Raw genomic sequence first — 144,179 nt, 5'->3', positions numbered from 1 at the left:
TAGCACATAGATGATGCTAGTGTTCCATCTGTTCATTTATGTTGTCTAATTTAGGAGAGGAAGGTTCTGTGTATCTATTCCTTCTGGTTGACTGTAGTCTTACATTCAATACTAGAGCGATGCTGATTTGGCTGCTTTCTCTTAAAACTGTACTAGCCTTCTTAGCCTATTACATCTGTATCTGTTTCATCCTATTTCTGCTCTCATTGCCTTGCTTTTGATCTTCGTTAGTTTTTATCGACATTATTGCAAAAACAGCCTAAGTGGTCTGCCTGTTTAGACTTTTATGCTTAGTGCACCATTCACACCTCTGAAAGAAGTTTCTTATATCATAAGCCTAACTACTCAGTTCAGAAGCCCAACAATTGCTCTCAGTTATCTGCAAAATAAAATTCATAGCATCTTTTATTCCCCAACAATCTTGGCTGAGACTTTCTGCTCTTCATTAGAGTATCTTTTACTGTACACATTCTTTTCTTGGGGCTGGGGGCGGGGTTAGTGGTTCAAGTGATCAAACTCTAGCTTTCCCCGCAAGAGACCAGGGTTTGATTCCTTTCCAGTGCATTCAAGTCCACTGCGCTCACCACTCATCCATCAGAGGAGGTGCGCCTGTTGCCATGATGCTGACTAGGTTTCAACAGAACGTACTGAAGGAACAAACATCTGATGATCTGCGTCTGGAAAAAGAATCAGCCATGGGAACCCTGTAGATGACAATTGTGCATGTGGCCACCATGAGTGGAGGCTGGCTTGACTGGAAGATGGCTAATACTCCATTTCCTTGCCATTGATTACAAAGACTATCATTGATTTAATAACTTTTGGGGGGGGATTACAGACTAAGGACTAATGTGGAATTAAACATCATAGTAAGAGACATCTCAGACTTATTAAAGTATAAAGACATAGTAAGTGATTATCACATCACAGAGGTAGGATTAGGGTCACAGCAAGAAACACATGGCATACTGAAGTAAGTAATCTGGTGTTGATGTTACTGTTAGGTGCCACTGAGTCAGTTCTAACTCATAGCAGCCCCATGAACGAGACACTGTCTAGTAACTGCCATCCTGACCATCGTTATGTTTGAACCCAGCGCTGCAGCCGGTGTCAATCCATGTCCCTGGGGGCTTCCTCTTTTTCACTGACCTTCTACCAAGCATGATGCCCTGACTCATCTCGCCCGATACCATGTCCAAGTAGGGTGCGGTGAAGAATACTGAAAGTGCTTTGAACTGCCAGAAGGGTGGGCAGGGCGGGGTGGGGTTGGATCTGCTTGGGAGAAGTACATTCAGCTAAATGCTCTTTAGAAGCAAGGATAGCAAGAATTTACTTCACCTACTTTGGACAAATAATCAAAGGCAAGCTCAATAACAGAATTATTTAAGATGTGTGCAAAGTGTCGAAAGCCAAGGAATGGTGCTCTGGTGTATTATTCCAAGGCTACCTTTAGTGCATGGATGAGGGTGGCTATTACAATCTCTAAGTCTGAAGGGGAATGGGGAGAGAACATTTTCCAGGACCCTTGGGGGGAAGTATGTAGACCAGAATTCTACACAAGAGTTGTGACCATTCATAGAGAAACTAGGCATGGAAGGGACAAGGGAATGAAATATCCCTACTTCCCTCTCCATCCCATCCTCCTATCTCTTAGTTATCTGAAAGATACGTCAGAGTATGAGCAAGTCCACTGCTGTAAAGCTCTGTGGAGCACAGTGGGGAGCTGGCCCTTAAGGGCAAATGAAAGATATCTGGCATATTGTCTCCAAAAGAACCCAAACTCACGGCCATGTCGCCAATCCCCACTTAGCGGGACTGTGTAGGAGGAAGGAGAGCTGGCCCTTTGTGTTTCTGCGTTTTGAATGGGAGCAGCCTCATCTTTCTCCCACAGTGTGGCTTGTGGGTTCGAACTACTGACCTTGTAGTTAGCACCTCAAAGTGAAGCTCACTACCACACCAGGACTCTGGCACACCTCTGTCACCTTACATCGTAGGATAGGCTTCAGCATATCTGTATAACGTCCCGTTTGTTCTCCAGGCATGAGAACATCTTGACTGGTTGCAGTTTATTCTAGCCTTCCCCGGGAAGCCACCTCTGCTTTCTTCAGTGTGTTCCCATACAATACCACTGAAAATATGTAAAGGTTACACTTTAGTAAAAGCTGCCTTCCTTGATATGGTGCAAACTCCTCAGGGTAAAAGACATCTTACACTAATTTTGTTTCTCCATCACTCTGAAAATACATGCCCATCCATCACAGTGTCTGCTATCAAAAATTGTAAAGCCAAAACATTTCACCTCACTTTATAGATGAAGACACTAAGTCTCAACTTAGTCTTGGTAAGAGTTCAATAAATGCTGGTTGAAGTGAAAATGATTCCTCATTAAAATGTCAAGAGGGCTTTGAAAAAATGAGATTAAAAAAAAAAAGTACCCTCATATGAAGAGACCTGCGGCGCACTGTCACCTGTTTTTCCCTCAGGCCTTACGACGCTCTTTCTGCAAGAAGGACGACATGTGCTTAAAGTGCCTTACCAGAGAACCAGATACATAGTGATCTTAAACGAAACACGAGAGCTACTCTAAGTGGAATCTAATGAAATAACTGTCAGGAGTTTAGTAATAGATCTGAAATGGAGGCTTCCAAGTAAGTTGCAATTAAAAAGAAAAAATCATTTAGAAATAAAATTAGTTTTTTGAATACTTTGATTTAAAATTAAACACAAGTAAAATATAGAACATGCATATTGAATGGACTGTCCACGCAATGTTAGAATGAATGCTGTGAAAATAATAATGTACACCTGCAGTATAATAACTATATGGAACGTGGGAAAAGGTCTATCATATATTTTTTAGTGAAAAAGTAGGTTATGCCCAAAGCAATCTGTTAATAGACTGCAATTCAGATCCAGATCCCAGCATCATTCTTCAAAGAAATGAACAAATGAATCACCAGTTTTATATGACAAGGAAAGGACTCAGGGCAAACAAAGCACTACTTAAAAAGAACAAAGCAGGAAGCCTCTCCATTTTTTATTGTAAAAATTATTACATAGCCACGGTGTTAAAACAGCGTAGTATTGGTACAGGGGTAGACTTATAGCCCAATGGAACATGGGCTATAAGAAATAAAACCATGCACCTATAGGTTTTTAGCTGGTTTTTGACAAAGGACCTAAACAATTAAATGGGGGGAAAGACAGTGTCTTCAGAATGGGGCTGGCAATACTAGATCTCCATGTTCAGAAAAATGAAACAGGACTCATGCCTCATCCCACCGATAAAAACAAACTCAGGGTATATCAAAGACCTAAATTTAAACTCTAGGACCTGGAAGATCACCAGTGAAAATATGGGGACAACTTGAAGGCCTTCACTCAAAGAATAAATATCCTAACAAATGAGGAAAATCACATAAAAGAAGACAAAACAGAGGATAGGAACCACCTAAAAATATGACATGAATGTCTATTTAAAACAAGACAAAACTCTGTCAAAAGATAAAAAGAGAATCCACAGGCTAGGGGAAAAAAATCATGGTTTTACAATTAGCTGGTGGAGTTTTAATATCAGAAAATAAGTGTTATATTAATGTCAAAAGCTGAAGCCAAAGCCAAATGGAAGGCTTCGCCCGAGCCCTCTAGTTGCAGGGACTGGTGCATAGGAAGCAGGAAGATGGAAGACAAAGCAGATATCAAAGACTGTTGGATGCCAAGCTGGATGAATTCAAGGTTGACAATCAGCAACAGACTTCAAGTTACAGCTGACCCATGGACTTGAACCAGACTAGACTTACCTACTTATACAACCGTGTGAGCTCTTTCTTGATATGCATTGGGCTGCTAACGTCAAGGTCAGTAGTTCAAAAGTACCAGCCACTCTGAAGGATAACGAAGCCCTCTACGCCCATAAACAGTCAGTCTTGGAAGCCCTCATTGGCAGTTCTAGTCTGTCCTATGGGACCACTCTGAGTCAGAATTGACTCTCTGGCAGTGAGTTTTTGTTTTAATACATACACATACAAGGTTCACTGGTTTTCTTTCTCTAGGGAATCTAGGGAGACTCATCTACACGCAAAAAGAACTATATATCAAGAAGCAACTTTACTTCAAGAAGGTGCCCCAGCCCAGTCTAATTCAAGTTCACAGGTCCATTGCTAGTCTATAAGTCCCTCTTCAGATTCACGTAGCTTTTGCTGAATGATGAACCAGGAAGCAGGAAGATCACAGGTCGGTGCGTGCAGAGTCACGTGGATCCAAAGTCAGAGAAAGCATGGCAGGGCACCAACAGCTCTCAGGGATGACCACAGAGTTACAGTAAATAGGCAGGCAAGCTTGTGGAGGGAGAAACTGTCTCTATTCGTCTTGTTCTGACACAAAAGGCATATTGTCATCATGCTATGGCCTTGTCGACAGGTGTGACTTCACCCCTGGCCAGGGGTGTCTGATTGATGTAATCCCTAATTGCCACAACAGCCTAACATAAATACTATGTCACATGGAAGAATAACGAAGAATCTGACAAACACCTCCTATCATGGACGAACCTGGAGAACATTATGCTGAGTGAAATAAGTCAATCACAAAAAGGACATTGTTTGAGTCCATTATTATAAAAAAGTGAAGGAAAGGTTTATACAAAGAAAAAATCCTTGATGGTTACCATATAGATATTAATTTACCTGAAGAGAAAGGCACTATACAATAGGGATGATCAGCAAAATAACTTTAAATAAAAGGAAGACAGAGAGAGGTACACAAAAGTTATAGGCAACAAAGGTAAATACTGCTATACATACAAATCTGCATTACCAGTAATAACAGATATTACCCTACAAATGGATACATAAGCAGACGGGCAAGATGAGCAAATATGAGTAGACAAAAGGGACTAGCACTCATGATCCATATAGTTTTGGCAGATGATCTTTTTACAAATGTATTTGTATGTGCTGTAAGTATATCCTTTTCTATAACAGAGCAAATGAGGAAAGTGATATGTAAGCCTCTTAGCCATAACCAAACACATTGAGGAATGAGCTGCTGGTTATGGAGATTTGGGACTGCAGTTGTACACAGACTATGTTCTACATTCTCCTTTGCTAAGTAGTGACTGAGGTCTGAAAAGTGCAATCTGCCATCTGAGGCACCACTATGGGTCGCCTTACATCGAAAGCAGAGAAGAGTCTTGGTTGCATAGAAGTTACTTGTTGGGCTGCTAACCTAAGGTCAGCAGTTTGAAACCATCAGCGGCTCCACAACAGAAAGAGGAGGCTTTCTGCTCCCATCCAGAGTTACAGTTTCGAACATTCACAGGGCTGGTTGGACTCTGTCCTATTGTACAGGGTCACCATGAGTCTGAGAATCCACTGGATAGCAGTGAGATTGGTGTCCTCCTCCACTTTGGGACTCAATTATACATTGAAAATCTATTCCCGACCTTTAACCCATCCTCTTTGGGACTAAAACCAAAGACTAGCCAATTAACTAATTGTATTATAATTTCTTTCACCCTGGACTACATATGTCTTTGTTAGAAGTTATTTACAGCAGCAGTTCTCAGCCTGTGGGTCGCAACTCCTTTGGGGGTTAAATGACCCTTTGACAGAGGTTGCCTGATTCATAACAGTAGCAAAATTACAGTTATGAAGTAGCAACACAAATAATTTTATGGTTCGGGAGTGACTGTAACATGAGGAACTGTATTAAAGGGTCACAGCATTAGGGAGGTTGAGAACCACTGATTTAGAGTCAGCAGTTTTCATGTACAGGGCCTGGTGTTTCCCAGAATTAAAATGCATCATTTTTATGTTTTTCTGAATAAATCATCTGAATCTCAAAACACACCAAAAAAATTAGTAACTGGTAATTTTGAAAGTCAAAGTTCAGTAATGCTTTATTTTTAGTGAAATTAATAGTATTCACACATAAAATAATAATAATAGAAACCACTCATATCCCATTTACTTAGGCAATGTTCTAAGGACTCTGCATCTGAAATCATGTTGACTATTTTACTCAGTAAGGTATACACTACTAATATTATCCCCATTTTCGGGTGAGGAAACTGAGACAGGCTGGTGTATGTGCACAGTAGAGGATCACACCGCTAACAAGCGCAGAGTCAGAATGAATCAGAATGTAGACCCAGGTAGAGTGTGCTCAGCCTCTCTATCACGCTGCATCAAGAACAATGACCCAAATACTTAAGACATTCTTTCTGCTCATTCTTTTATCGAACTATTTTTGAATGTATCTTATGAAAAAAGACTCTCCTGAGAATAGTACAGACATTGAACACAAATAAACAAATGATGATCATGTGTTACAGGCTGGAGATCCGTGAGTGTTAAACTCAGTATAAGATGAAACTGTTTCAGGTCTATCAAGATAAGTGAGGCTAGATAAAAATTTGGAAGCAAAAACAACAGAACCAATGGTTCCAGGGGGACATGGGAGAGGGGGAAGGTGGGGGAAAGGGAGTGTTGTTAACAAATCCAGGGATAAGGAAACAGTGATCCAAAATCGGTGGTGAGGAAGGTATAAGAGGACTGGTAGGGCGTGATCAAGGGCAATGTAACTGAGAAGAATTACTGAAACCCAAATGAAAGCTGAGCATGACAGTGGGACAAGAGGAAAGTAAAAGGAAATAGAGGAAGTAACTAGGAGGCAAAGGGCATTTATAGAGGTCTAAATACAGGCATGTACAAATGTAAATATATTTCTTTATGATGATGGGGAAATAGATCTATCTATGTGCATATATTTATAGGTTTAGTATAAAGGTAGCAGATGGACTTTGGACCTCCACTCAAGCACTCCCTCAATGCAAGAATACTTTGTTCTTATTAAACTGTCATTCCATGGTGCTCACCTTCCCGACATAATTGCTGAAGACAAATGTGTGCATAAGCAAATGTGGTGAAGAAAGCTGATGGTGCCCAGCTATCAAAAGATGTAGCATCTGGGGTCTTAAAAACTTGAAGGGAAACAAGCAGCCATCTAGCTCAGAAGCAACAAAGCCCACATGGAAGAAGCACATCAGCCTGTGTGAGCACTAGGTGTTAAAGGGATTAGGTATCAGGCATCCAAAAACAAAAAAAATCATATCATTGTCTGCTCACCTTCCTGATATGGTTGGTGAAGACAAATGTGTGCATAAGCAAATGTGAAAAAAACTGATGGTGCCTGGTTATCAAAAGATTTAGTAATTGAGGTCTTACAGGCTTGAAGGTAAACAAGTGGCCATCTAGCTGAGAAGCAACAAAACCCACATGGAAGAAGCACACCAGCCTGTGTAAGCACGAAGTGTCAAAGGGATCAGGTATCAGGTATCAAGGAACAAAAAAAATCATATAATTGTGAATGAGGGGGAGTGCAGAAGGGGGACCCAAAGCCCATCTGTAGGCAAATGGACATCCCCTTACAGAAGGGACTCGGGGAGAAGGCGAGTCAGTCAGGGTACAGTGTAGCAATGATGAAACATACAATTTTCCTCTAGTTCTTAAATGCTTCTCCCGTGGGCCTTCCCCCCCCCCCCCCACTATCATGATCCCAATTCAACCTTACAAATCCAGGTAGACCAGAGGATGTACACTGGTATAGACAGGAACTGGAAACACAGGGAATCCAGGACAGGTGAACCCCTCAGGACCAGTGGTAAGAGTGGTGATACTGGGAGTGTGGAGGGAAGGTGGGGTAGAAAGGGGGAACCAATTACAAGGATCTACATAAAACCTCCTCTCTGAGGGACAGATAACAGAAAAGTGGGTGAAGGGAGACATCAGATAGTGTAAGATATGACAAAATAATAATTTATAAATTATCAAGGGTTCATGAGGGACAGGGATGCAGGGAGGGAGGGGCAAAAGTGAGGAGCTGATGCCAGGGGCTTAAGTGGAGAGCAAATGTTTTGAGAATGAGGGCAACGAATGTACAAATGTGCTTTGCACAATTGATGTATGTATGGATTGTGATAAGAATTGTATGAACCACTAATAAAATGATTTTTTAAAAAGAGTTGTATGAGCCCCTAATAAAATGATTTTAAAAAGCAAAAAAGATAAAACTGTTCAATCATGCGTATTAATGATTTTTTTTGGCGTATTAATGACTTTTTTAGGGGAGAGCGCGAACGCAGTCCCCCACTACCACAAATTATGCAGTTGAGTTTCCCACATTTGGGGAAATTGCAGGGCCAGCACATCTGGAGCGCAATGGAGAAGCCTCACCCTGGGAAAACCACCTTCGTGATCATGGTGTCTCCCCTGCCAGGTAAGTATTTTAGTGATTTTTCTTATAACCAGATTTTCAGTTAATTTTTATCTAGTTCACGGCAATTTATTCCTAAATCCCCAATAAATAGTTAGGAAAATTTCTAAACAAAAATAGTTCAACACTTCATTTTATTTCCTCTATTTAGATGTGTTCAGTTGGAATAAACAATTTGTTGTAAGCAAATCTAATCAGTCACTTTCCATGGGTGATGATGATAGATTTATTCTTTATTCTCAGTTAGCCCTATGAATTACTGACAGCTTTCTAAATTATCCTACGATTTTGACTTCCAGTGATTTATTTTTTGTGGAACAATTTCTGCAGAATTACTGAAACCTGACAAATCTATAATGGATCACACATATTAGACGAAGCTGCTATGACACAAGAGAAGTGGTTTTGTTTTTCTTTCCTTGTCTCTAAAATATTTTTTGTCACCATGTTATCACTTGCCAATAATGTCTATAGAAATAGCGTAGCTCTGTTTCACTGGTGAGAAGAGCAGATGTATTTGTGTAGCAATCCTTGAAGGCCTTTGTAACCTGAAGGAGGAAGGAACAGCAACGTACCAACAAGGAAAAAGCATAGCAACAAGTCTCAGACTGAAACGATTCTCAGTATCCTGCAGTATCTGTGCGGGATTGGTTCCAGGCACCTGCGCCTTCCAATATCTGCGGGTGTTCAAGTCCCGTATATAAGATAGTAGAGTACTGGCATATGATGGATGCACATCTTTCCACATCCCATATCTTTAAAAAAATCATTTTATTGGGGGCTCTTACAACTCATCATAATCCATACATACATCCATTGTGTCAAGCACATTTGTTGCCATCATCGTTTTCAAAACATCTGTTCTCTACTTGAGCCCTGATATCAGCTCCTCATATTTCCCCTCCCTCTCCACTCCGCCCTCCCTCATGAACCTTTAATAATTTATAAATTAATATTATTTTGCCATGTCTTACACTGTCCGACGTCTCTCTTCACCCACTTTCTGTTGTCCGTCCCCCAGGGAGGAGGTTATATGTAGATCCTTGTAATCGGTTCCCCCTTTCTACCCCACCTTCCCTCCACCCTCCTGGTATCACTACTCTCATCATTGGTCCTGAAGGGATCATCCATCCTGGATTCCCTGTGTTTCCAGTTCCTATCTATACCAATGTACATCCTCTGGTCGTGCCGGATTTTTAAGGTAGAATTAGGATTATGATAGTTGGGGAGAGGAAGCATTTAAGACCTAGAGGAAATTTCTACATTTCATCACTGCTGCACTGCACCCTGACTGGCTCGTCTCCTCCCCGCAACCCCTCTGCAAAGGGATGTCCAGTTGCCATATCTTTTAAATCAAATTGGACGTGTTCAGTGTGATATGGCATAGACTCATATCCACTATACTTTAAATCACATCTAGATTACAGGTACTACCTAATACTATGCAAATTCTATGTAACTAGCACGTTGTGATTCATTTAATTCAGTGGCTCTCAACCTGTGACCTCTTTGGGGAGGTCCAATGACCCTTTCACAGGAGTCGCCTAAGACCATCGGAAAACACATATTCCTGATGTTCTTAGGAACCGAGACACCGCTCCTCTATCATCTCCAGGTGGGTCAGTGCACATGCAGATGCCCACATACAAGTACCCGTTATGAAGACTTACCCATGCTATGCCATGCTTCAGGACAGAATTTCATTTACTTGTCATTAGAAATAATATTTCATAATATATAATTACATATTGTTTTGTGATTAATCCCTATGCTTCAATTGTGTTCAATTTGTAACAATGAAAATAGATCCTGCATATCATATTTACATTATGATTCATGACAGTAGCAAAATGACATTTATGAAGTAGTAACGAAAATATTTTTATGGTTGGGGGTTCACCACAACATGAAGAACTGTATTAAAGGGTTGCAGCATCAGGAAGGTTGAGAACCACTGCTCTAAGCCTTTGAGAGGTAGCTTTGACCACTTAAATGCTTCTTTTTACCCCACCTTTCTGAATATTTATACCCATGGTCAGTTAAATCTACAGAGGTAGAAGCTTGGATATGGAGAGTTGGTTGTAGTTTCAAACAGGGATGTCTGGGAAACTGGTCAGATGGATTGGTCAGGGGCCATTTCCTGAGGACAAAGTTGCCTCTCGGGAGAAATCATCTTGAAGAAAGATCAAGTTGGAAACCCAGCTTGAGTTTTTAAGAGTCTTAGTAAGGAGCGGTGGGCGGCCTGGTGGCTCTCACAAAACTTCATCTCATTTACAAATCCCCTGGGAGGATGCCTGGAACCTAGGACTGGGTGGCTGTAAATAAACGTTTAATTTCCTAATTTCAAATGAATCACAGTGGCTTCAATGTTAGTTAGGGTTTTTCACATCAAAATCCAGGATGGCTTGCTAGGGAATCTCAAGTAATGGGGCTATAAAGTAAGGAACACACACACACACACACACACACACACACACACACACACACACACACACACACGACCTCTCTCCACGGTGTTCTCATAGTATCGTCTGTTAATCCCTATTGCCTATTGCTGTCCTATGCCACTCTGGTAACTCACCTGCTACTGAGCAATGTACTGACCAGTATTGTCTTTCTCAACTTTTGCCATTCATGGCTTAGACCCATGCTCCTGATTATTTACTAACTTATTTGCTGACTCATGGTTTCTTAATGTCTTCTCTGTGTATTTGGTTGGTTTTTGAGAAAAATTCTACCTCCATTGCTGACTTCTAAATATGATAAGAAATATTTGTGATTTCATTCAGTTCGGGCCGAGCTCTCACAGTTGGGTTAGCTGCTCATCCACTGTTAAAAATGGAGTCAGATCTGTGGGTTCTTGAGCCTTCCTGAACCCACCTTAGAAGGAGTTGTGGGTTTGGCAGACCCCAGAGAGGTATAGTCACAATAACACACACTTAATTGAGTACCAATTAGGTATGAGACCTTAAAGAAAGATGGCGGGTCAAATCTCTGAATAATATTATTTCCATTTTACAGATTAGGAAGCTGAGGCACAGAGATGTTAAAGTTGAGAAAAATTTCCTGTCACAAAGCCAAGAAATGGCAGGGCCAGGCCATCTGGTTCTTAATCATTGCTTTTCCAATTTTAGTGAACTTCAAGACACATGCTGTGCGTGCATGGGGGTTGCTATTAACAGGAATGGTGCCTTGCTGACCACCAAAGATGAGAATTTGTCCATCAATAATTACTGTTAAACAAACATTAATATGTAAAGGGGCAGGGAAAGTCATGGCATTGCAACAACTAGAACAGAAATAATGAACAGGTTCACACATTGTGATGAATATAACCAATATCACTGAACAATTTGTGTAAAAATCATTCATGGGAACTTAAACTACTCTGTAAACCCACCACCAAAAACAATAAAACACATCTTTTTTAAGATTCAGAATTTGTTTTTATGTTGTAGTTGGGAATCAGAGACCGGAGTTCCCTGTGCTTTTGAATCTAGGTGGATTCGTGACTGGTTCTAGTCAAAGAAATATGAACAAAAGGCTGGGCCTCATATCACGTCATGGAGTTAAGTGTCCACAGTGCCTTTCCCTTGGAGGTTGCATGTTTAAGATGGAAGTGTCCAAAATTGACCAAGTTACAGCTTGGAGCAGAATGGCATGAGAGCTGCCCAGGCAGGAAGAGCTACTACTAGACTTTGCACTCAGGACTGAGAAGACCTTCAGAGAAATGGATTTCACGGTGCCTGCAACTATGCGCTCAGGCATAGGAACAATTGTGAGGGTGGTGCAGGACTGGGCGGAGTTTTGTTCTGTTGTGCATTGGGTCACTATAGGTCAGAACGAGCTCGATGGGACCTGACATTAATAAGAGCATGTTATAGGTGTTAGCATACTCTGAAAATATAACATGCAAGCACCCATTTCTTGAATAATATTGGGAAATTTATTGAGAAGTATGTGCCCGAGATGTTATAATTATATAAATAATCTACCAATATTTAGTGTGACAGCCTAAATCATTTAAATACAGGCCCTGGAAGGAAAATATGTTAGCTATTTCCTTTCACTGAGGAATAAACATTACATCAATAATTGACTTCTATCCAGGATAAACTAAGTTCACTGCCAGCCAGTCAATTCCCACTCATAGTGACCCTATGTAGGGTTTTTGAGGCTGTAAGTCTTTATGAAAACAGGCAGCCTCGTCTTTCTTCTGAGGAGCACCTGGTGAGTTTGAACTGCTAGCCATGTGTGGAGCAGGCCAACATGTAACCCACCCGCGACTCACTGTTATAAGAGTTGATTCCAACTCACGGCGACCGCTAGGACAGGGTGGAACTGCACCTGTGGGTTTCTCAGACTGAGATTCTTCCTGGCAGTACATCTGATCTTTCTCCTGAGGAGCAGCCGGTAGTTTTGAACTGCTGTCCTTTTGGTTTGCAGCCCAATGTGTAACCACTACACCACCAGGGCTCTTTCTATCCAGGACATATGTCGTAACATATGTAAATATTGTACGCTGTAACACCTTTCTCTCGCTCTCCTAGAATTATGTGGATAATTCTGCATCTCTTAGAACAGTGAATCTCAACCTGTGGGTCGCAACCTCTTTGGGGGTCGAATGACCCTTTTACAGGGGTCGCCTAAGGCCATTGGAAAACACATAAACACTTTACAATATATAATTACATATTATTTTGTGATTAATCACTATTGTTTAATTATGTTCAATTTGTAACAAAAATACATCCTGAATATCAGATATTTAAATGATGATTCATAACAGTAGCAAAATGACAGTTATGAAGTAGCAACAAAAATAATGTTATGGTTGGGGGTCACCACAACATGAGCCACTGTATTAAAGGGTCGCGGCATGAGGAAGGTTGAGAACCACAGTCTTAGAATACTCAAGATCACTCAGTGACAAACATGTGGACTGCTTCTACATTTCCTGGATCTAGAGACTAGGATAGTATGTTGTTTTTGTTGGGTTCCCTCAGACTGGCTCCGACTCATAGTGAGCCTGTGTATAACAAAGCTGAGCACTGCCCATCCTGTGCCTCCCTCATAATTGTTTTGTCTGATCCCACTGTTGCAGCCACCGTGTCAGTCCATCTTGTTGCAGGACCTCTGCTTTTTTATGGGCCTTCTACTTTACCAAGAATGATGTCCTTTTCCAGGGGTTGGTCTCTCCTTATTACATGTCCAAAGTATGTGAGACAAAGTCTCCCCATCCTTGCCGCTAAGAAGCATTTTGGTTGTATTTTCCTCAAAAAGATTTATTTGTTGATTTGGCAGTGCATGATAGTTTCAGCAACACTATAAATCAAATGTGTTGATTCTTCTTTGGTCTTCCTTGTTCAATGTCAAACTTTCACATGGATATGAGATGTTTAAAAATTCCATGGCTTGAGTCAAATGCACTTTGGGCCTCAAAGTAACATCCTTGCTTTTCTTTTTTCGTTCTTTTAAACATTAGGAGGTCTTGTGAAATGCAATACATCCTTTGACCCCTTGACTGCTGCTTCCAGGAACACTGATCGTGGGTCTAAGCAGGATGAAATCGTTAACAATTTCTGTTTTCTCCATTGATCACATTGTTTGTTACCTACTGGATGAGTGGGTTTTTGTTTTTTATGTTGAGTTGTAGCCTATATTGAAAGCTGCAATCATTGATGTTCTTTAGCAAGTGCTTCAAGTCCTCCACATTTGCAGCAAAGTTGTGTCATCTGCCTATTGAAGGTTGTTAATAAACATTCATCCAATCCTGATTCCACTTTCTTCTTCATATAATCCAGTTTCTCTGATGATTTACTTAGCGCACAGATAGAATAAGAATGGTGAGAGGATACAAATGTGGTGCACACCTTCTTGATTTTAAACCATGAAATGTTCCCTTGTTCTGTTTGCACGATTGCCTCCTTATGCATACACACGCTCTCCATGAGCACAAGGAAGAGCTCTGGAATTCCCACTTTCCCAAGGCTCTCCATAGTTTCTTATGGTTCACACAGTTAAATGCCTTTGTGTACTCCATAAAATGCAAATAACATCTTTCTGGTATTCATTCTCTGCATTTAGCCCACACCCATCCGGCATCAGCCATGATGTGTCATGTCCTCTTCTGAATCTGATTTGAAATTCTGGCATCTCCCTGTCAATGTGCTGCTATTATCATTGTGTGATAATTTTCAGCAAAAATTTAATTGCATGTGATTTCAATTATATTGTTCTATACTATGTGTGTTCTTTTGGGTCACCTTTTTTTCTGTTTTTGAATGTGTACAAATATGTATCTCTTCCAAATTTCTTGACATAACAGTTGTTTCCAGTACTTCATTAGCTTGCTGGCACATTTCAATGGGCGTTCCATTACCTCCTGGAGCCTTGTTTTTGCCTAATGCCTTCAGCGCAACTCGAAATTCTTCCTTTAGTACCATTGGTTCTTGATCGTCTGCTACATTTTGAAATGGAGGAAGGCTAACTAGTCGTGTTTGGTGCAGGGATTCTTTGTAGTCTTTCCACCTTCTTTTGATGCTTCCTGCATCATTCAATATTTTGTCCATAGAAGTTTTCAATATCGCAATTCTAGGCTTTAATTTTTTCTTGAGTTCTTTACATTTAAGATATGCTGAGCATGTTTTTCCTTTCTGGTTTTTGAACTCCAAGTCTGTACATCTCATTATAACATTTACTTTGTCTTACTGAGCTGCCCTTTGACCTTTTCTGCTCAGGTCTTTTATGCCATCATTTCTTCCATTTGCCTTACCTTCTCTATGATTAAGAGCAAGTTTCAGAGTCTCTTCTGACCTCTATTTTGATCTTCCTTTCTTTATGTATGATGTTCGTGGGGCCGTCCCACAGCTCTCCGGGTCTTCTGTCATCAATATTCAATGTGTCAAATCTATTCTTGAGATGCTTTCAAATTTCAGGTGAGATAGACTCAGAGTTGAATTATGGCTTTCATAGACTTAATTTTCTTCAGCTTCATTCTAAACTTACATATGAGCAATTGGTGATCTCTTCCAGTCAGTCCCTGGCCTGTTTGTGGCTGCTATATATGCTAGATGGTCCTCTCCGGCACCTCTCCCACAGGTACAGTCAGTTGGCCTTGTGTATTCTACCTGGAGAAGTGCATTTGTAATGTCACTGTGTGATGATGAGGTCAGTGTTCGTGCAAAATTCTACCATGCGATCTCCAGTTTCATTTCTGTCACCTACACTCTATTTTCCAACTACCGTTTTTCCCTCTTGTTTCCAACCTTGGAATTGCTGTCGCTAATATTTATCAATGCATCTTGATTTCGTGTTTGATCAATTTCAGACTGAAGATATTGGCAAAATTCTTCAACTTCATCACTAGCTTTAGGGTTTGTTGCATAAACTGGAATAGCAATTGTATTCCCTGGTGTTTCCTTTTATTTGGGTGGTTATTCTATCACAGGCAACATTGTCCTTCAAGATAAATGTTGAAATATCCTTTCTGACAAGGAAAGCAATGCCAGTCCTCTTAAATCTCTCATTCTGGTACAGTAAACTGACTCAAATGGTTAGGCCCGTTTATTTCAGCTCCCTTATCAAGGATGTTGATTATTATAGGATCCTTCTCACCTTTGATGACTTCCAATTTTCTTGATTCATACTTCATACATTCCAAGATCCAATTATTAATAAACATCTACAGCTGTACGTTCTCATTTTGAGTCATGCCCCACCAGCAAATGAATGTGTTCAAGGCTTCGCTGCATCCACATCACTATGGCGGACTCTACCTTGTGAAGGCAGCTGTTCCTCAGTCATATATAACGAGTGGCCTTTTTAAAGGGCTTTATATGCCAGTTACATGAAATTGTTACTCAGAATCAACATTCTACATCTTCAAATCTCCTTAATAATCAAAGATGTAACCAAAGAATACAAATAATTCATCCTATATGAGCAAATCTCTACCCATGGTGGGCATGAACTTTTTTGTTCTTATTGTTTCACATATTTCATAGGCAAGAGGCTTTTCCTTGCATTGCATGTTGTTAGCTGTCCTCACCAGTCCTCAGCTCAGGGTGATCCTATATACAGTGAGCTTGATTGTTGTGTTCTATAGATTTTCATTGGTAGTTTTACAGACATAGACCATCAGGCTGGATGTTCCTAGCAATCTAAAACTTACTCAGCATCATAGCAACACACAAGCCTCCATTGACAGACAGGTAGTTGCTGTACATGAAGTATATTGTCCAGGTATTGAACTCAGGCTTTCTTGCCGGGGGGAGAGGATTCATTCTACTACCAACCTGCCAAGCTCCCTGGCACCCTATGAAATCTTTTATGTTACAAGCAGCTCCCTAATTTTTTTGAACTGATAATATACAGCTCTTGAATGAAATAAAGTATATCTCCATTAAGCTATTGGATGCATTTCAGTCTTTGAATATTACTAACAATTTTAGTAAACAAACGATTATTTCAATATAACCCCATAAATTCATTAATTCTCCCTAGGTGAGACAAGAGAGATTGTGGTAAATGTTTTTCCTCAATGTTATTCAAGATTACTGGAAACATGAATCTGTCAAAGAACTTTTACTTTTGCTTATTTTAAAAGAAGACAGAAGCTATTTAAGAGCAGATTAACTAATATAAAAATTTTCAGACAGTCTTCCAAAAGTATGTATGGTCATGTCTTACTCAGTTTTCATAAGTTATAGAATCAGGTTCTTGTAGATAATACCAATGCTTTAAACAAGTTGGAATGACTTTGGGACCTGGAAGTCTATTGTGTTCATTTTTACACAGAAATATTTAAAAAATACATTTGATACATGGTACTGAATATAAAAGTACGTGTGAATCCTCAGAGCTTCATTGCTAATATTCTTGTTGCAACAGCTATTATTGAAAAAAAATTTCCAATCACACCAAATTTTTTCCCACACCAAATGTTTTTTGGAGAATTATGATTTAACTGTAAGATGTGGAAAGATATCTGAATTGCATCGTTTAATTACATTATGAGTTTGGGGGAAGGTGAGATGAATGGTTTATTCAATGCCAGGTTGCACTCCTTGCCTCTTTTTGTATTACCCAGGAACACATTTTCAAAGTAGCATCCCACAGTCAGGGTGGTCAGTGTCAACACAGCAGCTGCACTCACCACCGGCGGAAACGACACTCTCACAAAGGCATTCTGACCTGGGTAGCATGTCTGACCTCTCTTGTGAACTTTCTCTGATAGCTTCTATAGCTCTCATCCCTTGCTCCCTTGCTTGGCTTTCAGACATGTCCAGAATAGAGCTGAAATGGAGTCCTGCTAATAAATCAAGGTCTATGAATGAACACTATCAAATTCTTAATTTATATGCTACGTGGTGTGTGTCCCTTTAAACGACATAAGGCTATGCAAAGAGGGTGACCATCAAAATTGGTACAAAAGGACCATTTTGCTAAGAAAGGGAGAACAGATCTCAGTCCAGACATGTCATGTAAGTGAGCGTACTACCAGGCAGTGTAAAAGGGCCGCTGACGGAGGGCTGCAAAGAAGCTTGACTAAGGTCAGGGGAACATATCGAAACAAACAGATGCCTGTTTTCATCTCCAAACTGGTTTGGTACAGTGCATTTGCCTTTCCTGCTACCTGGTTGGAAGTAAAATAGTAAAATTCTGTGTAATTTGAGCCCAAACTGAGAGGTATAGAATGCACTTCCTCTTCCTTCTTTCCCAGGCTCTTGTCTTTGCTAAAATGCTTTGGACAAACGCAGCATGTAAAAGGCTGTTTCCTTATACGTAGGAGGGGGTATCCACAAAGAAAACGGAAAGCAGAGCTTCTTCCCCCCCCCCCCCCCCGCTCCCACCCACTCACTAGGCGAGCATCAAGCAACTTGCTCTGAGTTAGTGCACCCAGTCACGTCGCCTGGGAACGTTTTCTCTGGTCACAGTGAATTGTTTCCGTAAAATTCCACTTGAACCTGTTTTTTGTGCTGGCCGATTTAAGAGAACAGTGTGCGGCTGTGAAATGTTTCCTGCTTGGGAAAAAGGCTGCAGAAATTGTTGAGATGTTGAACCCAGCTTACAAGGACAGTGCTATGGGAAACACTCAAGTGGATGAATGGTTTTCTCGTTCCAAAAAAGGTGAAATGTCGATTGGTGACAAACCTCGTTCTGGATGTCCGTCAACTTCCTGAACTGACCAAAAACGTCGACACAATACATGCACTTGTGCTCAAAGACCAACGGCCAACTACTGAAGAGATAATGACATCCTATGGACTATCTTGGAGCTCCCTGGGTCAGAGAATTTAAATGATTTGGGAATGAGAAGGGTCACTGCGAAATATGTGCTTTGGGTTCTGACCAGGAAAAAGAGCCCTAAATGGAAACATGCTGTGCTTTGAAAGAACAGCTCTGAAGTGATCCAGGCATTTTTTTCAAGGTCATTACTGGTGACAAGACATGGTGCTGTTCATATGACCCCGAAAGCAAACATCAAGCAAGCCAGTGGAAGACACCACCTTCACATCACCTAAAAAAATAACTCGCCAAGTGAAATCAAAGATCAAGATGAGGCTCATTTGCTTTTTTGATGTGAGAGAGACAGTGCATTTGGAGTTCTTTACACCAGATCAGACTGTTAATCAAGCTATTTAGAGGTTGTGAAAAGATTGTGTAATAGTGTATGACAAAAAGGCCTGGTTTGTGGCAGACGGGGGACTGACTGGCTTTGCCACTATGACAATGCATCTGCTCATGCAGCCATCTCAGTGTGCCAGCTTTTGGCAAAAAACAGTATACCTCTATTGCTCCACACACCTTACTCACCTTACCTCGCTCCATGTCACTTCTTTTTGTTTCTGTGCATGAAGAGGGACATGAAAGGACAGTGATTTGAGGACATAAAAGAGGTGAAGAAAAAAATGAGGGAGGTTCTGTCAGCCCTCCAAACAGATGAATTTGAAAAATGTTTCCAAGAATGGAATTGCAGAATTGACAATGTATTAAGTGTAATGGAGAGGACTTTGAAGGTAATAAGGTTGTTTTGTAAAAAAAATTTAAATGATTAGCTTTGAAAAAAGTTCTGTTTTTTTGGGGTACCCCCTATAAATGTGATGTTCCTAGGTAATCAACTTTCCATCATTTAAGTCCTGCTAGCCTATAAGTGGTGAATTACTTTCACAACTTAAGTGAGAAATGAAGTTCAAAATTTGTAACATGACTTTGGTGTTCATGCAGTCATCAACTATTCTTAAATGTAAGGATAATTTGACTACCTCTAAGCTCTCAAAGTTTCCACTTTAAACATTTTACAAGCACTAAAAGCAGAGGTCCAAATGATACTACTGTACTACATCTCCAAACCCACCTAAGAAAGAGTGTTCTTATTTCAACGTGCCTGTGTAATCTACCTTAAAACAGTTTTATAATTCAGTGTAGAGTATGTCAGCAAAAGTAACTACCAGCAACTCTTTAATATTCTGTGCTGTCTCCAGAGGGTTAGAAGATGTAACCCCTTACCATTTTAATTTGTCAAATGGTATTGAGGGAAAACAGACTAATGTGGAGCATATTTCAAATTAAACTCCAGTGTTTTATTGACATTTATCAGAGGAATTCCATTATAAATGGTAGAGTTGTATGATCCCAGCATTTTAGTCCATTAATCCTGAGGCTGAATCGTAGAATGAACCACATGTTTTGTATTAAAAGGAGAGTTCCAGGAGTTTGTAACTCTTTCTAAAACCCTAATTTTTTGTAAATGTAAGTTGGTGAATTCTCCATCTATATAACTGAACTAAAACCTAGAAGTTAAGACCAATTAAAAAGAAATAGGACATTTTGTACAAATGTTGTTTCATGGTGATAAATGACATGCAAGCTAAAGAGGTAATGCTTCTTGTTTGATTTTTATAGGATTGCCCCACATTTTAGGATGTGTGTATTCATTAAGGGATACTGGAACTATGGAAAACACATGAAAATCATTTGTCATTGTCCCACCATCCAAAGAGAGGTCTGTTTTATATTTTGGGTTGTGTTTATTTGTATAATCTTTTTATCCTGTCCTTTTGACTTTACAGTATAGAATTACATTTCTTTATGTAATGGGAATCCCTGGTGCTACTGTGGATTAGGCATTGGGCTGAAAGGTTGGAAGTTCAAACCCATCAGCTACTCAGAAAGATTTATGAAAGTCTTGTAAACATTTACAGTCTCAGAAACTCTATATAAGGTTGTGATGAGTCAGAATCAACTTAATGCCAGTGGGGTCTATGTGGCAGAATGGTCAAAGCATTTGGCTGCTAACTAAAAGGTCAGCAGTTCAAACTCACCTGCTACTCTGTAGAAATTTCTATGAGGCAGAATCTATTTGAAGGCAGTGGACTTTTGTTTTTATGTGTGCTTTGCATGTTATGTACTTTTATAATGCTTTTTTATGGGACTTTAGCCACTTTAAATAACATTCATACAGTGTTACTTTTAAGATTATTGTCCAAAAGATGAAGCAACATGCTTTGAAAACAGTCTCAAACTTACAGGAAAGTTGTGAGTACAGTGAAATCAATGTTTGTTTTCTTCTCCAACCATTGGAAAGCAGATTGCCAGCCTGATGCTTTATCACTCCATGAAAATGTACTCCCAGCACCAGTGGTGAGAGTGGCAATACCGGGAAGGTAGAGGGAAGGTGGGGTGTAAAGGGGGAGCCAATTACCAGGATCTACATATAACCTCTTCCCTGGGGGGATGGACAACTGTAAAGTGGGTAAAGAGAGACGTTGGGCAGTGTAAGGCATGACAAAATAATAATAATTTATAAATTATTAAGGGAGGGGGGAGCAGGAAGGGAGAGGAAAAAATGAAGAGCTGATTCCAAGGGTGCAAATGGAAAGCAAATGTTTTGAGAAAGATGATGGCAACAAATGTACAAATGTGCTTGACACAACGGATGTATATATGGATTGCAATAAAACTTGTATGAGCCCCAATAAAATGATTTAAATTTAAAAATAAAGAACGTACTGCCAACAATCAGGATATTTGCCTATATGTTCACCCATTAGGCCAGTGGTTCTCAACCTTCCTACTGCTGTGACCATTTAATACAGTTCCTCATGTTGTGGTGACTCCTAACCATAAAATTATTTTTGTTGCTACTTCATAACTGTAATTTTGCTGTTATGAATCCTAATGTAAATATCTGATATTCAGGATGTATTTTCATTGTTACAAATCGAACATAATTAAACATAAAGCATAGTGATTAATCACAAAACAATATGTAATTTTATATTGTGAAATATTTGTGTTTTCCGATGGTCTTAGGAGACCCCTGTGAAAGGATTATTCAACACCCAAAGGGGTCGAGACCCACAGGTTGAGAACCTCTGCATTAGTCCTAGCGGTAGAGGTATGTATGCAGCTGCTAACTAAAAGACTGGCCATTCAAATCTACAAGCTGTTCAGTCAGAGAAAGATGTGGAAATTTACTACTGTGAAGATTACAGCCTAGGAAACGTATGGGGTCACTATGTATCAGAGCCAACTTGATGTCAACATATTTTGGTTTTTGTTAGTTTTTAAACTGTCCAAGGCAGGAAATTACTGCTTATGTTAGTCTGGGTACTTTAGAGAAAAAAATCCACAGCAATTCATGTATAAGAGATAGTTTTATGTAAAGATTAAGTGTGCATCAAGAAAACATCCCAACCCAATGCTGCCCAAGCTCACAAGTCCAACATTAACACATTAACCCATATGTCCAACACCAATCCACAAAGTCCTCCTCCATCTCACAAAACTGACACAGTGAAGCCCACTGCAGGAGGAAAGCTGAGTCAGTGAATGTGTAAGCATCTTAGCACTGGCAGGGGTCTCCACACAGCTGCTCCAGCACCCAGGACTGCATTGGGGTAGGTCCATGTGGCTTCTCCTTGGGGATGTCTTGCAGGAAGTGAGCCTTGCAAGCTGAAGCAGGGCACTGCTAAAGCAGCTGCACCCTGGTGCGACCATCACAAAGCAAGAGACACGAGAACTAGAAAGGCTAGGCTCACCGAGCCATTTATCCCTTGGCTCTTCAATTAACCCCACATGTGTTTATTGGCCAGGTTGGCACACTAAACTAATTAACTCACTGCTGATACTGGAGTTCCTGGGTAGCACACACAGTTAAGTGCTCCCTACTAGCTACAAGATATGATAAAGCATATCACTACAGAATGAAAGCTTGTGCTTACCTTGTATGGTGAAATGAAATTATTTAGCAGGGATCCTCTATCCACTATTCTTTTCAAATAAGATAGTCAAAGCAAAAATCAGTCACTGCCATCAAGTTGATTCTGACTCATAGTGACCCTAGAGGGAAGGGTAGAACTTCCTCTGTGTGTGTCCAAGACTTTAACTCTTGTGGGAGTAGTAAGCCTCATCTTTCTCCCACAGAGCACCTGGAGGTCTCGAACTGCCGGCCTTGTGGTGAGTTGCCGGCCTTGTGGTGAGTAGCCCGACACATGACCACTATACCACCAGAGATCCCGCCTCAGGCAAGGATCTTGCATGTACTCCATTGTGGCTTTTCTTTCTTCATAGTCTGGTTATAAAAGTGAGACAGCAAAGATCCAACAGAAAGTCGAAGCTGGACAGTCCCCCAGTTAGAGTGCTCCATAGAGGCCTGGAGATAAAAATGAGTCATTCTAGAAGCAGAATAAAAAAATTCCAAGGCCACCAAGAAAGAAGAGCCACAGTGGAGTACATGAAAGATCCCTACCTGAAGTAGCACAGGCACTAGAGGCCGTAGCACTGAGATTGTGTGACAAAGCTTCCTGGTCCAAGGAACTAGACAGAGGTCAAGAGGCCACGTTGCTGAGAGACTAAAGATCAGAGATATGTGGCTACTGTCATTTCTGAGAAGAGGAGCTATGTAGACAAAGGACTGTACCCTTAATGCTTTCCGATTCTGGCTTGTAGTAATGTTGCCTTCCCTAATATGTCCCCAGGGGGTGAAAATTGTCTGTGAGTTCTCTGTGGCCACTGCACCAGGGTATCAGACGCAGAAGGAAAGTAGAGTGTTGTGGGAAGGGGTGATTGGTGTCAGAATAGGGTAAAGGAAATTGGAGAGTGGTGTCATGTCTAACCTCTGCTTGTAGGAATCATCCTTGGGAAGATGCAGAGTTGAATGATCTTCTTCTTCCTACTATAGCTGGAGGAGAACAGCCATGGCACCCATGTCATTTCCTCATCTTGCTTATTGGGTAATCCATACTCGAGTCAGAGACCACCACCAGTTGACAGATGAATACCAGCTAATCCTCAGGCCCCACGGAAGTTTTGCCACATGTTCTTACAATGTCCTTCAGAGCAGGAGGACCCAGTGTAGAATTTTGCTTTACTGCATGTGTCAAGGCTCTAGTCTGCTTCAGTCCCAAACAGTTGCTCAGTCTTTCCTTTATGACTTTAAAGCCTTTGGGTTGTTAAAAAAGCAAAACAAAACCTATTGCTGTTGAGTTTACTTGCACTGCTAGCGACCCTGTAAGAGGTTCCCAAGGCTACAACCTTCAGAGAAGCTGATTGCCCGTATTTTCCCCCATAGAGCAACTGACGGGGTCAAACTGCTGACCACATCACCAACACTCCTGTTTTGATAGCTACAATGTAGATATTTGTATAATGCTCCTCAATTCTAGTTGATCACCTCTCTCCATAAGATTAGACTCGGCCTATGCATCTTCAGAAGAGACAGCACATGAGTGATGCATTCCATTGGGTGATGTGCAATTTTGATTTATCCCACTGTTGATAGTGTTTACTTTTTGATTAATTGATTAAGGTGAAGTCTGTCAGGCTTGTCAACGTTAAGGTTTCATTTCTCCCTTTTTAATTTATAAGCATTTTGTGGGTAAGCAATTTGAGAACACATAAATCTTCTATTGCTCATCAAGCTCAATGTATTCATTTATCAGTGTAGGATGACAATGACTCATCCTGTCCTGTTTTATTCAGTTGGTTATAATCATCACTATCATGGTCTCAGTCTCTGGGCAATGTAAACAGGTAAGAACTTGGCTGCTGGGTTGCAATGAAATTTCTAGCAATAGCGCTTCTATCCATTGTCTTTGGAACTTGTGCCCACCTGTACCCCCACAGCCACCACCTCAATGGCTGGGTGGGAGCATGAAATAAGATGTGTTGTTTTTGTTCTTAGGTACTGCTGAGTCAGTTCCAACCCACAGCGATCCTTTGCACAACAGAATGAAACACGGCCTGGTCCTGTGCCATCCTCACAACTATTCCTATCTTTGAGCCCATTGTTGCAGCCATGCTCACGCAGGGATTGGTCAGTTTTGCCACTCCATTAGGTATGAAAGTGAGCTGTCTTAGAAACAGAAATAGGAGCGCCATGACCATCAAGAAATAGGAGTCACCAGTGGATCAGGCAGTACAGGCACCAGAGACCACAGCACCAAGACTATGATTCAGAACAGAAGGACCTGGAGAGACAAGACAGAGGGGAGAGCTTCCTGGCCCATAGGACCTGTAAAGCTGAGTGCCTTTAGGAAAGAGGCTGGATTGCAGAGTGGGATACTCTTTGGACGTTTATCAGTGCTAAAGGAGCTTTATAAGTTTTGCCTGGGCAGGGCAGAGACCAAGGAGCTGTGTGGCTGAGAGGTTGAGCACCAGAGAGAGATGTGCTAATATGGCCCAAAAGAGATGCTGCTGTGGACAAAAGGGACCTAATAAAGGATGAGTGTTTTCTAAGTTCTTTGTGGTACTGCAGTGAATTATTGAACCCAGCAGAGAAGTATAGTGTGATGGAAGAATAACACTGGTGCTATTCTTGGTGTCAGAACAGGGCAAAAGAAATTGGAGGGAGGAAGCCAGATTGGCTTCTGCCTGATGGAAAATGGCATTGGGCTCATGTGGAGTTGCATCCTCCTTCCCCTTTGTGTAGCTAAGTGGTCAGATGTGGCTCTTATACTTCTTCAGTTACTAACTGGAAGGTTGGTGGTTCAAATCCTCCTAGAAACAGCCCAGAAGAAAGCTACGGAGTCTATTTCTGAAAGGCCACACAATTGAGAACTTATTAAGTATAGTTCCATTCTGAAACATGGGGTTGTCGTGAATTGAAACCAACTTATCAGCAACAAGTTTGTTTGTGTGTTTCTTGTGTGTGTGCTTGTGTGCTTTTTTGTTAATGTGGAGGAAAGAGGTATCCAAATAGATCAACATTACTTAGACATGAGTCCACTTTTATGTTGCTAGGTGCCACTGAGTTGGTTCTGATCCATGCAATATTCCCTTGTTCTGTTTGAAAGACAGCCTCTTGATCCAGGTACAAGTTCCACATGAGCGCAATGAAATGTTCTGTAATTGCCATTCTTCTCAAAGCTACCCATAGTTTGTTATGATCCATATAGTTGAATCCCTTGGCATACTTTGGTGATATTAATGATATTGTTCAATAATTTCCACATTATGTTTGGTCACCTTTCTTTGGAAAGGGCATTAATATGGATCTCTTCCAATCAGTTGACTAGGCAACTGTTTTTAAAATTTCTTATACCTGAGTGCTTCCAGTGCTTCATTAGTTTGTTGAAACATTTCAATTGGTATTCTGTCAGTTCCTATGGGATATATTACTTTGAAGACATGAAAAAAGAGAAATAAATCAAGGAACATATTGCATTCGGGCCAATTTGCTATAAAAGACCTCTTCAAAGTGTTAAAGAAGAAGAAGAAGAAGAGATTTCACTTTGAGGACTAACGCATGCCTGACCCAGGCCACGGTGCTTTCCATGAACCTTGAGTGCATGCGAAAAGTAGACTATTCATGAGCACGACCGAAGCAGAACCAGCACCTTATGGTGTTAGGAGACAATATTGAATACACCATGAACTGCCAGAAGAATGAAGAAATTTGTCTTGCAAAAAGTACAGCCAAAATGCTCCTTGAAGTGAGCATAGTGACACTTCATCGCAAATATTTTGAGACGGTTGTGAGTCTTTTGAAACTGGTTATCTGGAGAAACCAGTCCCTGGAAAAGGAATGGTTTATAAGGTCTCTTAAGACTTTATAGACTCTCAAGAAGACGGGTTGACAACGTGCTACAATAATGGGCTCAAGTATAAAATTTTGAGGACAGTACAGGATTGAGCAATGCTTAGTTCTGTTGTACACTGGGTCACTGTGCATCAGAATTGACTTGGTACATGTAAAAGAAACAATGAGACACAGTGTTGTTGTTAGGTGCCATCTAGCGACCCTATGTACAAGAGATAAAAACATTTTTTACTTGTGTTTTATTGGCTATGTATTCAACAATGTCATACAGAGGGGGAAAGCAGAGGAATGTGATATCTATACCAAATATCTCAGGATAGCCCGGCTTCTTACATGGTGGATGGTTACCAAGAATGGGTATACCAGGAAGAGTTAAAGTTGAAGCTGTCATTTGAGTCCTAACTTAGGGACTTTTAATGTTCATTTAATCCAGGGTGCTCATCTGTAGAGACAACTGAGGTGCAGAAATAGCAAATCCTCAATGAGCCCCTGTTATTTCAGAATAGACTAGAAAGGGAGTAGTCTCTTGGCCAGCAGGCCATATTACAAGTCATCCGAGAGAGATTTTAGAAGCAAGATTATCAGAAAAAGCGCTGTAGATTCTATGTCTAAGGAAGGTAGATATTGCCATAATGTTATTTATTTATTTACTTTGGACATAATGTTATTTAGAGAATGCTCCAGTAAGGAAGACCAGCAGGATTTGGTAACAAAACTCTTTTAACCCTACCTCTGGGAACCTGGGATTGAGAAATGACTAGGTTCTCAAAGAAGCCTTAGCAGCATACACAGTAAGATTCTTTAGCTGTTTTATTTTAGTTTGAATATTTTAACAGTTTTTGTTGACATAAAATTCATATATCATATAGTTGAATAGTTTAAACATACTAAAAAGAGTTATGCAATGATCACTACAATCAATTTCAGAACACATTCTTCTTTCTTGCTCTCATTATTATTAAATCCTCATTTCCTCCCAACATCCCTGGCATAACCTAAAACCCCAAACCAAAATCGCTACCATCAAGTCGATGCCTACTCATTGTGACTGTACAGGACAGGGTAGAATTACCGTGTGACTTTCTGAGACTGAACTCTTTATGAGAGTAGAAAGTTCCCTTGGAGAAGCTGGCGGTCTCAAATTACTGGCTCTGCAGTCAGCAGCCCAACTCCTAACCATGATACCAGTAGGACTCCTTGTCATAAGCCTAGAAAGTACTAATTCAGTTATTGTCCCTATAGTTGCACTATTGGTTTACTATAATGAAAAACATACAACAAAGGAAAAAAACCAGTAACAAAACAAAATAGAAAAACTCCAGTTAAAAAGATAACAGCAGTTGATATTAAGGGTTCCAGTAGAAGGCAAATGTTTTGAGAATGATGATGGCAACAAACGTACACCTGTTCTTGACACAGTGGATATATGTATGGATTGTGATAAGAATTGTACTAGCCCCCAATAAAATGATTAAAAAAGATAACAGCAGATAAAATAAAAATTTGAAAAAATTTAAAAGGGCACCAAAGGGAGAATAAAATACAAGGTATTAACGTTTAACCAACTAGAACTATGTTAGTACATCTTCCAATACATTCGGCCTATAGCAAGCTTATTCACATCCCTGTTTAGTAGTCAGAGGGGATTCATCTGGAGGCAAATAGGGACCCCGCAGATATATTTTGGATTTTGTCATCCATAGCCTTCTATAAACTAGGTGATCAGCATTTAATGGAATTTTTATTAAGGACCTATTATATGCCAAGCATTGTAATAGGTTTAGGGACTAAGAGAGAGAAATAAGACATATGCCCTCTTGTCATAAATAATTCATCCTAATAGGAGAGGCAGGTTAAAAAAAATTAAGCATTGAAATATAGTGGTTAAGAGTATAAGATTTCCCACAGAGAGAACAACATGGCTGGCCCCACTATGAGACATGATGTCCCTCAGTGACCAAGGGCGATACATTGGACAGCACCGGAGACACAGTGTGGGAATTGCGCCTGACCTGATCCCACCACACAGAGGCAAAGCACTGGGGGAGTGCAGCGGAACAGCAAGGGAATGGAGTGGCAAGGTCCCCAGGGAATGCTGAAAGTGGACTTTGGGGCCAGGGCGTGGTGCCCCAACAGACTGGACTGGAAAACACTCCTAAGGGCCAACAAGCGATCCTTGAACTAACTACAAGCTCTTCTTTCTTGATGTGTTTTCTTTTGTTCTTTGTCAGTGGTTTGTTGTTGTTGTTTTGTTGTCTGGTTGTATACTGTTGCTTTGTTTTCCTCTGTCTTGTTTTCGTGCATGTTATTGTCTCCCCAGGTCTGTCTAAATAAGACAGGCTGGATGAACTATCTGGAGGCAAAACAACGGGACCAACAGTTCCAGGGGGACTTGGGCTGGGGGGGTGGGGAGTGTAAGGAAGTGGTGTTAACAAACACAGGGACAAGGGAACAACATGGGACCCAAAATGGTAGTGAGGGGGGAGTGGCAGGCCTGGCAGGGAATGATCAAGGGTAAGGTTAAGTAAAGAAGAGGTATAGCTGTAGCCCAGGTGGGGAAGGAGCATGGTAGTGGGGCAGGAGGAAAGTCAAGGGAGATGGAGGAAGGAGCTGGGAGTCAAGGGGCATTTATAGAGGTCTAGACAAAGACATGTACATGCAAACATATATATATATGAGGATGGGGAAATAGATCTAAGTGTCTACATTTATATGTTTAGTATTAAGGTGGCAGAAGGACCTTGGGCCTCTACTCAAGCACTCCCTCAGTGCATGAATACTTCCTTTTATTAAATTGGCACTGTACGATGCTCACCCTCCTGACACAACTGCTGAAGCCAAAGTGGGTGAACAAGTAAATGTGGTGAAGAAAGCTGACGGTGCCTGACTATCAAAAGAGATAGTATTGGTCCGAGTCCTGCGCGGAGACAGTCCTCACCCCGCCAGTGAACATGGCGCTGCAAGCGGCGCGGATAGGGCAAGATATGACAAAATAACAATGTATAAATTATTATTATTTTTTATTTTAACAATTTATTGGGGCTCATACAATTCTTTTCACAGTTCATACATATACATACATCAGTTGTATAAAGCACATCTGTACAGTCTTTGCCCTAATCATTTTTTTCTCTTTTCTTCTTTTACATATTATTAGGGACTCATACAACTCTTACCACAATCCATACATATACATACATCAATTGTATAAAGCACATCCATACATTCCCTGCCCCAATCATTCTCAAGGCATTTGCTCTCCACTTAAGCCCCTTGCATCAGGTCCTCTTTTTTTTTCCCCCTCCCTCCCCTTTTCCCCCCTCCCTCATGTGCCCTTGGTAATTTATACATCGTTATTTTGTCATATCTTGCCCTATCCGGAGTCTCCCTTCCCCCCTTCTCTGCTGTCCCTCTCCCAGGGAAGAGGTCACATGTGGATCCTTGTAATCAGTTCCCCCTTTCCAACCCACTCACCCTCCACTCTCCCAGCATCGTCCCTCACACCCTTGGTCCTGAAGGTATCATCCACCCTGGATTCCCTGTACCTCCAACCCTCATATGCACCAGTGTACAGCCTCTGTCCTATCCAGCCCTGCAAGGTAGAATTCGGATCATGGTAGTTGGGGGGAGGAAGCATCCAGGATCTGGGGGAAAGCTGTGTTCTTCATCGATACTACCTCACACTCTAATTAACCCATCTCCTCTCCTAAACCCCTCTATGAGGGGATCTCCATTGGTCGACACTTGGGCCTTGGGTCTCCACTCTGCACTTCCCCCTTCATTTAATATGATATATATATACATACATATACACATATATACACATACATACACACACTTATATCTTTTTTTTTTTTGCATGATGCCTTATACCTGGTCCCTTGGGCACCTCGTGATCGCACTGGCCGGTGTGCTTCTTCCATGTGGGCTTATTTGCTTCTGAGCCAGATGGCCGCTTGTTCACCTTCAAGCCTTTAAGACCCCAGACACTATCTCTTTTGATAGCCGGGCACCATCAGCTTTCTTCACCACATTTGCTTATGCACCCATTTGTCTTCAGCGATCTTATCATGGAGGTGTGCAGTCAATGATATGATTTTTTGTTCTTTGATGCCTGGTAACTGATCCCTTTGGGACCACTCGATCACACAGGCTGGTGTGTTCTTCCATGTGGACTTTGTTGCTTCTGAGCTAGATGGCCGCTTGTTTATCTTCAAGCCTTTAAGACCCTAGTCACTATCTCTTTTGATAGCCGGGCACCATCAGCTTTCTTCACCACATTTACTTGTTCACCCACTTTGGCTCCAGCCGTTGTGTCAGGAGAGTGAGCATCATAGAGTTCCAATTTAATAAAAGAAGGTATTCATGCATTGAGGGAGTGTTTGAGTAGAGGCCCAAGGTCCTTCCGCCACCTTAATACTTGACCTATAAATATAGACACATAGATCTATTTCCCCATCCTCCTATATATATTTGCATGTACATGTCTTTGTCTTGACCTCCATGAATGCCCTTTGAGTCCTAGCTCTTTCCTCCATCTCCCTTGACTTTCCTCCTGCCCTACTACCATGCTTCATCGCCACCTGGGCTAGAGTATACCTCTTCTCTAAGCAACCTTACCCTTGATCATTTCCCACCAGGCCTGCCACTCCCCCTTCTCTACCATTTGGGGTCCCATGTTTTTCCCTTGTCCCTGGGTTAACAATGTATAAATTATTAAGGGCTCATAAGGGAGGGGGGAGCAGGGAGGGAGGGGAAAAAAAAAAGAGGACCTGATGCAGAGGGCTTAAGTGGAGAGCAAGTGCTTTGAAAATGATTAGGGCAAAGAATGTTCGGATGTGCTTTATAGAATTGATGTATGTATATGTATGGATTGTGATGAGTTGTATGAGCCCCTAATAAAATGTAAAAAAAAAAAAGAGTATAAGATTTCAAGTCATACAGTGCTAAACTCAAGTCCAGGCTCAGCTAATTAGTGATTATGTAATCTTGGGCTAACGAAATTAAAAATGAGATTAGTACTGCTACCTTCCCCAGAGAGTTGTTGTGAGGGTTAAAAGTAAAATCACTAACATCCTATCTATGCTGTGGTAAATCCTTAGTCCATAGGACCTAAACTCACAGCTGTGGAGTTCTGGGTGGTACAAATCGTTAAGCCCTTCAATAGCAGCCAAAGGGCTGGCAGTCAGAACTCATCAGAGTGCCTTAGATGGCAAGTGTGTGTGAAAGGTCACAGCCTTGAAAACCCTATGGACGTGATATATGCACACATGGGATCATCATACATCACAATCAACTCAATGGCCACCACCACCACCACCAGACCACCAAAAATTCACTGCCATTGAGTTGATGCCAACTCTTACTGACCTTATTGTACAAGGTAGAACTGCCCCTGTGGGTCTCTGGGACTATACCTCTTGACAGGAGTAGAAAGCTCCATCCTTCTCCCTCAGAGCAGCTGGTGGTTTTGAACTGTGGACCTTGAGGTTAACAGCCTCATGAGTAACTAGTATGCTGCTACCAGGGCTCCATAAAACAGCAAAATCGGTTGATAACTGCAACTTAGTACATGTCCCTTAGTCAGAGGTACTACAGAGGGGGGATTGATTGACAAGAGTTGAGAATGTCAGCAAAACTTTTCTGGGTGAATTGGTGTCTGGACTAGATTTTGAAGAAATAGTAATTTCACCATGGATATCAAGTAGGGAAACGCAGCCAAGGCAGAGGGAATAGCATGTTTAAGAACATGGAAGATGTGGGCTTACAGAAGCATGAACAGTTTGCTATTGTTGGGTAGGTCAAGGACAAAACATAAAATTAGGGAGAGATGAGGGTAATGAGTTAAATGGGTATACAAAAAGAAACTGGCATGGGCTTGATTCTATAGGTAATAAGCTCTCAAAGTATACAAACCAAACTCACTGATATTGCGTCTATGCCGACTCACAGCATCTCTATAGGACAGAGTAGAACTTCCCCTGTGAATTTCCAATATTGTAACTGCTTATAAAAGTTGTAAGCCCTGTTTTTCTCCCACAGAGCTACTGATGTTTGAACTGCTGGTCTTGTGGGTCACAGCCAAATGCCTAACCTCTACACCACCCAGGTTCTGATGAGCTTCCAGAAAGGATAAAAAACACTTGCATTTTGGAGTACTTTAATCTTCAGCAAATGTTGTAGGAATTTTACAAAGGATTCTGGTCTACCTAGGTTCCCCAGATGTTAATATTCTGTCACAGTTGGTTATCATTCATTTCCCCCCTCTGTCTCTCCATACTTACTTGTCATCTATTTACTTATCTCCTGAGATAATTACGGCACTATAGTACAACTGTCTAAATCAGGGAACACATGGAATGCAATAGCACCCAATCTCCTTTAAAGCAATAACCCAAACTCAAACTCACTGCCATCAAGTAGATGGCAACGTTTGGTGACCCTGAAGGAAAGGGTAGACTGTCTCTGTGATGTTCCGAGACTCTCCATCATTTATGGGGGGTAGACAGCACCATCTTTCCTGAGGAGTGGCTGGTGGTTTTGACCTGCCAACCTGGCAGGCCGCAGCCAGTAGGGCTCTTTTAAAGGTACAGTCTCATCTAAAATCCAACCAAGATCATGCGCTGCATTGAGTTGTCATGTTTCTTTCGTCTTCTTTAATCTGGAACAGTTCCTCAAATCTGTCCTGTCTTTCAGGCCCTTGGCAGTTTTGAACAGTACAGAATGTCTTTACTTTGGCTTTATCTGATGCTTCCTCATAATTAAGTATACATTTTTGGAAGGAACACCACAGAAGATACACTGTGTTCTGTTTCATATCAGAATGTGGACAGTGAACTTGTTCTATTTTGATAAATCTGATAACTCCATTCAGAGTATCTGCTAGGTTTCAGTTTCTCCACTGTGAACTTACAGTTTTCCTTTTTAAATGATAAAAATTGTAAAGGGATATACACAGAGATTATGTAAATAATCCTTAACAAACAAATCAACTGATGATTCTTTCTAGAGTAATTATTATGGTTATCAAACTGGGATTTTATAATTCCATTCTTCCCCCATAATGTTTATTAGTTGATATTTTACTGATTAAAGAGGAGCTTTATCCTTACTATTCATTTATTTATTTTCATCAGTCTAGGTTCGTGGATTACTCTTTTTGAAACGGGTGTTAATCTGATATTTGTTGTTCGGTGGCATCAAGCAGGTTCTGCTTCATGGTGACCCCATGCACAAGAGAAAGAAATGCCGTCTGGTCATTACATCCTCATAATTGTCCTTAAGCTTGCGCCTACTGTTGCAGCCACTGTGTCAATCCAACTTGAAGGTCTTCTCCTTTTTTGCTGCGCCTCTACCAACATAATGTCCTTTTCCAGGGTCAGGTCCCTCCTGACAACATGTCCAAAGTATGTGAGATCAAGCCTTACCATCCTTGTGTTAAGGAATATTTTTGCTGTTCTTCTTCCATGTTTGTATGTTCTTTTTGAAGTCCATGCACTTTCAACATTCTTTGCCAGCATCACAATTCAAATGCATTAATTTTTCTTTGGTCTTCCTTGTTCAATATCCAACTTTCACAGGCACATGAGGCAACTGAAAATACCATGGCTTGAGAAGGGAAGGGATATACTGGCATGAGTAAGATATGTCAATATAAATATTATCTGAGAATAAAAAAGAAATCTGAAGAAAAAAAAGAAAGAAAATACCATGGTTTGGGTCAGACACACCTTAGTTCTCAAATAACTTGCTTGATTTTCAATACTTTAAAGAAGTCTTGTGCAGATTTACCCAAGACAATGAGTCATTTGATCTCTTGACTGCTGTTTCCATGATTACTAATTGCGGATTTAAGCTAGAAAACATCCTTGACCATGTCAAACTTTCCTGTTTATGATGATGCTACCTACTGGTTCAGTGATGAGAATTTGGTTTTCTTTATATTGAGTTATAATCCATACTAAAGTATTATTTATTCTGATGTTCATATGTCCCTGGCATGGCCAGGGAGCTATTGAAGTTGGCTATTGTGTTCATTTTATAGTCGCCATCATTTTTAAGCTCTATATTCTGGCAGGGCATAGTGAGTGGCCTTGGTAGCATAGTGGTTAAGAGTTGGGCTGCTAACCTCAAGGCCAGCTATTTGAAACCACCAGCTGCTCCATGGGAGAAAAAGAAGGCTTTTCACTTCTGTAAAGCGTTACTACAGTCTTGGAAACCCACAGGGGAGGTTCCACCCTGTCCTATTAGGTCACTGAGTCAGCAGCAACTCAATAGCAGTGAGTTTGCCTTTTGGTTTTATGTTCTGTCACAATGAAATGTTCCAGCTTCATTTGTGTTTTCTGCTCCTATCCTAGAATCAGCCAATTCTCTAGGGAGCCCTGGAGTTTTCTCAAAATAGTTACTGCCATTGAGTTGATGAGACTAACTCTACAGGAACAGAAAGCCCCACCTTTCTCCCACAAAGAAAGGTTAGTGACTGGTGGTTTCAAACTGCTGACCTTGTAGTTTGTAGCCCAACACATAACTACTACACCATCCTTGCACTCTGCTCTGGTAGGTGGTTCTTGTCTGCTCTGGTAGATGGTGATGATGTGGATGTATTTTCCCCTCTGTGCTTGCTTGCTTCATCTGCTCCTTTATATCATAGAAGATTGACTTAAGACATGCCATCCATGAATACAGATTCATTAACATAATAAAATCCATTCTCAAGAGGAATTAGAACAATAAATATCAAAATTGATTTCAGCTCGTAGCAACCTTATGGCACAGAGTAGAACTGTCCCACAGTTTCCAGGCCTGTAGGATATATGTTGGACTACTAACTGCAAGGTTAGCAGTTCAAAATTCACTAGCTACTCTGTGTGAGAAAGATGGGGGGAGGGGGCTTTCTGCTCCCATAAAGATGGAAAGAGTCAGAGACCCACAGGGGCAGGTCTATTCAGTCCAGTAGAGTTGCTAGAGTTAGAAGAGACTTGATGCCCGTGCATCCGGTCTAGTTTCTGGTCATCTTTATGGAAGCTGAATGTCACATTATTCTCCCTTGGAGTGTCTGGTGGATGTGAACTACAACTTTCTGGTTTGCAGCTGAACAGTAAATAAGTATAAGAGTTAGGATTTCCAGCATATATTTTTGAGGAATACAACCAAGCCCTTAACCTCTATTTAGCATACTCCTATTTCCCTAACTCTAACTGTATGCTCACATTAGTATCTCTTATCCAATCCAACACTGTAGGGTTTACTCCAGTCTCCGTCTTTTCCATATTGATAACTCTCTCTCTCTCTGTGGCAGCCACTCATCGTCCCTAATATAGTTATTTATTTGCAACATTTTCTTTAGGTAACAAGCTCCTGATCTCCTTAGCTGCCTTCTTGGCCCTCGCTCCCTTCTCAGCCTGGCCTTGGTGGCTCTGCAGGTCACCTTAGCCCAGACTGCCTTAGCCCTAAGCCTTCAGGGTCTGTCTTCCTCCTGGCTTTACCTTCCTAGGTCTCACTGGAGAAAGCACTTAAGCAGAGGAAAAGCATGGATTTTAGAACAATCAGTTTTGTGGCAGGGTAAAGCTAATGGATTAGAGGTAATTAAGAGACAGACTACTGTCTGTAAAGTTCCCTATACAAAGCTACTGTATAGGAGATGCAAATGGCTTGTGCTCAATGACCAACTTAAAGGTTAGTGCTATGAATCCACCTAGCTGTTACAGAAGCAATGTCTGACTTTTTCTGCTTCCATGAAAATGACAGCCAAAAGGAGGGTGAGGGGGGGAGGAGAAAAGGGGTGTGTATGAAAGTATAATGATGACGGAGGGAGCAGGGCACTACTCCACCCAGGCTGGGAGTACTGGTCTTGTCTCCACAGAATCGGGCGTGGGCATGAAGATCCTACCACGATGCACCAAACCATGAGGGCAGCTTGGCCACGTGGAAGAATGCATGAAGAGAGAGAGAGCTACAGGGCTGGCTCCAACCAGAGCCAAACCGACCCCCTCCCTGGGAGTGGGTGTGGTGGAGAGCAGCACTAAACCTATAGGTTGGGGAGAGTGGCCAGCATGCCACGCCCACACGGAGGCAGACCAGGAGGAAGAGATAGAAAGAGCCAGACTGGACCCCACTCAGGCACACCAGGCCCGAGGATGATGTCCTTGAGGGGAACTAATGGGACACAGAGGGGGCTGGGCAACCAACAACAGCACATGTCACGTAGTCCCCTTACTGGAACAGACTGTGACAGAGGACATTGCTGGGGTCCCATGGTGGGGAGGCATAGTCTGAACCCTCTAAAGTAGAGCAGACCAAGAAGGAGCATACCAGATCAGCAGTTGGAGCAAGGCAGAGCTATGAAGTCCGTGTGGAGCTCAGTGAATGGACCGGGGATTTTTGTACATTCCTTCTCTCTTTTTAATTTTAATTTAATTTTATCTTATTTATTACTATCATTTTAAAAAATCAGTTGGGGCTATGTCATAGCTGGGGTACCTACATACATAGGATAGGCATGTGAGGCATGCCTGAGGAGAGAGAAGCAGGACCAACAGTCCTGGGGAGACCTGGGAGGTGGGGGAAAGAGGCTCTGAGCAGGCTGTGCCATGGACAGGGGAACAACTGGGGTGTTGGAGCCAATAACAAGGAGCTAGGGATCTGAGGAGGGGGGTGTCAGAGCAACAGCAAACTAGCTAAGAGGAGATATTAAGAGGTGGAAATAAGGGAAAAGTGACAGTGGGCAGGAGAAAGGTAAAAAGGAAATAGAGGAAGGACCTAGGAAGCAAAGCAATGGATAGAGTATAAACATAGCAGTGTATATATATAAATACGTTAATCAATAAAAACAGAGGTATTGGTCATGTACATATATTTATACAGCAATACAGTGAAGTAGGGGATGGACTTTGGGCTTCTGCTCACACCCTCCCTCAATATAAGAACACTTTGTTCTAACCAATCGGCAGTCTGAGATGTTTCCCCTCCTAACACAGTCACTGAAGACAATACAGGTGCATAAGCAAATGTGGTGAAGAAGGGAGATGGTGCCTGGCTATTAAAAGATATAGCATCTGGGGTCTTAAAGGCTTGAAGTTGCACAAGCTTCAATTTAGCAGTGAAGCAACAAGTCCACATGGAAGAAGCACACCGCCAGTGCAATCATGAGGAGTCACAAGGACTGGGTAATAGGCATCAGCAGACACATAACAATTGAAAACATATTATTGAGAATGAGTGGGGCTGGAGCAGAGATCCAAAGCCTATCTGTAGACAGTGGAACAGTCTCCCCACAGAGTGGCCACAGGGAAGGGATGAATCACCAGGGTATAGTAAAGCGTCGATGAAAAACTCTATATTCCTCTGGTTCCTTGAGGCTTCCTCACCCCCCACTATCAGACTCCAGTGCTGCTTTTCAATTCAGACTAGACCGGAACATGCACACAGGTATAGATAAGAGACGGAGGCTCAGGACACACAGAATCCAGGAACAGGAGTGGAAATAAGTGATTCAAGAAGGGTAGGGGGAAGGGGAGAGGAAGAGATAAAGGGGGAACTGATCACAATGATCGACATATAACCATACACCACTCTACAGGGAGAACAACAAGGGGGAATGGAGATAGCAGTCAGTGTGAGAGATGAAAATAACAATAATGTACAATCTATCAGGGAGTTATGAGGGTGTGTGTGTATGGGGGGGAGGGAGCAGGGAGGAAAGAGGAGCTGATATCAAGGGCTCAATAGAAAGTAAATGTTTAGAAAAGAATGAAGGCAACATATGTACAAACATGCCTGATTCAATTGATGTACGGATTGTGATAAGACTTGAATGAGTCCTCAATAAACTGATTTAAAGAAAAAAGAAAATGACAGCCAAATTCTGTGAAGCTCACCTTCCTGACACGATTGCTGAAGACAAAGTGGGTGTATAAGCAAATGTGGTGAAGAAAGCTGATGGTGCCTGGCTACCAAAAGATATAGCATCTGGGGTCTTAAAGGCTTGAAGATAAACAAGCAGCCATCTAGCTGAGAAGCAACAAAGCCCACATGGAAGAAGCACACCAGCCTGTGTGATCACGAGCTGTTGACACCATCAGGTATCAGGTCTAAAAGAACCTGAGAGGGAGTGTGGAGTGGAGACCCAAAGCCCATCTGGAGGCAACTGGACATCCCCTTGCAGAAGGGTTGCGGGGAGGAGACAAGCCAGTCAGCGTGCAATATAGCAATGATGAAACATACAACTTTCTTCTAGTTCTTTGGTGCTTCCTTCCCCCCACTATCATGACCTCAATTCTACCTTACAAATCAGATTAGTACAGAACATGAACACTGTTACAGATAAGAGCCCACAACAAGGGAATCCAAGATAGATAAATCCCTCAGAGCCAATAATGAGGGTAGAGATATCAGGAGGATTAGGGGAGGGTTGGGGGAGAAAGGGGGAGTTGATCACAAGGATCAACATATAACCCCCTCCCAGGAGGACGAATAATGGAAAAGTGAGTGAGGGGTGACGGAGGACGATGTAAGATATGAAAATAATAATCTATAACTTATAGGTTCATGAGGGAGGAAGGGCAGGGAAGGGAGGGGGAAGAAATTGGGAGCTGATATCAGGGGCTTAAGTGGGAAGAGAATGCTTTGAAAATGATGGCGACATATGCAAATGTGTTTGATACAATGGATGAATGTATGGATTGTGATAAGAGATGTAAGAGCCCCCAATAAAAGTTAAGAAAAAAAAAAAGAAAATGACAGCCAAGAAAACTCTATGGGCTAGTTCTACTCTGTGACATGTGGAGTCAAGGTTGGCATCTACTTGGCAGTAATGGATTTGGTACTTGGAACAGGCTATGCTAATATCTAAGTCAGTGGTTCTCAACCTGTGGGTTGTGACCCTTTTGGGGATTGAACAACCCTTTCACAGGGTCGCCCGATTCATAACAGTAGCAAAATTACAGTTATGAAGTAGCAATTACATAATTTTATGGTTGGGGGGGTCACAACATGAGGAACCGTATTAAAGGGTCATGGCATTAGGAAGGTTGAGAACCACTGATCTAAGTGAAGTTTTTAATTTAATTTTATTATTTTATTTTTTTCTAAGTGAAGTTTTAAAAGGGACTAAACAAAGGCTGTAGCAGTGGAGAAAGTGTGTCTATACCCAGGAAATGTTTACATGATAAAATCTGTAGGATTAAGTTAACAGGAAGGAGTAAGAGGAAGGGGGTCTAATTATTGATTTGGGAGATAATGGTAGCTAGAGGAGGTCACCAACAAAAGAGAATTCAGGTGAAAAAAGAGGTTTAAATGAGGGCAGAAGAACCCAAACCAAAACCACAGCTACCAAGTCAGTTCTGACCCATAGCAGCCCTATAGGTGCCCTGGTGGTGTAGAGGTGGGCTGTGATCCACATGGTCGGCAGTTCATAACCACCAGCAGCTCTGTGGGAGAAACACTGGGCTTTCTACTCCTGTAAACAGTTACAGTCTCAGAAGCCAACAGGGTATCACTATAAGTCAGCATTGACTGATGGAAGCAGGTTCAGTTGTTTACAGGACGGAGCAAAACTGCTTCTGTGGGTTTCTGAAGCCTGGTCTTTCTCCCTTAGACCAGCTTGTGGTTTCTAACTGTTGACCTTGCAATTAGCAGACCCAACGCACAACACACTACTCTACCAGGGTAGAAGTTGGGTACATAAAAGATAATTGTTTCTCTTTGCACCACCTTAAACGTGAACTATCTTGGAACACTAGATGATTGGACAGATTGTTTTGGGCATATTAGCATATCTTTTGAGTGGCTCTGAAGAAGTCGAGGGAAACCGGTTCTGTTTTAGTTATTTAGTCGTGCTGTAACAAAAATCACACAAATGGGTAGCTGTGGTGGGTTTTGTGTCGGCTTGACTGGGCCAGGATCCTCAGTGATTCAGTAATTAACACTTAGTAATCTCTTATTACCTGACCTAACACAACGTAATCATAGCCATCAGTTGTAACCTCCCTAATGGAATTAGGTAGGAAGTAACACCAGCTCACTTCCCTGATACAGTAAAATTCCTGCAGGGTTTTGGTCTGCTTCCTATATACTGTAACTGGTTGTGTGGCGAAGCTTGTTTTCTTTTTGCTGGGTCTGGATACTGCATCTGGTTCATTGATCGTTGGTTCTTTGAACTTGAGCCAACAGCCTACCATGTTGCCTGCTGATCCTGACTGTCATGGGTTTCCTATCTGACCTGCTGCCCTGGGGTTCATTAACATTACAGCCACCAGCCTGTGGTCCTCCTGTCCATTCTGGGCTCATCAGCCCCCAAAGCTACCTGAGTCAGGAGAAATCTCTAGTTTAACATCTGACCCACAGGCTTGCAACCTGCCTAGGCTTGAATTTCCCCATTTCTACAAGTGTGAACAATTTGATATGCATTTCTCTATACATATACAAACATCATTGGGTTTGCCTCCCTAGGGAAACCAGCCCAAGATAGTAGCTTCAACAAACAGAAATTAGTTTTCATCATTTAGGAAGCCAGAAGTCTGAATTCTAGTTCTAGGGGAAAGCTTTCTCTCTCCGTTGGCTCTAGAGGAGAGTTCTAGTCCTGTGGAACTTCTGCTCCTGAGCCATCTTCATGTGCTTGGCACCTCTCCCCAACTTTGCTTCTATCATTTGTTTAATCTTTTCTATCTCAAGATATGGATTTAACTCACAGTCTACACTACTCCTGTCTCACTGACAAAACAAACACAATTCGATCCTGGATGAGATTATAACCCCAGGTGTAGAGGAGGCTTTTATAGTACATATAATGCAATCTATAAAGAAAGCAAACAAATTTCATGTCAGTTCAGAGTCATTGTGACCTGTGGACCTGAGAATAGCCCTCTAGCGCAGTGGTTCTCAACCTTCCTAATGCTGCGACCCTTTAATACAGTTCCTCATGTTGTGGTGACCCCCAACCATAACATTATTTCGTGGCTACTTCGTAACTGTAATTTTGCTACTGCTATGAATCGGGTAACCCTGATTGAGAACTGCTGCTCTAGAGTTTCCAAGGCTGTCATCTTCACAGAAATGGAACACCGTACCTTTCTGGTAGCTTTCTCCTGCAGAGCAGCTGGTGGGAGTGGAACCACTGAGCATTATTCGGTTAGCAAAGGAGCATTTAATCTCTGTGGCACAAGGGCTTCTTTTAGTCAGTAACAAGTTGCCATCAAAGCCGAAAGTCAGTTTAGACTCTGAAGTCTAATTTCCCTGTGCAAGTGGGTTGGCCGATTTCATCCACAGGAATAGGAACTGAGCTAGATGTCCAATGGGAGCTTTAAGTTAAAATCTCACAAGCAAAGAATAACCACACTGAATGGTCACCCTCTGAGTCTGTACATACTTTCTGACGAAAAAAATTGGCAAGCTTTATATAAAAAACAGAGTGACTACACTTTGATGTCATAATTCCACTTTTAAAAGATTGTATCAAGTAAATAAGGATGCATACAAAATTCTAGCTAAAAGAGTTACTTATTGAAGTTTTATTTATGATCATTGGAAACAACCTGATAATGGTGGGACTGTGTCAGTAAATTATGCAGTAAAATGATACATTAAAATCATAAAGCAAATTTAATGATAATAAAGGGAACTCACACACAATGTCAACTGAAGAAAGAAGGGTTGAAGAAAGCAAGTAATGACTCTGGTATGGTTATGGTCCAGTGTGGCTTAAAAGTATTTTTACCACACATCCACATACTGAAAAACAAGCTGCTGTAAACTCCAGTGCACATCCACATACTGAAAAACAAGCTGCTGTAAACTCCAGTGCACATCCACATACTGAAAAACAAGCTGCTGTAAACTCCAGTGCACATCCACATACTGAAAAACAAGCTGCTGTAAACTCCAGTGCACATCTACATACTGAAAAACAAGCTGCTGTAAACTCCAGTGCACATCCACATACTGAAAAACAAGCTGCTGTAAACGCCAGCTCATCTGTTAGAACTGTATGGAGCGCAGAGCATGCGATCTTTAGATCACTAAATCTTCCTTCCCAGGCATCACAGGATGGCCTCCAACCTCCCAACCCTTGGGTTCGCAATTGAGAACAGCTAACTATTTGCACTACTCAGATGTCTATACACACACTCCAAATATACAGTCTTCAAGAACTTTATGGTAAAATGGAATTTTTTCTCAACTCTTTTGAGCCTCTCAAGTGCACAGGTGTGTGTATATGTCCTGATGGTTAAGTGTTGGGCTTTTCACTTTAAGGACAGTGGTTCAAAGCCACCAGCCACTCCATAGATGAAGCTTTCTGGTAAAGATTTACATTCTTGGAAACTGTAATGAGCGTCTATGGGTCAGAATCAAAGTTATGCCTTAACAGACAATACTGTTTAAGACTGGTTTATAGAGGATATGTAAGTTTAAAAACTGAGCTGATGAAAATAAATGGAGATAGAGTATGCAAAAATTATGAAGGTTCCAGGGTGTGTGAAGTTTGGGAACCAATAAACCACCCTCAAATGTTGATAGTGTTTAAAAGGAGGTACTGTGGGCGATTTTTTTCCCATTGAAAAATGAAAATTAAAAGAATTTACATATTTGAAATATGGAATAATATATTAAATCCCAATTTACAAGACATAAAAAATAAAAATAACAGAACTTTCCTACGTTTTGAAGTTTTCTCATATGTATATAAAGTTTTCTTAATTAGTTCCTGTCATTTTAAAAAATCATTTTAGTGAGGGCTTGGACAACTCCTATCACAATCAGTTCTTATCTTTTTAATAGGAGCCCTGGTGGCATACTGGCTACCATAACTTCATTAGCCCTGCAAACCACCAGCACACTGCTGAGAAAGATACGGCTTTCAATTCCAGCATTCTGTAACTCTATTCCTGTAGTTACAGCGCAGCTCTACCCTGTCCTATAGGATTGTTAGTGACTTTTGTTTTTTTCCTCTACTGACAAGCACAGGCAGGTGGTGTTCAAATACATCAAAAATGGCAGATCTGGGCAGCAGTTGGATTAGGTCAGGTTGTAGGAAATAACCTCTTAAACGATTTTCAACTCTGCCGTTTCGAGAGTAAGCAATTTGTCTCCCTACGTGGTTAACCCAACCTTTCCAGGGGCTATCTGCTCCTGTAAAGTGTCAGGGGAGTCGGCTTGAGTCAGGCTAGCCTCCGAGGCAGTGGATTCGGTTGTTCTGAGTCTGAACTTAGCAAAAGTATTGCTTGTGTTTAATATCTGGTAGCTGTGTTACTAGCACTGTAGATCATGAATGGAGTGTGTGAAAAAATATTTGGTAGGAGGGTGAAGCACATGCAAATCTCAGGCCACCGCGTCATTGGCAGCTCGCTGGCTCCCTTTTTGGGAATCACACACTGTCACCGCGGAAGAGGACTTAAAAAGGGTAATTACTTTCCAAGGAGCAGCTGGAGGCACCCACCGCCTGCCGGCGTGAGGGAGTAGGGGTCGCGCCGGCATCGCCTCGCTGGGTCCAGACCGAGCTCGAGGTCTAGGGCCTCTCCTGGCGGGCCTTGAAGGTCGCGCACTCCACGCAGGTCGACGTGGGGGCTGCGCGGGGCCGGGGCCGGGCGGCAGCGCAGTCCCACGTGGGCGCCGACCGCCGTGAGCCAGGGGCGGGGCGGAGGCCGAGCGTTAGCTGAGAGGCGGGGCCGTGGGTGGGCGTGACCGGGGCGTGGCCGAGGCCGCGCGCGCCGGCGGGGCGGGGGCGGGGCGCTAGCTGCGCGCGCGCGGGTCGCAGGCGGAGTGCGCTGCGCGTTCGGGGCCTGACTGGCGCTCCTCCCCCTTCCGTGCCCAGGCCCGCGGCGGGAGGAGCTCCTCCCCCGGCTCCGACTCCCTCCTTTCCCACCCGACCCTCCTCCCGGCTGCTCCTCCTTCCCTCCCTCCCTCCTCTTCTCGGTGAGGCGCTCCGGTAGCAGGCAGCATGGCGGCTGTGGAGACGCGGGTGTGCGAGACGGACGGCTGCAGCAGCGAGGCCAAGCTCCAGTGTCCCACCTGCATCAAGCTGGGTATCCAGGGCTCTTACTTCTGCTCGCAGGTAGACGCCCTCTTCTCCGCGGTGCCGGGCCCCTCCGTTCCTCTCGTGCCCTCGCGGCCGGTCCGAACGCGCTCCACCCCTTCCTCTGGCGGGCGCGCTGGCCGCTCTTCCTCCCCCGCTCGCCCGGGCCCGCGATGCCGCCGTGCCCCTCGGGTCTGCGGGGGTTCCGGGCCGCTTGGGACGGAGGCCACGCCGGACGCCGCGCGGGGGCGCGGTTGGCTGCGACCATGTGGGCTGGGGGAGGAAATGGGGTTCCGCTTTGGGGCTGGTTCCTGCTCCGCCTTCTCCGCCTGGGCGGGGCTGCCTGGTGTTCGGGACACCTGGGGCCAGGTGGGACGCTCGGCAAAAGGAGCCACCGCCACCGCGAAATCCTGGCTGCCACAACTCTTGGCCCGCCCCCCCCCCACCCCCGGCCGGAGGCTGGCGGGCTAGATTGGGGGGCGGAAGCGGCCCTCTGTTGTTTTGTTTGTTTTTGTTTATTGAATAGTGGGCTGCTTGGAGGCGACCGGAAACGCCGGGAGGAGGAGGAATGTAGCCCAACTCTACGTGTTACTGTTTCACTAACACCTCTTTCACACTTAAGCAACTCTGGGGGTGAAGAGGGGTCTGCGTAATTCATTCTTATTTGAGACCTCAAATTGTTCATCTTTCCACTTGACATCCCAAATTGTAATGAGACACTCATTCTTAGAGATGAGTCACCTCTCCCTGTTACTGAAGTTCCCATTGAGTGAAAAAGACAGTGCCATTGACGGGTTATGCTTTGAGGGTGTGTAGTGTACTTTAGTGCGTTCTGTGCAGTGCAAACCCAGCGTTGAGTGGGTTTTTGACTAAACCGTGTGTTCGTGTTTATGTCTACTGTAGAGGAAGTCCCAGTGGAATGTTTCTGCTGCATTTTGACGTTCAGAAAATTGGCTGGGTAGCTGTAACCACGGCTCTCTTAGTTACAGTCCAGGATGTTTTGTAGAGTTAGTGTCCTGGGGGTAGAAGAGCATGAGGACCAGGTTAGGCTAGACTTACTGTGTGAACTTGAATTAGTCGAGTTAACCATTCAGAGCACCAACCTCATCACAAAACAGGACAGCAATGCCTTTCTGTATCATAGGTCACATGTTCTTAGGCCAAAATTATTCAATAAGCATGAAAATAATGGTAAAATGTAAGGCAGTCATTTAAAGGCTGCAGTAAAATGTAATAGTGCCATATTAAAATATAAGGAATAATTCTCAAACTACTAGATAAAAATGACATAAGTATTTATTAGGGAGTAAGTCATGGGGAAGTCCTGTATTGTTTTGGGCTTGTTTTTGGATAGGATATGATCTTTGCCTTTGTATCATTTGGAAGAAGTTGCACATGGAGAAGTGTTGCTTGGTCTAAAAATAACAGTGGGACTACTCGACTTGGTAATGTTAGTACAAGTTGTTTTGATATTCTTTAAGGTAATCTTCAAATTCTAGTTTATGGAGGCCGATTGTGGGACCTATGCATAAACCAAAAAAATTGTTTGCTTTTTTAGCCATTGTGTAACATCTGAGTGGAGTAAGAGGCTTTTGTAATGCTATATGAATTATTATGTATTGGGCTGCCTATGCATTAGGCTGCCAATCATAAGGTCACAGGTTGAAACCACTAGCTTGTTCGAGGAAGAAAGATGGCATTTTATTTCTTTAAAGAGTTACAGTCTTGGAAAATCATAGGGGCAGTTCTACCTTGGTCCTCTAGGGCATCGATTCTGTGGCTTTGAGTTTGAGATACCTATATGGCAATGTCAGGTGAGTGTTGGACTGTTTCCCATGAGGATTGATAGTGTTGGAAAAGCCAGGGAGCATTTCTACTCTATAGTTGCTATGCATTGGAATCCACTTGATGGCAGTGGGTTTTGATAGTCTGTTTATGTTTATCTTCATACCCATAAAACAAATGGGGGTTCCTGCAGGGGTCTAGCCTGTTTAACCAGACCACCTCTTCTAGGTACAGCTTTACGCTCTGGCTCTGTCCAGATCGAATCGCATCTATTTGTTTAGTTCTGGCATGAGACCTGATTAACGTCCCCTAAGCCAGTTTCCATATTTGTGATTTAATGATGAAACTAGGGCTTTTTCTGGCCCCCACATACTGTCTGACTCAGATTGTCTCTAGGAACAAACTGAACAGTACTACAAAAGGACTTCCCAGAAATCCCTAACAGAAATAAGCCATTCTCAGTTGCACTGTTATATTTCCTTTATAACATTTTACAATATTTGTTAATCATTTTATTTGCTTTCTTGTTTATCTTTCAGAAGAGCTTCATAAGTAGCCTATGTTGCTCACTGCACGGTCCTCATTTCCTAGTACACCTCTGCATGTGCGGTTGTTAAGAGGCTGTCTGGTCAATTCTGACTCATAGTGACCCTGCGTACAACACGATGAAACACTGTGTGGTCCTATCTTATCCTCACAGTTGTTGCTGTGTTTGAACCCAATATTACAGCTGCTCTGTCATTCCATTTTGTTGAGGTTCTTCAGCATATACAGTAAGTGCTGAATACAATTGACCAGTGTATTTACCAGTATAGCATAAAAAAACAAACTCAAACCCATTGCCATGAATTGATGCTGACACATAGAGACCCTCTAAGATGGTAGAACAGCCTTTGTAGTTTCAAAGACTGTACCTCTTTATGGGACTAGAAAATCTGATCTTTCTCCATCATAAGTGCTAGTGGTTTCGAACTTTTAATCCTGTGGTTAGCAGCCCAACATGCTACCAGAGCGCACTTCAGAGATAATGCCAGTTCAGTCCCAGACCACCACAATAAAGCCACCATAATAAATTACATGAGGTTTTATTGTTTCCTAGTGCATATGAAAGTTAATGTGTATTCTAGACTGTGGTTTTTGAAGGGTGACATAGCATTATGAAAAAGTTTGAAATAGTATGAGAATTACTAAAACAACCTAGAGATACAAAGTGAACACATGCTGTTGGAAAATGATGCCAGTAGATTTGCTCAATGTATGGTTGGCATACACCATAACTTTATTTTTTTTAAATTGCTTTTCCTCCTGGGATGGCTCACTGTTGTGTGCAACAGAATGGAAAAACAGGTCAATCCCCAAATTAGAGTCCTTTACACCTTATTTTTGTGCTTCCACCCATCCACTGCGTGGCAGTCACAAAGACTTAGACCAAAAGAGCCATTTTAAGCAATTTTACTTCACTGCACATTCTTTATGTCTTAACCAATATTTTGGGGAGTGTTCTATCAAAGCTGTATTCTCTATATTTTTTCTAATACCTGAATAAAAGAGAACATGAAACAAGAGATATCAATTGGATATTGACTCAAAGCAGAGAAAACCAGACTCTATTCCAAGGCATTCAACTGTCTTGATGTCCTCAACAGGTCTTCTGTCATTAGAGTGCAGTGCATCAGATCTAGTCTTGAGATGTTCTCGAAATTCAGGTGGGTTAGACTCAAGGTTGTATTTAGAGTCTTGTGGACTTGTTTTAATTTTTTTCAACTTCATCTTGAACTTATATCTGAGCAGTTGATGTTCTGCAGTTTCATTTCAATCACCAAGTTCATATTTTCCAGATACTGTTCCTTACTCTTTCCAACTTTTGCATTCCAATCACCAGGAATTATTAAGTGCATCTTGTTTGTATATTTGATCAATTTCCGACCGGAGAATTCTTCAGTATTTTCATCACTAGCTGGTGTGGTTGATGGATGGACTTGAGTAAAGATCGATTGGATTTCTTTGAGGGTGGATAGATATAATCTGCACTTCATGATGGATTTAACAAGATCATTTCTGACAATGAATGTCACGCCATTCTTCTTGATTTTGTTATTTCTGGCATAGTAAATCATGATTTTCTGATTCAAAATGGCCAATACTAGTCCATTTCAGTTCACTAATACCTAGAATATCAACCTTCATGTATCCCATTTCATTTTGTACCACTTCCAATTTTCTTCAATTCATGCTTCTCACATTCCAAGTTCCAATCATGAGATTTTGCAGCTGTTTCTCTTAACCTTAGTTGTGCCCCACCAGTAAATCTGGAAGACTCCACTTCCACAGGCTTTACTGGACTCAAGACACCATGGTCTGCTCCCCTCCAAGAAATCATCCCCTCTTCAGTCACACTTTGAATGCCCTTGGACCTGAGGAACCCTGTATGCTGGCAGTATTTCCCACAGTGTTCTACTTCCTTTGTTTAAGCTTTCAGTATATGAAAATGCTTCGAAGCTGTGCATAAGGTTTTCAGTGGCTTCCTCCAAACTAGGGAGCCCAGTCCTTTGTTGTCTGTTCTTAGTTTGGAAGCTCCCCTAAAACCTGTTGTGTGACACAGCTGGCATTTGAAATACCAGTGACGCAGCTTCCAGCATCACAGCGAGCCACCACAGCACGATGGTATGGCAGACTGACAGACAAGTGGTGGCTGAGCACATAGTCACCATTCTAAGTTAGAAGGGTGAAATAACAGGATAAACCGTTCATGTAGCCTTGTTTTTAGCATTAGCAGTGGACCCATTTTTATACATGCGTTATAGGAAAGGACACTTTGTAGAGCAATCATTTAGTTTCTGTTCTGTATTAAAGTTTTAATACAATGGGCTAGAATAGAATTATTCTGCTTAATCTTGAACCTCTCTCTTTCATACTTGGACCGGTGGTGCATTCAGCTTAATAATTATGTCTTTTTATATGATTTCCTTTGATTGGTATCAGATTTGTCTCTAGCTTTGAGGAAAGAAAAGCAACATCAGAAAACCAGTTCTGCACTCACTTAAACTGGAACTTTGTTCCTCAGTGAGTATGCACTTCGCAGCTACAGTTGAACCCTGAGGTAGTTCATTGTGCCAACAAACATGGGGTTAATTGAAGGGTGAAGGTATAAATGGCTCAGTGAGCCTCCCCTTTCTAGTTCTCAGCTCTCTTGTTTTCTGATGGTCAGACAAGGGGACAGCTGCCTTAGCCAGTTCCCTGCTTTAGCTGACAAGGCTCAATTCCTGCAAGACATCCCTGAGGAGAAGCCACATGGACCTACCCCGATGCAGCCCTGGGTGCTGGAGCAGCCGTGTGGAGACCCCTGCAAGTGCTGAGATGCTTCCACATTCACTGATTCGGCTTTCCTCCTGCAGTGGGCATCATTGCATGTGTTTTGTGAGATGGAGGAGGACTTTGTGGATTGGTGTTGGACATATGGATTAATGGGTTAATGTTGAACGTGAGGGCTTGGGCAGCACTGGTTGGGATGTTTTCTTGATGCACATTTAGCCTTTATATAAAACTCTCTCATACACGAGTTTCTGTGGATTTGTTACTTTTAAAGTATCTAGATTAACACAACCCCCTAGAGTAGGATCCTTTGAAGCTTCTCCCACATTATGTATTGGGAAAAAATGATCTATTTGTCTCCTTAGTTTGCCTGTTTTATTATTAGTCTGAGATTTCCTGCTAGACCCTAACTGTGCCTTGGCTCTTAGGCATTTCTAAACCTGTTTGCTAGTGTAGTGTTTATCTTGGTTATAACTTAGCCTCTTAAAGGGTAGTTCCAGAAAATCCTCACTACCATAGAGTGAGTTCTGACTCATAGCAACCGTATAGGACAGAGTAGAACTGCACCTTTGGCTTCTAAGGAAGACTTATCTTTAAAGGAAGAGACAGTGTAATCTTTTCCTGAGAACCCTGCTGGTGGATTTGAACTGCTGACCTTGTCACTACGCCACCAGAGTTTCTTCAAAGGGGTATAGATAGTATTCGCTGAAATTATTGCTTTATTAATTCTCATTGTAAAGTAGGAGACAAAAAGAAACTTGTCCATATTATGAACCTCATGATTTTGCCTTGATAAAAGGTCTAAAAGCATCCCATTTCATTAGATTCTGAAGGCGGCTATCCTTTTATGATTTAATGATTTTTATTTACTCCAATTCATTTATTTCCTTTACTCATCATATCTAGATCCTTAAATCATTCATCAAAAAGCTTTTAGACATAGCATGATTTCTTTTTGCAAGGTAAACCTGTAATAGGGATGGGTTTGATTATTTGACCACTTGAATATGAATAATTTTCCATTGTTTACTACTAGACTACTGTAGAGAAAACAAGAGCAATTATTACATGAGTAATTGAATATTGCATTTGAATGTAAATGCTCAGTACTTGAAAATCAGAACCCTTATAAGAATTTACTTTTTACTAATTTGTATTTATTAAATATTGAGTAGAATGAAAGATTCTTAGTAAATAGCTATGCTCTCATGGAATGTGGCACAATAGATAGCTGTAGACCACTATAAAGCCAAAACAATGTTAGTAAAATGAGTAAAAGCAGAAGGCCCCTCATATTTTTTCCCCAACCATAGTTTCCCAAATGTTTTATAATGAAAACTGTAAATGGAAAAACTGAAAGAATACCATAAATAATACACATACACCTATTGACATCTTGCTTATTTGCTTGGTTTATATATGTGTGTAATGTGTGTATTTGCTAAAATTTGAAATTAAGTTCTAAGTAACATGGCACTATTTATTAAATATTCAAGGCACATCTTCTAACAAAGGCATTCTTCTTCACTACAATATCTTTCTTGTTAGATGCTACTGAGTTGGCTTCTACTCAAATCAACCCGATGTGCAACAGAAGGGAGCACTGCATTGGCCTCACAGTTGTGATTATGTTTGGCCCGTTGTTGCAGCCACTTTGTCAGTCTATCTCAGTCTATTGTGGGTTTTCCTCATTGCCACTCAACCCCTACTTTACCTAGTATGATGTCCTCTTCTGGGGAGTGGTCCTTCCTGATTATATGTTTAATGGATATAAAATTAGGTCTTGTCATTCTCACTTCTAAGGAGCATCCTGACTGTATTTGTTCCCAAACATTTATTTATTCTGGAAGTCCGTATCAATATCCTTAGCTACTGTCTTTTAAAGGCATCCGTTTTTCTGTCTGCCTTATTCATTGTCCAGCTTTCCCATGCACATGGGGAGATGTAAGATATCTTGGTTTGTATCTGGCACATCTTCGTCCTCAAAGTGACGTCTTCGCTTTTGAATGCTTTAAAGAGGTCTTGTGTGGCAGATTTTTTCCAGTTCAATACGTCAGTTGATTTCTTGACTGCTGCTTTCATGAGCATTGTTTGTAGGTCTAAGTAAAATTAATTCTTTGATAATCTCAGTGTTTGATCTATTTCTCATCATATTGTTGGTTGGTACAGTTGTGAGGATTTTGGTTTTCTTTACATTGAATTGCAAACCATACTGAAGGCTGCTGTCTTTGATTTTCATTAGCAAGTATTTCAAGTCCATGTGTTTTCTGCAAGCAAATTTGTATCTTCTGCATATAGCAGGCTGTTGGTAAGCCTTCTGATTCTATGTTCTTTTTCATATAGTCCAGCTTCTCCGATTGTTTTCTCAGCATCAATAAGTAATGATGAGAGGTTACACCCTTGATGCACAGGTTTCCTGGTTTTAAACATGCATTATTTCTTTGTACTGTTGGGACAACTGCATTTTGGTCTGAACAGACCAACAATGAGCACAATGAAGCATGAACACAATGAAGTGTGTGGAACTCCCATTCTTTTCAAAGTTACCCATAGTTCCTTATGGCTCACAATGTCGAGTCTCTGCTTTTAGCCAGGATCTATGTGACGTCAACAATGTTATTCGTACCATGTCCTTTTCTGCATCAGATATGAAGATTGGGTAGCTCCGTTGATGTGCTGCTTTAGCTGTTTTTAAAATTATCTTTAACAAGATTTTAACTTCACATGATAATGTTACTGTTCGAAAATTTAAAAAAAGGAAAAAATAATGATACTGTTTGATAATTTCCTCATTCTCTTGAGTCACCCTTTTTTGGAATGGCACAAATATGGATCACTTTCCATTGGTTGCCCCAGATAGCTCTTGTCCAAATTTCTTTATATAAATGAGTATGCCCAGTGCTTCATCATCACTTGCTGACACAGTTCAGTTGGTATTCAGCAATTCCTGGAGCTATATTTTTCACGAAGGCTGTCAGCGCATCTTAGACTTCAGTGGTATCAGTTCTTGCTACCTCTTAAAGTGGTTGAATTTCAACCATTTTAGGTACAGTGATTCCGTGTGTCCTTTCTTTGGATGCTTCCTGCATCTTTCAATATTTTGCCCATGAAATATATCCCCAAACCAAACCCACTACTACTGAGTCAATCCCAGCTTGTAGTGACCCTGTATAGGCTCTCCAAGGCTGTAATGAGGCTGTAAACATTTATAGGAGCAGGAAGTCTCTTTTTCCTCCCACAGAGCAGCTGGTGGGTTTGAACCACCCACACTGCTGTCCACTTATTAATGGTTACCCAACAGTACCACCTAGAATCCTTCTATAGTGCAACTCTGTGCTTGAGCTTTTTGTCAATTTTTGTAGGTAGAGATATGCTGAACAAGTTCTTCCTTTTTGGCTTTTTAACTCCAGGTTTTTGCACATTTCATTTAAATTTCACCATTTCTTTCACCCAGTAACTGTTTAAGAGCAAATTCCAAAGCCTCATGCTTTCTTCTTATATATGTTCTTGATATCCTTTAACTTATTATATCCTCAGTCATTAGTGCTTACTGTATCATAATCTATTCTTGAGATGTTGTCTAAAATATTTTCCAGCTAAAGAGCCTGAGCTTGTGTCTTTAGGAATGGAAAGTCACTTTGGATTTTGAGCTGACCAGAGACATTATCATGTGGTTTGGTCTAAAAAATCTGGTACTGAATTTTGCTGTTAACTGCTGTAGATTTTTGCGGTCACCCTTGTTCACTCCAGACACAACAGAATAAAACACTGAAGAGGAAGAAAAAGGGTGAGATTGTGATTTAGAGATGAAACATTGTATAGACTTATAGAGCATTATTGGGCTACTGGGCAAGGTTCTTGATGTTATCAATGATTTTGAAGAACAGGACCCTGGGTATTTCATTTTTGGCAAGAAAGAGAAAGGTTGGTGTCCTAGTGCAGTTAAGAAGTGTTTATTATGGTTACTTTGGTTCTTTCATTTACTTAATGTACATGTATCATGAAATACAATCCTTTAATTAAGATGTTTTATGAGACAGCTTCCTGATTTATGAATGGAGAATAATTCTATTAGCCCCCTTAATGAAAAGCTTGAATTTGACGTAGGTTTTGTGTACTGAATATAAAGCACTCTGAAATTCTCTGAGAGAACTAGTAAGCTGTTTCGGCAGCTGCTTTTCAATAAATAGGCTGAATTTCAAAATGTTACTAAAGTACTGATTTTAATAGAATCAGAGACTGGTGGATTATGTTAAATAGGTTAAGTGGAATAGGTTAATGGCTGCCATTAAAGTTTTTCTTTGTGACTTTCTTGGTGCCTTGTGACACAGGGAGCAGCTGACCATTTGAAATATTTGAAAATAGACTTGGGAAAATAATTGATAAGGCTTAGAGTTAAGCCTTACTTTGTGGAAAATGGAATTAAAAGGAAATAGAAATCCCACTGCCAACAAGTCTGACCCAGACATCTGTTACCATGGAACAGCTGAGCCAACTTCTCCTGGACCTGTTGTGAACCCTAAGTGAAAAAAATTCTGTGGACAACATCATCTTCGCTTCCTTTCAGCATTTCCTCAGCAGTGACCATCATTTCCTTGGGGGCTGGATACCACCACAGCCCAGCTGTCTAAGACATTACATTTTGATGTGGCTGAGGTGCTTCATTGAAGATTTTAGAGTCTGAATGTGGTCATCAACAAACGTGGTACTGCTTATTTTCTGAAACTTGGTGGCAGTTTATAACATGTATGAGACTGACTTGTCCCGCGTGGATTTCCAGCATGCCTCCAAGAAGGAGATGAACTCATGGGACAAAGGCTAGACAGAAGGAAAAATTCCACTTGTTGGAACTGCCTTAAGAAGATAAGGACCACAGCATGATAATCCAGAGGACATTGAAGATGTCTCCACAGACCTGAGGAAGAATTTACTTTAGAAAAATTGAATGAAGGAACCAATCCTGAGAATCTGATCTTATCAGAAACAATGTCAGCTTGCTCAAGTTCAAGCTAGAAGAGAGTTGCACCCTCACTTCCTTTGTAGCCCACCTGGTTTTGCAGGATCTCTTTGATTATAGTAAAGCTGATAAGTTTAGCATGTCAGGAGCCGAGATCTTTTTATATTAAGAATGGCCCACAGTTCTTTGGGCAAGTAAATGAGGAGGGCACAGAGGCCACCTACCACAGCAGGCACTGCCACTTTCTGCATGTTGATGCCTGAGGAGAATTCCAGTGCCAACTACCCATTCCTTTATCCAGCACAGTCCCTCAAAGAGGCCAATTTTCTTCTCCTTAGAGACCAAGCCTGGGGTAACATTTTCACTTTTTGTAGCCAGTAAATCTACTCTCCAGAAACAAATCTTGAATTTCCTTAGTAAGTTTAACCCTTTTGCCTGAACACTGCTATCTGTTTTTCTCTCTTACATGAGAAATCTCTTGTGATTAATTTTATTAAAATATATCCATAGAAAGGAATGAATGGGATAATTTACTAACAGCTAAAAAAATATAGTGGAATTTTCCCCAACTTTTTGAAGGCTCTCGTATTTTCTACATTCTTTTTAGGTAGATTTTGAATGGAGGAGAGCAAGGCATACTATTTGTTTGAAATAGACCTGTGACGTTGGGTTACACTGAGAAGGTACCACCTTCCCACCTGTGTCATCAGAGCAGTGCTGCTTTTATACCGTATTAAGTTTTGAAAACTATACTAGATTTCTTTGACTAAGAAAGACAGAAGGAGAAATGTTTGGAACTTCACTCAGTTCTCTAGATGGCCAATATTTGTCATTAACAGTGGAAAGTGTTTTTTTTTAATGGAAAGTATTAATTTATTAAAACTCAAGATTGATGATGATATTCTGCATAGTTTGTAAATATTACCTCCTGAGAGGGAAGACTTGGAAAAACTTTAATGATGAACTCATGGAAGTAACTCATTGAAAGAGAAGGGCCACGGACAGAAAGAACATTGAGGAGTAGGATAGAAGTAAAAGAAAGGAGTAACTTGATTCTTTTGGCGTCTGTTGGTTGTCCAGTTCGTCAGAGAGTAGAGATGGGCAAGTGTGCTCTGGCTCCTGTGGGGAGAGCTCAGTTACGGGTCAAGGAGTCAACTTGTTTCACACACAAGAGCAGGAAATTATAAATATGGTATCTGTTAAATGCAAAGATCAACATTTTTCAGAATGTACTCTTGTCACCTATGTGGTATGGCTGAAAAATGGTATTTAGTTTAAAATACTGGTTGTGGAAAATGGTGTGTTACTGTACTTGAATAATATATCTGTTTTACACATTTTGCAGTGGTAAATATTTTTACTTTTTAAATTTGGTTTTGGTTATTGAAAAGATATGTATGCACATAGTTTAGAGTCAAATAATTCTAAAAATCCCCACTGCAAGGTCTCACCACTTTAAACATTATTTTAGCATAGCTTGATATTTTGGTTTTAAGCCTTATCTCAAGACTTCCCACAATGAAAGAAGACTTAGCACTCTTTACTCTCAACATGCATATGCATGTTGTTTGAATGTGTAAAATGATTTTGACAGTACTTAAAAACATTTTTAATTACGTTTCAAGAAAAAGTTTACACTGCAAATTAATTTTTATTTAGTAATTTCTACACAGATTGTTCTGTGACATTGCTTGCAGTCTCTTCAATATAGCAACACTCTCCTCATTTCCACCCTGAGTCCTCCAATTTCACTCATCCAGTGTTCCTGACCCTGGATCTTTATCCTCTTCATTTTTGGGCAAATGTTGCTCATTTGACCTCATATATTTGCTGTTCCAAGAACAACATTCCTTTGTGCTGTTGTGTATTGTGTAGATCAGCCTATTATTTGATTGAGAAGTATCTTCCAAGAGTGACTTTGGTTTCATGATAGAAGTGTGACTTAGGACAATAGTCTTGAGGGTCCTCCAATCTCTATTAGACTAGGAAGTCTGGTCTTCTTAATGAATTTGAATTTCTTTTTTATTATTCTCCCAATATAATATAGCCGGGACCTTCTATTGTGTCCCTGGTTAGTAGAGCAGTATTTGGGCCCCAGTCTCTTTCTTCTGATCAGTGTGGTTCCTGTGGGCTAGTAGTTTTTAGACTAACTACTTGTTTCTTTACTCTCCTTTGCTTCAGGCTGGAAGATACCAATAGTTCCTATCTTAGATGGCCACTGGCAAACTTTTCAAACCCCAAATTCAAGGGTTCCTGGGGGGTAGGCTAGGGGAAGGAGGGGATAAAGGGGAGCTGATATCAAGGAGTTCAAGAAGAACGAAACTTTCAAACCGATTGTGGTAGAAATTGTACAATACTGCTTGATGTGATTGAACTATGGACTGCTACGCTATCTGTTAGAGCTCCCAATAAAATGACTAGATTCTATAGGTAAAAAGAACCCCCCCCCCCAAGTCAAATATGTTTTATAACATATTTAAGTCCAAAACAGGACAAAGACAAACACAAAACAACACAGTATAAGAAAAATGAAACATCCAGATGTGGGAAACTTTCATTATGAGGCCCGAGTGATATCCAAGAGTTCATGGTCATACGGCTAGTTATCGAAGATGGGAAGCAGAAGAAATTCATCACAAAATCATGATTGGTGACAGATCAACTCATTGCAGTCACAGACAGGACTCTGGGATACATGCACTTTCACAGATTAGAAAAGCTTACAGGAGTGGTTCCAGGGCCTCTGACCACCCTGGTTGAAGTAGTATTCTTGACCATGTGACTCTGGTACCTCAGATTTCATCTAAGGCATGCCTAGCCTAGTTCCTGAGAGGTCAGACTGACCTGACACTCCCTGCACTGGCCAGAGTAGCAGCAACAATCAGCTTTCAAATATTACCTGACTTTTTGCATTGCTGGACGACTATAGTCAAAAACGTTTAGAATGGCAATTGGAGATCTCTAGTGGATTAAAGTTCCCTCTGTAATTGGTGACCTTCCTCAAACCGAGTGCTCAGAATTTAAGCCTTAATACAGGTGTTACTCACCCAAGTATGATGTACAGCATGCGTTTATGATGTGCACAATGATGTGCCATGACAGTAGTTTAGTATTCTGCTTAATAGCTATGTGACTTTGGGCATGCCACTTAGCCTCTGTGTTTCAGTTAGAATTTTCATTTGTAAATCTGAACTCATTTGTAGGTACTGAACTAGTACCACACCCACAGTGATAGCCCAATTAAAAAGAAAAATGGAAGAGCATATACTGGAGAGGATGTGGAAAGACTGGAACTCTTACACACTGCTGGTAGACATATAAATATGTACAACCATTTTGGAAAGTAGTATGACAGTACCTGAAATAACTGGCAGTAGAAATACCAGATGACCCATCAACACCATTTAAAAGAAATTTTTAAAATGTAGTTACTAGTATTTGAAAGTGGAAGATTTTATCTAAATTTCACAGTTTTCTAGTTTCTCTGGAACATTAGAAAACGTTGTTGTGGGAGGTGAGTAATGACTGCCCTCTTGAGATTCTGATAGGTGCTTTTGCGTGCCACATTTCCCAGCTGTCAGTGACAAGTGCCTGGTCTCTATTGGCATTTGAATTTGCCTTGGTGACTTAGTGGTTAGGAGTTGTGCTGCTAAGCTTAAGATAGGCAGTTCAAAACCACCAGCCACTCCTCAGGGGAAAGATGGGTGTTTGTAACTCCAGTAAAGAGTTACTGTCTATGAAAGAGCAACAGTCTCAGAAACTCAAGGGGCAGTTCTGTCCTATGTAGGGTTGCCATGAATTGGAATCAACTCACTGGCAATGACTTGTTGTTTTTGCATTTATTCAATCCACGAAGGTTTTGGAGAGTTGAAAAGATGTTCTCATTTTCAAATAATTCTTTTTTAACTTTAGTTATCCTACCAGAAAATGCTTTTGATTTTTAAGATGTCAATAACTTAAATATTGAGACAGTTGGAACTTCTAAAGCTTGAGCTATAAAGTATCTAAAATTTTTGCTCCATGCATGGGAGAAAGATGTGACTGATAGTTGGCTTTCCGTTAAGATTACAGCTTTGGAAACCATACGGGACAATTCTACGCAGTCATATAGTGTCTGTCATTGTGAAGAAGAATCAACCCAGTCATATAGGGTCACTGTGAAGAAGAGTCAACAGCAGTGGGCTAACTACATTTATGTTACAAAGTTGGAAGAGATATAGAAGATATTTTTAATGTGAATTTTGGGTCAAATGTAACATTTATTTCAGTCTTAACACAGTTCTTATTTGTACCAAAGCAAGATTCCAATGTTGAGAAGAAAAATTCTATTCCTAATCCTATCTCAGGTTTTCACTGTCCTTCTTGGGCTCTGGTATTCATTCACACAGACAATTTTGTGCTCTATTTTTGTACTTGATTTAAAAAAATTATAGTCTGTGTCAGATTCTCTAAAGGGTAGTCAATCTCCATTTAAACTCGTCAGTAAAAAGATCAACAGCTGCCATAGTGATTAGCATCCCTGTCATGGCATCATGTATATGGACACACCCATCATAGAGCCTCAGACATGGGTAATTGAATGAATGCATTCAGTGAAACTTCCTTTGCCATTTGAGACTTCTTTAATGATAAGTCTGTAGGTATTTAGAAAATGATGTTGGTCGTTCATGAATTTATCCAATGTTTGAGTGTTTCTGATGGCTGGTTTTTATTTTTAAGCCGTGGTTCCTACCTAGGCTTGCCTTTGTGTCTGAATACCTTGGTGTCCTGCCAAAGAGTTGTCACTGGCTGTGCTCAAACTAGTAGTAGGCTTTTATTTTCTGCAAAGTCTGTGTGCAGGTCAGGAAGTGTACTCAGACTTCAGGAACTGCCGGCTCTTACATCATGGTTTTGATAGTCTGTGGGGTCTGTAGGTCAGTGATGCAAGTCACATAAAAGCCACAGTAATCACAGTCTGATTTCACAAACCAAGAATTTCGGTCCAGGTTCATATGTGCTCAGTTAAAGATGCCTGTTTTAGGTGCTTCATCTTTTCAAATATAAAATTTCCATTACTGTAAAAGAAAGAAACTATAATTAATGATAATTATACTGAACACTTACTTATTTTGGTCCATGCCCTTATGTGCTATTGTTGTAAATATATTATAAAATTTTGCCAATTTGACTTTTTACAGGTGTTCAACTGATAGCAATTAAGAGTAATCAACTGTGTAACACTAGCCATTAATCAGTGCAATTTTATTATCATAATTCAACCTGCCTCCCACTCCACCATTCACCTCTCTAGAAATCAATCATAAACTTCAGTCTCTACACATTTGCCTTTTCTTGCCTATGTATAGGTCATATATGTTCTTTTGTGATTGACATATGTCACTTAGCATAACATCTTCAAGTTCCAGCAATATGTATGGTAGGATATATCAAGACTTTGTTTTGGCTTTTGAATGAAGGGTCCATTGTGTGCTTGTACCACATTTTGTCCATCCACTCATCTGTTGATGGGCTTTTTCTCACCTTTTGTCTATTGTGTATTGGGCTGCAGTGAGCAGGAGGGAAAAGCCTCTGAACCTCTGTTTTCAAGCCCATTGTGAATATGCCTAGAAGTGGTGTTGTTGGGCCATATAATTCTACATTTATTTCTGGAGGAACGGCTGCCCTTCCCCCAGGGTGGCTGTACCACTTTGTTTTCCCACCAGCAGTAGATGAGGGTTCCAAATTTCCCACATCATTACCAGCATTTGTTTTCATTTAATCTTAGCCCTCCTTGTGGGAGTGTTGAGCATTCACTGTGAATGAATGCTCCCTGCTTTAAAATTCAGGAAAGTGCAACATAGAGATAGATCTTTTTCTCCTTGTAGCCAATGAGTGGCCCAGCACAAAAGGATATGGCTCCAAGCCCATGATTTTAGCCACTGTCCTGAACTTTGAGAATTGAATATATTCTAGAAAAACTAAGGTGCTTGATTTGTTTTTGTTCTTAAACCCACACGGGTTATCCCTACTAGGTTTCCTTGTTTGGTGTTAAAACTAATTAGGTGTCGTTTTTGGTAACATTTTATTTCTTCTTTTACCTCTCTTCTTGGTGTGTCCTTTTGTTGTCTTGCTTCTCTTTAAATTCGTAGATGAGCTTTTTGTGTTCTTAAAGGAGTCAGTTGGGATAGAGATGTTATGTTGAAGGAAAGGTGTCAGTTCCTATGAGAGTAAAAAGAGATGATGGATGATGCATCTTTATAAAAATATTTTGTTCACACAACGTATTTAGAAATGTTTTAGAAACAGGTTGTATCAGGTTGCTAACTATGTGGTTTCAGTCTGCACACATTTTAGTTAGAATGGTTTAGTTAATTAAAGCCGGTCCTTCTCACTCTCCATTAAGGTTTGGACCAGGCGTCTTCAAACTAAGGCCCACGGACCACATGCAGCCCACCGAGGATATTTATCCAACCCGTTGGGTGTTTTTGCCCCTTTTTGTTTTTTACTTCAAAATAAGATGTGCAGTGTGCATAGGAATTTGTTCCTATATAGTTTAAACTATAGTTTAAACTATAGTCCGGCCCTCCAACGGGTCTGAGGGACAGTGAACTGGCCCCCTGTTTAAAAAGTTTGAGGACCTCTGGTATATTTAACTTTAGTAGTTACATAAAGTGCGAACTTTGCTGCCAGCTCAACAGTTCATCACATTGTAAATGACAGATGTGCATCTTGATCAGTAGCAGTCAGTCTACATCTTTTAGATCCTGTCAGTGTTTTCTTACTGTGTGTCTATTACTCTGTTAGCATGATGGTAAAGCATGTGTTTGTGTTGTTCTTTGTCTCACAACAATGAATTGATAGAATGTTTCACAAAAATGGATACATTGAAAGATGGAATTGGGCAGCAAGTGCAGCAAAAAGATAACTGCTTGAGGATCTGGTACATAGTTGGCACACAGATAGCAAGGCACGTACATGTGTTGTCTCCTTGTCTCGCAGTGAAAAACCCACATGGCTTTTTACAAACTAGGATGATCTAAAGAGCAAATTGACCAGCAGAGGTAAAGGTGCAGGACAGAAGCAGTGATCGAGTTGAATTTGAATCGACCACAAATGGAGTTCTGGAAGAAACAGCTGGCTAGGATTGTGGACTTTACCTTCTTAGACTCTGATTGTGAGCCAGAGGAACTTGTGCAAAGACATCAATGAGCACAATGGTTGTGACGACAGGATGAAGATGTTGCAGAGAAAGAAACATTGCCGAACACTTCACATTGCAAGACCTCTCCGAGGTGTAGAGAAATGTTGGAAGCTGATCCAGACCTAAGGAGGAGTATGACAACCCTCGAAGCACTGAGAAAGACGGTCAATCTATGCCACAGTTTATATAATTAGAAGGTTAAGAACGCCACAATAATTCTTGGTAACTTTTTAAACCAAGAAACAAAACATTAATTCTCAGTATTTTATGTACCAGTATACTAAATAAACATTAGTCTCCCCATTTTCTCCTATTATGTTTATAACAGAGTTTAAAGCATTGGGGGCTCATACAGCGCTTATCACAGTCCATTGTGTCGAGCACTTTTGTACATTTGTTGCCATCATCATTCTCAAAGCATCTGCTTTGCACTTGAGCCCCTGGCATCAGCTCATTTTTTCCCTCCATCTCCCTTTCCCCCTCCCTCATGAACCCTTGATAATTTATACATTATTATTTTTTCATATCTTACACTGTTCAACATCTCCCTTCACCCACTTTTCTGTTGTCCGACCTCCAGAGAGGAGGTTATATGTAGATCCTTGTAATCGGTTCCCCCTGTCTACCCCACCTTTCCTCCACCCTCCTGGTATTGCCATTCTCACCAGTGGTCCTATATTAGAGTTTTTACTATTTTTACAAACTTAAAAAGTTATACAGCAATTGTAATTTCTCCGCATTTCTGATTGATTTACATGGTTATAGCTTCCACAATTAGTTTCACAGTTCTACGCTCTTGTGAAAAGTGGGTGCCTGTATTTAAATCCAGATTCATGGAATTCTTCCAGACTACTGTATTTGGGGGAAACTGTTCTAATTTAAGGTTTCTAGTTGAGTCAGGAATGCCCTTGACTTCAAGGTTTCATCAGGTTGTTCCTTGGTTATAAACCCTTTAATGGCTTTATGTTGTAATTAGAGTAGAACAGAATTCATAACAAAATTTATATCATAACTGTATCTTTAACCCTGCTCTTTACCTCTTCTCATAACATATCTTTACTTTTTAGCATTCATGATTTAAACACCCAGTTAATTGTGTAATTCTCTGTGCAATTTATATCCATCCTGCCAGAATGAGCAACATCCTGCCTGTGTTTCTCACTGTTCTGTACCTAGCACAGTGTGTTGGCAATGACAGGTGCTCAGTATTTGTATGGATGAATAAATAATTAGAATTGTTTATGCTTGTTTGTATGTATGTGGGTATTTATTTTTCTAATGAGTACATTCATCACTTTCCCTAGATTTTCAAAGGATTCAGTGAAGATTAAGAATTATATTGCAGGAATTAGTATGAAGATATTCATCAGTTTCAAACTACATTTGAAAAACAGGACACATATTTTGCTACTAGCAAACATTGACAATTATGTTGTAGACCATAAAATTCACTAGAAAAAATAGCTGTATTGGGCTATATTAATATAATATTGATTTAATAACCCAACGATTGATACATAAGATAAATGGCAGCAGGGTAGAATTGTCCTGGAATGGGGAGTTGGGAACTTGGGTTTTCTTTTTTCTAGTTGTGTGAGTGCAGATAAGGTTGTTTAATTTCTCTGTGTTGCAGTATCATCTATAAAATTACGGTTTCATCATCCTTTGTTTACTTTTAAAAATTACTATTTCAAACTTCCTTGGATTTTTCTAGCACCCTCCAGGGGGCAGTATTGCATACTTTGGGATGCCCCCCACACAAACAAACAAAACTTTGGGTTGTCTAGATGGTACCGTGTTGATTCATAGTGACCCTGTAGGACTTGGTGTAACTGCCCTGTGAGCTTCTGAGACGAACTTTGAGAGTAGAATGCCCCATCTTTCTCCCGCACAGCAATTGTTGTTTGGAACTGTGGACCTTGCTGATCACAGCCCAACTTATAACCACTAACCTTGGGAAACAGTGTTCTAGAGGGAATACATTTCTCTGTCTTTTTCAACTTTTAGAGTCTGAATATCTTTGTTTCATCAAAGCCTATAGTGTGATCCTGCTTTCGTTACTTCATCTCTTTGACTCTCTCTTTCACCTCATAGGACCTTTGTGATACTTTGGGCCTAGTTAGACAATTCAGGGTAAGTTCCTTATTTTAAGGTTAGCCGATTCATCCCATCTATAATCTATAATTCCCCTTTTCCTATAACCTAACATATTCTCAGTTTTCAGATATTAGGGAATGGGCAATTTTGGGGGGCCCTTAGTTGCCTACTGCACCTCTCATCCTCATAGACAGACGTGGCTCAGTTTTAGCTTTAGTTCTGGGTACATTTTTCTACATCTGAGGTCTGTTGGGGTTTTCTTGCATTAACTTTTGCAGGCTGTGGAGGATACAAGTAAAGGGAAAGTAGTTGTGATTTTGAGGGAGATACCACTCAGAGGCCCTTGGCGAGATGTCTAAGAAGAGCAATTTCATTGTCACTGGTGTAATGTGGTTGGACCAGTACACAGTGCTAGGGATTGTTGCCTTTCTGGGTTCTTTTGGTTTATTCTTTTTCATTGCCTTACTCATGTCTTGCTTATTGTTTGCCAAGATAAAATATTTTATTGCAGTTGGTGAATTTTCAGAAAGATGTTATCTGTATTTCATTGATTCTATTCAGAGGCATCCAACTGTATTAGATCCTAACAAATTAGGGATAACATTGTGAAAAAAATGGGAATTCTGCAACACTTGTTCTTGTGTCGAGCCTATCCACAGACCAAGAGAGGTAGTCCTTCAACTAGAACAAGGAGATTTCAAAATAAAACAACAATCCACACAATTAGACAATAGGTCACATCATGATAAATGGAGAGAAGATTTAAGCTGTTTGGGATTTCATTTTACTTGGATCTACCGTCAACACTCGAGGAAACAGGTTCCAAGAAATCAAACAACACATGGCATTGGTAAGATGTGCTGCACGAGACAGCTTTAAAAGCAAAGATGTCGCTTTGAGGATTGGGGTGCAACTCATACATGGGGAAGCTAGGTAATGACTAAGGAAGACTAACGAAGAATTACTACCTTTGAATTCTGGTGTTGGTGAAGAATACTGAATATAACATGAACAGTTAGAATAACAAATCTGTCGTAGAAGTACAGTCAGAATGCTTCTTGGATTCTCACACACTCTGGACATGTTAATCAGAAGGTGCCTAGAGAAGGCTATTATCTTGATAAAGTACTGCCAGTTTAAAAGAAGACCCCTCAATGAAATGGATTGAAGCAGTATCTGCAACAATAGATGTAAATCTACCAAAAATTCTGATTGTTTCGGTATAGAGAACTGGTTTATCCTATTGTACATTAGGTTGGTGTGAGTCAGAGATGACCCAGCAGCAGTGTGCCTCTTTTGTTTTTATGCTTTACTAAGATAATATTGAAATTTGTAAATTTTCCTAGTATGAGAGGGCTTCAAAATGTTCATGGGAAATGGATTTAAAAGATACTAGGATTTCTATTTTCATGAACTTTAAAAAACCCTTTAAACTTTTAATGATTTGTTTAAATAATTTTGAACTTTGAAGGTAAGATTATGAAAATGAAAGCATAAAGAAAGTATATCAGGCTGAGGATTCCCTGGATATCCTAAATGATTACATATCCCAACCTACCCAGAGGTGCTGTGAAACATAGGCCTGGTTGTCTTCTTGCAAGACACATCCTTGCAAACCTCTCTGTCAGCAAGCATGCGGGGCACTGCAGCTATGTGTGTTTGACGTTCTGCTTGACTGGGGATAGGTGGAGTTTGAGCTTTGACACTGTTACAGTGAGCACAGAGCAGATGTAACTGTGTCAAGTTTAGTGGTAGTGTATGACTAATTTGGAATCCAACTACTTGAATAATGGAGGGACTCTCTAAGATTATCTTTTTCCCAGTGCATTATTATTTATACTTACTTTGCTAATTTTGAATGATTTTAGTAATATAAAATTATAATATAACCATGAAGTAATAGGTTAATAGGCTAATGTTTCTTGCTTAATTGAAGTAATTTAAAGTTTAGAGTGTTGTTGGTAGTGAATTTTTAAAGAAAGCTGTTGCTATTTTTCCAGCTTTTCTAGATATTGTAGCAAATGAAATCACAGGTTTTGAATTTTATAAAGTGTATGATAACTATTGTAAGCAGTATCTTGTAAAAGTTTTTAATTAAACTAATTTATATATTTTATTTTAGGAATGTTTTAAAGGAAGCTGGGTGACTCACAAGTTACTACATAAGAAAGCAAGTAAGTAAAGTCACGTACTCTTTGACTTTGAAGTGACTTTTGTATAGACAAGAATCATTACAGTTCTGGCAATAGCTATTTGTCCTGAAAGCCCACATTTTGACATTTTTTGGGGGGATGTATCCTCTTTTAAACAAACACGAGGTCACTGAGGTAATACTCTAATCTTTTGATTCCCTCTTTGCTTTGTTAGAAGTGCTTGTACATTACAGTTAAGGGGTGCTTGAGCTATTTGATTTCCTTTAGCCAGATCCCTTTTGTTTGTTGTCTATTTGACTTTAGGTTGCTTTTCATATTCAAAATTATATTCTGTTGGTTTTTGTGTTGTGTGTGTGATTTAATTTTATTACATGCAGTTTAATGTTGATGGTAAGCCTTAAGTTACTCGTGAGATACCAGTAAGCCAAACTCTTTACTGCTTGCTTGCTACTGCTTTTAGCCACACTGCACGTCTGATTTAAATGGGCTTTTTTGCTCTGACCACTCATCCTGTAAATTCACGTCATGCATGTGGCTGGGTTAAGACAGCCTATCACAAGTGCCTGAAAATTGCCAAGGGCCTTATGTTATTATAGCATTGCCATTCTGAGGGTCAAAGGCTTGGCTGGGAGCGCAATGGAGCGGGACTGAAGGTTTCTGTTTCAACTTACTGGTCTTCATATTTTATATTCCTCTGCTTTTGTATTTTCTTTTGTGCACTTTGCTGATCTAAGCCTAGCAGAGTGTTATACAGTACCTAAAAAAAGATTTCATTGAAATAAGTAAACTCCTATTTGAGGGAAGACCCACAGCTTTTGAGTTAATTCCGACTCATAGTAACACTACAGACCAGAATAACACTGGTCCTTTAAATGAGCAGACAGCCTCACCTTTCATTTCTCCTAAGGGGTTTCTGGGTTCTTTTAACTGCCGCCTTTATGGTTCGCAGTCCAGTGTGCCATGGGGCTCCATTTGAGGGGAAAGGAAATGCATTTAAAAGATAAATCTTCTGTGTTTGTATAGAAAGAACTCTATGTTTAAAGGAATTGGTAGTATATTGTGGGAGGACATATTATTAGGTAGAGCTGAGAGAAAATGATTATGGATAAATGAAAGATTTTATCCAAATGAAAATGACAGAATTTGTTAGAGGATAGAGATGATTTATTACAATGCCACCTATTTACCTTTATTTACTGGCACATTACATATTATTTGTCATTGTTATGGAAGCAGATTACAGCATCTTTCTCATGCAAAGCCATGGGTGTCTTCAAATCCCTAAGCTACCTTCTGATTAGCAGTGGACCTACTTTAACCACTGTACCACCAGGGCTCCTTATTTCATTCCCCACAGCATCTTAAAAAGCTGCACTTTGTAATTGGAAATAGTAGCGAGATAGAATATTTGCATCTAGGTCTTCATGTGATATAAAGCCAAAGTCCGAGCTCACTGCCATGGAGTCAGTGGTGGCTCATAGCGACCTTCTGGGGTTTCTAAGACTGTAACTGTTTATGGGAGTAGAAAGGCTGAGGGAGTAGAAAAGTCTAGTCTTTCTCCTGAGGAGCTCCTGGTGGTTTCAAACTGCCAACCTGGCAGATTGCAGCTCTGCACTTAACCATTACACCACCAAGGCTCCTTTCATGAGGTATACTGGCCTGTGTTTTACTTTTAATGTTTTTTGTTTGCTTCCAGTGTTAGAGTAACCGTAGATCCCTATGAGTTGGAATTGACTCAACAGCAGCACAATTGTCTTTTACTTTTTCTAGTCTCATAAGTTGTGAAAAGTTGTCTTTCATTCTGTTTGTATAGACTCAAGACTCTTACCATTGAGCCGATGCCAACTCAGCAACCCTATAGGATAGGGAAGAACTGTCGTTGTGAGTTTCTGAGACTAATTCTCTGAGGGAATAGAAAACTCCATCTTTCTCCCATGGAGCGACTGATGTGTTGGTATTTTGTTTCACGCCATTAACTGAAGTTCCCAGAACATGAGATCACTTGTCCTCCTTCCCTGTGCTTCTGATTCCCATTCTTCCTTCTTTGATTTCCTTGCGTGAATCTACCGATTAAAATCTCAAATGCTTAGTTATTCTGAAGTGTAGGTATACGGCAACAGACTAATGTTACTGTGCCCCATATAGACAGACCATGTATTTGGTTGAAAATTGAGCCACAGAGGTGAGTTCTTTTCTAGATCTGAACGCTTAACTAAGGACCGAAGTCTCATGGCTTCCACCAATCTCTGTCCAACTCATAAGCCTGGCTCTTTATTTTGGGGTTTCCACATTTTTGGGGGTTTTGGTATCCAGAATATAAAAATGTGGTCCTTTTCAGCATGGTTGGTAGGAGTAGCCAGGTCCCATTTCGTTCTGGTCTCGGGGTTGTGTAGACTGATGTTTGAGTGTCCTATTCGTCCTTTGAATTAATTGAATGTCTCTCAGTTTCATCACCATCTAGAGAAGGATAAATAAGCAATTGCACCTTGGATGGCTTCTTCCTACCTTTTAGGATTGCTGTTCCTATTCTCCAGAGTAGGATGTGCAAGATGTCTCTATTACTTACTAAGTTATACCAGTGGACCTTGATGTCCCTGGGGTGAGATGACATTTTTTAATATGTGCCTTTTACATCCATGAGGGTAGGACGATGCAAATAGATCATGTTTAATACTAGTAGAGGATTGGTTAGTTTTAGTTGTCGCTCTCTGTATCTAAGAGAGCCATCTCTGAAGCAGGAATAGAGAGGAATCCTGGGACTATCAAGGAAGAAGAACCAGAAGTGGAGCATGCGCACCAACCTGTGTAAAGTGGCAGAGGTCGAGACCAGCATTAGCATGGAAAGCATGGCCCAGAGCAGAGATCATGAGGTGGAATGACAGGTTTGGATTTCCTGGCCTACAGAAGCAGAAGTCAAGGGAGAGGGCACCACGTGGTTGAGGACCGAGGAACTGATAGACTTGGTTGTTGGCTGAGGAAAGGCACTTCTGTGGACCAATTACTGTATCCATACTGTTTACTGATCCTAACTTGTAACCTGTTAATTTCCTTGATAATCCCCCATAATTATGTTCTGTGTGACTGTTGAAACAGATTATCGAACCCAGCAGAAAAGTAGTGTCATGGGAGGAACAGCTTCTGTCAGAATAGGGTAAAGAAAGATAGAGGCTGGAGGCAGTAGTTGGCCTAGTGCTGGTGTGGATGGAGATGGAGTCTCCTCCCTTGTGTAACCAGAGAAGGTCAGATGAGGCTTCCATGCCATCCCCCAGACCCAGTGACTCATTCCCTCAAGAGGCTTGGTTATATTATCATAAATTCACTATATTCATAGTTATATTTGAAGTAAAGGTAAATACCCATCTATTGCACATACATTTTGAATAGCAAAAACCATGACTTAACACCCTATTTAGAAATAAGAATTCCCAGACCCCCCAAATAGTGCATTAGATTGTATGTTTGATGTTTAGATTGGAGAGAGAACTCATTTTGGAGTGTTTCAGAACTGGCTCTACTAAGCTTTGTCACCTTGGATCATAGGTAGTCCCTGGGTTATGAACAAGATCCATGTTTAATTGTATCTATAAGAATTTTCGGATAAATTCAAACAGGTGCATATAGTTATTAGTCTTATTGTAAGCGTTCAGAGCTCTAGTGGTGTGCTGTGGGTTAGACATTGCGTTGTCTAATTATAAGGTTAGTACTTCAAACTCATCAACCATCCCTGAGGAGAAAGATGAGATGGTCTGCTTCTTTAAAGATTCACAGTTTCAAAAGCCTTCTGTAGAATCAAGATGAGTCAGAATCAACTCAGTGGCAGTGAGTTTGATGTTTGGATTGGGTTTAGTGCAAGAGTTAACTGTGGGGCTGCTAACCACAAGGTCACCAGTTCAAACCCATCCGCTGCTCTGTAGGAAACGAGACAGTCTGCTTGGTTTAATGTAAGGAAGGAGCCTTGGGGCTCCGTGGTTGGCTCCGTGGTTACGTGGTTGACTATTGAACCCAGAGGTTGGCAGTTGGCTCTTTCCTCAGCTGCTCTGTGGCAGAAAGTTATGGTGGCCATTTGCTTTTGTAGAGATTTCACTTCACTTTATTGTACTTTGCAAGTGTGCATTATTTTACACATTGAAGGTGTGTGGCAGCCCTGTGTTGGGCAAGTTTGTTGCTGCCTTTTCTTCCAGTAGCATGTGATCACTTCATGTCTCTGTGCCATGTTTTGGTGCTTCTCACAATATTTAAAATGGTTCTGAATAATATTGCATGCTTTATAGATGATACAGTGTAAAGATAACTTGTAGGCACTAGGAAACCCAAACACACTTGTCTGACTAGCTTTATTGCGGTGGCATACAACCTGTACATATGCTCAACGTGTCATGTGGACTCAGTCCCCTGTGGGGTACTTCTTCTTTGTTCAGTCAGCTCCACAGCAGTGGATTTAGTTAGTGGCTTTTGGTTTTGTGCAGGGGCTGGCAAACTTTTGAGACACAAAAGCCAATCCTACCCTCACACAATTTAAAAGTTATTCAAGAGTCATGAATGTATTTTTACAAATGAGTGAAATCACCATTACATGAATAATATCCTTTAGAAAGTTTTAATTTTACATAACAGCCATATTTACATACTGAAAGACGCATATGGCTAGAGAGCCTCAGTTTGCCGCCCCATGGTGTAGTGCAAGCTTGTAAAAAGTGAATTACCTAACCGTGACACTGGTAACAGGAAAGTGATGGTGATGAGGAGTTTCATGCTGGTAGAAGTTCATCTCTTTCAAGAGGAGGGCAACTCTACAGAACATTAAAGGGGCATATAGGAGTTGTCGATTAAGTTAGTCTGTGTCTGTTCTAAGCCGTACCTCCAAAATGTGGAAATTGTTTGTTTGTTGTGAGAGGTAAATAAGTCAGTACATGTGAAAGGTTTAGCGAGTGTATGATAGGAAATCAGTGCTCAAAAACTATTTAATAATTGTCTCTGGAAATATTGAGTCAGGGTTTTGCTCATGAAAACCCACCCCAGGCAAAGTTCATACATGTGCAGATATATCTTCCTGGAAGACCTGCCCTGCATAAAACTCTTAAAGACAAGTCAGATCCTGGATGGATGTCATGCTCTTTGGGTCAGACTTGGCATGTGTCATGTACTCTGACCTTACCTGCAGTTTACCTCACCCCCCCCCCCCCAACACCCGCCATCCCCTCAGCATTGTGATGTTCAAAAACCACAGCTTACAGGTATTTATTTACCTGTCCGAGCTTTCAGAGTATTTTTTAAAAAGACATTAATATGCGATTTTGAATTTAGTAGATATCAATCATGTACATAGCACTTAGGGGTCAAATCAAATTGTTCGTAAAATCTAAACCCAAGTGACTTTTGAAGTGTTGATTTCCATAAGAAAATTTTACCTAAAGCGTAAAAAGGAACAAGTCACATTTCAGTTTTGTCTCGGTAACTTGTGGGCTCTATTACAGGTTTAACATCTTCTTGCATTTCTCTTGAAAATAGACTCTGAAAGTTTAGGTATTTAGATCAGCAGGAACCTTTTACATCCTCTCCCCACTCTTCTCCTTTTCCTGGAGTGTGTTAAAGCCCAAACAAAAACGTGCATGTTGACTTTTATGCCATATTCGGAGTTACTCACCAGCCTTGTGCTACTCACAAAGTCACTTGGCCCAGTTTACAGCTAACGGCAGCAGATGTCCATTGATCTGCATTTTATGACTATTTTCTAGACAGGGAATCCATTTTTGTTCTGGAGTAAGAAACCGTTTTCCTATTGACATTCAGAATGGCTTTCTGGAAACCCAAGGAGCTTGGTAGTGTGCTGGGTTCAGCAAAGGGCTGCTAACACCAAGTTCAAAACCACCAGCCCTCACTCGGTAAGAGACATAGAGGCTGCCTGCGCCCATGACGATTTATAGGCCTGGCAACCCTAGATCAGGGTTGCGGTGAGTTGGAATCCACGAGATGGAAAATATCCGGAAATTGAAGGATAGCAGAGCCTTTTTGTCCTGTCTATGTAATGTTGCAAGTGTATTCTCTCCAAAAGCAGTGTGTATGGGTTGATTAGCTTTTGCATTCTTGTCAGCTGCAGCAGAACGATGATGTTTTTGTTGGCCTGTGTGGGGAAGAGAGGAGTGCTTGCCTGTGAACTGGCATTCCCACACCACTCTGCCCACAGGCGGCGGGCCTCCTCGCTCTTCCTCATCCCTAATACAGCAAAACAGACCGGCTTTTCTTTAGGATCCTCTCTAACTTAATATTGTATGACCCCAACTATTCTGTCTCACTTCTTCTGCACTCCCTTCATGGACCTCACCTTATTGTGAAATCTGGTTTTGCAAATTTAGGATAACATGCCATTAATCCAAAATAGCTGTGTGTACGTTGAGAGGTATATAAATACAGGCTGATGTTTCAGAAGGGACTTGAATTCCTGCTATTCAAAGTCTTATGTTTGTACTTTGATTTACTTTGTGGAAAAGAAGTACAATCATTGAGGTTGCATCAGACACCACAGAGCATCTGTTGTGGAAAGGATTGTTAGGTGCGTTTTAGTAAAGTAAGCACAGTGAGATATATTAAACAGTACACGAGTGAGAAAGAGTGACTGCATGGGTGAGAGATTGTTTTTTCAAATTTGTTCTGAGTATTTAGTACCTTTACCAGCTCATCCCCTGGGTGTGTGCATGTGTGTGCATGCCCCACTCTTTATCCCGCATTCATTCTATTAACCTCTTTCTGCAGAAACCAATGATACGTCTACCATTTCCAAAGATTGACTTGAAAGGCATTCGACAAGCGAGGGGGACTTTTGAATTTTTTTACTTTGGTTGCTTTAAGTAAGAGCACAACATTCATTTGAAATGATCTGACTTCAATTGGTACAGTTTTGCTAGGGCTCAGATTACATATTTTAAAATGGACTTTTAAATATTGACATTTTAGAGAGAATACATATATTTAAGGAAAGAAGCTTTACAAGCTGTTCTTATTTGATATTGTACAAAACTTAGAATATGTTTATCTTGGGATTTTTCTTCTAAGACCCAAAGAATCATAAAGGTTGTGAATACAGCAGTAAGTAATGGATTTAGCTATGCTAAGGTAGAAGTTTTGTGCTTTTTGTTAATGCTTATTTATTTTTAAGTGACAATAAAGTATGTTCATGTTCAGTAGCTTGAGCACTATACCTTTATATCTAAACATGAGAACTATACATTTATCTCTATTTATCTGCCAGAAGATGAAAAGGCAAAACGAGAAGTTTCTGCTTGGACAACAGAAAGTGACATTAACACCGACCCCTGGGCGGGTTATAGGTATACTGGTAAACTCAGGCCCCATTATCCTCTGGTGAGTAAACAACAGTGTAACATTCTTTTAACCCAATGTTTAAGATTTTCAATTTTGTAAAAATACTACTTTTAATTCTCTTCCAATGAGAAGCCATATAATTTTAGGATTAAATTTCAGAGGAGCTTGTGTTTTAATTTCATGTTGTATGGTTTACCCGTTAGTAGGGACAATTAGCAATCATAAAAGGGGAATTTAGATGCCTGGTTTTATATGCTCTCTGGCTTGATTTTTTTTTTTAAAGTGATGGTAAAATATGCTAATGTTTGGTAGCTTGAGCACTATACATAATTAAAATTGTTCACTAGCCCTGGCCATGGGCTGCCTTACACATCCCTAGTAAAGGAGAGATAGGCATTAGTAAAGTTTAATCTGTGTGAAGTAGATATCTGTTAATGGTTTATAAAAAGCCATTTTAAACTTAAATAAAAATCTTTTGGATGCTCCCCCCTTGTGTTTTTCAGTTTCATTTTCTTTGTTAGCAAAATTTTAGTAATGTAAGTACTTCCACATTTTGATCCATTTTGACCAACTAACCCCATTTTTCTTTAGATGCCAATGAGACCAGTGCCAAGTTGTATTCAAAGACCAGATTATGCCGATCATCCTTTAGGTAAGGTCTGCTATTCTGGTTCTTTATTCCTCCTCAGTTTGTGAGCTTGATGACTCCTGCCAAAAGCAAATAAGTAAGTAAGTAAATAAATAAATACAAAAGTGTTTTTCTAGTAGGAAAGTATTGTGTTGGGCTTCCTATAACAGTAAATGTCTTGATTTTTCAAGTTATACAAGAACATTTAAGAGAATTAGCATTCTTTTTCCATCTTTCATATTTTTAAAACCATGTTTTACATAGCTGTTATGGTTGCAGTAAGAATAATAACTGTATTTTATATTAAGTTCTACATTAGAAAAATTATTGTGATATTTTACCTTACTTAAACGTTTCCTGTTTAGATAAAAACAGGTTTTTGAAGGCTTTGAGTGAATGTCTAATTAGACACCTTGGGCTGACACAGGAATAGTAATAGTAATGATGTTGGTGTGGATAGTGATGAAGTAATAATGAGATGATGGTAGTAGAACTGGTATTTGTTTATGCTTAACAATAATGTCCTTTTCTCTGTTATTCCACTGAATACTTTATCCTGAGGTATTTTCTGTAGTCTTCTCCATTTTATAGGTGATAGATAAGGAACAGCCCAGAGCAGACACGTAGTTTGCATGGCAGGCTAGTGGGACAGTGTGACCTAGGGTCTGTACACACAAATTAAGCTGAATCGTATGGTGGAATTACTAGTACTGCATGCCGAGATGGTGTGGCTCTGTCTGCTAAGCTAATTTACCTTTACTTTGTTCTTTGGGGGATGGGAAACCACTTTTTTTGGAACCACCTTTTTGGGTTTATTTTGAAAACGTAGCTAACCCTCACAATTTCAGGTAAATTGGAAGAAAAGAAAGTCCAGGTTATAGAATACTGTTGAGGAAACAAAATTTCATTACTCTATTATTACTCTTAAATCTGAAATTAGCCAATATTTTAAAAACTATTTAAGAAAAGGTTATGTCTAAAGGAAGGAAATACTACCCAGAGGTAACCCCAGTTACCAGTTGGCTTCACAACTTTTATACAAGTGTAATGTATTTTCGCCCTGTTACATTCTCTAGAAATAGTTAAAAATTTCAGTTTTTAAGTAATAAGTGTTCTCATTTTCATGATGTAGTACTTCATTAGGTGGTCACATTAAAATTAATTAAATCAGACTCTTGGTAGTTGATCAATTTATTTTCTGTAGGCTTTTTTTTTTACTTCTACCAACTTGACTGCAATCTGTATATTTTTTCTTTCAATTAATCATTTTATTGGGGGACTCCTACACGTCTTATAACAACCCACCATTCAATTGTATTAAGCACACGTATACATATGTTGCCAGCAACATTTTCTCTCGACTTGAGTCCTTGGTACCAGCTCCTCTTGTTTTCTTCTCCCTCCCTGCAATACATATTGTTATATTTACAACTTTGTGCACATGTGAGTTTGATAAGTTAATTTCCAGAAGTAAATTAACTCTATCAAGGAATTTAGATAATTTTGATTTTCAGAGAAATTTCAAATTACAGGAATGTTGCCCTTTCATTATCAAATTACAATATGCAGGCGTCTCTTTTCTCTATTACCCCAATGTCATAAAGCTTTGTGATCTTTGCTAGTCTGGGAGAAGAAAACTAGCATTGTGATATTTTAGTTTTTATATAAGTAAGGTGAATATTTTTTCATATGTTAAAAATCATTTGTATAATCTTTCATTTGAACTGTTGTACATACCCTTAGTATTTATTGTTTCTATTAAGTTACTAGATTTTCCTTATTAATTTATAAGAGTTCTTAGTGTAATAAGGAAAATGGTTGTTTTATTGTTAAGGAACGTGTGTGTGTGTGTGTTGCACCGGCCTTAGTTGTCTAGTGCTGCTTTAGCAGAAGTAGCCGCAAGTGGATAACAACAAGAAAGAGAAATTATTTTCTTACTGTTGAGGCTAGAAGTCTGCGTTCTGGGTGCTGATTTTAGAGGGAGGATTTCCCTCCGCTGTCAGCATTGTCTAGTCACTGCTCTTTGCCTGGTTTCTTGGAGATCTCGATGTGGCTTGGCATTAGGCTTTTCTGTCTCTGCTTGTATGTTTGCTTGTCCTAATCTGTGCTTTTTAGATGTTAGAGATTGACTTATTAATGTAACAAAGACAGCCCATTCCCAAATGGGATTTAGAGCACATGCATAAAAACCAAAATAAACCTCTGGCCATTGGTTTGCATACTCCCACCCAATAATTTAGTTGGAGTTACAGAAGTCATATTAAGAAATTTCATTCTACCACAAACAATGCCTTTATGAGCTGAGTGATACTGATAGATTTAGTTTCTCCTTGAGATGATGGTTTTAAACCCTCAAAGCAGTAACCTAATCCCTTGAGGCATTTGAGTATTAGAGCCTGCTGGCCTAGGCTGCTTACTGTAAAGTCAGCAGTTCAACCCTGCCAGCTGAGCCTTGGGGGAAGATGAGGATTTCTGCTCCTGTAAAGATTTACAGTCTGTGAGGTGAAACCCTGATTCACGACTGTCCTCAATTATTAGGTGCTGAGAAACTGAGAAAATAGGGGTCACTCTGCCAGACATGGACTTTATTCTTAAAGAGTACTACAGTACTGCTTGTCATCCTGTGGTGGCTGACGGGGTCAGTGTTTGGTCTGCTCTGCCCTCTAAGCAAGGAAGTGTTTTTATACTGTCCCTAAGGTTGGGAGGGGAGAGGGGATTAATGAGACCATCCTGGAGCAGCTGTGCTAGCATCTAACTCCCTGAGGGCTGGTCCTCCAAGGCCCTCCCATAGTTGCTGCTGAGAAACATGGCCTTGGTGATAAAACATTCTCCGTGGTCAGCAGGAAGTTTGGTATTGGCTTGTGGAGAAATATCCATAATTATGTCCCCTGTGTATTTTATTTGATATATGATGGGGTACCCAATAAAAAAATGGAATTCTTTTCTCAGAGCTATATATTTAAATTTATTTTAGAAAACAACCTTATCACCTTTAAAGTATTTTCCATCACAATACATTTATCACATTGGCAATCTGTTCTTGGAAACATTTTTAAAACTCATCTGTTTAGATGACTGGTAGCGCCTCCCTTGTTTTTTTTCCCATCTCTTCTGTATCATCAAATAGCTGTCCTTTCATGTACCTCTTCATTCATAGAAATGAAAAGAACTCACATGGTGTGAGGTCAGATGAATCAGATGCGTGTGGCAAGAGACGCATCTGTTTTTGCTCAAAACTGGCCTATTGAGATGGCTGCGTGAGCATGTGCATGGTTGTGGTGGTAAAACCAGCCCTGTCTGCCACAAATGAGGCATTTTTTTGTAGCATACTGTTATGCAATCTTTGGAGAACCTCTCTAAATAGGAATCTACCTGATGGGACAAATTCCAAATGCACTACAAGTTGATATTTTATCTGTTCAGGAAGTTGATGGACATCAGAATGAGGTTTGCATCAATAAACCTTACATCTTTTTTCAAATGAGAAAACCATTCGTACGCTTGAGGTTTTTCCCATAGCACTGTCCTTGTAAGCTGTATTCAACATCACAACAGTTTCTGGGGCATTTGAGGGCATTTTTCCCAAGCAGGAAACAGAATTTCATAGCTGCACGCTATTCTCTTAAATCAGCCATCCCAAAAAATGAGGTTTGAGCAAACTGCTTTTATGAAAAAATTCATTGTGACCAAAGAGAAGCTTCCCAGACAACAAATGCCACTGGGCACACTCAGAGCAAGATGCTCGATGCTTGCCTAAAGGGAAGAATGTATTTTATATATGTGCACCCCTAGATTCTTATATATTTACTTACACATACATGGGACTTCAAAAGGCTCCTGGAAAAACATCATCTTTCCATTCTAGTTTTTCTTTTTTTTTGAAATCATTTTATTGGGGGCTCATTCAACTCTTATCAAAATCCATATATAACAACAATTGTATAAAGCACATTTGTATATTCTTTATCTTCATCATTCTCAAAACATTTGCTCTCCACATAAGCCCCTGGCATCAGCTCCTCATTTTCCCCCTCCCTTCCCGTTACTCCCTCCCTCATGAACCCTTGATAATTTATAAATTATTATTTTATCATGCCTTACACTGCCCAATGTCTCCCTTTACCCACTTTTCTGTTGCTCATCCCCCAGGGAGGAGGTTACATGTAGATCCTTATAATCTGTTTCCCCTTTCTACCCCATCCTCCCTCTAGCTTCCAGTATCGCCACTCACCACTGGTCTTGAAGTGATCTTTCATCCTGGATTCCCTGTGTTTCCAGTTCCTATCTGTACCATTGTACACCCTCTGGTTTACCCAGGTTTGTAAGGTAGAATTGGGATCATGATGTGGGGAGGAAGCATTTAGGAACTAGAGGAAAGTTGTATGTTTCATTGTTGCTACACTGCACCCTGACTGGCTCATCTCCTCCCTGTAACCCACCCGTAAGGGGATGTCCAGTTGCCTACAGATGGGCTTTGGGGTCCCCCCCACACACTCCTCCTCATTCACTGTGATAGGATTTTTTGTTCTTTGATGCCTGATACTGATTCCATCAAAACCTCGTGTGTTTCTTCCATGTGGACTTTGTTGCTTCTCAGCTTGATGACCTCTTGTTTATCTTCAAGCCTTTATCTTTTGATAGTTGGGCACCACATTTGCTTATGCACCCGCTTTGTCTTAGGTGTTCATATTGGGAAGGCAAGCATCATGGAATGCCAGTTTAATAGAACAAAGTGTTCTTACATTGAGGGAGTACTTGAATGGAGGCCTAATGTCCATCTGTTACCTCAATACTAGGCTTATAAATATATGCAAAATAGATCTATTTCCCCATCGTCATATAGAAATATATTTACATGCCTGTATTTAGATCTGTATAAATGCCCTTTGCCTCCTAGTTCTTTCCTCTATTTCCTTTTACTTTCCTCTTATCCCACTATCGTGTTCAGCCTTTATTTGGATTTCAGTGATTCAGCGCAGTTACATTGCCCTTAATCAAGCCCTACCAGGCCTCCTACACCTTCCTCACCATCGATTTTGGATCACTAGTTATTGCCTTGTCCCTGGATTTGTTAACACCACTTCCTTTCCCCAGCCTCCTGCTCTCCAAAGTCTCCACTGAACCATCCATCCCATTGTTTTCTCCTCCAGATTGTTTGTCCTGCCTATCTTATGATTTATTATTTTTTAATAACTAGAATTAGGCTAAGTCATTTTATCAGTACATTTTTAAAATAGCATTATTTTAAACTTTTTTAACCTAAAATTGAGTATTTTTCACTGCCCTGTGTTAGTCTGAGTAAACTAGGGAAACAAATCCACAGAAACTCATGTATCAGAGAGTGTTTTATGTAAAGGGAAAGTGTACATTAAGAAAACATCCCAACCCAGTGTTGCTCAAGCCCATAAATCCAACATTAGCTCACATGTCTGACACCGATCTGTAGTCCTCAATCTCACGAAACAAATGCAATGATGCCGACTGTAGGAGGAAAGCTGAATCAGTGAGCATGTAAGCATCTCAGTGCTGGCAGGGGTCTCCACACGGCTGCTCCAGCACCTAGGGCTGCATCGGGGTAGGTCCATGTGGCTTCTCCTCAGGGATGTCTCTCAGGAAATGAGCCTTGCAAGCTGAAGGAGGGGACTGGCAAGGCAACTGCACCCTGGTCCGACCATCAGAAAACAAGAGACCTGAGAACTAGAAAGGCGAGGCTCACCGAGCCAATTCTCTCTCTGCCCTTCAGTTATCTATCCTACATGTGTTTATCGGCCAGGTTGGCACAATAAACCTTAACTATCTCAGCCATCATGATACTGACTCAGCAACCCTGTAGGACAGGGTAGAACTGCCCATGTGAGTTTCTGAGACTATAACTCTGAGAGACTAGAAAGCGCATCTTTCCACCTTGGAGCAGCTAGTGGTTTTCAACTGCTCACCTTGTGACCAGCACCCTAATGCATAACCACTACGCTACCAGGGTTCCTGACCTGTAACTGATAATGAAAATGCCTTTTCATATTATGATCTATCTGAATGTGTATGCATGGGAGACTTCAAAACACGTGGAAAATACTTATCTTTTAATTCTATTTTTTCACAAACTTTTTGAAGCCTCCTTGTATATGTAAATTAACATAACAGCCAGTTAATTCATAATCATACTGAACCCTACTATTAATGATACTCTAATATTTTGTATTTCATTTGTTTTTAAAATGTTAGTCACAGTCCCACTAATGGGTCACAAACTGCAATTTTCAGGACACTGACATAGATAACCTTTTTAAAGACAATAAAGAAGAATATACTTGATCCATCAATTGCTGATATATTGTTGCTTCATAAGATGAAGATTACGAAAGAATTTTGTATATTGTATGCTACTCTTCAAGTGGTAATCATTTACTGAGCACTGTTTGTGACACAGTATAAGTACTATACAAATAGTGGTTGATTTTTAATCTGAATTTTTGCTATTTAGAAATCTTTAACTTCTTTATTAGCAAGCATTTTTTTCATGTTGACAATATTGACGGGAGAAAGTTTAACTAGATCATCCCAAATTATGAAATAACATTGTTTCAAATAGACTTGGCTATTAGTATAATATTCAGGATATATGTCTTTTCTGTTCATTTTTATCTTACTTACCACTTTTCCATTTCAGGAATGTCTGAATCTGAGCAGGCTCTTAAAGGCACTTCCCAAATTAAATTACTTTCATCTGAAGATATAGAAGGGATGCGACTTGTATGTAGGGTAAGAGGATTTTTTTTCCCTCCCCATGGAGGAATAATTTGTGGGTATATGAAGGTATGTGATATTATATTGCAACAGGATGACTAGCCTTAATTTCATTTCATTAAATTGTTGATATATAATTTTATAAAGCAGTTGATACCTATTTAAGTAGCCTATTGAAAATTAACATAGCAAGTAATCTTTTGTTGACAGTAATTTTTTATCCATATATTTTAAGAAAAAAAGATGATATTTTGTCATTTTATTTTTGTAAGTAATCATAAGATAAAGTTTTAGGTTTGTATAGGGTTTGATTAAAAATCTTGTGAAATAACTATAAAATATGTAGTTGTGGCTGGTAATAAAACTGAAATAACAGTTTTTTTTTCTAAGGAAAAATAATTTATGTACTTCAGTGTTGTTTATTTAGAAATAGTCCTTAAGGTTTTCATGCAATAATTTTAAAGCTATGTGATAGCAATTTTCTTAGGTAATATTGAAGACTTTATATTTTTACTTATTATTTGCGGAAAATTGTTCATCTATTCTTTTACTTCCCTCCTCCCTCATAACAGAAATGTGAGGGAACTCAGTATCCTTCCATTGAGTTTTCTTTAGATTACTTAAGATGTACCTTTCTACATAGACATCAGCCGGGCTTAATTGTTACGCTGTTTTAATTAGCTCATTTAGATGAATTAAAGGATGGTTGAAAATGTAGGCTTGTGTTATTCAAAGGCAGATCCACTTTCCAAATCTTATACAAAATCTGAGTTAGTATAAAAGGTACAGATTCCAGTTTCTACCTTACATTATGTTTCCTTCTTTTACAGCTGGCTAGAGAAGTTTTGGACATTGCTGCTGGGATGATTAAGCCAGGTGTAACTACTGAAGAAATAGATCATGCTGTACACTTAGTAAGAGCAGTTTCATGTTTTCAAATAATGGTTTGCATTGTCCTCCATCTTAAGAGTTCTGAAATATAAAAGTACACTTAAATTCTAAATGTCTAAAGTAACTTGGCTAAAGTATTTTAAAAGTAAAATTTTACTTCATCAAATAATGGAAAACATTTCAGTTATCCCGATTTTTATCTGATACTGAGCTCTAAAACCTCAAATCTCATAATTATTTAGCTTTTACAAACTAATTAATTTTACTAATGTTTTAATGTAAACCCATGGTCTCATTGTATATCAAGTATTCTGAAAAGGTTAAAGGGCAACATTTCAGGGGCAAAGTCCAGAGGTTTAGGAACTAGTTAGTAATTTGTGAAGCCAAATTTGTAGAAGAAGGTTCTCTTACTTATCCTCAATAGATACAGATTTAATACCTGTCAAAAAAAATTAGACCTTAAGATTATCAGATAAGTATGCACAGTATCTGAATAGAATACTTTCAGAAGAAGAGATACAACTAATTAGTAAAACATTAGGAAAAATTAATAAACCTGCTCTGCTAAAGAAATGTAAAAACGCTGAATTAATATTACTCTTTTAAAAGCATTCACTTGTTTTTGTGGTTACTCTTACATAGTGATGACATTGTAAAGGTTATGGATAAGCTTTTATATAATGATTGTATTGTAAAAGGGATAGCCTCTTGAAAGGAGATTTAACAATATGTCTTGAGCTTTAAAAATGTTTATAATAATCTTTTTGGGATTCCTGATTTGGGATATGGTTTCATATGTTACAGCTATAAAATACATATTTACATAGGAAAAGCAGTAGCATTTTGAATGTCAGATGCTCTTATAAGTGTGCTAGTACATTATCTTATTAACCCCCAATAATCTGATGTGGAGATATACAGTATCTCCATTTTATGCATAAGGAACTGAAGAGGCTAATGAACTGACTCAAAGTTATAGACTCAAATGTGTATGTTGTTGGATTGGCATTTTTAATCAAGTCCATCTGTTTCTTTGTTCCGTGAACCATTGTTTATACTACGGTGGAAGTATAGCCCTAAATGAGGGAAAAATCACAGGTGTGGAGTTATTGTTTATAATTTTTTATAAGTGAGGAAACTTTAACTTAATGTAAATTTCTGAAAATGATGGAATTGCCTGTAAAGTTAGGTATATTCCACAAATGATATCATAGGTAACCATTAAAAAAAAGATTTGTTTTAAAAGACTGTGCGGTAATATGCAAAGGTAAATTATTTTATTAATAAATCATTTTATTGGGAGCTCTTATAACAATACATGCATCAATTGCATGAAACACATTTGTACATATGTTGCCACCATCATTTTCAAAACATTTACTTTCTGCTTGAGCCCTTGGTATCAGCTCTTCTCTTTTCCCTCCCCCTCATCCCTCCACCCTCTTATCCTCATGAGCCCCTGATAAATTAAAAATTGTTCTCATATATTACCCCATCCACTGTTTCCCTTTACCCAACATTTTCTTTTGTTTGTCCCTGTAGGGGGTGATGGTGGTTATACATTCATCATTGTAGTCTGTTCTCCATTTCTCCCCTACCATCCCCTAACATCATGGTATCGCTACTTCCATTATTGTTCAGGAGGGGTTTATCTGTCCTGGATTCCGTGTGTTGAGAGCTCTTAGCTGTACCAGTGTACATGCTCTTTTCTAGCCGGATTTGTAAGGTCAAACTGGAGTCATGATGTGTGTGTGCGTGTGCATGTGTGTGTGTGTGTGTGTGTGTGTGTGTGTGTGTGTGTGTGTGTGTGTTTGAGAGAGAGTGCGCGAAAGCGAGCTCTTAGCTGTACCAGTGTACATGCTCTGGTCTAGCCGGACAGAGAGACAGAGAGAGAGAGAGAGAGAGAGAGAGAGAGAGAGAGAGAGAGAGAGAGAGAGCGCAAAAGCGAGCTCTTAGCTGTACCAGTATACATGCTCTGGTCTAGCCGAATTTGTAAAGTAGAACTGGAGTCGTGTGTGTGTGTGTGTGTGTGTCTGTGTAGCATTAAAGCACTAGAGGAATGTTGTGTGTTCCGTAGGTGCTATGCTGCACCCTGGCTGTCTCATTCTTTTGAGACTTGTGAAGGAATGTTCAATTATCTACATGTAGGCTTTGGGTCTCCACTCTGACCCACCTCATTCACATTGATATGATTGCTTGTTTGGGGTCTTCTGATGTCTGATACTTGATACTGTGTATACCTCATCATCACAGGCTCGTGTGATTTTTCCTTGTGGTCTTTGTTGTGTCCTGCTAGATGGCTGCTTGCTTAATTTAACTTCAAACCTTTAAGATCCCAGATGGTCTATCTTCTAATAGCTGGGCACCATCAGCCTTCTTCATCACATTTGCTTATGCACCCATTTTGACTTCAGCGATTGTATTGGGAAGGTGAACATCACGGAATGTCAGGTTATTAGAACAAAGTGTTGTTGCATTGAGGGAGTACTTGAGTAGAGAGAGACCCAGTGTCTGCTACCTTAATACTTAATCTATAAATATATAGACCTGTGTCCCTAACATTAATGTATTTACTATGTGCATGCCTATATTTATACTTCTATAAATGTCTTTTGCCTCCTAGTTCTTTCCTCTGTTTCTTTTTACTTCCGCCCTGTTCCACTATCATGTTCAACCTTCATTCAACTCTCAGTACTTTCTCTTGGCTACATTGCACTTGATGAAACCCCATCAGGTATTCTATGCCCTCTTCACCATCAATTTTAGATATCAATTATTCCCTTGTCCCTGGGTTTATTGGCTTCCCCCTCCCTTTCACCCCCTTCCTCCTCTCTTCTCCCATGTCCCCTTGGAGCCGTCGGCCCCATTGTTATTTCCTCAGGATTGGTAATTCTGCCTGTCTTCTATGGATAGATGTGAGATAAAGAAAAAAGTCCAAAAGTAGTTCCAGGTCTGTCTGCTGACCCTTCTGAATGTTTTCCAGTTGGATCTCGTGTAGTGCCAAGCCCTGCCTGTTGGGATTCCTTGGGTACTTTATTGCTTTCCTCCCCTTCCTGCTCTGTTGGCACTCCCTTCATGTTTTGCTCTGGTGGCACAGTTTCCGCACTGTGTCTCCAGTGCCGTCCTCGTAGCACTGTGGGTCAGTGAGGGGCATTGTGTCTCATGGGGCCAGCCCCAAGGTCCTCTCTGTTCATTGGCTGCTCCACCCAGGAATGTCATCCTAGAGGCTTGGTGAGCAATTGATGTGTGGTATTTTGTGCCATTGCAGCGATTTTGACTAAGAGGACTATAGAACAGAATAAGACTGCCCTTTCGAGTTTCCTGGAGCCCTGGTGGCCTAGTGGGAGGGTTATGCACAGAGCTGCTAACAGTTTCCTAGCCCACCCAAGTCTCTGCACAGGAGAAAGGTGCGTTTTTGGAGCAGTTTTGCTCTGTCCTATGGACTTAGGCGAGTTAGAATTGACTTAGTGACAATGTGTTTATTTGTTTTTTGGTTTATCTTTAAGGACACAGATTGCTATAACTTTCTCCCACAGAGTGCCATGGGTGCACTCGAACTCTAGCCTTGGAATTAGCAGCTGGGTGCTGCTTAACATTGTGCCGTCACATTCCTTATGTTGTGTTTGCTGCTGTATGAAATAGCCAAGTAGAATCAAATTTGTTACGGAAAATTACACCGTTTTCAAATGGTTCTTTTGTTGATCTGTGTTGATCACATTAATGTACTGATTAAAGTGCCTCTGGAAGTACATTACCATTTCTTAATTAGCATCCATTTCTTCATCAAAGGACATAGGTTTGTTTTTATATATATATATATATATATATATATATATATGTATATACACACATGTACATATATACATATAGTAACTTGTATATCAGCATGCTCTATTTTTTAAATGATTTTATTGGGGGCTCGTACTATTCCCATCACCATCCATACATCCATTGTGTTAAGCACATATGTACATTTGTTGCATCATCATTCTTCAAACACTTGCCTTCCACCTGAGCCCTTAATATCAGATGCTCATTTTCCCCCCTCCCTCCCCACTTCCCCCTTCCTCATGAACTCTTCATAATTTACAAATTATTATTATTTTGTCATATATTACACTGTCTGACGACTCCCCCGCCCTTTCTCTGCTGTCCATCCCCAGGGAGGAGGCCATGCATATAATCTTGTAGTCGGTTCCCCCTTTCTACCCCACATCCCTTCCGCCCTCCAGGCATCGCCACTTTCACCACTGGTCCTGAAGGAGTCTTGTCCTGGATTACCTATGTTTCCAGCTGGTATCTATACCTATGTACATCCTCTGGTCTAGCCAGATTTGTAAGGTAGAATTGGGATCATGATAGTGGGGGCGGGGGAAGCATTTAAGAACTAGTGGAAAGTTATATGTTTCATTGTTGCTACCCTGCACCCTTACTGGCTCATCTCATCCCCACAACCCTTCAGTGAGGGGGTGTCCAGTTGCCTACTGATGGGCTTTGAGTCTCCACTCTGCACTCACCCACATTTACAATGATAGATTTTTGTTCTTTGATGCTTGATACCTGATCCCTTGGACAGCTCATGGTTACACAGGCTGTGTGCTTCTTCCATGTGGGCTTTGTTGCTTTTGAGCTAGATGGCCGCTATATTTAAAAATATACCCAGAAGCTATATTTTTTGATAGCCAGGCACCATCAGCTTTCTTCACCACATTTGCTTATGCGCACATTTGTCTTCAGTGATCGTATCAGGAAGGTGGGCATTCAATATGATTTTTTAGTTCTTTGATGTCTGATAACTGACCCCTTCTGCACCTCGTGGTCAGACAGGCTGGTGTGTGTTTTCCACGTGGGCTTTGATGCTTCTCAGCCAGATGGCCATTTGTTTATCTTCAAACCTTTAAGACCCAAGATGCTGTATCTTTTGATATCCGGGCACCATCAACTTTCTTCACCACATTTGGTTATGCACACATTGTTCTTCAGCAGTCGTGTTGGGAAGGTGTGAATCCTGGAATGCCAATTTAATAGAACAACGTGTTCTTAGCATGCTCTTTCAATGCAAGAAATTATAATTGCCTTGAAAGCTTGTGTATTGGACAGGGTTCTCTAGACAGACAAACCAGATTGCTAGTAATTATATATATAAATATATTTATAAAGATAGATATATAATTCAAGAAAACAACCGTTAAATTATATACAGATAGATAATACAAGAAATTAACAGTTAAATTATAAAGCAGTGAGACACTAGTAGTCCTTTTAGGCTTGAGAGCTGCCAGTCGCCAGTCCCCTTCTGTAGAGAGAGCTGGGCTCTATATATCCAGGCAGCAAACTGCAGGGCAGGTCCCCAACTGTCATCAACTGTCGGTCCCCTGCTCCAGAGATGAACATTCCAATCTTGTGAGCTTAAAGAGACCTCAACTTACAGCGACACAGTCCACAGGCTAGGCATCCCACAGGTAGTGTACCCCTTTAAACTGAGGCACAGAACAAAAAAGGTGAGGCTCACCGAGCCATTTATCCCTCTGCCCTTCAGTTAATCCTACTTGTGTTTATCAGCCAGGCTGGCACAATAAACTATAACAGCTTGCTAATATTTGCTTTACTTTTTTCATAATAAGTTTTAATTCTAAAATAGAAGATTCCATATGTAGCATGTTTCTGTTTCTGTAATAATATGATAAAGAGCCTTGGTAGCATAGTGGGTTACATATTCGTCCACTATCACAAGGTCAACGATTCCAAACCTTCAGTCACTCTTCCTTACAGTCGCAGAAAACCCACAGGGGCAGTTCTTTATCCTACAGGGTCACTATGTGCGGGAATAGACTTGATCACAGTGAGTGAGTGTTTGTTTTTGGTTTATAATAAAAAATATGTGAATTTTGTTTTCCTTTGTAAATATTAATACGTTTGTATGCATAAATCTGGCACATTGTATAGTTTATGGTAATATACAGTATCGTTAGTACAATAAGATATTGTGAAAATTATTTATAAGAGCATCTGTCTAGCAAAATGTCCACATCTTTAAATCAATTTATAAAAATCTCAATCATGGGGTTGTCATAAAATTGCAAAAAAGTAATATTTTCCCTGCATATTCTAAATTATTTTTCTTTTCCTTTTACTGTATTATAGGCATGCATTGCAAGAAATTGCTATCCTTCTCCCCTGAATTATTATAATTTTCCAAAGTCTTGTTGTACCTCAGTGAATGAAGTTATTTGTCATGGAATTCCAGACAGACGGCCTTTGCAGGAAGGTGATATTGTAAATGGTAAGAAAATATCATCGCAATTTTTGTCCCCGTGAGCAAAGAAATAATTGATCAAGTGATGGTTTTACTTCATGTGCTTCTTGTTTTTATTGTCCCTTTCTAGTGTAATATCTCTCTCTCTGTTTTTCCCTATTCAGTTATGTTTAACATTATTATACTATGTTCTCTCTTCTCTCTTCCCTTCCTCCCTTATTTGGTTATCTCTAGTCTCATTTTCATTCCCTTTATCCTGTTCGTTGGTTGAATGGGCCATTGCTTCTATGTTATTTACATAACTTGTGATATTTTGTTGAGACATTGACATTTTCTAATGAAGTCACTTTCTTAGTTTCCCACAGGATTTGATGGTTTTGCCTGGAGTACTTTTTGCAAAATAAATTCTTAACCTGGGCAGAACCTTCAGCCTTTTCTTACTGTTTCTTTCATCTCTGTGATAGTGCCTTTTCCCACTAGTATAATTTGGTTTCAACTTTAATCCTTTCTCAGTAGAACAGAGAAAATGCTGTCGTCGGTCTGACCACCTGTGGGCTCCGTGTCCTAACAGCTGCTGCAGTAAGCCTGCTGCCCACTCCCCATGACTGTTACTTCCTTCTCCTTTGTTTACTATGTTTTGAGTCAGAAAAACACACCCAGGGAGCTTTTTTCACGTCTGGCTCTTGGCCTCTGCTTTTTCCCTGGAATTCTTGTCTGATTCTTTGGGGACTTCTTATATCTGAACAGATTTTTTTATTAGTTTGGACTTAATACATAAATCATTCACATCAAGTAGAATGTACAGTTGCCACTACAGTCAATTTCCAAACATTTCTTTTTGTACATGGGCCCCTTGACATTGTAGGACTTTAGAAGGATCTGTGTTAAAAACAGGTTTCCGAGGCCCAGTGGCCCTCTAGTGGTTGGGAGAACAGAGTCCACGTTGATAACCCACCTTTTTAAAAAAAATCATTTTATTGGGGGATAATAACAGCTCTTATAATAATCCATACATCAGTATATCAATCACATTTATGCATGTGTTGTCATCATCATTTTTAAAGTATTTTCTTTCTACTTGAGCCCTTAGTATCAACTCCTCTTTTTCCCCTCCCTCACCCCCTTCCTCTTGAGAACACCCTTGATAAATTATAAATTGTTATTTTCATGTCTTACAGCATCTGCTGTCTCCCTTCACCCAGGTTTCTGTTTTTTATGCTCCCCCCCCCCCAACTTCAGTTCCCCGTTTGTCTTTCTACCCTCATGTTACCACTACTCTCCTTATTGTAGGGGTTCATCTGTCCTGGATTCCATGTGTGGAGAGCTCTTATTTATACTAGTGTACATGCTCTGGTCTAGCCGGATTTGTAAGGTAGAACTAGGGTCATGGTGGGGGTAGGGATGAGCATGAAAGAACTAGAGGAATGTTGTGTGTTTCCTCGGTGCTATAGTGCACCCTGACTGACTCCTTCCTTCCTAGTGACCTTTCTGTTAGGGGATGTCCTTTTGGGTGACCCACCTGCTGACTCCATTGTAGGAAGCCTTCTATAGGAGCTTGTATTAGTCTTGCAACTGACAGTTGCTGTTTGGGAGAGGGATTGCCACACTTCAGGTAGACCTCTGGGCAGATCTACCTTGTTGCTGTCAGAATCAGCTCCTCTTCCCCACCTTTCTACCCTTCATTCTATTGACTCAATATTGCTTCCATTCAAGATGCCTGCTTCCTAGCACATAGCAGTCTCAGTCACCAGCCCTCAGTCAGTGCCACCTGGGCTGTGCCAAGTGTAGACAGTCCCAAGCTGTGTTCTGTAGAGATCTGGCCTATTGTTTTAGAAGTCTAAGCATGTGAAAGTTGAATAAGGGAGACCACAGAAGAATTGATGCATTCAAATTATGAAGCTGTTTAAGAATAGTGAAAGTACGATAGACTGCCAAAAGAACACACATACCTATCTTGGAAGAAGTACAGCTAGAAAGCTCCTGTTAAACAAGGATGGCAAGACTTTGTCATCTCATGAACTGTGGACATATTGTGAGGCGAGACCAGTTGCTGGAGAGTGACATCATGCTTGGTCAAAAGAACAGCAAAGAAGAGGAAGGCCCTTTACAAGATACATTGACACAGTGGCTGCAACAAGGAGCTCAAACATAGGAACAATTGTGAAGATGACAAAGGACCAAGCGGTGTTTCCTTTTGTTGAATGTAAGGTGGCTATTAGTTGGAACCAAATTGATGGCACCTAACAGCAATCAAGTATCTTCAAGGACGCACATACTAAATCAGGACGCACAAGTGCAAGTGTTGAAAGACGATGGAGGGTGGACCAACTGTGATACAAAGCTAACTGTGGATGATCAGAAAAGGGGAAAAGAACCTCACCCACTGCCACACCCTCGTCAGGACCCTGTAGGACAGAGGGCTCTGGGTTTCCAAGGGAGCAGAAAATCCCATCTCTCTCCCTCACTTTTTCTTTGCTTTATCATGGTCTTTTGAACATGCCATTGATTCTGTGTACTTTGTGTTTCTGTAAGTGGTTGTGGAGATTTAACTTTTTATTAGGATTGTTAGTACTTTAGTTTGGATCTTTGTTTATTAAGTTTCAAAGGTTTTGAGGGATCTATCCAACCCAGCTTTTCACATAAAGCCTGTTGTTTTAAGCCTGCACCGAATGAAAGTTTTTCGTGAACATACGTGTAGTCCTGGAGCTGAAGCACCTCTTCTCTGAAGTAGCACCAGGGGCATCAAAAGTTTGTGGAAAAAGGAAACCCCTTCATGGTTTGATTGAAATGTGCACTTTTAAAACGCTAACTTAATTTGTGCTCTTGATATGTGCAGTGTATGGTACTGGTATACTACTAATTTGTATTCTAAAACATTAGGAAAAAGAGGATAAGTTTTTATAAATCAATGAAAGTTCAGTGGATTCGGTTTGGTTTTGCAGACTACAGAGCAGAGTGTGTGTATTCACTCCATAGGTGGAAGAAACTCCTTTAGAGATAAATCAGGACAAGCAGTGTTTTATATTTACGTGTCAAGATGTAGTAGACTCTCCAATGTGGCTAACTCTGCTTATTGTTCTTGCATTATATCCTGGATATATCTTTTCTGTAATTAATACTATAAAAGCATAAAAACCTACCATTCAGGTTGTGCTTTGTGTCCATGTCATTCTTCTGTGGAGTGAGTTTAGTTGCATTAGAGGCCAAGAATTTCAGGGGTGTTTTATGATGGTTCACATAAAATGATAATTATGTCTCTGAACTGAATCTGGGAGCTATATATATTTATCCATATATAAGAAATATAGATATACAAATGGATTTTGAGCTCACACTAAATTGTAGCCCTGAATCTGAGAACAATTACCGTATATACAAATATAAGCTGGCCCCTGAATCTGAGAACAATTATCATATGTACTCGAATATAAGCTGGCCCGAGTATAAGCTGAGGTTCCTAATTATTACCTGGGAAATCAGAAAAACTGATTGACTTGAGTATAAGCCTAGGGTGGGAAATGCAGGATGTGAATTAACACAGAGACCAGAGGGGAGAGACGGAGTGTAGCCACAGATACATCCTTACCAGTTCAGTTGCCAGCGTATGTGAATCACTATGGGTGCTTCTGGGAATTGGAGCCGTCCACATCATAGGACGGCTCTGATTGTTTAGATGTAAGTAAACAAACATTCATAGCCCTGCAGTGTCAGCAGGGCTTTGAATGAACAGCTGAGGAACGGCAATCATCCGCAAGATGTCACACCTCGCTGGGGTACCACTGACACATGTATAAGCCGAACCCCAGTTTTTCAGCACTTTTTTTGTGCTGAAAAACTCTGCTTATACACGAGTATATACGGTAGTTCTTTTGACGTGACCCTACTCTATGTTCACCCTCAGGTAAAGGTCACTGAAGATATGAGTGCAATAGTGAAGTGTGGTGAAGATATCACATGGTGCCCAGCTAGCAGAAAGAATTATGTCTGGGGTCTTAAAGGCTTGTCTTGAAACAAGCAGCCATGTAAGTGAGGCGTCGGTTAAGTCCACATTGGCAAAAGTACACCAGCCTGGAGACCCAAAGATTGTAGATAATTAAATCCAAGACTGTAGGAGGGCATGGTGTTAGAGCTTAAATGCTGCGCATCCAGATTGCAGAACGTTATGAATGAAACCTTAAAATCCATTTGTCAGAAACCTTCAGTGAATCCCCTGGACCATTAGCCATGCACGTGACTAGCCTTGCTGTCAGACAGAGCATTTGAAAGCGGGTCCATGCAGAGGTAGTTAGGCTAAAATTGAACGCCTTATCAGTTGTTCCCCCTTTTGACCTAGTTTAAATTTGTTCTACTTTTTAATATTTTCTCCTTTTCAATTGTGGTTCTTCTCTGTTTTTGTTGCTGGGCTTTTTTCATGTTTTTCTCTATGAAATCCAGGATAGGTAAATCTATAGAGATAGTAACTGGATTAATAGTTTCTTAGGGTTATCGCAGGGGAGGTTGGTGGGGAGCTAATAATAATGAGTACAAGAAAGAACAAAGTATTCTAAAAATGATTGTGGTGATTGTACAACTATAATATGATTAAACCATTGAACTGTATAATACGTAGATTATATCTACCTTACAAATCTGGCTAGACCAGAGGATGTACACTGGTACAGATAGGAACTGGAAACACCGGGAATCCAAGACAAATGATCCCTTCAGGACCAGTGGTGAGAGTGGCAATACTGGAAGGGTGGGTGGAGGGATGGTGGAGTGGAAAGGGGGACCCGATTACAAGGATTTACATATAACCTCCTCCCTAGGGGACAGACAACAGGAAAGGGTGAAGGGAGATGTCGGGCAGTGTAAGATATGACAAAATAATAATAATTTATAAATTAACAGAGGATTCATGAGGGAGTGGGAAAAAGGAGCTGATACTAAGAGCTCAAGTAGAAAGCAGATGTTTTGAGAATGATGATGGCAACAAATGTACGAATGTGCTTGACACAGTGTATGTATGGATTGTGACAAGAGTTGTACAAGCCCCCAATGAAATGATTAAATTAAAAAAAAGTGAATTATATGTCAGAATTTAAAAGGCGAAGATTTACTATTAGACCACGATAGATAAATTGGTGTCTAATTTGAGTTTCTGTTTTTTATTAAGCTGCTTACTAATGTCATGATGGAAGTACCATGCTTTATTTTGAAACGAAAGACATTTGAAAAAATTATTTGCACATTCTTTTTCAGTGGACATCACTCTCTATCGCAATGGTTACCACGGGGACCTGAATGAGACATTTTTCGTTGGAGATGTGGATGAGGGAGCACGGAAGTTAGTGCAGACCACGTATGAGTGCCTGATGCAAGCCATCGATGCAGGTCAGTCTTCATGCCAGCTGCCCACTGGAGCCGCCCTCTGCGGGACTCCGCACTGCAGTGTGCCTTCTTACTGCCAGCTTCGTGCTGACCTGCTGAGTTAACATAAGGTCTTCGTTGTAATGGTTTTCAGGGTGATTTAGCAATGCTTTGATGAAGGTGAACCAGATCCCTTAGCATCCTTTGGCTTTTCTTTGAATGAGCTTCCTTTTTATTGACTGGCAAACAGGAAGGAGTGTATAAATAGTTCCTGAGTGCTGTTTTATTTCTACTTTTTTGTTTTTTCCAATAATCAAGTTTTACATTTTTGCTTTTAAAGAATGAGAACAAAAGTGAATGTTATAAAAGAATGGTCTTTCATTTGCCTCTTTTGGTTTTTTTCTCTCCATTCGTATCTACTGTTAACATTTAGGTTTTTTCTTTCAGTTCATTTAGACAAGACACACTCACGTTTAATTGGTTTTAATGACATCATAGTATTAATAATATTTGTCAATTTTGTCTTTTAAACACATGCATATATATACACACATAGTCTATTTAATTGTTTTAATGGCTGTATACTCATGTCATCACATTTTCTGTAACTACTTATCTACAAGGTTTGTCTTTGTTACTGTAAGGAATAACATTTTTTCAGTGTAGGTGAAAGTATTTCTGTAGACTTTTTGTCTGGTTGACTTTGTGTGATGTTCAAACAACTCATCCAGGCTGCTTTGCTTATGGTACAACTTTTCAGTGGGAAACTATAGCATTATCTATCTTTCCATAAAAAGACTCAACCATAATGCATTGTCCAAAAAGTATTGAACACGACAGAATGCAGAGGCAAATATAGCAATCTGTGGTAACATGAATGTCGTTTTATCTTTTGTCTTCAGTCCATTCTTTAACATGAATGGGAGATAATACATTTTTCTAACTTAATAAGTTGGAGCAATGGAAAATAAAAATGTGATATTTCAGGTATCTATAGGTGAAATTTTTCTTGTTATTCATTTTTGATTATTTAAAAATTAATATTCTTGGTTTTACAACAGAGCTTCAAAAAGTTCTTGGTATAATGGAATTTTCCCACAAGCCTTTTGAAGCCCTCTTGAATTATGACAGAATTTTAATGATATTTTCCCTTCACTATGGAAATTTCAGTTTTAGAATAATTCTTTGGATTTCATGTTCAATATGTTTATCTCATTTTCCTTCTCTCTGAAGTGAGTACATGAATCAGACAATTAGACTGTTTTACAAAGATACAGGAATAAAACTTTTCACAAAACTACCAAAATTTTCATAATACCTAGGAAAAAACAAAAGTTGTTTGGCTTTTGGAAAGTGCTATAAATACCATTGTGCATGTCATTCTTGCCCTTATTTTCTACTAATTTGTCTCAACCTCTGCATTAATGACACTTTTGGCCTGATAATGTGTTGTTGTAAGGGCCTACCTGGTGCATTGTAGCCCGTAGCAGCATCACCGACCTCTCTACACTGCATATAGCCAAAAACGTCTCCAGGTATTAGCACATGGCTCCCTGAGGCCAAGTCCCCACCCTCATCTTTATCGTTTAACAGGGATTTTTCTTTACAATTGGCTGTGCGAAGTGGATCACATTTTTGTGTTCCCCCCTCATCAACCAGGACTGATAGGAGTTACATGTATGGGAATAAAGGAAAATAGAAAGTCATCATGATTTCTGATTTCTTAAGATCACTCCCTTGCCCCAGTACAAATCAAGAATAAGAGCAGGTAAAAATTTTCACTTAAGTGATTCCTTGAACTAGCAAAAGACATTTGATGGGAGAGAACATTGTACCTGAACTTGAAGTTGGAAATAAGATATGGGAGGCGGAGACTGGAGGTTTTTGAGAAGCATGGCCAGATGCCCCAGGAGTCTAGAGTACCCTGCTTTGGGTCCAGTGCTTGAAGAGCAGTGACAGCCAGGTTTGTATTGGAATGGTAAAAGTCACAAATGTCTAAATAGGACAAGGACTTTGTAAGTGAAAAGGAACTCTCCAGATTCATCCGCCCAGGAAACAACTGGGAATTGTTTGCGACCTATTTGTAGGAGGATAAAGGTGGCCTGGGAGGTCTACGCCGTGCTTTCTGGAGTTGACTAGGCTGCAACTCAGAACGTGTCACGTTAGTTCCTTTTTCGATATTCCCACGTCTTCTTGTGCCCTTTGCTCTCTTCTTGTCATTGTAAGGTTAGAATAGAGGCACACTTAGCTTCAGGACAGGAGAGGAGAGGAAGAGAACCATGCTCCAGGCAGTCTTTGCTTCCAGAAAAACAAAAGACACCGCCCCAGAACCCCTGAGGACCCTCTGTCTGCCTTCCAAGGAGCTGTTGCAGGGCTCCTGGTTTGCAGCTCATCATTGCCGCTCGCTAGCTCTGCCCTCTTGGCCCCTTTCAAGGCTCCCGGCGTGAGGATAGGATTCGCTTAGTAAGTGTCTGCCATTATTCCCTCTGGTCATGACTCTTCTCTTGTACTTTCAGTGAAGCCGGGCGTTCGATACAGAGAATTGGGAAACATTATCCAGAAACATGCCCAAGCAAATGGGTTTTCAGTTGTTAGAAGCTACTGTGGACATGGAATACACAAGCTTTTCCATACAGCCCCCAATGTTCCCCACTATGCCAGTAAGTACTGTCCGTTCGGTATTGCTTGCCACTGATTCAACAGATGCGTAACAGAACCTACTGTTTTCTTATTTGCTGGAGCATTGCTCTGAGCTGCAGCAAATAGACTTCCTCAATGTTTAGCGGCTCAAACCTAAAGTAAGTTTCTGTCTTGCTCACAAGCCAAGGCAGCTGTTTGATCACTGCGGGGCTAGGCAGCTGCTTTGTTTTTCACTCAAGTGCTGCTGTCTTTAAGTTATTGTGGCTTCAGCACGTGTGTCCAGGAGCCACCCCAGGCAATGTATTGCTGGGCTCAGGAGGCTTTAGTAAAGGGAAATGAGTGAGGACTCTCTCAACTGGGCGAGCTGAGAAGAGCACAGCATCTGACACAGGCCAAGAAGCAATTCACTGGCAGACCACGTGACACTGTACCAGTCGTGACGTGAAAGAAACGTCCAGTCACGTCACAGCTCACGTAAAAGCTAGCAGCCGACGTCATTCCTGTGATTCCCTGAGTGCTCATTCCTCTTCACAGCGGGGAAGAAGCAGGTCTGATTAGAGCAGCAGCTTTGTTGAAGGGATGTATGTGTGCAAGTGAGAGTGTGGTGTGTGTGCAAGGAGGGAATGAAAAGGTCCCTTTCAGAAGCAGCAAAACTCCGGTCTAGATATGAGTTATATATACAGAGATGATTGGAGAGGATATAGTTTATAGAAGGGGATAGGGTAAGGTGACTAGATTTTAACACTGGTAAAGCGGGACACCATTGATAAAACTCATCCTGGCGAAATAGCCACATGGCAGCCGAAAACCATATACCCTAGCTTGTCGTGCATTCTTTCAAAAATCGGGACTTTTTAAAAACGCCATGGGGTGTGGGAAAAATTGTTAAAAATCGCGACTTCTGCCAAAAGCGAGACGTCTGGTCACCTTCGGATAGGGGGTCAATGGTAAAGTTGGCAAAACACGGTGGGTGCTACCAATATATAAGAAATGTGACCTTTCTCCCGAGGAGCAGCTGGTAGATTTGGACTTCTGGCTTTATGGTTAGCAACCCAACAAATCACCCGCTAAGCTGCCAGGGCTCTTCAGTTTAAGTCACATAGGTTGTGATCCATTCTCCTGGGCCATGAAATAGATTGTCAACTTACAGCAAACCTGCCCCGTGTTGCTTTAAAGGCAGTAAGATACCAGGTCTTCCTGTTTCAGAGATGCTGGCTGTGTTCAGACAACAGCCAGATGGCTTAGCAGTTACACCACCAGGATGCCTTTTGGTAGCTCCCAATGGTGGGTTCTTTTGAAAGGTGAGTACTCTGCGTTGCTTTGTAACTCAGTATTCTTAATCCAGCTGAGGGAGGAACCAGGAAATTTTTGTATAACTTCCTTTCACCTCCTCCAGGTTGGTTTATCTGTATTCCTATTTGCTCTAGCAGGCTTTTGTTTGGTAAGAGCAGTCCTTGATCGGAGATAGCATATTACCTGCTTCATGCAAGTCATACGTCATTGGTACAGACCTTACATGCAGAATGCTTGTGACTTTTAAAAAATTATCTTTACTTACTTGAATTGTTCAAAATACTTCTGTGAGGTAGACAGGAGAGCAAGAAAGAAATGTAAAGCATTTTGAAGAAGAAATGTAAACATTGAGTTTTCCCATACCTAATGTATACTTGTTGAGTGAGGTATGTTGAGACTCTGGAACCCGAAGCGTGAGAAGAGTAGGAGTTTAACTTGTTCAGAGTAATGAATCAGCGGCAGAAATAGGCATGTAGCAGCACTGGCCAATGAAAATACAGTATGATGGATGCACCATTTCAAATTTTTACCAGTCACATTTGGAAGATTAAAAAATAGTGACCTTAATTTAATGATATCTTTTATTAATTCATTACATCCAGAGTATTAGCATTTGAACTTGGAATGTAATGTTTATTGAGATCTATTCCATGTTTTAAAACCGAGTGTATTTTTTACACTTTTAGTACATGGTAATTCTGACATCTCGAGTGCTCACTAGCTACATGTGGCCAATGGCTATCGTGTTCTTTAGAGCTCCAGGTGGGTCCCTTTTCTTTCCATCACACCACATTGACACTCCTGGCATTTCCTTTTCATCCTGAGGGGAAAGATGACATTGCGAAGAAAGGAAATTTCAGAATACTTGCTTGTGCTCATGCAGAACCAGTACTTAAACCAAAAGGCTGTCATTGGAACAAAGCAAGGGGACAGTGAGTGCTTTAAAATTAGAAGAGGTGCATGTCCAGCTTGTATGCTGAGCACAGCTGGGCTGTATGAAGAAGGATGCAGCCTCAGGCTTAGAGGGGGCTTATTAACAACAAGGCGACATGACCTTGTTTGCTGAGAGCACTTACTGATGAAGAAAGATCAAAGACTACAGCCTTTAGTATGGCTTACAGTTCAACAGAAGTCCCCACAACTGGACCAATGGACCTCATGATAAAAATAGAAAATATTAAACAAGGATTTCATTTTACTTGGCATCCATAGTCAACACTCATGGAAGCAGCAGTCCAGAAATCAAACATTTTGCATTGGTCAGATCTGTTACAGAAAACCTCGCTAAAGTGTTAAAGTGCAGAAATAGCACTGCCTCATACACATGCGAAAAATTGATGCATTTGATCTATAGTGCTGTCGAAGAATATTGAGTATGTCTTGGACAGCCAGAAGAATGAGCAAACCTGTCATAGTTAAGTTCATCCAAGATGCAAGGAGGGTGAGACTTTGTCTGAAGTAATTTGGAACTGTAACCAGGAGGGGCCAATCCCTCTAGAAAAACGCTATCTTCGTTATAGTAGGGTCAGCAAAAAAGAGAAACGCCCTCACAGATGATTGACACCCTGGCTAGAACCGTGGGCACAAACATAACCACTGCAGGAGGTCACAGAACTGGGCAGATTTTCTTCCTGGTGGACGTAGGGGCACCATGAATTGGTACTGACTGGCTAGTTCCTGACCACAATAAAGGAATATAGGCCAGTTCTGTGTATGTAGTAAATTGCATGTCATTTGATTTGGAACCTGCAGTCAGTGTATTTTGACACATAAAATAGTGAAAGTAGTATGATAACTATTCACAGGAAAGATGTGAAGGAATATAAATGTGTGGTGAGCGAAACTAGGTTATACACAGCAGGGTTTCATAGCTTGCCCCAGACTGGCCGATTGATTATTGATTAGAAGGTCATCATGAAGCTCCAACAGCTAACAGCTCTCGGGGCTGATGTGTTTGCCCCATCTGGTGGTCAGACTGTGCAAATTCAGTCACCCATTTAGCTGATGTCCCTGTCAAGTTTTTTGTTTTCTTTTTAAAATTTGATATTTAAACTAGTTCTTTGTATCCATCTGGGATTCTCTAAAAAGGAATATCCCCCCCACCCTTGTCTGAGGCAGAGCAGATCTTTGTATTTTATTTTAATAGTGTTTCTCTTATTAGGAAATTGGCACAGGTGTGAGAAAATGCTTTTGAGGGAGAAATGGAGCTTCTGATTTGAAATTAAAAGGAATTCTCTCAGAAAAATATGACAATTCTCAAAAGTGTATTAAAATCACGTGTATACTTGTTTCTTTGTGCTGTACCTCTTTGTGTGTGTACGCACATGCATGTACTCCCCCCAAAGAACAAAAAAGCGGAAGGCTTTAAACATCAATCTGAAACATGTTCTTCAAACTGTCCTGCTCTGGTGGGGAGTGACATGTTGCTTGGCTTCGTGATAGCTGTTGTGATAGTCGAGTATGTCAGAGGACACAACATGGCGGCCCCTTTGCTCATGCATAAATGATAACCATATCTGCAATCCAGCCAGGGGGATTCCTGTTCTTCCTGAAAAGAGAAGCAGAAAAAATGTGCCCAAACAGTATTTTCCCCAAAGCTAGTGGCCGTCAGTGAACTGTTTGCTGGTTGAATGTGCACTTTAAGAGAAGAATGAACTTAAGAACTTCTGTAACTGTGTTTGTCAGAGTTGTTCAGCAGCATGCTGTTGGTGTTTGCTCTATTTTGAGGTGTGTTTTTGTTTGTTTTCTCCCCAGAAAATAAAGCTGTTGGAGTGATGAAGGCGGGCCACGTATTTACAATTGAGCCAATGATTTGTGAAGGTGAGGAGCCCACAGAGGCTGTAACATGCTGTGTCTGTATTGTGCTTTCATCTCACCCGTCTGGGACGTAGCTCATTATCGAGGGAGACCTGGAAAGTGTGAGAATTGGCAAGAGTGGAATGGTTTCTGCATGTTCTCCTGCTGTTGGTAGCACCCCCAGTACCTAACTCATCGCCAACTCAAGTCAAGGCCAATTCATAGTGACCCTTTAGGAATTCATGAAGATCCCGCCCATCACAGAGTGCCCTGTTATGATTGTGAGCCTATATTCAGTCTGAGTGGAAGTTCTTAAAACAAAGCATGGGGCATAGACGGAAAACCGGATAAGTATGTGTTGAGGGTTCACTTTGAGGCAGACCTTGTTGTATGACTTAATTTTCAGTATCCTATGAAGTGAGTGGTAACTCCCATTGTACAGAAGTAGAAACTGATCCTTGAAGAGATTAAACCACTGGCCAGAAGTTACTTACACATCTGTGTGGCAGTATACTAGCTAGCTTCTAACATTTGCCTGGTGCTGTGGAGTATGTATCAGAGGTCTGCCTTTTCACGGTCTGCAGGGCTAGGAGAGTGGGACATGAATCATGCTACTCGGGTGGAGAAAGGTCAGCACAGACAGATACACGTAGCTCAGCGGGTTTGCTGACTGCAACAAAGAGCATCCACCACTTTCTGAAGTGAAGCCCAGCCCTTGCATGTGGAGGATAAACTTAGGGAGAGATTGGGTGCAATAAACGGGATGAGAGGCCATCTCATAGTCCAGAGCAGGAGTCCTCAAACTACGGCCCGCGGGCCACATACGGCCTTCTGAAGACATTTATCTGGCCTGCTGGGTATTTTTGCCCCATTTATTTTTTTACTTCAAAATTGGTGCGATGTGCATAGGAATTTCTTCATAGATTTTTTTTTAAAACTATAGTCCGGCCCTCCAGCGGGTCTGAGGGACAGTGAACTGGCCCCCTGTGTAAAAGTTTGAGGACCCCTGGTCTAGAGTGACATGAGAGCAGCTGGGACTGTGGCATGGCTCTTTGTTTTCTTAGTACCTGTAGCATCACTTTCCACACCTGATGGAATCTTTATTCACAGCGGCAGTGCTGCCTTTGGCCACAAATGAGGAGCGAAAATTTATCTTTAGATTTGAACTGCTGACCCTGTGGTTAGCAATCTAACATGGAACCCAGTATGTCACCATGCCTTCTTATCTCTTATCAAGGACTTGGTAATTATGTGACTTGGGCACTGTATTAGTTATTGCTTGCTGTGCAGTACATTATTTTATATAAGTTAAAAAACCCACTGTTTTTGAATTGATTTCAATTCATAGCTACTCTTAGGGCAGAGTCTGTAAATCTTTATGGGAGCAGACTGTAGGTGTTTATGTGAATAGGTAGCATATTTTTTTCCCTATGGAGCAACTGGTAAATTTGGACTACTGACCTTGGAGTTAGCAGTTGAGTGTTTTAACTGGCTGTGTCACCGAGGCTCCATGCCAAAGTCCACCCAAGACAGAGGATAAGACATTTTTAACTACCCTAATCCAGAGATGGTATCCTGTCCTCTGTCTACCCTGTTTCTGTCATTAGAAGTGAGTCCCTAAATCCAGCCTGTACTCAGAGGAAGACGGAATTACTTACGAGTATGAATACCAGGAAAAGGGGTTGGGGCAGTGGGTATCACTGGGGACATTTTAGATCCTCCATGTCCACCCAATTCTTTTGTTTCCTTTTCTGGAATTGGAAATTAATCCTTATCCAGCCACTACCCCACGGTTGTTATAAGAATGAAGTGAGATGGTTTATATTAGCTTAGGTCACCATTATTTGTCATCTCAAAGCCCAAGCTTTGGAGTTGGCTCCTTTCCTGTCCTAGCAATCCTAAAAGACAGTAGAGCTGTCCCATGGGGTTTCCAGGTCCGTGAACGCTCACAAAACCAGGCTGCCACCTGTTTGTCCCACTGAGTAGTTGGTGATTTCGAACCATCCCCTATGCTAGCAGCTGAGCACTTTAACAACTGCATCACCGGGGCTGCTTACATTTATTACGGAGCCAGTGTGTTGTGTTTTTCATCCTCATGGGACAAGATAGAAGTTTGGATTGCTTCTTTTCTCTGGTGCCAGTTCAGGTAATCATCAAACTCTCCCTACGCCACCTCAGTGTATATCCCAGTCCCGGAAACAGGAAGTTTCAAACCCACGGAGGATTTTCCTCATGATAGTGGCCAAAACATTTGACTTGATGTTAAAGAACCTTTCTAGCATATCATAGTGAGATCACAGGAGCATTATGTCTTAAAGCTGTTGTATAAAGGGTTCACTACATTGGAAAACTACTTGTTCACTAATCCATAGGTTTTTAACAGCATACACAACTTTCTTTAAGCCGCCTCCTTTTCCTTTTATCCTGGGATTTAGTATCCCAGAAGTAGGTTATGTCACTGCCGAGTTAGTGCTACGGGATTTCTCTGTGAGTCAATGAGGCCTTTAGTATTAATGTTTCATCTGAAGATTACTGCAGGTTTTATTGAATTTTCTTTGCAATCTAATTTGAAGACAAGAAAATCCCTGTAAACACATATATATTTTATAATAGAATGCAGTGGTGTCTAGAATATCCTCACTTTTCCATTCCCTCTGCCTCAGATGCTCTTGAGAGTTACCTTTCCCTCCCCTTACCTTCTGTACACTGTGTTTGTGTGTGTCCCCCGCCCCCTTCCCTCTTTCTCCACTCTGCGTCAGCATATTTGCCTGCTCTCCCCGAGCTCCATTTTCCTTCTCTGGCTTCAGCACTGTGGTCTCCAAAAGTTTTACAGAATAAATCTGCTCTCACCATCTGCTTGTGTGCCTGGCATTTAAAATTACATTGGGAATGAAATAATGTGATAACACAATAAAAGCTAACCTTACTTCCTTCACAAGATGCACTGCTGCGGTCTAGTTAGACGCTACAGTGAGTGATACCATGAAAAAGCACTCAAAAGTAATGTACTCAGACTTGCTGCTCTTCTAGGATGGATGGGTATCGCTTGCTGTTCCCAAACAGAACTCCTGACCATTATTTGGAAATGCCATCTTGACTTGAGATTTGGGAAATAAAAATGTTATCTATGAGCACACTTGGAAGAAATTTAAGCAGCAGTACTACTTCATTGCCGCTAAAGACCACCATGACGTTGGCAAGGCCTTAGCTAAGGCAATGAAGGTCGAAGTGTAAATGGTAATCCTGACAGTGAATTTTCCTACTCGACTTCTGCCTGATGTGAGGATGTAGGGAGCACTGGCAAATAACCCTTGTTTAGAGCATTGATCTAGAACTAGCTGAGCGACAGAATTCAGATATTGTCTTGTTTGTGTTTAAGGTGGGTGGCAGGATGAAACGTGGCCGGATGGCTGGACGGCGGTGACAAGGGACGGGAAGCGCTCTGCGCAGTTCGAGCACACCCTGCTGGTCACGGACACTGGCTGCGAGATACTCACCCGGAGGCTTGACAGTGCGCGGCCTCATTTCATGTCCCAATTTTAACTTCTCCCAAGGTGGCACATCTCAAGAATCCCTTCTATCTGTACTTGACATTTCATTGAATGTACAGAAAAGAAGCAGACGTTTTTATCACTTGTTTTGTTTTGACCTTAGATTAAGAAAGGACTACAGCGTTTGATGTGTATCCTCAAGAACTTACCTTGGTTCTGGAAAAACCAAGAAGAATAAAGGAAACTTTTCTCAGCTCCTTTGAGAGCCCCATTTCCCCTAAATAACATCTGCGCCCTCATTTCCTCATTTGCCCTTTGAGCACTTTGACTTCAGCCTGCTTCTAGTTACATTTTCACTGCCACATCTGGCCGACAAGAGCCAGCAGCTCTCCAGGTCAGTGTTGAAGATGAGAATCCTTAAAACTTCAGCAAACACGTTGCTCCGGAATTAAAAAAAATTGTTATATGGAAATATTTATACATCTGTATACATTTTAAATTCCGTAGACGCTATGACTGACCACTATGAGACGGCTTTGTGTTGACTCTGCTCCAACAGGGCTAGATGCTGTCATAAATGGACCCACAGTTGCAGTGATTGAATTCCCAGTTGGGAATTGTGGGCCCCTACCCCTTTCCATGCTAATTATTTACCTTTGTAAATGTGCTTAAGAAAGCACTCGGTCAATGAGACTTTCTCTACATTGTGGGTACTGAGTGCATTATGAATGACTGTGGCAATATTCACTTTAGAAAAAAGTTAGCATCCTTTTTTCCCCCTCGAATATCATTTGTGGCAAAAATTGCCACACTCCAAGTGGTGTCTGGCTGGGACAGGGATAAGATTGTGTAATGTGTAATGGAGTGCCATTCCAGACCTCTGGCTCGTCAGAAATGGAAAGGAGGAATCCCCTTTTGTCCCCCCACACACAGCACACTGCACACTGGCGGGAAGGAATGACTTGGGACTGTTTCTTGGCAGTGATGAGGCAGCAGTGTGCAGAAAACATTGACCACCTTTGCGTAGTTGGGAACCTCGCTAGAAGTGACTTCAGCTTCCCAGGACTTAGATTCCTTTCAGTGTTCCAGTCCAAAGAGAGTTTCTGATGAAGACATATCAGACTGCATTCATTTTCATGAGCATGTATTTGATTACTGGGTGTTAATGCCTTTCTTGTAAAATAATCTGATACTGCTGACACAGACTTGTAAGAGAACATCTTTCCCAGAGTGCCTCAGACCTTTATTGCTTTAAAAGAATTACGATAATGTTTTCATTACTCTTATTATTTTAATGATTTATTAAAGTGACCGAGTCTGGTACAGACATTCGGGGGTATGTGTGTGATGTTTTTAACAAACTGTAATATCTGTGAATGGTATGCTTTGCAATATGAATGTTAATATAATGTGTAAAGGGAGATTAAAACGTTTGAATGATTCCACCACTCAGTCATTAACCTTGGTTTATGTGTTTGGATTTTCAGAGGGAAGTGGTGGGAAAGGTGGCTAATTCTAAGCTTTTTGCAAACTCATGAGCACTTGACATGTACAGTAATCACAGCGCTGTGCTTGGCTGTCTGCCAGCAGCCATTTGAGATGCAGCTCCTTTTTTTTTTTTAGAACTTTCTAGATAATACTGAATATTTAAGGAGATAATTTTACATGATGATAGTGGAATTAACCACGGGGGCTCATTCTCTGTCGATCAGAAAATAAGATCGAAGAGAAAAAATCATGGCGGGATATATTTTATTAGGAGACAAAGCAGTGGTGATATGCATTTCTCAATTTGGGAGGTTTTAAAAATAATATGCACTCGTCTAATTTAGGAGCCAAACTCATGGCATTTTTCTTTCAAGGGAAACTTCCTCTCCCCATCTTTAATCATGAAATTGACACAGGGGCAAAATGAGACCAGTTAGCTTCTGGATTTGTGTGCGTGTTTCCTTATGGTGGATTCAGGTTAAACTGGACGTGCTACACTTTGGCAGGAGATTATGTGGGTGGCATGTTTTGTGTCCTAATCCTTGCATCTTTTTCAGAAAGTTACATATTGTTAGCTTGTCACCTTGCTGATAATTTGATCAATTTCCACCTTAAAAAATTCTTTCATTTAGGGGGATATACTGGGAGAACATATTTATGCAGTGGTTTTAGCATTCATTGATATTCCTTGCCTACACCAATTATTTATTATGCCACCTGCAAAGAGGATTTTTATAGGACTGTAACTTTCCTTACCTGGCCCCTACAAAGAAGTACCTTTTTCTACACCCCACTATGAGTTCACACATTGTGTTAAAATTTTCTGTGGCACTACTAATTCTAAATTTAGCCAGTAAGTCATATTAACCCATGCCTATCAGTCTTTGATCACTTCCATAATTTTTAGCACAGCAAGATCTTTTCTGCCCAGTCATGGAGTTGGCTATTTCTTCAAGGAACCTCAGGTGTCTTCTGGTGGAAGGTGGTATTTGAAAATCAAGACCTGGGTGCTCATGGGGCGTCATTTCTTCTAGGCCCTTCCAGGGAGCAGGCTGAACAAGTGTTTTTCATTCTGAGTTTATGCTGACACTTTCATTGCACTCTTACACTGCTTTTCCCATCCTTCCTTGTTGCTCTATTTTCCCTCTCACCTGTACAGCATGCAAAAGTTTCTCAGAAGGATGACACCGCTGTTGCTATCAACAATAAACTTAGTACCCAATTACAATCAGAGTTTGGGGTTAAAAATTATTTGAAACACTTTTCATTGTACTCATTTCATAAACCTTGAGCTTTGAAGCAAAGAAGAGAATTTTGGGGGCAAAATGTAGTGAAGTGGGTGTTTTAATGGCCTAGGAATTACATTAGAGTGTAATGAGAATTTATTTACATTTGCTACTATTGCACTTCTAACAAGCTCTCCAGCCACAGAGGAGAAAGTGATACTACCTTCAGTTAGTGTTCTGGATGTGTGGTCCTCTTAACATATTCAGAAAGTAATATCTTGACAATGTTTTACAAACCAATTGTCTCACCATGATGCATGCCAGTGTTCTACAACTTACAATGAACATGTAAAGGTTTATATCCTTTATACTCATTCAGTCTATTGAGCAAATAATTTGAGAAGCTGGATGATATAGATGAAGAAGAATGCTACATCAGCATCGGATGGCTTTATTATCCTGCGATAAGCAGATGACAACCTTGCTTGCTAAAGGGAGGAGGACTTGAGGCACTTGATGAGAAAGACTACAGGCTTTAGTATGGATTACAACTCAATGTAAAGGAAAGCAGACTCCTCACAACTAACCCGATGGATTATAACATGGTAGATGGAGAGATGATTGAAGTCAAGAATTAGTCCTGTTTGGACCCACAGTCAAAGCACATGGACAGCAGCACTCAAGAAATCAAGCAACGTAGTGCATTGGACAGATCTGCACAAGAACTCTGACGTGTTAAAAGAGCAAGGATGCCATTTTGAGGACTAAGGTCTTCCTGACTGAATCCATAGTATTTGTAACTGCCTCATATGTATGTGAGAGCTGGAACAAAGACCAAAGAATTGATGTATTTGAATGTACACTGTTGGTGAACGATATGGAAAGTACTGCCAGAATAACAGGCGAGTATCCTGGGAGAAGTACAGTTAGAATGTTCTTTAAGAGTAGTGAGACTTCCTCTTATGTACTTCGGACATGTTATCAGAAGAGACCAGTTCTTGCAGAAGGACATCTTGCTTGCTAAAGTGGAAGGTCAGAGAAAGAGCAAGACCATCGAAAAAGTGGTTGGTACAATGGGCTCAAACAGCCACGATGTGAGGGTGGCGCAGGACCAGGCAGTGTTTCATTATGCTGTGCACAGGGTTGCCGTCAGTTGGAACTGACGAGGAAAGACGAGCTTAACAGTACGGGGTCTGCCTGGGCATTTTGACCCAGCTGTTAGAAGGCTGAGGGAGGAGCGGGCTATAGTGGCTGCTACTCAAAGTCCTAGCAGCCGCCTCCCTTGTCTTATGTTAACTATGGATGATGAAGAAAAGGATGCATTTGGGTGTTTTCCAAGAAGACAAGAATCGGTACTGTGGGCTGCTGCTCATTGGGCGACTATGGGTGAGCAACAGAACTGCCTGCACATGACAATATTTTACTAAAATGTGCCAGTGTATGGAGTGCCCACGAAGTGCTTCTTGGCCAGATAGTCAGTCGTCACTAAAGTGCGTGTTAGTGAATTAATGGTATTCTAATTTTTTCTCTCAAACTCTCCATGATCTCAACCTTTTCTACTGTAAACCTTTCAATAGAGTCTGCTTCCTTCCTGGGTAGCTTGACTTGTTCAGCCCTATTGCTGTTTCTCCAGCCCTTTAACCACACCCCAGGAGCAGCCACGTGGGAAGGCTACATGGTTTTTTTTCCAAAACTTGTAAGCAACATGGCACAGTGCCACAGAGAATGATGGCACGAACAATCAGGACATCAAGGTACTAATTCCATGGATGCATGAGCTGGTTACGGAACTAAGGACAAATCCTCTCTGTGGAGGCGTTTGTAGAGTGAGAGTTACTTTGCTGTATGTACACTGATTAGAAAAACAATTATTCCAGTAGCGGGGGCAGAGGGCAACAGAAAATTGGGACTAGAATTTTAAAACTTACTAAGCTATAAAATCTCATGTTTGCAACTTTAAATACATCAGTCAAAACGAGCCTGAGTGATGTCGACCAAAACAAAATAGCTAAGAATAAGAATTTTTAGTACCCGAATGTAGAACAGAAAAAGAACTGATAGGTATTGTAAAGCAAATTTGTACATTTTTATCTCCTTCAATGCATCTTCAGTGTCTAAACTGGAGGTAGTCATGATGGATTATTCTTCAAAAGGAGCACACATTTTCTACCTGTACAGGAATCTGTTAGGATTTTATCCAGTTTGATAAAATCAATCTGCTTGATAGAAGACGCACATTCCAGCAGCTTGGTAGCTGTAGACAGAAATCTCATGTAAGGGCACTTTGTTCTTTTGGTAGTTGCTTTTTAAAAAGAGATTCCCTTGGCATAGCTCTGCATTTATAATCTAAATTGCTGTTAAAATTTGTAGTTAATGTTCTGTGGTATTTTTTTCTAAAGGACATTTGCTGACCGAGAACATGATATTCCATGTTAATTGTAACAAAATTGGTTGAATCCAGCATTCGTTATTTTCTGCATCAGTTAAGTATTTCTAGACCCAAATAATTTCAGTAGCTTTAGGACTTTATTCACCAGCCTACTTGGCAAATTGGAAGCCAGTAGAAAAAGTTCTGCAGCATTCTGGGACTTGTAAAATTTGGCATTCCTTCCTCAAATTTGTAATATAGTTTGAAAATTATTGCCTTAGGTATAATTTTGCATTCAAATGGACTGGATGGAAGTAGCATTATATATATTTTGTAGCCATTCTTGTTTGGTTTAAATTTAAACCATATGTAGCTCCACTGTAGTGGAGTTTGGCAAAATGTATTACCTACATCCTAAACAACCCCATTGTTTCCATGCAGTTTATATTTTAGTTCTCATAACATAAGGAGCTTCAAAAGGTTCATGGAAGATTTGAGTTAAAATGTTTCCACAGATGTTTACTCCCTCTTTGGACAGCGCTTTGGCAGTGAGGAGTCATGTAGCTATGTTGGGTGTTCACAAGGTTGATGGTTCAAAGTCACCTTGGAAACCCTTGGAGCTCCTTGGAAACCCTATAGAGCAGTACTCAATCTTCCTAATGCCACGACCCTTTAATACAAAGTTCCTCATGTGACGCCCCCAGCCATCAAATTGTTTTTGTTGCTACTTCAAAACTGCTGTTGCTGTTAGGAATTGGAGGACCCCTGTGAAAGGGTCGTTGGACCCCCAAAGAGTTGAGAACCGCAGCTACAGACGGTTGCTATGAGTCAAACTTGACTGGAGAGCCTTGGGTGGTTCTTCCCCCCCCCCCCCCCCCAGCAATAAACAACACTTGTTCTTGTTGCTACAAGTTGATGTTGGCTCGTGGTGACCCTATGTGTGTATGGTAGTATCATGAAACAGGATTTTCAAGACTGGCCTTCCTGAAGCAGATTCAAACTCAATTCAAATTCACAACCTGTGAGTCAATTCAGATTCAAAGCAATGCTATAGGAAAGTAGAACTCCCCCGGTGGGTTCCGAGAAGATAACTATGGGACTAGAAAGCCTCGTCTTTCTCCCTTGGAATTGTTTTGAACTGCTGATCTTGGACTTGGCAGCCACCATGGCTCTTTAGAGCAGATTACCAGGCTGTATTCCAGGGGGGTTGAGCGTCATTTTGGGTAGTGGCCGAGTGTTTTAGCTGTTGGCTCCATGCAGATAGTAATCCAAAGCAGGCAGTTGGATTAGTTTGAAGGATTTGGTATTTCCCATAGAGAAGATGATTTAAGTTGTCTTTAGGATGAACCCATATGTTTTAGGGTCTGACTGCTCTGTAGCGTTTTCTTGGCTGCTACCGTCACAGAAACAGGTCACCAGGCATTTTCTTCTGTCATGCCACTGAATGGATCCCGGCGGCCAACCGTCAGGTTACCTTGAGGTTAGTGCTTCCATCACCCAGGGACTGTCACGAGATAAATTAGATACAGGAAACACAGGTTGAAGATGAAAATGCAGACACGATTTTTGAAATGCTAGATACATGCAAATTTTTAAATTAAAAACAAGATGTTTAAAATTAGCTCCTGATGTTGCCAATATTAATCCATACATAAATACTTAATTTTTCTGGCTTTCATAAGATAAACCGTGAAGGTTAAAAGCCATGTAGTTTGCCCCAAGAAAGCAGCTTAAAAGTGCCTTCAGAATTTCTCAACTATTTTAAGTTGAGAGAATGCTAGGTTATGGGCCTCATGTTGGGTAAGCAGGGTAGCTTGACACCTGCTGAATGGTTTTCAGCCTTGGGCTTGGTCTATATTTTGCTCCAAAAACTATTTAGTTAACATTTCTATCACTCCAGATTTCATAGGATGTGGTATACTCCACTAGTGGAGTCTAATGATCCAGGTATCTTTACAATACAGATCATGTATCATTGACCAGGAAATGCTAATATTGCTCAATTGAATTAGCTGGCTCGAGGGTATGTACTTACTAGAGGCACAGAAAGTAAACTCAAGAATTGACTAGCTGTAAGAATTGGAGTAATTATTTTAATATCTCAAAAACTTGCATAGTTTCAAGTCGGTGAATATGCAAATGCTCGATATTTCCTCTGTACATAGCTCTCGAGCATGAGACAAGAAGAGGGTTTTCAGTGCTCCAGCATTGCCCTCCATTTAGCTATTCCCATGACCCAAAAGCCATGGTATTTGCAATCACCTCATACACGTGACAGTTGGGCATTGACTAAGGAAGACTGCAGTGGAATTGATGTATTGGAATTATGGTGCTGGCAGAGTGGTGAAAGTATCACGGACTGCCAAAGACTAAACAAAGCTGCTTGGAAGACGCACTTCTTAGAGTGCTTCTTAGAAGCAAAGATGGTGAAACATTGTCCTTCATACTTTGAACATGTCAGGAGAGACCAGTCCTTGGAAAAGTACATCATGCTTGGTAAAATAGAGGTCTGGGGGGAAAGGAAGGCCACGGGCAAGATGGGTGGACACAGTGTCTACCACACTGGGCTCAAGTGTAAGAACAAGGGTGAGGATGGGGCGGCACTGGGCAGGGTTTTGTTCTGTTGGGCTCAGGGTAGCTGTGAGTCAGAACTGATGTGACAGCATTCATCAACAACAACAGCCATTAGTGTCTCCTTCCTTTCAATCACCAGAGCCACTAGCTTAGAAAGGGCCATCTGGGTCTTTGGTGTGTTTCCACATCTCTAGGTATAACAAGAGAAGCAATTAAGCACCATTAATCAAAAGTTTTTTTTTTTAAGCTCATAAGCTTCAGTCCAACGGAAACAATGTGCAAGACAGATTTGATGTATTGATACAAAAATGCCTGAAATGCATCATCATGCAGAAAAAAGAAAAGGCTACTGTGTTAGGGTTCTCTAGAGAGAAAACCAGATTGCTTGTAATTAGATAACAAGAAATGAACAGTTAAATTATAAATTATAAAGCAGTGAGACACTAGCAGTCCTTGTCTTGAGGGCCACCAGTTCCTTCTCTGTAGAGAGCTGGCCTATGTATATACTCAGGCAGCAAACGGCAAGGCAGGTCACCAACTGTTGTCCCCAGCTCCAGAGATGTACATTCCAATCGTGGGCTTAAAGGGACCTCAACTTACAGTGACAGTCCACAGGCTAGGCATCCCACAGGTAGTGTACCCTTTAAATTGAGGCACGGAACAAGCAAGGCAGCTGCAAGCTGGTCCCATGATTAAAGAGTGAGAGACAAAGGAGGCTCCCTGAGCCATTTATCTCTCTGCCCTTCAATTAATCCCACTTGTGTTTATTGGCTATTGCAGCTTCAAAAGCATGCGGATAGTGTTGCTTTTGTGTAGTTTAAAAGGGTCTGTAAACTATTAATGCACAGAAACTCATGGAAAGAGACAATGGACTTCACAGTACTAGCTGTTGTTTGGGGGGAGGGTAGCTGTTTTGTTATAATACTTTCCTAGCCCTTGTATTTATCCGTTTCATTTGTTTAATTTTGTGTGTGCTATTTGCATGGCTGGACTATGAACCATTGTTTGCTTTTTAATATTTTTTATTTAGGAAAATATAGGAAGTTTATGTTACTTAGCACCACGAAAGGCTGACTTAACAACTACTAAGAAAAACAAAACAAATAGAAAAGGAAAGAGCAAAGGACATGAACAGTACTACACAAAAAGAAACCTAAAAGATCAATAAAATTAAAAGATACACAACATTAGTATTAACTGAAGGAAAGGAAAACTATGGTTACCACAAATTACCATTTCCTATTCATCTGGCAAAAATTTACAAGCACTTTGGACAGCACTCTTGCAGCATCCGTGTACATCCTGATTAATTATCCCACTGACACCATGTGCGAGTGTTGTTAGTAATACAGAAATGACTGCCAACAACCTTATGTCACCAGCTGGAGCATGAGTAGCAGTGGGTCACACAACCTGAATGTGACGCAGCATTAAGTGAGAGCTTCCCATACAACGTGGTCAAATCACACCGCAGTGCTGAATGAAGAAAATGCTGCAGACTGAGCATCGCTTTGTGTTTCCTTGTGACGGTGCCATCTAGTCGATGCTGAATCCAAGCGACCCTACAGGACGGAGTAGAAAGGCCTCGTAGGTTTTCCTCCGCTGAAAGTTTCAGGGGCATAGGTTTTAAAAGCATGAAAAAACAGTACTAGAGAGTTTTAAGCTACAGCTAATGAAATAATTACAGCATGCGTAAGAACGATGTTCAGGTGTCACTGAATCAGTGCCGACTCATAGCGACCTATGTATAGCAGGTTGAAACTCCATCTAGTCCTGCGGCTTCCTCACAATTGTTCCTATGTTGGAGCCACTGCGTCAATCCATCTTGGTGAGGAAGGCTGTCCTGCCAGTTTCGTGGGCAGACCTTATCCCATCTACCCCACAGTGCTGCTCTTAGCCCCTCAGGTGTTTTTTGTTCCTCAAACGGAACATTTAAAGGGAACACACTTCGAATCACTCGGATACTAAAATTGATGCGTTGATGGGGTCTTAATGAGGGAGTGCAGAGTTTTTCAGTAAAGGGTTAGTGAGATGGAAACTCCCCCTTCAAGAAGTATATAGAAGTGTAATCCTCCAAATGGAGGATACATTGAGAAACAATGGCTTCACATTTTGATATATTTGTTTCATGTTTCTATGGCTTTGTAGCAGTACTTTTTGCATTATCCTCATATTTAAGTGTTCTCATGTTGGGTGCACCACTTGTCTGTCAGTTTGTTACACCGTGGTGGCTTCCACGTTGCTGGGATGCTGGTCACTGTCATCAGTGTTGCAAACACCAGCAGGTTTACCCAAGGTGAATGAGTCGCTTTCAGCAGAGCTTCCGGACTAAGTATAGGCCGTGGAGAAGGGATGGCTGTGCACTTCTGTGGGCTTAGCCACTAGAAACCTCAGGAGTAGCAGAAGAACACTGTAAGACACTGCTGGACGGCGAGCTCTGCAGGTTAGAAGGCACTCAAAGCACGGCTGGTGAAGAGGTGCCTCCTCAAAGTAGAGTTGATCATGAGGACATGGGTGGAGTAAAGTTTTAGGGACCTTCATCTGTTGATGGGCCTTGAGGAAAACTAGAAGAGGTTCACAAGAGCCCGAACACCACTTTGTGTACGTCCCACCCGAACTTGAAGATCATCTCATGAAGAGATTGGACACATTGACGGAAGACAGGCTGTGGTGTGACATCAAGACTATACATGACCTAAGCAAAGGCCATTAAAAAGAAGAGACCAAAGAGGATGTCAGAAGAGACTCGGAAACTTGCTCTTGAATGGAGAGTAGCTAACGAAAGAAATGAAGTAAAAAGAGCTGAAGAGAAAATTTCAAAAGGCAGTTCAAGAACACAAAGTACAACAAATTTCATGTACAAAGATCTGGAGTTAGAAAACCAAAAGGGAAAAACATGCTCAGCCTATCTCAAGCTGGAAAAGAAGAATTTCAAACATTTAGCGATTCTATGGGCAAAATATTGAATGAAGCAGGAAGTCTCAAAAGGAGGTAGAGGGGATACCTAGAGCCAGTTCCTTGCTGCCTCTGATAATTCTTCCCCTCTCTGACTTAACTGGGATTCAAAAGTTCCAGGTCTTGGTTTTCAACTTTCAGTCTCAAAATAGCCCATAGAACACATTGTGGTCCATCTTTGGGTTCAGCCACTAGCTTGAGGAATAATGTACTAATCAATCCGTCCCTAGGGGGCATGGCCCTCTGTTTATTCCCTCCTTCCCTCCTGTTTCTACAACCCTGTATTTGGTTGGAAAACCCACTTTGGTGATTAAGCGTTGCCCTCCAGTTTACCTTTAGGCTTCCTTCCCTCTCGGTGGCGGCTGCGGATTTCTGAGCTGATCAGAGGAACCACAGGTAGATGTGCCTCCTTTTTCAAGAGGAGGGGGCAATCTAGGTCCTAGAGACCTAGTGTCCAGGACCTCCAAGAAGTTCTGTGTGAGTTGAGTCCCAGTGCCCCTGTGCTGGTGGTTAGGGGAGCAGCCCCACCCCATGCGATCCAATGCCTGACCACCAGGAGCCTTGCTTGAGCCTCTTCTGTTCTTGTTATTCAACATTTGTAATTTTAATGATCACATTCTCCAATCATCTGATTTTTGCTTCTGCCCAAGTAAATCTGTTTGTAAATTCTTGTATTAGCTTTTCCTTATCTTTCCAGCAGCCCACAGTAACCAGTTGGGGCAGGAATCTTTACAGTGAACCAACCCCTACAGATATCTGCCTTATTGCTGAGAGGCCGCGCACACCCCCTATGCTGGCTGTTGGTGTAGTTTCCACTAGAGATGTCTGCTTCCTAGCATAGAGCAACTGCAGGCAGCAGTCCCCAGCACTGCCAGAAAAAAATTAGAAGCAGACAGACCAGACCTGAGCCCTGAGTGGTCTGTCCTTGTGGTTTCTGATGCCTCAGGTAGGCAGGCGGTGCTCAGTGCGGCAGGGCAGTGTTGATTTTAAGAGTAGACGCCAGTGCACTACCCTGCTGTAGCAGTTCACGATGGCCTTGGTAGAAGTCCTAGTGTACTCCAAATGGATCTGTCTGGGGAGATCTGCATGTGTTGATCTCAGAGAAGCCTGGGGTTCTGTCTGGGTTTAGGCAGGGGCTGTGGCTACTGCAATTCAAAGCAGCCACAGCAGCACCTGCAAGTTGGGAGGAAGGGCAAGGAAATGTCAGCCATTTCTCTATACCAGGATCTTTGATTCTGTTTTCAGTGCCGCAATGCTCCTCAGTGTAGTCTCAAAGTCGGACACTGTTTCTGGTTGTTTGTGGGGTGATGTTGGAGTGATCTGATAATGTTGCCATCTTCTGAGAATCCTCCACTTAGAATGTTTCCTTAATTTTTTTTCAGTGTTGGTGATAATTTACATAGCAAATTAGGCCCCATTATCAATTCAACATACATTCCTCAGTGGTTATTGATCACATTTTTCATTATGTACCAACATCCCTCCCGTTCCATGTACACCATTTCCAGTATTTGAACTTCCCTACCGTTTTCATCTTTGCTTTAAGCTGTTTTTGTCAAATTGATGTTTTTAAAGAGCTTGTTACTCATGGGTGATAGTATGCGCCAATCTTTTATTTAGCTAAAAGGTAACCAACCTCAAGGAATAACCTTGATTATGGTTCAGAGTATCTCAGGGCAATCAATCACCTCGATGAGCCTTCCAGTCTCAATGCACTTGGGATCTGCTCCATCATCTGCTACCTCCCTGATCAAAAGGGCTCAGCGCTGGAGGCTGAGAACACCTGGTTCTTCTGGGCTCAGGTTGGATGAGGCCATGTTCTTGCCCAGCAGTCCTGTAGATGACTATCTGCTGTGTCTTCAGTTCTCTTTCTTCTGTTCCGGGTGAGTAAAGGCCAACAGCCTGTGGCTATTCACAAACTTCGAAAATACTCCAGATAGTCCTTGCCATGCATTGGCATGTGGAACACACACCGTGAAGTATACCAGTTGATGAGTTGTCCCACATACCATGGTCCTGAGCCTTCAAATCCAGAAAACTAACCATATGAAGTACTATGAAATATCTGCAACTGTGTCCCATATGTGGATCTAAACATATGTATATACACACACTGATGTACATATGTGTACACACACACACACACAAGTAAATGGGGGCGTCAAAAATTCCAGTATCTTTTTTTCCACAAACTTTTTGATGTACCTTTATGCATGGATATGCACACATACGTATACATTTGCTTATAGACATACCTTACTGTGCACGCATTCACACCCACACATATATACCTATATACATATTTGTGTAACCGCATTTATTTCTGGCTGTTATTGGAATTTCAAAGTTATTTTTGTCATATCCTTTACCAAAAACATCCTGTTCTCTTATGCACCTCACTGTTTATCGTGGTCAAATTGCATGCAGTTCACCATCACTGGTATCTTTCTGACACCACAATGAACAAGCGCTTGCTTTCTTGAGTTGCTTCCCTCTGTCCCCCCAACAACTGGGGTACACATTAGGACAAGGTATGATACCTGCTCTCAAGCAGGTAAGTGTACAGAAGCAGGTGCAGATTCTGAATAAATAGCCCACTGACGGAAATCTTTCAGTCCATGGGCACGAGACTCTTCAGAGTTAGGTGAAAGTTGCCAATCAAGGATGGCAGCAGACTTACACTCATGACCATCCTGCATCATCCATTTGCTTCCCAGAATGGAGTCAGGCTGGAGAGGCCACCAAGGACTGCAGTACAGAAGAGAAGATACCTTCCACACAGAAGCAAAAACGGCGAGTATGTTAAAATAGTGTTTAATGGACTAGCAATTATTCATATGAAGGAGGGGCCAGAAAACAGATTTAGGGCTGTTTTAGCCTTGCCCTTGGTTAGGGAAATTAGGAATTACATATAAAACATTATTCTCTAGAATAATAGAGTATGTGACTGCAGGTCCAAGAGGCTATGAATTTAGGAGAGCTGTCACCTCCTGTCCCATCAGATCTCAAGATGGCGGTACAGGGATGAGCATCCTTGCTCGCCTTTGCTTTTAAGTCTTCAGAACAGTTCGAATGCTGTAAGAAAAGGAAGCAATAAAGTTAGTTTATGAGCACAGCTCTGTCCAAAGGCCACTGAAATGGGATTACTTTAGACTCCCTCCCCCATAAACCCCAAGCCAGTTACATTCTATAACCAAAACTAAAGAAAGAGCTTACCTCTTCCCTGAATGCATCAGTTCAAAGGCATCATTAATTTGGTTAAAAGATATATTGTGAGTCACAAATTCATCAACTTTTATCTTTTTAGACATATAGTCAGACACCAGCTTGGGAACACTTTCTACGCTCTTCCATCCTGAAAGAAATCAGATGCCTACTCGTTAGTCAACACATTTCTACAGTATGCATATAGCTTATTTTTTCTTTTACCACACAAACACATTTAAGGAAATGATTTTACTGACCGGATAAAGAGAAATGGAACTCTCTAAAATTAGCATGGGGAGGAGGAAGAATCGGAAACCTATCATTAGTCATGAAAAGAATAAATGGCTTCGAAGTATTTTCCTTTTAATTTTTTTGTATTAAAACTTACTAAAATATGATGAATGTTGTGGGCAAGCAGGGTGTTTAAACTCCGTAGCAGAGAACTGAGAAGGAGCTGGGGTGGCACCGTGTAGTCTATGTGCTGAGCTGCCAACAGCAAGACCAGCACTGTGAAGCTACCAGGTGCTTTCGTGGAAAGGCTTTCTACTCCCATAAAGTCAGTCTGAGAACCTCAGGACCAGTTCTGCCCTGTCCTGCAGGGTCGCTGCGGGTTGGCATTGACTCGGATGACAGTGAGTTTGTTTTGTTTGAGCACAGAATGCTAGAAGGCTTAGAAAAGCAGCAAAGATAGCTGTCACCAAGAAATTCAAGGAAGAAACAAATTTGATGTGACACTATTTCTTTGGTCTTAAATTCCACATTGAAATAGGAATGGAACCTCAAAATACCAATCCATGAGTTTGCAGAGCAAAGTAGGAACTGCTCGGCTGCCTGACACAACTGTAAGCTTGGATGTCTCCCTGTATTGATAGAAGCAGTATGTTAATGGAGTCTTCCCACCTTAAAGATGTTTTACACCAGACTCCAAATACTTTTGGGCCCTTTACTAAATCTTATTTCTCCCATCAATCATTTTCTGTTATTTGAGGATCCCCACTCCCATCCCCTACTTTAAGTCTCTGGCTAGGTGAATTAACAATTAATTGCCCACTATTCTCGAAACCAAAATTTCTATTTCTGCCTCTGGGTATAAGCAGAACACCCAAGAGGTCCTGATGGTCTCACTTCTTTCCCCACTGGCATGTGTGTGGGTGAATTTCAGCTGGAGGTGACTAACCAGACCCCAAGGTTGGGATTACTCTTTCACATGTGAAGGGGTTTAACAAGGTCATAGAAACATTCCATTATCTTTTCTTCCCATTTGTCCACGAATCCTTCGAAACCCTTCATATTGCCTTGGGCCCCGAAATGAGAGTTCAGGGTGGCCAGTGTGGCGTGGATCATCTGTCGTCAGATAATCGGCGTGGCCAAAGTCAGCGCTTTGGGAAGACTCACGGGCATCTTTCGGCACCTGGGGAGTGGTTCTCGAATTCTTTCAGGTTCAAAGAGGCTAAGCATGTTCTTGGAAAGAGGCTAAGAGTGGTCATGGAAAGGGTAGGGCACCACAATGGAAATGAACGAAAGAAAATCTGTCTGCTGACGAGCACAGCAGCAGCAAATGTTGTCCTCTCCTCCATCGAATTACCTCCAAAGGCAGTGCCTTTCCAGGTGCGCCCAGTGACCAACTGGAAGGGCCGAGTGGAGATTTCTTCACCTGAAGCAGCCACTCCAACAACCACGCTGACGCCCCAGCCCTTGTGGCAAGCTTCCAATGCTGCTCTCTGCAGGCAGAAACAGGACCGATGCACAGAAGTCAGTGCGTTCTGCTAAGAAATTGGGTTCCCCAGAATCTTCCAGGGGCAGGGGAAAGGGTGGTGGCACAGGCTTCTAAAATGGCCCAATAAAAGGCAACCAAATTCAATGTTTAGTAAGCTTAAGTTAATCAAATAGCTTGTATTTTTATCGGTATTAAAATTATTAACTTGGCCTAATAGCTACACAAATTGACAGTTTTAAAAAGCTTTGATTTGCTTTATATTTTAAAAAGCAAAGTTTAGCCCCAAATCCTAAAGAAGCAGGCAGAAGGTAGAGTGGGCAGTACTGGCTAACATACACTAAGTGCTCACTTTGTGCCAGTCAACCTGCACTGTGCAGACTGGGAATCTGCGGTTTTAAGTCCGCTGAGCAAACGCGCCGAAGTCAGAAAGTGGGCAGCTCTAGGACCGTGTGACTCTGCGATCTCATTCAGTGACACCCGGTATCAGACTCAGAACAATGTCACTGAAAGGCAGATACCTTTTTCCTCATCTTTCTCTGATCACTCTATCACTTCCCAATGCTAACTCTAATAGTTACCTCCTCTCATCTTCATTAGCGTAGAATCAGACCTTTCATTTAAGACAAACTTTGTTGAATCAAGGAACCCAAATCATGCACTACCAGGAAGAAAGGGATTTAGCCCAGAACACTCACCATGACCTTCACATTACCAATGCACTCAAAGGAGTAGTCTACCCCTCCATCTGTCATCTCCACAAGCACCTCCTGGATGGGCTTACTGAAGTCCTGGGGGGAAATACACTCAGAGGCCCCAAACTCTTTGGCCTTTGAGAATTTATCTTTATTGATGTCGATGCCAATGATCCGGGAGGCACCAGCCACTTTACAGCCCATGATAGTTGCCAATCCAACTCCTCCCAGGCCAAAGATGGCACAAGTAGAGCCAGGTTCCACCTAATGGTAAAAACAGTCTATGAGATATTTGTGCTAGAAAAATCAAGGAAGTCACTTGGGTTCTTAGCAATAGGACCAGTTTCATGACTCCGGCAAAGCTTTGTTAAACCAGATTAGAAAGCGTAAGTGAACACGCAGGCCAATCTCTTACCTTGGCAGTGTTCACAGCAGCACCATAACCGGTTGAGATGCCACAACCCAGCAGGCAGACTTTATCCAGGGGCGCTGCAGGGTCTATTTTAGCAACAGAGATATCAGCTACGACTGTGTATTCCGAAAAGGTGCTGCTTCCCATGAAATGGAATATGGGCTTTCCTTTGCAGGTGAACCTGCTAGTGCCGTCCGGCATCACTCCTTTCCCTTGAGTGACTCTGAAGGAAAGAGAGGAGGAGGAGGGGGCAGGGTCGACTGGCTGCTCAGACCCCCGCTGTTGTGGCTGCCCTTGAGTTGGCTCACTCACTGTGACCACATGTAATAACAGAACAAACCATTGCCTGGCCTTGGACCAACCTCAGGATTTCAGGCATGCTGAAGGCCACTGCCCTTCTACGGGGCTTAAACCTCATCGGAGAAAGAAAATGGATTTTTACAAATAATGACCAGTGAATATTTAGAAAAGCATGCTAAGACCAAAAGTCAGAATTTGAATGTATTCATTAAAAACTCAGTACCTTTCAGTAATGCTTTTAAGAGATTTAGAATCCAACCCATCTTTTCTAACACTATCCTATTGGATCTTATTTTGCCAAATCCGTAATTGTGTACGGATCACATGAAATTATTTTACAAATCTATTCTATCACAAAACTGTGAGAACCATAACATCATAAAGGTTAAAGGCAAAACCAGGATCCACACAAGAAAAGATTACAGTTATAAGGCTAACAGATTAAGACAGAAAGCCAACTTGACCCATTTAGATCTTTCAGGAGGTCTTTAAAAAAAAAGGTTCAAGTTATCTTTCCACTTTGCCTGTGTAATTGGCACAAGATGACAACACACTATGACATGATACCCACAAAAGCCAAATAACTTTTTATATTTCAAATTATCTCTTACATTCTGAACAGTAAGATAATACCTTCCTTAGGGTCTAGTCCCTGAAGTCAAGCACACTTAGGTTTAAATCCGACATAATTAGACTTTTTGTGACTTGGTGTCTCCTTAGAACAATATTAGTATGTTCCTCATTATGAAAAGCAAACGAGATGTAAAGCATTAGCAATGTGCCTATGACAGTGTTTAGTGTTTGCTACTTTAATAAACATTAACATTTGAAATCCACTCTGAGAAATCCTTTAGCCTCTCTCTCGCTCTCCTGAAGCGGAAATGGAAACAGACTGCCTCTAGGTTTATAAGTAACAGATCTGGAGGCTCCCTGCGGGGGCAGGGTTGGGGGGAGAGAGGGCAAAGGTGGGAGGGAGAAACAATGAACTGCAGGGCTGAAAGCTACTGACCCCGGAGGATGGCGGCCCATATAAGGGAGAGAAGGAGGGCCGCAGGGTGGATGCGTGACCTGAACTGTTGATGGATGCGTGATCTGAACTGCTGATGGGGACGCGTGACCTGACCTGTTGATGCATGCATGACCTGAACTGTTGATGGATGCGTGATCTGAACTGCTGATGGGGACGCGTGACCTGACCTGTTGATGCATGCATGACCTGAACTGTTGATGGATGCGTGATCTGAACTGCTGATGGATGTGTGATCTGAACTGCTGATGGATGTGTGATCTGAACTGCTGATGGATGTGTGATCTGAACTGCTGAATGCAGAGCTGATGCTCTGAGATGTAAATAGCCCACCCCCACCTAATCCATACTTTTTAAAAAATGAGTAAATATAGTCGTTTTGAGAATAAACAAATGACCCAGAACAAGGAGCATCAAGATAACAGAGTTCCACCACAAGCAACGTTTATCTTTATGAGCGCGATTAAAGCCTGTTTAGCTCTCTGCAATGGAAGAAGGAAAATGTCAATGCGACAGAATTCTAGTCTTTGAAAAGACCTCTCCCTTCAAAAAGGATCGAATTAAAACCCACCGTCCCGAGTGCATTCTGGCTCCCAAGACCTCGTGTAGGGTTTCCCTGGTCCCCTGCACATCTTTCCAGGAACAATGGCCTCATCTTCCTCCCAGGAGCAGTGGGCAGGTTGCCGTGAGCAGTCCAGCACTTACCCCACAGCGCCACCAGGGTGCTTTAGAAGGTGACAGAGTCACAAAGAAGCTGCAGTCGTATACTTAATGAATGGCCCAGTTCTTCAGACTGTGTTTGAAATACCCTTCCTTTCAAGAGACTAGATTGATTTGGGTTCTAGAGTTGCTAAAAGTTACATATTTATATCAAATGTTTATCATTTAAGATGGATTTATAGCATAGAATGAGTGGAGTCCTATTTTCCAAACTACGAGGGGGCTTCCCTAAGTTCCTAAAAAATCCCATCATCCTTTAGTCTTCTCTTTCCCCAAGCCTGTCATCTGATTTTGTCAATGACATTAGGCATCTGGTCTCCCCACACTGCTGTGGGGGTGAAAAGCGCTACAGGCACACTAGAAAGCTGCGTGGTGTTGTGCGTGTGCGTGCCTGCATCTGTCTGCGCAGTCTACGTAAGAAAATATCTGAGAAAGAAAGTATATATAATCATCAAAAGACATATATAAGAATGTTCACAACAACATTAACGCTCATAGCTTTGAACAGGGAGCAGCCAATGTACCCATCAACAGAAAATGAATAAACAGTGGTATTTAGAATGGACTATGACACAGCAATGAAAAAGAACTATTACATACAATGCAGAGATTTCTCAGACACGAAGAGGGAGAAACCAGGCCAGAAACATACATTACGTGACTCTACTTCTAGCAAATGTTATAGTGAAAAATGAGAATAGTGGCGATCTTTGAGGACAGAGGGCTTGGCGGGGCAGTAGATTATTTGGCTCTCCTAGCCAAAGTACCCAACTTCCACCAAACAACCTTTTCCTGCCTGGCTTTGGTAGGAAGGTGGGGTAGGAGACTGGTAAGATTCACCTGTCAAGAAATTGTGGGGAAAAAAATTGTGAACAGGATTATTTGGAATGCCATCCTGCTTCATATAAAATAAGTCCTCTGAGAAGCTGGGGAAGGGCTCTCCTTACCAGCAAGAGCCAAGAGTGGAGTGCACGCTGCACCTGAGATCCCTGTGTAGTGAACCTCCCGGATGCAGAGGAGCAGCAGCAGCAGGAGGAGGCAGAACAGGAAGCAGAGTGGTGGACTTCCCAGGCCACAGGGCATTGGGAAAGCTGAGCTGGCTGACCCACAGAAATGGAGGCTTTGGGCTGCAGCTTACTGGGGCGGGGTGCTTTGGGGCACTTACTGCAGGGAGCTGGGTTTGCTGACCCAGAGAGCTTGAGCTGAAGGCTTTTGGGCTGAGGCTTACAGCCAAGTGGCATGCCCTTTGGGTATTTATTAGCAGACCTGAAAGAACTTTGTAACAAGTCCGGATAAAGCAACTGTATCCTAAGCATTTCTCACTAGATTATACCCTGTCAACTTCCTTAATAAACCCTTTAGTCACTACTATTGTCTGTGAGCCGTGTAGCCACTGCAATGGTCATTAGAACCTAGAAAGGGAGAACAAAGAGTACAGGTAAAATACTAATTACAACCACACAGATGTCAACTGTGAGCCTGTGGGTTGTCCAAGGGCTCTGTATTGTAACGTTGGCTACAATTGTAGCTATCATGTGAATACATGCATATAAATTCACTGAGCTGTCCACACATTAAGTGCTTTATGATAGAGGTTAAGCCTCAATAAAAGAAACAAATACAAAGGGATTTTAAATTGGCTCAAAGCAGTAGTCTTTAAGTGCAGCTACCTCATTATACTAACTCCCTTCCCTGTGTTAAGGGGTATGTTATCTCTTAGTCTTCCCAGTAACTGTATGAGGTAAGTTTTACTACTTTGATTTAAATGAACAATAAAATGGCCTTCAAGAATGATTTCCTTTAATCTCACAAGCTTGTTCCTCCATGCTCTACCTGTTGCCGAATTAAACATTATGGAAAGCGGAGGGCTCAGAAAGCTATTTTCAATCTTAAGAACTGGTGAAGCGGGGCAAACCGCTTAATCTTTGTGTCTCATTTTTCTCAACTATGAAAATGGGGGAACCAATAATGACAGTGGAGTTGCTACACAGATGGAGTGAAATAATTCTTTTAAAAAGCACCTGATAAATTGCCTGCCACTACTTGTTATCATTTAAAGAGGAGCTCTTGTTTTAAAACTACAATACTAACCTGATCTTCTGGCAAAGGTTTGTCTTTGGATTTAGACAAAATTTGCATTCTCCACACTGAGGGATGTACAGTGGAATGACAGTGTCACCTGGGGAACAAACACACACATTGTTATCAATAGGTAGGTGGTGGCTGTTTTCTAAGTGAATACACCTGCTCCTGCAAATTCTCACTCTGGTTGACTTACTCCACGCTGCAAGGTGAACAACTTCAAGGCTTCACACACTCCTTGACCAGACAAATACCACACGTTTCCAAATTTCTATCTACATAGAACTCTTCCAGCACCAAGTAGAACGTAAGGTGGCCACATGCTTCGCAGCACAGACTCACTGACCCAGCTCTGAGAGTTGACTTAATTGGGCAAAAATGATGTTGGAAATGTCCTTTTACTGTTTCAGACAAGCACCAGTTACAAAATCAGTGAAAACACCAAAAGTGTGCTTCCCAGATGAAAAGGAAAATTAATCTTTTGACAACCCATTTAGGCTATAATCTGTTCATAAATAGTGTGTAGTTTACCACCCCCCTCCCATCCCCCACCACAATTACCTATAAAATTAAGCCAAAATGATGAAATAAGTGATTGGAATACTCTCCTTACCAGCTTTCAGTTTAGTAACTCCTTCGCCAACACTCTCCACAATTCCAGCTCCTTCATGTCCCAGGATCACTGGGAAACACCCCTCGGGGTCAGCCCCGCTCAGAGTGTAGGCGTCAGTGTGGCAAACTGCAGTGGCAATAATCTATGCAAATGTTAAAATGAACAGCACTAAATAATCGTACTGGCTGAAGAGGCATTCAACCGTGCGGATCATAACCCACTATGGGTAACACTGCAAAGAACGGAAATTCCAGACACTTCACTGTGTTCATGTGGGACCTGTGCATGGACCGGGAGATGGTCTTTTGCACAGAACAAGGCAATACTGTGAGGTCTAAAATTAAGGTAGACTTCAGGGTTACATCCCTTTCATCATACTTACTCAGTCTGTATACTGAGCAAAGAGGAATGAGGCATCAGGATTGGACGAAGGATCATTAACCACCTGCCACAAGCAGATGGCACAGTCTGGGTTGCTGAAAAGGCCACCAGGCCTGGAAGCACTTGCTGATGAAGATCAAAGACTGCAGTTTTTAGTACAGGCTGCAACTCAATGTAAAGCAACCAAAATGCTCACAAATGCACCAGTAAATTACATGATAAACAGAGAAGATTGAAGCTGTCAAGGATTCATCCTGCTCAGATTCACACTCAATGCTCGTGGAAGCAGCAGGCAGGAAGTCAAGCGATGCACTGCACTGGAGGGCAGATCTGCTGCACGAGACCTCTTTAACATACCGAAGAGCAGGGAAGCCGCTCGAGGACTAATGTGTCTGACTCAGGTCGCAGGACTGTCAGTGGTCTCACAAGTACGTGGAAGGGAGACAATAACTAAGGAGGACAAAGGAAGAACTGATGCCTTTGAATTATGGTGTTGCACATTGAACATAACATGAACCACCAAGACAAATTTGTCTTGGCAAAAGTACAGCCAGGATATGCCTCAGAAGCAGGGCTGCTGAGACTTCATGTACGTTGGCCATGTGATCAAGAGTATCCAATCTCTAAAGAAGGACGTCATGCTTGCTGAAGATGGTCAGTGCATGGACTGAGGTGGCTACACCACTGTGCTCAGTGATCGGGAGGGTGGTGCAGGACTGGCAGCGTGTCATTCTGTTGTGCATCGCGGTGCTATGAGTCGGAACAAACTTGATGGCTCCCAATAACAACAACAACAACAACAACGTGTGTGCACATTCAATTCAGAAAAGGTACAGGCATACTTTGGAGATGTTGCAGATCAGTTCCACCCCACTGCAGTACAGGGAGTGTTGCAATAAGTTGAGGCCCATGAAGTTTCTGGTTTCCAATGCCTACAGACACTGTACTTACACTGTGCTATAATCTGCTAATTGTGCAGTGTGTGAAAAAGTGGGACATATTTTAAGCATTACCCAACTGTACACAGAGTCATGAAGTGAGCGCAAGTGGTTGGAAAAATGGCGCCTGTAGATTTGGTGCCACAAAGCTCAACCTGTAAATAATGCCTACCTGCGAGAGAAGGGCAACAAAATGAGGCAAGACATGCTACTTCTGGGGTTCGCGGATTCTAAGAGACATTTCTTTCATACCTTCAACTTTCTAAAATTGGTGTGTGCTTACACTCAGGGGCACCTTGTTAAGGACAATGGGAAACTATATGCAATGAAACCCGGCACCTCCATCCTTCCTTCAGCGCACGTTAGCAAAAGGTGGCAAACACCATGACCCTGAGGCATGGAGAGGAGCATCCCCGTGGCCAAGATAAGGGAAGCCGGCCCGCTGCTGGCCTGCTCCTCGCAGCAAATGGGGTTTCTAAGCAGTGACTCATTATTTCTGAAATATGCTAGTTTGCTTGGGTCTGGGCTCCAAATAAAAGCTTTTAGCTACACCAACTCCACTTTAGCCAGCCACATACAATTTCTACTTAAATAAGGCCTTCTTCCCTAGCTTCCTAAATTACCACAGCACAGAAGGGAAAGATTGTGGTGTGTATTGTATTTGTGCTGCTCTGCTCTGCATCTCCACACCCACGTGAAGTGGACTATCTGTTTGCTATTTGCTCTGTCAGAAGGGGTTCTAATCAAACAGTGCTAAACTCCGTGAGTACCCCATAAAGCTCATCTCTGTAAACATCTAGGAAAAATCTTTGCTTCAACGGTAAAAATTACAATCAGCCCAATTTCTAACCTGAAAAACAAACAACCAGAAATGATAAACTCTCCAATTCCTTAACATGAGCTGCAAAGGACTTTAAGCAGGTACTGGGCCCTGCGCTGCTCAACCAGCTATGAGTGATTCCCCGGGAGTGTGAGAGGCAGTGTTTGCTTGTTATGTGTCCACAGGTGGGATGAGGAGAAGTATTCCCAGAGCAGCAACTAAAGGAAGAGGAGACAGGCGATGTCCCTAAAGCGTCAGTTTTAGTCAGTGATGACTACTTTAAAGCACCGATTTCACATCAACGTAAGCCCAGCCTAGCATGCCTGGACACATGCAGTGGTCTACATTTCCAGGCCGCAGTCTCCAGCGGAGCGCCCGATGCAGTGCTTATCGCCAAGGGTCACGTCATTGCGCAGCTCCAGCAGCGTTTGGGATGCCCAGCGTACAGCTCACAGTTCTCTATGCAAGAACTCAAGGATCCCTGGGGGTGTAGTGGTTACACTTTGGGCTGCCAACCACAGGGTCAGTGCAGGGGGGAAAGGTGAGACTTTGCCGTCGGCAGCATTACAGTCTCGGGAGACCTCAGAGGCAGACACACTCTGTCCTGTAAGGTTGCTGTGCCTAGGAATCAATCAACTTGATGGCAAGGAGGTTGGTTTTGGGAAGCACGATTTCACTGGCTTGTTTTTTGCAGTCAATCATGAGCCCCTTTAACAAAATGAAAGGTTCCTTATTTTTTTAATTAGTTGGGATTTAATACATATATCATTCCATGTTTCAATCACGTTAAGTAGAATGTACAATTGCTACCACAATCAGTTTTCAAACCTTCCTTTTCTACGAGGACTCCTTGATGTCATTTCCCTTTTACCCACCACAACCCATCACTGATAACCCTCCCATCTCCGGGACCCCCAATTATACTTGCTGTCCCTCTAGGTTCATCAGTCCTGGGTCTCACTTCGGGAAAACTGGAAAAGCATGTAACACAGCTTCAGAGGGTGACCTCCATTGACATAACCTCTCTGAGACACACAAAAACTAAAGAAAGCAATGAAAGCCCAAAATATAGAACATTTTGGAAACCAGATCAGGTCCAGCCCACCCTTTTTTTTAAAAAATGTGCCCCAAAACATTTTGATTTCTAGGCTCGACAGAAAGGGGCCATGCTCCAAAGTCCCTCGAAACTCTGGCTACAAGACGACAGGCTGCAGGACCCTGGCGCTTGGCTGCTGCAAAGCTAGAAACGATGGGCAGAGCCTCAAGGGTGAGAGGGAGCTCTCAGAGAAGGCGGTTGTGATTTTGTGGCCAGATGACTTTCACCCCCTTCTCGCGACACTGCCCCTTGGGATGCATCCTCTACAGATCTCGGGCCTACGCAGCTACCCAGAGACCTCATTCCAAGTCTTCCCCTCCAGAGCCTCAGCTACAGCATTACCTTAATTCGGACTTCATGAGCCTTTGGGGGTGCCACCTCTACCTCCTCTATGGAGAGGGGCTTTCCAGCTTCCCAGGCTACTGCGGCCTTGCACTTGATGACCTAAAAGGAGGTGACACAGAACAAGCAGTTAGTCTATCCCCCGAGAAGAATAACCAAGGACAATTTCGATATTGAATGCCAATTGAGGAAAATGGATCTGAGATTCCCAAGAGAAATATGTGCCCTCCATGAGGCGGAGGCCTGTCTGCATATTTTGGGGTTTTAGATGTGTCATGCCATGCCTTTAGAAAACATTAAAAACAATTTTTAAAAAAGGGTTAAAAATAAAAAAGTTTAATTCCACAAATACGTGAAGCTTCAAAAAGTTCATGGAAAAATGGCACCCCCCCATGAATTAAAAAACTATATTAACTTTTTATTGTTAATGAGCACAAGCCAGCGGTTTTCCATCCACACCTGTTTCAACTCATCACAGCAATCCTCAATGTACCACTGCCTGTTTTCTTTTCACGCCGTCTTTGGTTTCTGTTCCCCCTCCTTTCCTAACCCTGGGGACCCCATGCGGGGAGATGGCACACCTCTCATCTTCCGGGGTCGGTTATCCTAACCCAGGGCCGAGTTCAGTCTCTGACTTGATGGGAGGCCTGAGGGTCACATTCGGGAGCTTTCGGAAGCCCTCTTGTATACTAATGACCCTGTACAAGGCATAAGCAGGAGCAGTTTCAGAATACGGGTTCCCAGAGCTCTGGCTTGAGGGACAAGGGAGTCTTGGCAGTATTGTGTGAGATTTAAGGGTCACTGGATTAGCACAATAACTGCAAGTGGGAAGAGGAATACGGAGTGTCAGGATAGTGTTTCCCAACGTGGGTGTTACTACCCACTGGGGCTGGGGCAACGGAACAGTCCAGCCTGTGGGGGTAGTGGTTCCCAAATGTGGTACCTGCACTTTATCCTGGATTATGGGCTATGGTAAAAAAAACAAAAACTAATTTCTGGGGCAGTGCTGAGCAATTTTTTTTTTCCTGAAAAGGGGGTGTTAGGCCAATTATATTTGGAAACTTAAGGGCAAGTGGAATGTTTTAAAATGACATCTAGCCCTTTCAGTTGTATGGACCTAAATAATAGCTATTAGCCATCTGAGCCCATGCAGTGTGGTTAGTCTGAACTGATATACACTACAAATGTTAAATATACCTGGATTCTGAAGATTTAGTACCCAAGAAAATAAGCCTATCATACTAATGTTTTTTAACAATACAGATTATATGTTGTAATAGCTCTTTACTAAAATTAGTTTCACTATTCCTTTAATTGGCCACTAGAAAAAATTAAATGACATAAGGGCTCATATTGTACATCTACAGAGTGGTGAAGCCTTAAAGATTCTAATCAGCTCACAGCTTCACAACCGGAGAACCAAGCGAAATGAGGAAGGCATGGGTCAGTTCATGCAATACTTATGAACTGTGTGGACAGGATAAAGGGTGAAGTGGCCAGTCTGGAAATTCAATGTTTACAAAACAACGTGATTAAAGAGACTTGCTCAAACTGCTACCGAAAGCACAGAGTGGAAGAGAGTGTAACTCTGGTTTTTGGGGTCAGGACAAGCCTCCTCTGAGGAAGCATTACGAATGGTGATAAAACACAGCCAGAATATAATTGTGAGGGGCAAACACGAGTGGACATGAAGCTCCTAACCAGACCGTAAGAAGCCCTCATGAGTGGTGGGTCATGTGTTGGGCTGCGAGCCACAAGGTCAGCAGTTTGAACCCACTGCTGCTCCAAGGGAAGATGAGGCTTTCGGCTCTTGGAAAGATTGAATCTCAGGAGCCCAGAGGGACAGTTGTATGCTGTCCTATGGGTGTCTGGATTGGAATCGATTCAATGGCAGTGAGTTGGGAGTTTTTTATTTGGGTGGTGGTGGTGAATAGAGCCGTTGGCACGGTGTTTTCAAACACAGCGGCAATTAGTAGCAGCTGAACAAACGATGGAGGAAAAGGAGAGGTGAACTACATGTGCATAGAGTGGTCTGTGTAAACTGGCAAGGCTGGAAACGAGGTTTTTTTTTACTTTAAAAAAATCGTTTTATTAGGGGCTCATACAACTCTTTTCACAATCCATACAGACATCAATTGTGTAAAGCACATTTGTACATTCATTGTCCTAATCAGTGTTCTTAATATTAAAGTGAGATATTAAACCTGACAGCGCATTCCCAAACCAACTGCCATCGAGTCAACTGTGCATCACAGTGATGCTGTAGGACACAGCAGAACTGTCCTCGGTGGTCCCCAAGGCTACAAATCTCTAGTAGAGTAGGAAGCCTCACCTCGCTCCAGAGGAGCGCTGGTGGTTTCTAACTGCTGACTTGACTTGGGTGTTAGCAACCCAATGCATAACGCACGATGCCCCCAGGGCCCCTAGGCACGCAGTGGAATCTTAAACCCCAAGACACTGCAAGTCTGAAAACAAAATCCCAAAGGTCTATGAAGTACTGCTAAAGCAACAAGAGTAAAAGATGCATCCAGCATCTTAAGCTTTATTATTCCTTCTTAAAATTTTTTTTAAAGCTTAACCTTTTCCTTTCAATGACAATTCTAAGCAAAAGAAAGCCCCACTTTAAATCCATAAGCCACAGCCAACTATGAAAAGAATTATAACTTTCCACCTTCTCTGATTAAGGATGCTTAGTAATATGGAAAAACAACGGCCCACTTGTGAATACTGAGATAATTTTAGAATTTATCTTTTCTTTTAAACATCAATATTCAAGGCCAAAACTTTTCTAGAAAATATCTGAAATTTGCACAGCATGAAAGCAATGAGCACCTGAGAGTTGTTTAGTCATGTACTTCAAATATGTCTGCCCCTCTGTATTGACTAACGTGCACCCCTGAAGGGAAATGGGTGGGTGGGAGCCCCAGCTCACTATCCCACATCTGACCACTGAGCACACCGATCTCTAAGCCTCAGTGTTGGGTCCGAAAAAGGGGGATAATATACCTCATGGAGGTGGTCAGTGAGAATTATGAGCATATAAAGGTTCTAGTGCTTAAGTACAAGGAATCCTGGTAATGAAGTGGGTTATGAATTGGGCCTCTAACCACAAGGTGAGCAATTCAAAACCACCTGTCGCCCTGCAGGAGAAAGAAGAGGCTTTCTACTCCCCCCAAAGTGACATCCTTGGAAACCAAAAGGGGTAAGTCTAGCCTTCCCTATGGGGTCACTATGAGTCAAGATGAATTTAACGGTAATGAGTTTAAAGGCCAAATTGCTCAAAACATGTCATGGTAAGGGCCCAGGTGTCTTCCTCAAATACATTCCTTCATGGCAAGCACAGCACTTGCTGCTCAATCTTAAATGACAATAATGAGATGCCAGATAACACAAGAGCCTGGGCTCTGTGGTAGCTTAAAAGCCTGACTGCCCGAGCAGTTAGGGTTTTTCCCCTTTAATATTTATTGATTTTGTTGTTGAGCATATAGACAACCAAACATACACCACCAGTTCCTCTATGCACAGTTGAGTGACTTTAATTACGTTCTTAAGAGTTCTGTAACCATTCCTTCCCTTTTTGAGTTCACCTACTACTCCCTAAAATTCCAGTCTAATTTTTCCAGTTTCTGTTGTTAACTTGATACCGTATAGTTCTCAAAAAGTGCTTAATACTCAAAACAAACCTTTTTTACTAGTTAAGCTAAACTTTTGTTCAGTCTTTTTTAATTGTCCAGTTTTGTTGTTTTAACTTTTTACTGGGGGCTTTTACAGCTCTTTTAACACCCCATACATCAATCGTCTCAAGCACATTTGAACATATGTTGCCATCATCATTTCCAAAACATGTTCTACTTGAGTCTTTGGTATAAGCTCCTCTGTTCCCCCCCTAATTGTCCAGTTTTATGATGAGTTCAGTAGTTATTTTTTGTTTAATGTTGAAAGATTATTTTAGGACAACAGTTTCAGAGATTCATCCAGCCGTCACGGCTCCAGGAAGACCAGAGTCCACGAGAATTTGAAATTCTCTTGTGCAGCTCCCTCCTTTGATCAGGGTTCCTCTATGGAATTTTTTATCACAACGTCCACCATCCAGTTCTGGTTGCATGGCAAAGGAGGTCGTTGCTCATGGAAGGAATTAGCCACATATACTTCACATTCTCCTGCTGCCGACTCTCCTCTCTCTGCTGCCCCAGGTGACCAGAGAGACCAACTGCTGTCTTGGGCGGCTGCAGGAAACCTTGTAGGGCTTCATCAACTAGAGGCAGCACAGAAGCACTGCAGGCGACTACTGGGCCAGTTAACTGAAATGGCTCATCAAACCTCCTAAGCAAGAAAACAAATCCCGCTAGCTGTTTGCTGCTCTTTCCTCTCTCGTTATAAATGTACCACACAACTTTCGTCAATTCTACTTTGTAAAAACAAAGCTCGATGATTAATGGGAGTTTTCCGGCCCCACTAGCCATCTGTTCTCCCTCTCCCTCCACTAACACACTCTCTTCTCTTTATTCTCGGGAGGTGTGCAATGTTTGTCCTTTTGTGATTGGCTTATGTTGCTCAGCATGTCTTGAAGCTCCACCCAGACTACAAGAGTCCATTTCTCCAAATGGCTTAGTAGTCCATTGCACGCACACTGCATTTTGTCTATGCGTTCATCTGTTGATAGGCATTTAGACTGCTCCTACACTTTGGCTATTGTGACTCTCGGACAAATTCGTTTCAGCGACAGCAAAGCGTGGCTCTCAAAAGATCTCCCGAGGGCACCGACTCCCGGGAGCTGATTGTCCCCACCCCCACCGGGCTCCGGCAATCCGCAAGCAGCAAAAACCCTCCCGAGTGAGGAGTCAAACCGTGCTTTCTTCTCTCTTTCCGCTGGGCCGCGGGCCGGAGGGCAGGTTCCAGCTCCGGCAGCCAGAGCCCGTCCTCGAGCCGAGCCCCGCGCCCCCCTGGAGGCCCGCGGACCACGCGCTCCCTCCCACCCGCGCCACGGCCAGAGCGCTACCTGGTTCGCCATGTCCAGCAGCTGGAGCGAACGCGGGGCAAGTCCGCTACGGGCACGCGTGCGCCGTGGCCGCGAGGGGCGGGGCTTGGGCGTGGCGTGCGTAAAACGCGACCTCGCCTTCGTCGCACGTAGGGGGGAAGTGGGCGAGGCCTGCGTCGGGCGTGGCCCCGCCTTCATCAGGTGCAGGGGCGTGGGCGGGACGCGCGCCTAGAGGCGCGACTTTTCACCTTCGCACGGAGAGGGCCTAGGACACCTGGCAGCACGGTGGTTTTGCCTTCTTCGAACCGAAGTCCCAAACCCCAGTCTCTCTTGAAGGAGCTAGACGAGACTTCCTTACTCAGTAAAGAGTTACAGGCTTAGAGTCTCAGAAACTCGCGGCGACAGTTCTGCCCTGCCCTGCAGGATCACTATGCATTGGCATCCACTGAATGGCGGTGAGTTTGATTTGGGGGCAAGGAGCGGCGTGTGCCCAGCTTTGAAAACAAGCTGGGCTTGGGGTGTAGCTCCCACATCCTCTTGTAGGTGCTGTGATTGTGTCACTTGTATGAGTGGATGGAGGAGATGTAGTAGCTAATCCGGCAGACTCGCTTCAAAAGGTCTGTGTTGGGAAAGAGAACCTTGGCCGAGCTAAGGTGACACACAGTCCAGCTATCATAACTACCTGCCATCAGGGAAGTGGGTCAGTGGGGAGTTGTTTTTTTGACCTGGATGACGCAGAAGGCAGTAAAAACCCAGCTTACTATAGTCTAAATATCGCAGGGTTTTTTGCCTGAAAATCGTAGATATTTGAGTGAAACAGGCCTCGTTCTCTCAAATAATAAAGGACTAGAGGCAAATTCTATTCAATGATACCAGGAATATTGTTCAGGATTGCAAGACGGCTGCTGTAGCTGCAACCCTCACATCCTCACATGATCACAGCCAAAGGCAGGGAGGAAAGCTCTCCCATAGATACCGCAAAAGACATTTCCTTGGGCTCCTGCAGAATCCAGTCACATGACCACCCCCAGTCCATCTCTAGGGAACAAGAATGGGATTAGATCATTTGTGGTTAATCTAAAGTTTTGGAGAGTCCTAGCCAGCTCGTCTGAGCACTTCACCGCTAGTTTTCTGTACAAAAATTGTATACTGTCTGTAAGGGAAAGGCTAGGGGTGGCTGATAAGTAAGACCACTGTTGACAACACCATATCTGGACAGGTGTCACTTGTTTATATTCTTTTTGTTGTAAACTTTGAGCCAATTTGTGGTGACCCGCACACAACAGAATTGGGCTACTGTGATTTATTGTGTTTTCACTGAATGGATTTGGAAGTAGCTTGCCATGTCTTCGGTCATTTTTGTCTGGACAGGTGAGAATTCTACTGCGGACTCATTACTGCCCTCTGCCCTGCATATATTGTGACCCAAAGACCCAGCTTTGAGTTGGGCCTAGGGCAAGAGAAATTTTTCCTACTGGTCTAGACCGGCCTGGAAACAACTGTGCACAGCAGCATGCCATTTGGCACTTGTGGCATGCTGCTAAAGTGGAATTCCAGTGAGGAATATTGTTTTTTAGGGAAAAACCATGCTCTTGTTGTTATGTGCCATGAATCAATTCAGACTCTTAGCCCCCTGTGTACAACAGAATGAAACATTACCCAGTTCTATACCATCCTCTTAGACATTGCCGTGTTTGAGCCCATTGCTGCGTCCACTGTGCCAACCCAACTCAGTACGAGCCTGTTCTTTATTGCTGTCTTTCTACTTCAGCAAGCATGACATTCTTCTCCAGGGACTGGTCCCTCTTGAAACATGTCCCAACTCTGAGAGATGAAGTCTCACAATTCTTGCTTACAAGGAGTAATATGACTGTATTTCTTCTAAGGCAGATTTATTCATCCTCCTTGCATTCCATGATATACATGTGGTACCTCACTAAAGAACGGGGGTTGTGCTGGGCAGAGTGCAGTTTTTGTAGTACACATTTTTTTCCCCCTGCTAGGTGAGCATGGAGCAACTGGCTCTGAGTTAGTGCACCTGGTGGCATCGCCTGGGAAGGTTTTCTTTGGTTATAGTGATATTTTTTTCATAAAAGGAGTTTCGCTCAAACCTCGTTTTTTGTGATGGGCAATTTAAGAGAACTGTGTGGTTGTGAAATTTTGTTTTCTGCTTGGGAAAAATGCCACAGAAACTGTCATGATGTTGAACACAGCTTACAAGGACAGTGCTATAGCAAAAACTCAACCGTATGAGTGGCTTTCTGTTTCAAAAAAGGTGACTTGTCAATTACTGACAAACCTCCTTCTAGACATCCGCCAACTTCCCAAATGGACAAAAATGTCAGCTCATAGTGCATTTGGAGTTCGTTCCACCAAACTTTCTATTTAGAAGTTCTGAAAAGATAACTGTATGCTACAAAAAAGGTCTGATTGGTGGCAGATGGGGGACTGGTTCTGTCTCCATGACAATGTGCTTGCTAATGCAGCTATCTCAGTGCACCCGTTTTTTGGCAAAAGAAACCCAGCATACCTCTTGCTCCACACACCTTACTCACCTGACCTCACTCCTTGCAACTTCTTTTTCTTTCCATAAATGAAGAGGGACATGAAAGGACATCGATTTGATGACGTAGAAAAGATGAAGAAAAAAACGAGGGAGGTGCTGTCAGCCATCCAAACAGATGAGTTTAAAAAAAAGTTTCAAAGAATAGGATCATAGATTTGACAAATGTTTTAAGTGCAATAGAGAGTACTTCAAAGGTGATAAGGTTATTTTGTTAAAAAAAATTTAAATATACAGGTTTGTAAAACAAAATTCTGTTGTTTTTTTGTGGGGGCGGGGCTACCACCTCACTTTGATAGTCTTTGCCATACCATAATTCAAATAAGTCAATTCTTTAATGGTTTTCTGTGTTAGGCAGGGTTCTCTAGAAAAACAAAACCAGGAAACTTATGGTTTTATGTATATATTTATACAACAAGAAGGAATGTAACAGCTAATTAGTCCACACAGCAGTACAGAGGGCTCAGTTCAACTCACTTTCGTGGTACAGTTAATATACTGGAAGTCCTTCAACTCACATGGGCTTCCGGGCCCAAAGTCAAGGAAGCAGACAGCAGAGTCCTCCCTTGAGCAAGGTGCAACATGATCCATGGTTTGGCTTGGCTCACAGGTAGTGTAGCTTACAGGTTGAAGCAGCAGCTTCACCTGAGCCATCACCAGAGCAAGAGAGAAGGGGGCGGGCCTTGAAGAGCCCTTTATCTCTTTACTCTCCAATCAAATTGTGACCTGATTAATCCCACATGTTCTTTTGGTCAAATTGGCACAATAAACATAACTATCACATTTCCTTACTGATTGTACAGTTTTTGCATGCATATGAGCTTAATGGAACTACTGTGGCTTGGGTTAGGTCCACTCTAGTACTCAAAGTGACATATTTTTGTTCTTTACCACTTTAAGGAGGTCTTTTGCAGCATATTTGCTCAATACAATGTATCATTTGGTTTCTTTACTGTTGCTTCTATGAACATTGATTACAGATGCCAGTAAAATGAAATTCTTGACAACTTGTGTGTGTATGTGTGTGTATATACATTCATTTTCTAAGTGACTGTGCATTCTTTCCCACCACTTGCCTGTCATTTGTTGTTTTGTGGTGGTTTGTGTGTTGCTGTGATGCTGGAAGTTATGACACTGGTATTTCAAATGCCGGTGGGGTTATGCAAAGTAAACAGCTTTCAGTGGAGCTTCCAGACTAAGAAAAGACTGCGAAGAAGGAACTGGCTGTCCACTTCCGAGGCATTGGCCACTGAAAGCCTTATGCATAGCTTTGCAGCATTGTCAGATAAGGACGGCCTAATGAGCAGAGCAGAACATTATCAGCGAGCGCTATAGAAGAAGAGCTCTTCATATGGGAAGGTGCTCAAAATATGACTGAAGACGACGTGTGTCCTCCAAATCAGATGAACCAAGTGACATGAATGCAGTAACGCCTGTGGAGTAATGCCTATGGGAGTAACGCCTTCCGGACCTTTGTCTGCTGATGAGGCATGGCTTAAAATGAGAAGAAACAGCTACAGAAATCCAATAATCAAAACTTGGAATATATGAAGTATAAATGTAGAAAAATTCAAAGTTACCAAAAATGAAATGGAATGGATAAAGATGGATATCCTAGGTGTTAATGAGCAGAAATGCTCATTGTAAAAAAATGACATTTCAAAATATATCTTAGATTACAATGCTTTACGTGATAGGATTATATCTATCTGCCTTCTAGGAAATCCAGAAATATAACTATGATTCAAATTTATGCACCAGCCACAAAAGCTAGTGAGGAAACAGTTGAAGAATTCTACCAATGACTTCAGCCAAAAATTGATCAAATATGCAATCAAGATTCAGTTATAATTTTTGATGATTGGAATGTAAAAGTGGGGCACAAAAGAAGAAACGGCAGCTGGAAAATATGGTCTCGGTGCTAGAAATGAAGTTGGAGATTGCATGATAGATTTGGCAGAGCCAATGACTTGTTCACAGAAAATACCTTCTTTCAACAACACGAAAGGTGACGATACACATGGACTTCTCCATATGGAATATACAGAAATCAAATGGACCACATCTGTGGAGAGAGGTGATCGCGAAGTTCCATCGCAGTTCCCAAAACTAGACCCGGGGCTGACTGTGGACCAGCCCGTAAGTTGCTCCTATGTGAGTTCAGACTGAAGCTGAAGAGAACTAAAAGAAGTCCTCTGCAGCCCACACATGACCTTGAGTCTGTCCCTGAATTTCAAGAACATCTCAAAACCATATCTGACACACTGAGCACTAATGACAGAAGACCCGATGAACCGAGGAAGGACACCAGGAACGTTATTCTTAAAGATAGGAAAAGGCCATTAAAAAGACAAGCAAGCAAAAAGAAAAGATCAAAGTGGTTGTCAAAAGCACTTGTTCTTAATCACAGAGTACCTAGAGTAAATGGAAGAAAGGATGAAGTCAAGGAGCTGAACAGAAAATTTCAAAGGGCAGCTCAGAGACAAAGTCAAATATAATACTGAAATGTGCAGAGACCTAGAATTAGAAAACCCAAAGAGAAGAACACACTCAGCATATCTTGAAGTGAAAGAACTCAAGAAAAAATGCAAGCCTCGAGTGGCAATATTGAAAGATTCTGTGGGCAAAATACTGCACTATGCAGAAGCACTAAAGAAAGGTGGAAAGAACACACAGAGGCCCTGCATCCTAAAGAGCTGGTCAACATCCCACCATTTCAGGAGGTAGCATATGAGCAAAACCAATGGTGCTGAAAGATGAAGTTCAAGCTACACCATGAGTAATACACAAAAACAAGGTTCCAGGAACAAATGGAACACCAACTGAAATGTTTCAACAAGCTAATGAGGCAATGGAAACACTCACTCTTCTATGCCGGGATATTTGGAAGACGGCCACTTGTAGGAGATCCATGTTTATACCTATTCCAAAGAAAGATAACCCAACAGAATGGTCCAGTTATTATTACAATTCCATTAATGTTACGTGCAAGTAAAATTTTGCTGAAGGTCATCTAACAATGGTTGCAGGAGTAAATTGACGGAGAGTTGCCAGAGGTTCATACTGGATTCAGAAGAGGACGTGAAACAGGTTCATACTGGATTCAGAAGAGGACGTGGAACATGGCTGATGTCAGAAGGATCTTGGCTGAAGGCAGAGACTATCAGAGATGTTTACTTGTGTTTTATTGACTATGCCAAGGCATTGGACTATGCGGATCATAACGAACTATGGATATTGTTGAGAGGAATGGGAATTCCATAGGACTAATTGTGTTTATGTGTAACCTGCACATGGATCAATAGGCAGTTTTTGTGGTTTACAATTTAGAAAGGTGCATGGCTGGGTAGTAGTCTCTCACCATACTTATTCAATTTGTATGCCAAGCAAATAATCATAGAAGCTGGCTTCTATGTAGAAGAATGCAACATCAGGATTGGAGGAAGGCTTATTAAAAACCTTCGATATGCAGATGACACAACCTTGCTTGTTGAACATGAGGAGGCCTGGAGGCACTTGCAGATGAAGATCCAGGAATTCATCCATCAGTATGGATTACAACTCACTTTAAGGAAGACTGCTAGCCTTGCAACAGGATTCATAGGTAACACCATGTGAAGTGGAAAAAATATTGAAGTTGTCAAGGATTTCATCCTGCTGGATCCAAAGTCAATGCTCCAACAGAAATGTGGGTAAAGGGAGACAGCGGACAGTATAAAATATGAAAATAAAAATAATTTATAAATTATCAAGGGGTCACCCAGGAAGGAGGGTAGGGGAGGGAGGGGAAAAAAGAGGAGCTGATACTAAGGGCTCAAGTAGAAAGAAATGTTTTGGAAATGATGATGGCAACATATGGGCAAATGTGCTTGATACAATTGATGTATGTATGGATTGTGATAACTGTAACATCCCCGAATAAAATGATAAAAAAAAAATCAATGCTCATGGGAGCAGCAATCAGGAGATTAAATGATGCATTGCATTGGGACAATCTGCTGCACAAGACTGCCATGGTATTTTCAATTGCTTCATATACATATAAAAGTTGCACATTGAATAAAGAAGACTGAAGAAGAATCAATGCATTTGAATTATGGCGATGGAGAAGAATATTGAAAGGACCATGGACTGCCAAAAGAACAAACATATTTGTCTTGGAAGAAGTACAACCAGAATGCTTTTTAGTGGCAAGGATCTGGTTTTGCCTCACTTACACTGGACATGCCAGGAGAGACAAGTCCCTGGAGAATGACATCATGCCTGGGAAGGTCCTCAGCACGACTGAGTGACACAGTAATGGGGTTAAATCGTCACAACGATAAGGACTGGCAGTGTTTCCTTTGGCTGCACACAGAGTTGTTTTGAGTCGGAACAGACTAAGTGGCACTGATAACAACATGCATCCCTTCCGCCTTTTTTGTAATGCTTCCTTTCAATGTGTTATTATTATGATGTTTATTGGTCCAGTTGTGAGATTTTTTCTTTTTGATTTTTAAAAGATTATTTATTAGGGGCTCTTACAGCTCTTGTAACAACTCATACATCAATTGTGCCAACTGTATTTGTACATACATTGTCATCATTATTTTCTAAATATTTGCACTGTATTTGAGCCCTTGGTATCAGCTTCTCTTTTCACCCTCCCACCCCCTTTTTATTTTCTTTTTGTTGAGGTGTGATGAATTCTTTTTGGTACAGTGATTCTGTGTATTCCTTCCATATGCTTTTGACTTTTGATGTTTCCTATTTGTTCAACATTTTGCCCATAGAATCTTTCAATATTTCTTTCAACTTGAAGCTTGGATTTTTTTCTTCAGTTTATTTAGCTTGAGATATGCTGAACATGCTCTTGTCTTTTGGGTTTCTAACTCACATTTTATTTCAGTACTTTCTTTACTAGAGCTTCCCTTTGAGATCTATTTAGCTCGATTACTCTATCACTTCTTTCTTCCTTGTAATTTTTTAGCTACTCAACATTCCAAAGCAAGTGTCAGAGCCTCTTCTGACATCCTCTTTGGTCTTTTATTTTCATTCTTGACTTTTGAATAATCTTTGTTTTCTTAATGTATGATTTCCTTGATGTTATCCCACAACCCCTCTTCAGCCATTAATGTTCAGTGAATTAGATCTGTTTTTGAGATGATATCTCTTTTCAGGAGGGATATACTCAATGTCATATTTTGGCTCTTGTGAACTTATTTTAATTTTCTTCAGCTTCAAATTAAACTTGCATAAGAGCAATTGACATTCTGTTCCACTGCCAGCCCCTCGTCATGACTAGACTGATGATATCAAGCTTTTTTGGGGTCTCTTTCTGTACATGTCATTGAAACGATTGCTGTGTATTTTGCCTGGTAAGATCTATGCGTATAGTTCCCAAATTATATATTGCATATAGATCCCAAAAATATAGTTTCTAAAAATCTATTTTTCAACAACTATGTTGTTTGTCTTGCAAATTTAATTATATGATCCCTGGAGTAATTTCTATCAGCAAGGCCATATTTTTCAGTTTCTGATTTTTCTTCTTTGTTTCCAACTTCCTCATTCGAATTAGTAATTATTAATGCATCTTGATTGCATGTTTGATGACTTTCAGCCTGAAGAATTAGCAAAAGTCTCTAATTTATTCATTTTCTTTGCTAGTGACTGGTGGATGCCTTTGAATCATAATCATATTAACTATAATTTGTAGGTGTACAGAGATCACCAACAGTGATGCATTTCACCATGGATCTTGAAATATCCATTTTGAAGATTAATGCAATATAATTTGTCTTCACTTTCCATTTCCAGCATATTATGAGCATATGATTTTCCAATTCAAAACAATGAATACTGGTCTATTTATGCTTTTAAATGCCTCGGAGATCAATCTTTATATGTTACATTTCATTTTTGATGATTCCAAATGTACTAGATTCATGTGTCATATTGATCGATGTTTACAGATGTTTCTTCTCATCTTAAGTTGTGCCACATCAGTAAATGAAACTCTCCAAAGTGTCACTTCATGCGTGCTATTAAGGTCAAGTCTACTCTGAAGTCCTTCCTCAGTCAAATTCTGAGTGTCTTTGAACTTGAGGTGCTCTTTTTCCGGCACTATATCAGACAACATTCAACTGCTATTTATAAGACTGTCGATGACCAAATTCTTCTCATATTTTTGTTTTAAGTTTTTCTGTCCTCGTTTTTTAAACTTTAACTTAGGTATGGGTTTGTATTTCAGATCGTTAACTCTGTATTCCATAGTCTACTCTAAACTACTAAACAAACCCCCAATCATTTTGCCCCTCCCCCACTATTTTGATTTTCCTTCCCCCTCCTGTGGGTCCCGATGTACCGTCAACACCCATCAACCATCTACTCTATGGCTTTGTCCTTCCTCTCTTGCCCTCGCCTCTTTAGCAAACACCAAACGTCTTTATCTTTTGTTTTCCCCCTTATAACAATATAACAATGATCTTATGTAATATCTGTCCTATTGTGATTGACTAATTTCACTCAGCATAATATTCTCCAGGTTCATCCATGTCTTGAGGTGCTTTATGGCTTCATCATTTTTCAGTGCTGCATAAGTTTTCCATTTGGGGTATGTACCCAAATGTTTCTTTAGCCATTCTTCTACTTGTGGGCCTTTGGGTTGTTTCCATATTCTTGAGATTATGAGCGGTGCACACATGTTTGTTCATGTATGACACCAATCCTGAGTCTACTCACTGTCATTGAGTCAATGCCAGTTCACAGTGACTCTACAGGACAGGGTAGAACTGCTTCGTTGAGCTTCTGAGACTTCAACTCTTTATGGGAGTAGAAAGCCCCATCTGTCTACCTTGAGTGGCTGGTGGTTTTGTGCTACTGAATTTGTGGTCGGCAGCCCAACATGTAAGCACTGTGCCGCCAGGGCTCCTAATCCTGAGTCCCCAGTGTGGTAGCATACTCAAGGGGAACAAGCTAGCTGCTTTGTGGCAGGTGTTGACAGTGGCCCCTTGTCATCATGGGAAGGGCAGAAACAGGTTCTCACTGGAGCAAAGTTTAGCGATATTCTCCCAGGCTTTTGTTAGCACCGTCCTCCTGAGATTTCAAAATAACCAAGGAAATACAGGGTGTCGGCTTATCTTAAGAATAAATAGAGCAAAGGCACGGGTTTTCCATCTTTCCATTATACGTGTGAGAGAAAGGGCAAGTGCCCATGGTTCTCTTTCAGCAGAAAGGTTAAGATGTTTACACATAGCCCTAACTGCCAAGGCCATTCCTACCCAGAATGACCCTGAAGGACAGAGTAGAAGTTCCCCTAGGGTTTCCAAGGCTGTATATTGCTACAGAAACGGCTGCCACATCTTTCTCCTGTGGAACAGCTGGTGGATTTGAACTGCTGACCTTTTGGCTAGCAGTGGAGGGCTGAACCACTGTACCACCAGGGCACTTAAACATTGATATGCCAGTTACAACATGATTACTAGGTCAAGTAATTTCTTTTGGAAATTCTTTTCATAGGTCAAGGCAGCTATTTCTAAAGCCTTTGGAGTCTTACATGACTTTTGGGTTCAAATAACATTTATATTAACCGAGAGTGGATTTCTTCTTAATACAGAAAAGAAGATGTTGAAGTTACAGTTGCTAAAGTTATAAATGACTATGTATATATTCCTGAGGAGGACAAAACTGTTATTCAGTGTTTTAAATTTAATACTTTACTAAATTGAGTTTTAAAAAAAAGTTTGGGCTAGAGAATTGTATTTATTTTATCATAGCTGCAAGGAAAAGGGATATTTCTTTCATTTATTTTTCAGGCTTCTTTAGTTCAATATAAGGACTTTCATTTCAAGACCAGGCTCTGAAATTTCATTAGCTACATTGTAAGCAAACCTAGGAATAGAGTTCTATTGACAGAAATGAAGAAAATAAAGAGCAACTTTAATAACAGTAAGATAAGGATGCTGCTAAATGCCTCACTTAGTTAAATAATTCTCTTCTAAATAGTCCTCCAGCCTTCAATGAAGATAAATAGTCTAGCTTTGAGTTTAGATAGAATAAAAACAATCCGATTAATGCATTTTGGCGAAAAAGATAGTTATGGATTTCTGTAAATGTCGTTACTTGTTAATGGGAGATGGTTAATAAAAGGAGAGGCACCAGCGGTGTCACCTGCATATCATTAAGAGAAGATACATTGTGCAGACTGCATATTGAATATTGAAAACGAGTATACTTGTTGTCAAGTTGTGTGTGAAGCAATTTTCCATTCAAAGTGACCTTTGGAAAGAGAGTAGAACAACCCATGATGTTTTCTGGGCTCTAGTCATGTGGGGAGCATTGCAAGCCCGGCCTTCCCTGGTCCTGTTGGTGAGTGCCGACAGGCAGCCTTTGAGTTAGCAGCTGAGGGAGCAGGGCACATTCCTGTATACCAGTATACTGAGATACTTGGTAGGCAGACACCCTCTGCCTATGAGCTGCC

The 144,179-nt window shown here is 41.3% G+C and overlaps 2 protein-coding genes, 1 non-coding gene and 1 pseudogene across 4 annotated transcripts; 2 read left to right on the top strand and 2 right to left on the bottom strand.

Moving 5' to 3' along the window:
- Positions 1–8,122: 8,122 nt before the first annotated feature.
- On the bottom strand, positions 8,123–8,285 carry LOC142443794 (U1 spliceosomal RNA). Its single transcript, XR_012783545.1, has one exon. It is a non-coding gene; the product is annotated as a U1 spliceosomal RNA (small nuclear RNA).
- Positions 8,286–44,134: 35,849 nt separating this feature from the next.
- METAP1 (methionyl aminopeptidase 1) lies at positions 44,135–104,667 on the top strand. Of its 2 annotated transcripts, XM_075543998.1 has the most exons (12): positions 44,135–44,366; positions 65,781–65,832; positions 73,058–73,170; positions 73,723–73,783; positions 80,427–80,518; positions 81,334–81,417; positions 87,539–87,677; positions 92,892–93,023; positions 95,516–95,659; positions 99,687–99,752; positions 103,108–103,282; positions 103,383–104,667. In XM_075543998.1, the coding sequence occupies exons 1-11, from the start codon at positions 44,253–44,255 to the stop codon at positions 103,269–103,271; spliced, it is 1,161 nt and encodes a 386-aa protein (XP_075400113.1). In that variant the 5' UTR covers positions 44,135–44,252; the 3' UTR covers positions 103,272–103,282; positions 103,383–104,667. The 2 variants fall into 2 exon arrangements, with proteins under 2 accessions (XP_075400113.1, XP_075400112.1); XM_075543997.1 differs by having other exon boundaries at positions 44,137–44,366; positions 103,108–104,667.
- An 11,961-nt stretch (positions 104,668–116,628) lies between these two features.
- On the bottom strand, positions 116,629–133,258 carry LOC142442741 (alcohol dehydrogenase class-3). The gene is made up of 9 exons (XM_075543996.1): positions 133,177–133,258; positions 128,178–128,279; positions 124,601–124,742; positions 123,997–124,084; positions 119,862–120,081; positions 119,450–119,710; positions 118,623–118,758; positions 117,047–117,185; positions 116,629–116,905 (listed from the first exon to the last, which is right to left on the bottom strand). The coding sequence occupies exons 1-9, from the start codon at positions 133,186–133,188 to the stop codon at positions 116,881–116,883; spliced, it is 1,125 nt and encodes a 374-aa protein (XP_075400111.1). The 5' UTR covers positions 133,189–133,258; the 3' UTR covers positions 116,629–116,880.
- A 10,767-nt stretch (positions 133,259–144,025) lies between these two features.
- LOC142443076 (CMP-N-acetylneuraminate-beta-galactosamide-alpha-2,3-sialyltransferase 4 pseudogene) overlaps positions 144,026–144,179 on the top strand; it is an 892-nt pseudogene continuing 738 nt past the window's right edge.

This window comes from Tenrec ecaudatus, chromosome 3 (genome assembly GCF_050624435.1).
Source record: "Tenrec ecaudatus isolate mTenEca1 chromosome 3, mTenEca1.hap1, whole genome shotgun sequence".
Classification (NCBI taxonomy): Eukaryota; Metazoa; Chordata; class Mammalia; order Afrosoricida; family Tenrecidae; genus Tenrec; species Tenrec ecaudatus.
This window is presented reverse-complemented; position numbering and strand designations above follow the sequence as displayed.

Excerpts from the sequence above, each read along its gene's own strand:
- LOC142442741 (XM_075543996.1), bottom strand. Across the intron at positions 124,085-124,600 it reads AGTTACTAAACTGAAAGCTG|GTGACACTGTCATTCCACTG; the intron begins GTAAGGAGAGTA and ends TTTGTTCCCCAG. Across the intron at positions 116,906-117,046 it reads CTGATGCATTCAGGGAAGAG|CATTCGAACTGTTCTGAAGA; the intron begins GTAAGCTCTTTC and ends CTTTTCTTACAG.
- METAP1 (XM_075543998.1), top strand. The coding sequence starts at position 44,253 with ATGGCGGCTGTGGAGACGCGGGTGTGCGAGACGGACGGCTGCAGCAGC. Across the intron at positions 65,833-73,057 it reads GTTACTACATAAGAAAGCAA|AAGATGAAAAGGCAAAACGA; the intron begins GTAAGTAAAGTC and ends TTTATCTGCCAG. Across the intron at positions 73,784-80,426 it reads TTATGCCGATCATCCTTTAG|GAATGTCTGAATCTGAGCAG; the intron begins GTAAGGTCTGCT and ends TTTCCATTTCAG.